Consider the following 144179-nt stretch of genomic DNA (forward strand, 5'->3'; position numbering starts at 1 on the left):
ACTTTTTTGAAGCCCAAATACTTCATGAAAATGTTCAACTTTTTTGAAGCCGAATTTCTTCTTGAAAATGTTCAACTTTTTTGAAGCCCAAATCCTTCATGAAAATGTTCAACTTTTTTGAAGCCCAAATGCTTCATGAATATATTCAACTTTTTTGAAGCCCAAATACTTCATGAAAATTTTCAACTTTTTTGAAGCCCAAATACTTCATGAAAATTTTCAACTTTTTTGAAGCCCAAATACTTCATGAAAATGTTCAACTTTTTTGAAGCCGAATTTTTTCATGAATATATTCAACTTTTTTGAAGCCCAAATCCTTCATGAAAATTTTCAACTTTTTTGAAGCCCAAATACTTCATGAAAATGTTCAACTTTTTTGAAGCCGAATTTCTTCATGAATATATACAACTTTTTTGAAGCCCAAATCCTTCATGAAAATTTTCAACTTTTTTGAAGCCCAAATACTTCATGAAAATATTCAACTTTTTTGAAGCCGAAATACTTCATGAATATATTCAACTTTTTTGAAGCCGAAATCCTTCATGAAAATTTTCAACTTTTTTGAAGCCCAAATCCTTAAATGTCCAACTTTTTTGAAGCCCAAATACTTCATGAAAATATTCAACTTTTTTGAAGCCGAAATCCTTCATGAAAATTTTCAACTTTTTTGAAGCCCAAATCCTTCATGAAAATGTTCAACTTTTTTGAAGCCCAAATACTTTATGAATATTTTCAACTTTTTTGATGCCCAAATACTTCATGAATATATTCACCTTTTTTGAAGCCCAATTTCTTCATGAATATATTCAACTTTTTTGAAGCCCAAATCCTTCATGAAAATTTTCAACTTTTTTGAAGCCGAATTTCTTCTTGAAAATTTTCAACTTTTTTGAAGCCGAATTTCTTCTTGAAAATGTTCAACTTTTTTGAAGCCCAAATCCTTCATGAAAATGTTCAACTTTTTTGAAGCCCAAATACTTCATGAAAATTTTCAACTTTTTTGAAGCCCAAATACTTCATGAAAATATTCAACTTTTTTGAAGCCCAAATACTTCATGAAAATGTTCAACTTTTTTGAAGCCGAATTTCTTCTTGAAAATGTTCAACTTTTTTGAAGCCCAAATCCTTCATGAAAATGTTCAACTTTTTTGAAGCCCAAATACTTCATGAAAATTTTCAACTTTTTTGAAGCCCAAATACTTCATGAAAATATTCAACTTTTTTGAAGCCCAAATACTTCATGAAAATGTTCAACTTTTTTGAAGCCCAAATACTTCATGAATATTTTCAACTTTTTTGATGCCCAAATACTTCATGAAAATGTTCAACTTTTTTGAAGCCCAAATACTTTATGAATATTTTCAACTTTTTTGAATCCCAAATACTTCATGAAAATATTCAAATTTTTTGAAACCGAATTTCTTCATGAATATATTCAACTTTTTTGAATCCCAAATCCTTCATGAAAATTTTCAACTTTTTTGAAGCCCAAATACTTCATGAAAATGTTCAACTTTTTTGAAGCCGAATTTCTTCTTGAAAATGTTCAACTTTTTTGAAGCCCAAATCCTTCATGAAAATGTTCAACTTTTTTGAAGCCCAAATGCTTCATGAATATATTCAACTTTTTTGAAGCCCAAATACTTCATGAAAATTTTCAACTTTTTTGAAGCCCAAATACTTCATGAAAATTTTCAACTTTTTTGAAGCCCAAATACTTCATGAAAATGTTCAACTTTTTTGAAGCCGAATTTTTTCATGAATATATTCAACTTTTTTGAAGCCCAAATCCTTCATGAAAATTTTCAACTTTTTTGAAGCCCAAATACTTCATGAAAATGTTCAACTTTTTTGAAGCCGAATTTCTTCATGAATATATTCAACTTTTTTGAAGCCCAAATCCTTCATGAAAATTTTCAACTTTTTTGAAGCCCAAATACTTCATGAAAATATTCAACTTTTTTGAAGCCGAAATACTTCATGAATATATTCAACTTTTTTGAAGCCGAAATCCTTCATGAAAATTTTCAACTTTTTTGAAGCCCAAATCCTTAAATGTCCAACTTTTTTGAAGCCCAAATACTTCATGAAAATATTCAACTTTTTTGAAGCCGAAATCCTTCATGAAAATTTTCAACTTTTTTGAAGCCCAAATCCTTCATGAAAATGTTCAACTTTTTTGAAGCCCAAATACTTTATGAATATTTTCAACTTTTTTGATGCCCAAATACTTCATGAATATATTCACCTTTTTTGAAGCCCAATTTCTTCATGAATATATTCAACTTTTTTGAAGCCCAAATCCTTCATGAAAATTTTCAACTTTTTTGAAGCCGAATTTCTTCTTGAAAATTTTCAACTTTTTTGAAGCCGAATTTCTTCTTGAAAATGTTCAACTTTTTTGAAGCCCAAATCCTTCATGAAAATGTTCAACTTTTTTGAAGCCCAAATACTTCATGAAAATTTTCAACTTTTTTGAAGCCCAAATACTTCATGAAAATATTCAACTTTTTTGAAGCCCAAATACTTCATGAAAATGTTCAACTTTTTTGAAGCCGAATTTCTTCTTGAAAATGTTCAACTTTTTTGAAGCCCAAATCCTTCATGAAAATGTTCAACTTTTTTGAAGCCCAAATACTTCATGAAAATTTTCAACTTTTTTGAAGCCCAAATACTTCATGAAAATATTCAACTTTTTTGAAGCCCAAATACTTCATGAAAATGTTCAACTTTTTTGAAGCCGAATTTCTTCTTGAAAATGTTCAACTTTTTTAAATCCCAAATCCTTCATGAAAATGTTCAACTTTTTTGAAGCCCAAATGCTTCATGAATATATTCAACTTTTTTGAAGCCCAAATCCTTCATGAAAATTTTCAATTTTTTTGAAGCCCAAATACTTCATGAAAATTTTCAACTTTTTTGAAGCCCAAATACTTCATGAAAATATTCAACTTTTTTGAAGCCCAAATACTTCATGAAAATGTTCAACTTTTTTGAAGCCGAATTTCTTCATGAATATATTCAACTTTTTTGAAGCCCAAATCCTTCATGAAAATTTTCAACTTTTTTGAAGCCCAAATACTTCATGAAAATGTTCAACTTTTTTGAAGCCGAATTTCTTCATGAATATATTCAACTTTTTTGAAGCCCAAATCCTTCATGAAAATTTTCAACTTTTTTGAAGCCCAAATACTTCATGAAAATATTCAACTTTTTTGAAGCCGAAATACTTCATGAATATATTCAACTTTTTTGAAGCCGAAATCCTTCATGAAAATTTTCAACTTTTTTGAAGCCCAAATCCTTCATGAAAATGTTCAACTTTTTTGAAGCCCAAATACTTCATGAATATTTTCAACTTTTTTGAAGCCCAATTTCTTCATGAAAATTTTCAACTTTTTTGAAGCCGAATTTCTTCTTGAAAATGTTCAACTTTTTTGAAGCCCAAATCCTTCATGAAAATGTTCAACTTTTTTGAAGCCCAAATGCTTCATGAATATATTCAACTTTTTTGAAGCCCAAATACTTCATGAAAATTTTCAACTTTTTTGAAGCCCAAATACTTCATGAAAATTTTCAACTTTTTTGAAGCCCAAATACTTCATGAAAATGTTCAACTTTTTTGAAGCCGAATTTCTTCATGAATATATTCAACTTTTTTGAAGCCCAAATCCTTCATGAAAATTTTCAACTTTTTTGAAGCCCAAATACTTCATGAATATATTCAACTTTTTTGAAGCCGAAATCCTTCATGAAAATTTTCAACTTTTTTGAAGCCCAAATCCTTCATGAAAATGTTCAACTTTTTTGAAGCCCAAATACTTCATGAATATTTTCAACTTTTTTGATGCCCAAATACTTCATGAATATATTCAACTTTTTTGAAGCCCAATTTCTTCATGAAAATTTTCAACTTTTTTGAAGCCGAAATACTTCATGAAAATTTTCAACTTTTTTGAAGCCGAATTTCTTCTTGAAAATGTTCAACTTTTTTGAAGCCCAAATCCTTCATGAAAATTTTCAACTTTTTTGAAGCACAAATACTTCAAGAAAATATTCAACTTTTTTGAAGCCGAATTTCTTCATGAAAATTTTCAACTTTTTTGAAGCCCAAATCCTTCATGAAAATTTTCAACTTTTTTGAAGCCCAAATACTTAAAGAATATTTTCAACTTTTTTGATGCCCAAATCCTTCATGAAAATGTTCAACTTTTTTGAAGCCCAAATACTTCATGAATATTTTCAACTTTTTTGATGCCCAAATACTTCATGAATATATTCAACTTTTTTGAAGCCCAAATCCTTCATGAAAATTTTCAACTTTTTTGAAGCCCAAATACTTCATGAAAATGTTCAACTTTTTTGAAGCCGAATTTCTTCTTGAAAATGTTCAACTTTTTTGAAGCCCAAATCCTTCATGAAAATGTTCAACTTTTTTGAAGCCCAAATACTTCATGAAAATGTTCAACTTTTTTGAAGCCGAATTTCTTCTTGAAAATGTTCAACTTTTTTGAAGCCCAAATCCTTCATGAAAATGTTCAACTTTTTTGAAGCCCAAATGCTTCATGAATATATTCAACTTTTTTGAAGCCCAAATACTTCATGAAAATTTTCAACTTTTTTGAAGCCCAAATACTTCATGAAAATTTTCAACTTTTTTGAAGCCCAAATACTTCATGAAAATGTTCAACTTTTTTGAAGCCGAATTTTTTCATGAATATATTCAACTTTTTTGAAGCCCAAATACTTCATGAAAATTTTCAACTTTTTTGAAGCCCAAATCCTTCATGAAAATTTTCAACTTTTTTGAAGCCCAAATACTTCATGAAAATGTTCAACTTTTTTGAAGCCGAATTTCTACTTGAAAATGTTCAACTTTTTTGAAGCCCAAATCCTTCATGAAAATGTTCAACTTTTTTGAAGCCCAAATGCTTCATGAATATATTCAACTTTTTTGAAGCCCAAATACTTCATGAAAATTTTCAACTTTTTTGAAGCCCAAATACTTCAAGAAAATTTTCAACTTTTTTGAAGCCCAAATACTTCATGAAAATGTTCAACTTTTTTGAAGCCGAATTTCTTCATGAATATATTCAACTTTTTTGAAGCCCAAATCCTTCATGAAAATTTTCAACTTTTTTGAAGCCCAAATACTTCATGAAAATGTTCAACTTTTTTGAAGCCGAATTTCTTCATGAATATATTCAACTTTTTTGAAGCCCAAATCCTTCATGAAAATTTTCAACTTTTTTGAAGCCCAAATACTTCATGAAAATATTCAACTTTTTTGAAGCCGAAATACTTCATGAATATATTCAACTTTTTTGAAGCCGAAATCCTTCATGAAAATTTTCAACTTTTTTGAAGCCCAAATCCTTCATGAAAATGTTCAACTTTTTTGAAGCCCAAATACTTCATGAATATTTTCAACTTTTTTGATGCCCAAATACTTCATGAATATATTCAACTTTTTTGAAGCCCAATTTCTTCATGAAAATTTTCAACTTTTTTGAAGCCGAATTTCTTCATGAAAATTTTCAACTTTTTTGAAGCCGAATTTCTTCATGAAAATCTTCAACTTTTTTGAAGCCCAAAAACTTCAAGAAAATATTCAACTTTTTTGAAGCCGAATTTCTTCATGAAAATTTTCAACTTTTTTGAAGCCCAAATCCTTCATGAAAATTTTCAACTTTTTTGATGCCCAAATCCTTCATGAAAATGTTCAACTTTTTTGAAGCCCAAATCCTTCATGAAAATGTTCAACTTTTTTGATGCCCAAATCCTTCATGAAAATGTTCAACTTTTTTGAAGCCCAAATACTTCATGAATATTTTCAACTTTTTTGATGCCCAAATACTTCATGAATATATTCAACTTTTTTGAAGCCCAATTTCTTCATGAAAATTTTCAACTTTTTTGAAGCCGAAATACTTCATGAAAATGTTCAACTTTTTTGAAGCCGAATTTCTTCTTGAAAATGTTCAACTTTTTTGAAGCCCAAATCCTTCATGAAAATGTTCAACTTTTTTGAAGCCCAAATACTTCATGAAAATTTTCAACTTTTTTGGAGCCCAAATACTTCATGAATATATTCAACTTTTTTGAAGCCCAAATCCTTCATGAAAATTTTCAACTTTTTTGAAGCCCAAATACTTCATGAAAATGTTCAACTTTTTTGAAGCCGAATTTCTTCTTGAAAATGTTCAACTTTTTTGAAGCCCAAATCCTTCATGAAAATGTTCAACTTTTTTGAAGCCCAAATGCTTCATGAATATATTCAACTTTTTTGAAGCCCAAATACTTCATGAAAATTTTCAACTTTTTTGAAGCCCAAATACTTCATGAAAATGTTCAACTTTTTTGAAGCCGAATTTCTTCATGAATATATTCAACTTTTTTGAAGCCCAAATCCTTCATGAAAATTTTCAACTTTTTTGAAGCCCAAATACTTCATGAAAATGTTCAACTTTTTTGAAGCCGAATTTCTTCATGAATATATTCAACTTTTTTGAAGCCCAAATCCTTCATGAAAATTTTCAACTTTTTTGAAGCCCAAATACTTCATGAAAATATTCAACTTTTTTGAAGCCGAAATACTTCATGAATATATTCAACTTTTTTGAAGCCGAAATCCTTCATGAAAATTTTCAACTTTTTTGAAGCCCAAATCCTTCATGAAAATTTTCAACTTTTTTGAAGCCCAAATACTTCATGAAAATGTTCAACTTTTTTGAAGCCGAATTTCTTCATGAATATATTCAACTTTTTTGAAGCCCAAATCCTTCATGAAAATTTTCAACTTTTTTGAAGCCCAAATACTTCAGGAAAATGTTCAACTTTTTTGAAGCCCAAATACTTCATGAAAATGTTCAACTTTTTTGAAGCCGAATTTCTTCATGAATATATTCAACTTTTTTGAAGCCCAAATCCTTCATGAAAATTTTCAACTTTTTTGAAGCCCAAATACTTCATGAAAATATTCAACTTTTTTGAAGCCGAAATACTTCATGAATATATTCAACTTTTTTGAAGCCGAAATCCTTCATGAAAATTTTCAACTTTTTTGAAGCCCAAATCCTTCATGAAAATGTTCAACTTTTTTCAAGCCCAAATACTTTATGAATATTTTCAACTTTTTTGAAGCCCAAATACTTCATGAAAATTTTCAACTTTTTTGAAGCCCAAATACTTCATGAAAATGTTCAACTTTTTTGAAGCCGAATTTCTTCTTGAAAATGTTCAACTTTTTTGAAGCCCAAATCCTTCATGAAAATGTTCAACTTTTTTGAAGCCCAAATACTTCATGAAAATGTTCAACTTTTTTGAAGCCGAATTTCTTCTTGAAAATGTTCAACTTTTTTGAAGCCCAAATCCTTCATGAAAATGTTCAACTTTTTTGAAGCCCAAATGCTTCATGAATATATTCAACTTTTTTGAAGCCCAAATACTTCATGAAAATTTTCAACTTTTTTAAGCCCAAATTCTTCATGAAAATGTTCAACTTTTTTGAAGCCGAATTTCTTCATGAATATATTCAACTTTTTTGAAGCCCAAATCCTTCATGAAAATTTTCAACTTTTTTGAAGCCCAAATACTTCATGAAAATGTTCAACTTTTTTGAAGCCCAAATACTTCATGAAAATGTTCAACTTTTTTGAAGCCGAATTTCTTCATGAATATATTCAACTTTTTTGAAGCCCAAATCCTTCATGAAAATGTTCAACTTTTTTGAAGCCCAAATACTTCATGAAAATATTCAACTTTTTTGAAGCCGAAATACTTCATGAATATATTCAACTTTTTTGAAGCCGAAATCCTTCATGAAAATGTTCAACTTTTTTGAAGCCCAAATACTTCATGAAAATTTTCAACTTTTTTGAATCCCAAATACTTCATGAAAATGTTCAACTTTTTTGAAGCCGAATTTCTTCATGAATATATTCAACTTTTTTGAAGCCCAAATCCTTCATGAAAATTTTCAAATTTTTTTAAGCCCAAATACTTCATGAAAATGTTCAACTTTTTTGAAGCCGAATTTCTTCATGAATATATTCAACTTTTTTGAAGCCCAAATCCTTCATGAAAATTTTCAACTTTTTTGAAGCCCAAATACTTCATGAAAATATTCAACTTTTTTGAAGCCGAAATACTTCATGAATATATTCAACTTTTTTGAAGCCGAAATCCTTCATGAAAATTTTCAACTTTTTTGAAGCCCAAATCCTTCATGAAAATGTTCAACTTTTTTGAAGCCCAAATACTTCATGAATATTTTCAACTTTTTTGATGCCCAAATACTTCATGAATATATTCAACTTTTTTGAAGCCCAATTTCTTCATGAAAATTTTCAACTTTTTTGAAGCCGAATTTCTTCATGAAAATTTTCAACTTTTTTGAAGCCGAATTTCTTCATGAAAATTTTCAACTTTTTTGAAGCCCAAATACTTCAAGAAAATATTCAACTTTTTTGAAGCCGAATTTCTTCATGAAAATTTTCAACTTTTTTGAAGCCCAAATCCTTCATGAAAATTTTCAACTTTTTTGAAGTCCAAATACTTCAAGAATATTTTCAACTTTTTTGATGCCCAAATCCTTCATGAAAATGTTCAACTTTTTTGAAGCCCAAATACTTCATGAATATTTTCAACTTTTTTTGATGCCCAAATACTTCATGAATATATTCAACTTTTTTGAAGCCCAATTTCTTCATGAAAATTTTCAACTTTTTTGAAGCCGAAATACTTCATGAAAATTTTCAACTTTTTTGAAGCCGAATTTCTTCTTGAAAATGTTCAACTTTTTTGAAGCCCAAATCCTTCATGAAAATGTTCAACTTTTTTGAAACCCAAATACTTCATGAAAATTTTCAACTTTTTTGAAGCCCAAATACTTCATGAATATATTCAACTTTTTTGAAGCCGAAATACTTCATGAAAATGTTCAACTTTTTTGAAGCCGAATTTCTACTTGAAAATGTTCAACTTTTTTGAAGCCGAAATACTTCATGAAAATTTTCAACTTTTTTGAAGCCGAATTTCTTCTTGAAAATGTTCAACTTTTTTGAAGCCCAAATCCTTCATGAAAATGTTCAACTTTTTTAAAGCCCAAATACTTCATGAAAATTTTCAACTTTTTTGGAGCCCAAATACTTCATGAATATATTCAACTTTTTTGAAGCCCAAATCCTTCATGAAAATTTTCAACTTTTTTGAAGCCCAAATACTTCATGAAAATGTTCAACTTTTTTGAAGCCGAATTTCTTCTTGAAAATGTTCAACTTTTTTGAAGCCCAAATCCTTCATGAAAATGTTCAACTTTTTTGAAGCCCAAATGCTTCATGAATATATTCAACTTTTTGGAAGCCCAAATACTTCATGAAAATTTTCAACTTTTTTGAAGCCCAAATACTTCATGAATATATTCAACTTTTTTGAAGCCCAATTTCTTCATGAAAATTTTCAACTTTTTTGAAGCCGAATTTCTTCATGAAAATTTTCAACTTTTTTGAAGCCGAATTTCTTCATGAAAATTTTCAACTTTTTTGAAGCCCAAATACTTCAAGAAAATATTCAACTTTTTTGAAGCCGAATTTCTTCATGAAAATTTTCAACTTTTTTGAAGCCCAAATCCTTCATGAAAATTTTCAACTTTTTTGAAGTCCAAATACTTCAAGAATATTTTCAACTTTTTTGATGCCCAAATCCTTCATGAAAATGTTCAACTTTTTTGAAGCCCAAATACTTCATGAATATTTTCAACTTTTTTGATGCCCAAATACTTCATGAATATATTCAACTTTTTTGAAGCCCAATTTCTTCATGAAAATTTTCAACTTTTTTGAAGCCGAAATACTTCATGAAAATTTTCAACTTTTTTGAAGCCGAATTTCTTCTTGAAAATGTTCAACTTTTTTGAAGCCCAAATCCTTCATGAAAATGTTCAACTTTTTTGAAACCCAAATACTTCATGAAAATTTTCAACTTTTTTGAAGCCCAAATACTTCATGAATATATTCAACTTTTTTGAAGCCGAAATACTTCATGAAAATGTTCAACTTTTTTGAAGCCGAATTTCTACTTGAAAATGTTCAACTTTTTTGAAGCCGAAATACTTCATGAAAATTTTCAACTTTTTTGAAGCCGAATTTCTTCTTGAAAATGTTCAACTTTTTTGAAGCCCAAATCCTTCATGAAAATGTTCAACTTTTTTGAAGCCCAAATACTTCATGAAAATTTTCAACTTTTTTGGAGCCCAAATACTTCATGAATATATTCAACTTTTTTGAAGCCCAAATCCTTCATGAAAATTTTCAACTTTTTTGAAGCCCAAATACTTCATGAAAATGTTCAACTTTTTTGAAGCCGAATTTCTTCTTGAAAATGTTCAACTTTTTTGAAGCCCAAATCCTTCATGAAAATGTTCAACTTTTTTGAAGCCCAAATGCTTCATGAATATATTCAACTTTTTGGAAGCCCAAATACTTCATGAAAATTTTCAACTTTTTTGAAGCCCAAATACTTCATGAAAATTTTCAACTTTTTTGAAGCCCAAATACTTCATGAAAATGTTCAACTTTTTTGAAGCCGAATTTCTTCATGAATATATTCAACTTTTTTGAAGCCCAAATCCTTCATGAAAATTTTCAACTTTTTTGAAGCCCAAATACTTCATGAAAATATTCAACTTTTTTGAAGCCGAAATACTTCATGAATATATTCAACTTTTTTGAAGCCGAAATCCTTCATGAAAATTTTCAACTTTTTTGAAGCCCAAATCCTTCATGAAAATTTTCAACTTTTTTGAAGCCCAAATACTTCATGAAAATGTTCAACTTTTTTGAAGCCGAATTTCTTCATGAATATATTCAACTTTTTTGAAGCCCAAATCCTTCATGAAAATTTTCAACTTTTTTGAAGCCCAAATACTTCAGGAAAATGTTCAACTTTTTTGAAGCCCAAATACTTCATGAAAATGTTCAACTTTTTTGAAGCCGAATTTCTTCATGAATATATTCAACTTTTTTGAAGCCCAAATCCTTCATGAAAATTTTCAACTTTTTTGAAGCCCAAATACTTCATGAAAATATTCAACTTTTTTGAAGCCGAAATACTTCATGAATATATTCAACTTTTTTGAAGCCGAAATCCTTCATGAAAATTTTCAACTTTTTTGAAGCCCAAATCCTTCATGAAAATGTTCAACTTTTTTGAAGCCCAAATACTTTATGAATATTTTCAACTTTTTTGAAGCCCAAATACTTCATGAATATATTCAACTTTTTTGAAGCCCAATTTCTTCATGAAAATTTTCAACTTTTTTGAAGCCGAAATACTTCATGAAAATTTTCAACTTTTTTGAAGCCGAATTTCTTCTTGAAAATGTTAAACTTTTTTGAAGCCCAAATCCTTCATGAAAATGTTCAACTTTTTTGAAGCCCAAATACTTCATGAAAATTTTCAACTTTTTTGAAGCCCAAATACTTCATGAATATATTCAACTTTTTTGAAGCCGAATTTCTTCATGAAAATTTTCAACTTTTTTGAAGCCCAAATCCTTCATGAAAATTTTCAACTTTTTTGAAGTCCAAATACTTCAAGAATATTTTCAACTTTTTTGATGCCCAAATCCTTCATGAAAATGTTCAACTTTTTTGAAGCCCAAATACTTCATGAATATTTTCAACTTTTTTGATGCCCAAATACTTCATGAATATATTCAACTTTTTTGAAGCCCAATTTCTTCATGAAAATTTTCAACTTTTTTGAAGCCGAAATACTTCATGAAAATTTTCAACTTTTTTGAAGCCGAATTTCTTCTTGAAAATGTTCAACTTTTTTGAAGCCCAAATCCTTCATGAAAATGTTCAACTTTTTTGAAACCCAAATACTTCATGAAAATTTTCAACTTTTTTGAAGCCCAAATACTTCATGAATATATTCAACTTTTTTGAAGCCGAAATACTTCATGAAAATGTTCAACTTTTTTGAAGCCGAATTTCTACTTGAAAATGTTCAACTTTTTTGAAGCCGAAATACTTCATGAAAATTTTCAACTTTTTTGAAGCCGAATTTCTTCTTGAAAATGTTCAACTTTTTTGAAGCCCAAATCCTTCATGAAAATGTTCAACTTTTTTGAAGCCCAAATACTTCATGAAAATTTTCAACTTTTTTGGAGCCCAAATACTTCATGAATATATTCAACTTTTTTGAAGCCCAAATCCTTCATGAAAATTTTCAACTTTTTTGAAGCCCAAATACTTCATGAAAATGTTCAACTTTTTTGAAGCCGAATTTCTTCTTGAAAATGTTCAACTTTTTTGAAGCCCAAATCCTTCATGAAAATGTTCAACTTTTTTGAAGCCCAAATGCTTCATGAATATATTCAACTTTTTGGAAGCCCAAATACTTCATGAAAATTTTCAACTTTTTTGAAGCCCAAATACTTCATGAAAATTTTCAACTTTTTTGAAGCCCAAATACTTCATGAAAATGTTCAACTTTTTTGAAGCCGAATTTCTTCATGAATATATTCAACTTTTTTGAAGCCCAAATCCTTCATGAAAATTTTCAACTTTTTTGAAGCCCAAATACTTCATGAAAATATTCAACTTTTTTGAAGCCGAAATACTTCATGAATATATTCAACTTTTTTGAAGCCGAAATCCTTCATGAAAATTTTCAACTTTTTTGAAGCCCAAATCCTTCATGAAAATTTTCAACTTTTTTGAAGCCCAAATACTTCATGAAAATGTTCAACTTTTTTGAAGCCGAATTTCTTCATGAATATATTCAACTTTTTTGAAGCCCAAATCCTTCATGAAAATTTTCAACTTTTTTGAAGCCCAAATACTTCAGGAAAATGTTCAACTTTTTTGAAGCCCAAATACTTCATGAAAATGTTCAACTTTTTTGAAGCCGAATTTCTTCATGAATATATTCAACTTTTTTGAAGCCCAAATCCTTCATGAAAATTTTCAACTTTTTTGAAGCCCAAATACTTCATGAAAATATTCAACTTTTTTGAAGCCGAAATACTTCATGAATATATTCAACTTTTTTGAAGCCGAAATCCTTCATGAAAATTTTCAACTTTTTTGAAGCCCAAATCCTTCATGAAAATGTTCAACTTTTTTGAAGCCCAAATACTTTATGAATATTTTCAACTTTTTTGAAGCCCAAATACTTCATGAATATATTCAACTTTTTTGAAGCCCAATTTCTTCATGAAAATTTTCAACTTTTTTGAAGCCGAAATACTTCATGAAAATTTTCAACTTTTTTGAAGCCGAATTTCTTCTTGAAAATGTTAAACTTTTTTGAAGCCCAAATCCTTCATGAAAATGTTCAACTTTTTTGAAGCCCAAATACTTCATGAAAATTTTCAACTTTTTTGAAGCCCAAATACTTCATGAATATATTCAACTTTTTTGAAGCCGAATTTCTTCATGAAAATTTTCAACTTTTTTGAAGCCCAAATCCTTCATGAAAATTTTCAACTTTTTTGAAGTCCAAATACTTCAAGAATATTTTCAACTTTTTTGATGCCCAAATCCTTCATGAAAATGTTCAACTTTTTTGAAGCCCAAATACTTCATGAATATTTTCAACTTTTTTGATGCCCAAATACTTCATGAATATATTCAACTTTTTTGAAGCCCAATTTCTTCATGAAAATTTTCAACTTTTTTGAAGCCGAAATACTTCATGAAAATTTTCAACTTTTTTGAAGCCGAATTTCTTCTTGAAAATGTTCAACTTTTTTGAAGCCCAAATCCTTCATGAAAATGTTCAACTTTTTTGAAACCCAAATACTTCATGAAAATTTTCAACTTTTTTGAAGCCCAAATACTTCATGAATATATTCAACTTTTTTGAAGCCGAAATACTTCATGAAAATGTTCAACTTTTTTGAAGCCGAATTTCTACTTGAAAATGTTCAACTTTTTTGAAGCCGAAATACTTCATGAAAATTTTCAACTTTTTTGAAGCCGAATTTCTTCTTGAAAATGTTCAACTTTTTTGAAGCCCAAATCCTTCATGAAAATGTTCAACTTTTTTGAAGCCCAAATACTTCATGAAAATTTTCAACTTTTTTGGAGCCCAAATACTTCATGAATATATTCAACTTTTTTGAAGCCCAAATCCTTCATGAAAATTTTCAACTTTTTTGAAGCCCAAATACTTCATGAAAATGTTCAACTTTTTTGAAGCCGAATTTCTTCTTGAAAATGTTCAACTTTTTTGAAGCCCAAATCCTTCATGAAAATGTTCAACTTTTTTGAAGCCCAAATGCTTCATGAATATATTCAACTTTTTGGAAGCCCAAATACTTCATGAAAATTTTCAACTTTTTTGAAGCCCAAATACTTCATGAAAATTTTCAACTTTTTTGAAGCCCAAATACTTCATGAAAATGTTCAACTTTTTTGAAGCCGAATTTCTTCATGAATATATTCAACTTTTTTGAAGCCCAAATCCTTCATGAAAATTTTCAACTTTTTTGAAGCCCAAATACTTCATGAAAATATTCAACTTTTTTGAAGCCGAAATACTTCATGAATATATTCAACTTTTTTGAAGCCGAAATCCTTCATGAAAATTTTCAACTTTTTTGAAGCCCAAATCCTTCATGAAAATTTTCAACTTTTTTGAAGCCCAAATACTTCATGAAAATGTTCAACTTTTTTGAAGCCGAATTTCTTCATGAATATATTCAACTTTTTTGAAGCCCAAATCCTTCATGAAAATTTTCAACTTTTTTGAAGCCCAAATACTTCAGGAAAATGTTCAACTTTTTTGAAGCCCAAATACTTCATGAAAATGTTCAACTTTTTTGAAGCCGAATTTCTTCATGAATATATTCAACTTTTTTGAAGCCCAAATCCTTCATGAAAATTTTCAACTTTTTTGAAGCCCAAATACTTCATGAAAATATTCAACTTTTTTGAAGCCGAAATACTTCATGAATATATTCAACTTTTTTGAAGCCGAAATCCTTCATGAAAATTTTCAACTTTTTTGAAGCCCAAATCCTTCATGAAAATGTTCAACTTTTTTGAAGCCCAAATACTTTATGAATATTTTCAACTTTTTTGAAGCCCAAATACTTCATGAATATATTCAACTTTTTTGAAGCCCAATTTCTTCATGAAAATTTTCAACTTTTTTGAAGCCGAAATACTTCATGAAAATTTTCAACTTTTTTGAAGCCGAATTTCTTCTTGAAAATGTTAAACTTTTTTGAAGCCCAAATCCTTCATGAAAATGTTCAACTTTTTTGAAGCCCAAATACTTCATGAAAATTTTCAACTTTTTTGAAGCCCAAATACTTCATGAATATATTCAACTTTTTTGAAGCCGAAATACTTCATGAAAATGTTCAACTTTTTTGAAGCCGAATTTCTACTTGAAAATGTTCAACTTTTTTGAAGCCGAAATACTTCATGAAAATTTTCAACTTTTTTGAAGCCGAATTTCTTCTTGAAAATGTTCAACTTTTTTGAAGCCCAAATCCTTCATGAAAATGTTCAACTTTTTTGAAGCCCAAATACTTCATGAAAATTTTCAACTTTTTTGGAGCCCAAATACTTCATGAATATATTCAACTTTTTTGAAGCCCAAATCCTTCATGAAAATTTTCAACTTTTTTGAAGCCCAAATACTTCATGAAAATGTTCAACTTTTTTGAAGCCGAATTTCTTCTTGAAAATGTTCAACTTTTTTGAAGCCCAAATCCTTCATGAAAATGTTCAACTTTTTTGAAGCCCAAATGCTTCATGAATATATTCAACTTTTTGGAAGCCCAAATACTTCATGAAAATTTTCAACTTTTTTGAAGCCCAAATACTTCATGAAAATTTTCAACTTTTTTGAAGCCCAAATACTTCATGAAAATGTTCAACTTTTTTGAAGCCGAATTTCTTCATGAATATATTCAACTTTTTTGAAGCCCAAATCCTTCATGAAAATTTTCAACTTTTTTGAAGCCCAAATACTTCATGAAAATGTTCAACTTTTTTGAAGCCGAATTTCTTCATGAATATATTCAACTTTTTTGAAGCCCAAATCCTTCATGAAAATTTTCAACTTTTTTGAAGCCCAAATACTTCATGAAAATATTCAACTTTTTTGAAGCCGAAATACTTCATGAATATATTCAACTTTTTTGAAGCCGAAATCCTTCATGAAAATTTTCAACTTTTTTGAAGCCCAAATCCTTCATGAAAATTTTCAACTTTTTTGAAGCCCAAATACTTCATGAAAATGTTCAACTTTTTTGAAGCCGAATTTCTTCATGAATATATTCAACTTTTTTGAAGCCCAAATCCTTCATGAAAATTTTCAACTTTTTTGAAGCCCAAATACTTCAGGAAAATGTTCAACTTTTTTGAAGCCCAAATACTTCATGAAAATGTTCAACTTTTTTGAAGCCGAATTTCTTCATGAATATATTCAACTTTTTTGAAGCCCAAATCCTTCATGAAAATTTTCAACTTTTTTGAAGCCCAAATACTTCATGAAAATATTCAACTTTTTTGAAGCCGAAATACTTCATGAATATATTCAACTTTTTTGAAGCCGAAATCCTTCATGAAAATTTTCAACTTTTTTGAAGCCCAAATCCTTCATGAAAATGTTCAACTTTTTTGAAGCCCAAATACTTTATGAATATTTTCAACTTTTTTGAAGCCCAAATACTTCATGAATATATTCAACTTTTTTGAAGCCCAATTTCTTCATGAAAATTTTCAACTTTTTTGAAGCCGAAATACTTCATGAAAATTTTCAACTTTTTTGAAGCCGAATTTCTTCTTGAAAATGTTAAACTTTTTTGAAGCCCAAATCCTTCATGAAAATGTTCAACTTTTTTGAAGCCCAAATACTTCATGAAAATTTTCAACTTTTTTGAAGCCCAAATACTTCATGAATATATTCAACTTTTTTGAAGCCCAAATCCTTCATGAAAATTTTCAACTTTTTTGAAGCCCAAATACTTCATGAAAATGTTCAACTTTTTTGAAGCCGAATTTCTACTTGAAAATGTTCAACTTTTTTAAGCCCAAATCCTTCATGAAAATGTTCAACTTTTTTGAAGCCCAAATGCTTCATGAATATATTCAACTTTTTTGAAGCCCAAATACTTCATGAAAATGTTCAACTTTTGTGAAGCCGAATTTCTTCATGAAAATTTTCAACTTTTTTGAAGCCGAATTTCTTCATGAAAATTTTCAACTTTTTTGAAGCCCAAATACTTCAAGAAAATATTCAACTTTTTTGAAGCCGAATTTCTTCATGAAAATTTTCAACTTTTTTGAAGCCCAAATCCTTCATGAAAATTTTCAACTTTTTTGAAGTCCAAATACTTCAAGAATATTTTCAACTTTTTTGATGCCCAAATCCTTCATGAAAATGTTCAACTTTTTTGAAGCCCAAATACTTCATGAATATTTTCAACTTTTTTGATGCCCAAATACTTCATGAATATATTCAACTTTTTTGAAGCCCAATTTCTTCATGAAAATTTTCAACTTTTTTGAAGCCGAAATACTTCATGAAAATTTTCAACTTTTTTGAAGCCGAATTTCTTCTTGAAAATGTTCAACTTTTTTGAAGCCCAAATCCTTCATGAAAATGTTCAACTTTTTTGAAACCCAAATACTTCATGAAAATTTTCAACTTTTTTGAAGCCCAAATACTTCATGAATATATTCAACTTTTTTGAAGCCGAAATACTTCATGAAAATGTTCAACTTTTTTGAAGCCGAATTTCTACTTGAAAATGTTCAACTTTTTTGAAGCCGAAATACTTCATGAAAATTTTCAACTTTTTTGAAGCCGAATTTCTTCTTGAAAATGTTCAACTTTTTTGAAGCCCAAATCCTTCATGAAAATGTTCAACTTTTTTGAAGCCCAAATACTTCATGAAAATTTTCAACTTTTTTGGAGCCCAAATACTTCATGAATATATTCAACTTTTTTGAAGCCCAAATCCTTCATGAAAATTTTCAACTTTTTTGAAGCCCAAATACTTCATGAAAATGTTCAACTTTTTTGAAGCCGAATTTCTTCTTGAAAATGTTCAACTTTTTTGAAGCCCAAATCCTTCATGAAAATGTTCAACTTTTTTGAAGCCCAAATGCTTCATGAATATATTCAACTTTTTGGAAGCCCAAATACTTCATGAAAATTTTCAACTTTTTTGAAGCCCAAATACTTCATGAAAATTTTCAACTTTTTTGAAGCCCAAATACTTCATGAAAATGTTCAACTTTTTTGAAGCCGAATTTCTTCATGAATATATTCAACTTTTTTGAAGCCCAAATCCTTCATGAAAATTTTCAACTTTTTTGAAGCCCAAATACTTCATGAAAATGTTCAACTTTTTTGAAGCCGAATTTCTTCATGAATATATTCAACTTTTTTGAAGCCCAAATCCTTCATGAAAATTTTCAACTTTTTTGAAGCCCAAATACTTCATGAAAATATTCAACTTTTTTGAAGCCGAAATACTTCATGAATATATTCAACTTTTTTGAAGCCGAAATCCTTCATGAAAATTTTCAACTTTTTTGAAGCCCAAATCCTTCATGAAAATTTTCAACTTTTTTGAAGCCCAAATACTTCATGAAAATGTTCAACTTTTTTGAAGCCGAATTTCTTCATGAATATATTCAACTTTTTTGAAGCCCAAATCCTTCATGAAAATTTTCAACTTTTTTGAAGCCCAAATACTTCAGGAAAATGTTCAACTTTTTTGAAGCCCAAATACTTCATGAAAATGTTCAACTTTTTTGAAGCCGAATTTCTTCATGAATATATTCAACTTTTTTGAAGCCCAAATCCTTCATGAAAATTTTCAACTTTTTTGAAGCCCAAATACTTCATGAAAATATTCAACTTTTTTGAAGCCGAAATACTTCATGAATATATTCAACTTTTTTGAAGCCGAAATCCTTCATGAAAATTTTCAACTTTTTTGAAGCCCAAATCCTTCATGAAAATGTTCAACTTTTTTGAAGCCCAAATACTTTATGAATATTTTCAACTTTTTTGAAGCCCAAATACTTCATGAATATATTCAACTTTTTTGAAGCCCAATTTCTTCATGAAAATTTTCAACTTTTTTGAAGCCGAAATACTTCATGAAAATTTTCAACTTTTTTGAAGCCGAATTTCTTCTTGAAAATGTTAAACTTTTTTGAAGCCCAAATCCTTCATGAAAATGTTCAACTTTTTTGAAGCCCAAATACTTCATGAAAATTTTCAACTTTTTTGAAGCCCAAATACTTCATGAATATATTCAACTTTTTTGAAGCCCAAATCCTTCATGAAAATTTTCAACTTTTTTGAAGCCCAAATACTTCATGAAAATGTTCAACTTTTTTGAAGCCGAATTTCTACTTGAAAATGTTCAACTTTTTTGAAGCCCAAATCCTTCATGAAAATGTTCAACTTTTTTGAAGCCCAAATGCTTCATGAATATATTCAACTTTTTTGAAGCCCAAATACTTCATGAAAATGTTCAACTTTTGTGAAGCCGAATTTCTTCATGAAAATTTTCAACTTTTTTGAAGCCGAATTTCTTCATGAAAATTTTCAACTTTTTTGAAGCCCAAATACTTCAAGAAAATATTCAACTTTTTTGAAGCCGAATTTCTTCATGAAAATTTTCAACTTTTTTGAAGCCGAATTTCTTCTTGAAAATGTTCAACTTTTTTGAAGCCCAAATCCTTCATGAAAATGTTCAACTTTTTTGAAACCCAAATACTTCATGAAAATTTTCAACTTTTTTGAAGCCCAAATACTTCATGAATATATTCAACTTTTTTGAAGCCGAAATACTTCATGAAAATGTTCAACTTTTTTGAAGCCGAATTTCTACTTGAAAATGTTCAACTTTTTTGAAGCCGAAATACTTCATGAAAATTTTCAACTTTTTTGAAGCCGAATTTCTTCTTGAAAATGTTCAACTTTTTTGAAGCCCAAATCCTTCATGAAAATGTTCAACTTTTTTGAAGCCCAAATACTTCATGAAAATTTTCAACTTTTTTGGAGCCCAAATACTTCATGAATATATTCAACTTTTTTGAAGCCCAAATCCTTCATGAAAATTTTCAACTTTTTTGAAGCCCAAATACTTCATGAAAATGTTCAACTTTTTTGAAGCCGAATTTCTTCTTGAAAATGTTCAACTTTTTTGAAGCCCAAATCCTTCATGAAAATGTTCAACTTTTTTGAAGCCCAAATGCTTCATGAATATATTCAACTTTTTGGAAGCCCAAATACTTCATGAAAATTTTCAACTTTTTTGAAGCCCAAATACTTCATGAAAATTTTCAACTTTTTTGAAGCCCAAATACTTCATGAAAATGTTCAACTTTTTTGAAGCCGAATTTCTTCATGAATATATTCAACTTTTTTGAAGCCCAAATCCTTCATGAAAATTTTCAACTTTTTTGAAGCCCAAATACTTCATGAAAATATTCAACTTTTTTGAAGCCGAAATACTTCATGAATATATTCAACTTTTTTGAAGCCGAAATCCTTCATGAAAATTTTCAACTTTTTTGAAGCCCAAATCCTTCATGAAAATTTTCAACTTTTTTGAAGCCCAAATACTTCATGAAAATGTTCAACTTTTTTGAAGCCGAATTTCTTCATGAATATATTCAACTTTTTTGAAGCCCAAATCCTTCATGAAAATTTTCAACTTTTTTGGAGCCCAAATACTTCAGGAAAATGTTCAACTTTTTTGAAGCCCAAATACTTCATGAAAATGTTCAACTTTTTTGAAGCCGAATTTCTTCATGAATATATTCAACTTTTTTGAAGCCCAAATACTTCATGAAAATTTTCAACTTTTTTGAAGCCCAAATACTTCATGAAAATATTCAACTTTTTTGAAGCCGAAATACTTCATGAATATATTCAACTTTTTTGAAGCCGAAATCCTTCATGAAAATTTTCAACTTTTTTGAAGCCCAAATCCTTCATGAAAATGTTCAACTTTTTTGAAGCCCAAATACTTTATGAATATTTTCAACTTTTTTGAAGCCCAAATACTTCATGAATATATTCAACTTTTTTGAAGCCCAATTTCTTCATGAAAATTTTCAACTTTTTTGAAGCCGAAATACTTCATGAAAATTTTCAACTTTTTTGAAGCCGAATTTCTTCTTGAAAATGTTAAACTTTTTTGAAGCCCAAATCCTTCATGAAAATGTTCAACTTTTTTGAAGCCCAAATACTTCATGAAAATTTTCAACTTTTTTGAAGCCCAAATACTTCATGAATATATTCAACTTTTTTGAAGCCCAAATCCTTCATGAAAATTTTCAACTTTTTTGAAGCCCAAATACTTCATGAAAATGTTCAACTTTTTTGAAGCCGAATTTCTACTTGAAAATGTTCAACTTTTTTGAAGCCCAAATCCTTCATGAAAATGTTCAACTTTTTTGAAGCCCAAATGCTTCATGAATATATTCAACTTTTTTGAAGCCCAAATACTTCATGAAAATGTTCAACTTTTGTGAAGCCCAAATACTTCATGAAAATTTTCACCTTTTTTGAAGCCCAAATACTTCATGAAAATGTTCAACTTTTTTGAAGCCGAATTTCTTCATGAATATATTCAACTTTTTTGAAGCCCAAATCCTTCATGAAAATTTTCAACTTTTTTGAAGCCCAAATACTTCATGAAAATGTTCAACTTTTTTGAAGCCGAATTTCTTCATGAATATATTCAACTTTTTTCAAGCCCAAATCCTTCATGAAAATTTTCAACTTTTTTGAAGCCCAAATCCTTCTTGAAAATGTTAAACTTTTTTGAAGCCCAAATCCTTCATGAAAATGTTCAACTTTTTTGAAGCCCAAATACTTCATGAAAATTTTCAACTTTTTTGGAGCCCAAATACTTCATGAATATATTCAACTTTTTTGAAGCCCAAATCCTTCATGAAAATTTTCAACTTTTTTGAAGCCCAAATACTTCATGAAAATGTTCAACTTTTTTGAAGCCGAATTTCTTCTTGAAAATGTTCAACTTTTTTGAAGCCCAAATCCTTCATGAAAATGTTCAACTTTTTTGAAGCCCAAATGCTTCATGAATATATTCAACTTTTTGGAAGCCCAAATACTTCATGAAAATTTTCAACTTTTTTGAAGCCCAAATACTTCATGAAAATTTTCAACTTTTTTGAAGCCCAAATACTTCATGAAAATGTTCAACTTTTTTGAAGCCGAATTTCTTCATGAATATATTCAACTTTTTTGAAGCCCAAATCCTTCATGAAAATTTTCAACTTTTTTGAAGCCCAAATACTTCATGAAAATGTTCAACTTTTTTGAAGCCGAATTTCTTCATGAATATATTCAACTTTTTTGAAGCCCAAATCCTTCATGAAAATTTTCAACTTTTTTGAAGCCCAAATACTTCATGAAAATATTCAACTTTTTTGAAGCCGAAATACTTCATGAATATATTCAACTTTTTTGAAGCCGAAATCCTTCATGAAAATTTTCAACTTTTTTGAAGCCCAAATCCTTCATGAAAATTTTCAACTTTTTTGAAGCCCAAATACTTCATGAAAATGTTCAACTTTTTTGAAGCCGAATTTCTTCATGAATATATTCAACTTTTTTGAAGCCCAAATCCTTCATGAAAATTTTCAACTTTTTTGAAGCCCAAATACTTCAGGAAAATGTTCAACTTTTTTGAAGCCCAAATCCTTCATGAAAATGTTCAACTTTTTTGAAGCCGAATTTCTTCATGAATATATTCAACTTTTTTGAAGCCCAAATCCTTCATGAAAATTTTCAACTTTTTTGAAGCCCAAATACTTCATGAAAATATTCAACTTTTTGGAAGCCGAAATACTTCATGAATATATTCAACTTTTTTGAAGCCGAAATCCTTCATGAAAATTTTCAACTTTTTTGAAGCCCAAATCCTTCATGAAAATGTTCAACTTTTTTGAAGCCCAAATACTTTATGAATATTTTCAACTTTTTTGAAGCCCAAATACTTCATGAATATATTCAACTTTTTTGAAGCCCAATTTCTTCATGAAAATTTTCAACTTTTTTGAAGCCGAAATACTTCATCAAAATTTTCAACTTTTTTGAAGCCGAATTTCTTCTTGAAAATGTTAAACATTTTTGAAGCCCAAATCCTTCATGAAAATGTTCAACTTTTTTGAAGCCCAAATACTTCATGAAAATTTTCAACTTTTTTGAAGCCCAAATACTTCATGAATATATTCAACTTTTTTGAAGCCCAAATCCTTCATGAAAATTTTCAACTTTTTTGAAGCCCAAATACTTCATGAAAATGTTCAACTTTTTTGAAGCCGAATTTCTACTTGAAAATGTTCAACTTTTTTGAAGCCCAAATCCTTCATGAAAATGTTCAACTTTTTTGAAGCCCAAATGCTTCATGAATATATTCAACTTTTTTGAAGCCCAAATACTTCATGAAAATGTTCAACTTTTGTGAAGCCCAAATACTTCATGAAAATTTTCAACTTTTTTGAAGCCCAAATACTTCATGAAAATGTTCAACTTTTTTGAAGCCGAATTTCTTCATGAATATATTCAACTTTTTTGAAGCCCAAATCCTTCATGAAAATTTTCAACTTTTTTGAAGCCCAAATACTTCATGAAAATGTTCAACTTTTTTGAAGCCGAATTTCTTCATGAATATATTCAACTTTTTTCAAGCCCAAATCCTTCATGAAAATTTTCAACTTTTTTGAAGCCCAAATCCTTCTTGAATATATTCAACTTTTTTGAAGCCGAAATACTTCATGAAAATGTTCAACTTTTTTGAAGCCGAATTTCTACTTGAAAATTTTCAACTTTTTTGAAGCCGAATTTCTTCTTGAAAATGTTCAACTTTTTTGAAGCCCAAATCCTTGATGAAAATGTTCAACTTTTTTGAAGCCCAAATACTTCATGAAAATTTTCAACTTTTTTGGAGCCCAAATACTTCATGAATATATTCAACTTTTTTGAAGCCCAAATCCTTCATGAAAATTTTCAACTTTTTTGAAGCCCAAATACTTCATGAAAATGTTCAACTTTTTTGAAGCCGAATTTCTTCTTGAAAATGTTCAACTTTTTTGAAGCCCAAATCCTTCATGAAAATGTTCAACTTTTTTGAAGCCCAAATGCTTCATGAATATATTCAACTTTTTGGAAGCCCAAATACTTCATGAAAATTTTCAACTTTTTTGAAGCCCAAATACTTCATGAAAATTTTCAACTTTTTTGAAGCCCAAATACTTCATGAAAATGTTCAACTTTTTTGAAGCCGAATTTCTTCATGAATATATTCAACTTTTTTGAAGCCCAAATCCTTCATGAAAATTTTCAACTTTTTTGAAGCCCAAATACTTCATGAAAATGTTCAACTTTTTTGAAGCCGAATTTCTTCATGAATATATTCAACTTTTTTGAAGCCCAAATCCTTCATGAAAATTTTCAACTTTTTTGAAGCCCAAATACTTCATGAAAATATTCAACTTTTTTGAAGCCGAAATACTTCATGAATATATTCAACTTTTTTGAAGCCGAAATCCTTCATGAAAATTTTCAACTTTTTTGAAGCCCAAATCCTTCATGAAAATTTTCAACTTTTTTGAAGCCCAAATACTTCATGAAAATGTTCAACTTTTTTGAAGCCGAATTTCTTCATGAATATATTCAACTTTTTTGAAGCCCAAATCCTTCATGAAAATTTTCAACTTTTTTGAAGCCCAAATACTTCAGGAAAATGTTCAACTTTTTTGAAGCCCAAATACTTCATGAAAATGTTCAACTTTTTTGAAGCCGAATTTCTTCATGAATATATTCAACTTTTTTGAAGCCCAAATCCTTCATGAAAATTTTCAACTTTTTTGAAGCCCAAATACTTCATGAAAATGTTCAACTTTTTTGAAGCCGAATTTCTTCATGAATATATTCAACTTTTTTCAAGCCCAAATCCTTCATGAAAATTTTCAACTTTTTTGAAGCCCAAATCCTTCTTGAATATATTCAACTTTTTTGAAGCCGAAATACTTCATGAAAATGTTCAACTTTTTTGAAGCCGAATTTCTACTTGAAAATGTTCAACTTTTTTGAAGCCGAAATACTTCATGAAAATTTTCAACTTTTTTGAAGCCGAATTTCTTCTTGAAAATGTTCAACTTTTTTGAAGCCCAAATCCTTCATGAAAATGTTCAACTTTTTTGAAGCCCAAATACTTCATGAAAATTTTCAACTTTTTTGGAGCCCAAATACTTCATGAATATATTCAACTTTTTTGAAGCCCAAATCCTTCATGAAAATTTTCAACTTTTTTGAAGCCCAAATACTTCATGAAAATGTTCAACTTTTTTGAAGCCGAATTTCTTCTTGAAAATGTTCAACTTTTTTGAAGCCCAAATCCTTCATGAAAATGTTCAACTTTTTTGAAGCCCAAATGCTTCATGAATATATTCAACTTTTTGGAAGCCCAAATACTTCATGAAAATTTTCAACTTTTTTGAAGCCCAAATACTTCATGAAAATTTTCAACTTTTTTGAAGCCCAAATACTTCATGAAAATGTTCAACTTTTTTGAAGCCGAATTTCTTCATGAATATATTCAACTTTTTTGAAGCCCAAATCCTTCATGAAAATTTTCAACTTTTTTGAAGCCCAAATACTTCATGAAAATGTTCAACTTTTTTGAAGCCGAATTTCTTCATGAATATATTCAACTTTTTTGAAGCCCAAATCCTTCATGAAAATTTTCAACTTTTTTGAAGCCCAAATACTTCATGAAAATATTCAACTTTTTTGAAGCCGAAATACTTCATGAATATATTCAACTTTTTTGAAGCCGAAATCCTTCATGAAAATTTTCAACTTTTTTGAAGCCCAAATCCTTCATGAAAATTTTCAACTTTTTTGAAGCCCAAATACTTCATGAAAATGTTCAACTTTTTTGAAGCCGAATTTCTTCATGAATATATTCAACTTTTTTGAAGCCCAAATCCTTCATGAAAATTTTCAACTTTTTTGAAGCCCAAATACTTCAGGAAAATGTTCAACTTTTTTGAAGCCCAAATACTTCATGAAAATGTTCAACTTTTTTGAAGCCGAATTTCTTCATGAATATATTCAACTTTTTTGAAGCCCAAATCCTTCATGAAAATTTTCAACTTTTTTGAAGCCCAAATACTTCATGAAAATATTCAACTTTTTTGAAGCCGAAATACTTCATGAATATATTCAACTTTTTTGAAGCCGAAATCCTTCATGAAAATTTTCAACTTTTTTGAAGCCCAAATCCTTCATGAAAATGTTCAACTTTTTTGAAGCCCAAATACTTTATGAATATTTTCAACTTTTTTGAAGCCCAAATACTTCATGAATATATTCAACTTTTTTGAAGCCCAATTTCTTCATGAAAATTTTCAACTTTTTTGAAGCCGAAATACTTCATGAAAATTTTCAACTTTTTTGAAGCCGAATTTCTTCTTGAAAATGTTAAACTTTTTTGAAGCCCAAATCCTTCATGAAAATGTTCAACTTTTTTGAAGCCCAAATACTTCATGAAAATTTTCAACTTTTTTGAAGCCCAAATACTTCATGAATATATTCAACTTTTTTGAAGCCCAAATCCTTCATGAAAATTTTCAACTTTTTTGAAGCCCAAATACTTCATGAAAATGTTCAACTTTTTTGAAGCCGAATTTCTACTTGAAAATGTTCAACTTTTTTAAGCCCAAATCCTTCATGAAAATGTTCAACTTTTTTGAAGCCCAAATGCTTCATGAATATATTCAACTTTTTTGAAGCCCAAATACTTCATGAAAATGTTCAACTTTTGTGAAGCCGAATTTCTTCATGAAAATTTTCAACTTTTTTGAAGCCGAATTTCTTCATGAAAATTTTCAACTTTTTTGAAGCCCAAATACTTCAAGAAAATATTCAACTTTTTTGAAGCCGAATTTCTTCATGAAAATTTTCAACTTTTTTGAAGCCCAAATCCTTCATGAAAATTTTCAACTTTTTTGAAGTCCAAATACTTCAAGAATATTTTCAACTTTTTTGATGCCCAAATCCTTCATGAAAATGTTCAACTTTTTTGAAGCCCAAATACTTCATGAATATTTTCAACTTTTTTGATGCCCAAATACTTCATGAATATATTCAACTTTTTTGAAGCCCAATTTCTTCATGAAAATTTTCAACTTTTTTGAAGCCGAAATACTTCATGAAAATTTTCAACTTTTTTGAAGCCGAATTTCTTCTTGAAAATGTTCAACTTTTTTGAAGCCCAAATCCTTCATGAAAATGTTCAACTTTTTTGAAACCCAAATACTTCATGAAAATTTTCAACTTTTTTGAAGCCCAAATACTTCATGAATATATTCAACTTTTTTGAAGCCGAAATACTTCATGAAAATGTTCAACTTTTTTGAAGCCGAATTTCTACTTGAAAATGTTCAACTTTTTTGAAGCCGAAATACTTCATGAAAATTTTCAACTTTTTTGAAGCCGAATTTCTTCTTGAAAATGTTCAACTTTTTTGAAGCCCAAATCCTTCATGAAAATGTTCAACTTTTTTGAAGCCCAAATACTTCATGAAAATTTTCAACTTTTTTGGAGCCCAAATACTTCATGAATATATTCAACTTTTTTGAAGCCCAAATCCTTCATGAAAATTTTCAACTTTTTTGAAGCCCAAATACTTCATGAAAATGTTCAACTTTTTTGAAGCCGAATTTCTTCTTGAAAATGTTCAACTTTTTTGAAGCCCAAATCCTTCATGAAAATGTTCAACTTTTTTGAAGCCCAAATGCTTCATGAATATATTCAACTTTTTGGAAGCCCAAATACTTCATGAAAATTTTCAACTTTTTTGAAGCCCAAATACTTCATGAAAATTTTCAACTTTTTTGAAGCCCAAATACTTCATGAAAATGTTCAACTTTTTTGAAGCCGAATTTCTTCATGAATATATTCAACTTTTTTGAAGCCCAAATCCTTCATGAAAATTTTCAACTTTTTTGAAGCCCAAATACTTCATGAAAATGTTCAACTTTTTTGAAGCCGAATTTCTTCATGAATATATTCAACTTTTTTGAAGCCCAAATCCTTCATGAAAATTTTCAACTTTTTTGAAGCCCAAATACTTCATGAAAATATTCAACTTTTTTGAAGCCGAAATACTTCATGAATATATTCAACTTTTTTGAAGCCGAAATCCTTCATGAAAATTTTCAACTTTTTTGAAGCCCAAATCCTTCATGAAAATTTTCAACTTTTTTGAAGCCCAAATACTTCATGAAAATGTTCAACTTTTTTGAAGCCGAATTTCTTCATGAATATATTCAACTTTTTTGAAGCCCAAATCCTTCATGAAAATTTTCAACTTTTTTGAAGCCCAAATACTTCAGGAAAATGTTCAACTTTTTTGAAGCCCAAATACTTCATGAAAATGTTCAACTTTTTTGAAGCCGAATTTCTTCATGAATATATTCAACTTTTTTGAAGCCCAAATCCTTCATGAAAATTTTCAACTTTTTTGAAGCCCAAATACTTCATGAAAATGTTCAACTTTTTTGAAGCCGAATTTCTTCATGAATATATTCAACTTTTTTCAAGCCCAAATCCTTCATGAAAATTTTCAACTTTTTTGAAGCCCAAATCCTTCTTGAATATATTCAACTTTTTTGAAGCCGAAATACTTCATGAAAATGTTCAACTTTTTTGAAGCCGAATTTCTACTTGAAAATGTTCAACTTTTTTGAAGCCGAAATACTTCATGAAAATTTTCAACTTTTTTGAAGCCGAATTTCTTCTTGAAAATGTTCAACTTTTTTGAAGCCCAAATCCTTCATGAAAATGTTCAACTTTTTTGAAGCCCAAATACTTCATGAAAATTTTCAACTTTTTTGGAGCCCAAATACTTCATGAATATATTCAACTTTTTTGAAGCCCAAATCCTTCATGAAAATTTTCAACTTTTTTGAAGCCCAAATACTTCATGAAAATGTTCAACTTTTTTGAAGCCGAATTTCTTCTTGAAAATGTTCAACTTTTTTGAAGCCCAAATCCTTCATGAAAATGTTCAACTTTTTTGAAGCCCAAATGCTTCATGAATATATTCAACTTTTTGGAAGCCCAAATACTTCATGAAAATTTTCAACTTTTTTGAAGCCCAAATACTTCATGAAAATTTTCAACTTTTTTGAAGCCCAAATACTTCATGAAAATGTTCAACTTTTTTGAAGCCGAATTTCTTCATGAATATATTCAACTTTTTTGAAGCCCAAATCCTTCATGAAAATTTTCAACTTTTTTGAAGCCCAAATACTTCATGAAAATGTTCAACTTTTTTGAAGCCGAATTTCTTCATGAATATATTCAACTTTTTTGAAGCCCAAATCCTTCATGAAAATTTTCAACTTTTTTGAAGCCCAAATACTTCATGAAAATATTCAACTTTTTTGAAGCCGAAATACTTCATGAATATATTCAACTTTTTTGAAGCCGAAATCCTTCATGAAAATTTTCAACTTTTTTGAAGCCCAAATCCTTCATGAAAATTTTCAACTTTTTTGAAGCCCAAATACTTCATGAAAATGTTCAACTTTTTTGAAGCCGAATTTCTTCATGAATATATTCAACTTTTTTGAAGCCCAAATCCTTCATGAAAATTTTCAACTTTTTTGAAGCCCAAATACTTCAGGAAAATGTTCAACTTTTTTGAAGCCCAAATACTTCATGAAAATGTTCAACTTTTTTGAAGCCGAATTTCTTCATGAATATATTCAACTTTTTTGAAGCCCAAATCCTTCATGAAAATTTTCAACTTTTTTGAAGCCCAAATACTTCATGAAAATATTCAACTTTTTTGAAGCCGAAATACTTCATGAATATATTCAACTTTTTTGAAGCCGAAATCCTTCATGAAAATTTTCAACTTTTTTGAAGCCCAAATCCTTCATGAAAATGTTCAACTTTTTTGAAGCCCAAATACTTTATGAATATTTTCAACTTTTTTGAAGCCCAAATACTTCATGAATATATTCAACTTTTTTGAAGCCCAATTTCTTCATGAAAATTTTCAACTTTTTTGAAGCCGAAATACTTCATGAAAATTTTCAACTTTTTTGAAGCCGAATTTCTTCTTGAAAATGTTAAACTTTTTTGAAGCCCAAATCCTTCATGAAAATGTTCAACTTTTTTGAAGCCCAAATACTTCATGAAAATTTTCAACTTTTTTGAAGCCCAAATACTTCATGAATATATTCAACTTTTTTGAAGCCCAAATCCTTCATGAAAATTTTCAACTTTTTTGAAGCCCAAATACTTCATGAAAATGTTCAACTTTTTTGAAGCCGAATTTCTACTTGAAAATGTTCAACTTTTTTAAGCCCAAATCCTTCATGAAAATGTTCAACTTTTTTGAAGCCCAAATGCTTCATGAAAATGTTCAACTTTTGTGAAGCCGAATTTCTTCATGAAAATTTTCAACTTTTTTGAAGCCGAATTTCTTCATGAAAATTTTCAACTTTTTTGAAGCCCAAATACTTCAAGAAAATATTCAACTTTTTTGAAGCCGAATTTCTTCATGAAAATTTTCAACTTTTTTGAAGCCCAAATCCTTCATGAAAATTTTCAACTTTTTTGAAGTCCAAATACTTCAAGAATATTTTCAACTTTTTTGATGCCCAAATCCTTCATGAAAATGTTCAACTTTTTTGAAGCCCAAATACTTCATGAATATTTTCAACTTTTTTGATGCCCAAATACTTCATGAATATATTCAACTTTTTTGAAGCCCAATTTCTTCATGAAAATTTTCAACTTTTTTGAAGCCGAAATACTTCATGAAAATTTTCAACTTTTTTGAAGCCGAATTTCTTCTTGAAAATGTTCAACTTTTTTGAAGCCCAAATCCTTCATGAAAATGTTCAACTTTTTTGAAACCCAAATACTTCATGAAAATTTTCAACTTTTTTGAAGCCCAAATACTTCATGAATATATTCAACTTTTTTGAAGCCGAAATACTTCATGAAAATGTTCAACTTTTTTGAAGCCGAATTTCTACTTGAAAATGTTCAACTTTTTTGAAGCCGAAATACTTCATGAAAATTTTCAACTTTTTTGAAGCCGAATTTCTTCTTGAAAATGTTCAACTTTTTTGAAGCCCAAATCCTTCATGAAAATGTTCAACTTTTTTGAAGCCCAAATACTTCATGAAAATTTTCAACTTTTTTGGAGCCCAAATACTTCATGAATATATTCAACTTTTTTGAAGCCCAAATCCTTCATGAAAATTTTCAACTTTTTTGAAGCCCAAATACTTCATGAAAATGTTCAACTTTTTTGAAGCCGAATTTCTTCTTGAAAATGTTCAACTTTTTTGAAGCCCAAATCCTTCATGAAAATGTTCAACTTTTTTGAAGCCCAAATGCTTCATGAATATATTCAACTTTTTGGAAGCCCAAATACTTCATGAAAATTTTCAACTTTTTTGAAGCCCAAATACTTCATGAAAATTTTCAACTTTTTTGAAGCCCAAATACTTCATGAAAATGTTCAACTTTTTTGAAGCCGAATTTCTTCATGAATATATTCAACTTTTTTGAAGCCCAAATCCTTCATGAAAATTTTCAACTTTTTTGAAGCCCAAATACTTCATGAAAATGTTCAACTTTTTTGAAGCCGAATTTCTTCATGAATATATTAAACTTTTTTGAAGCCCAAATCCTTCATGAAAATTTTCAACTTTTTTGAAGCCCAAATACTTCATGAAAATATTCAACTTTTTTGAAGCCGAAATACTTCATGAATATATTCAACTTTTTTGAAGCCGAAATCCTTCATGAAAATTTTCAACTTTTTTGAAGCCCAAATCCTTCATGAAAATTTTCAACTTTTTTGAAGCCCAAATACTTCATGAAAATGTTCAACTTTTTTGAAGCCGAATTTCTTCATGAATATATTCAACTTTTTTGAAGCCCAAATCCTTCATGAAAATTTTCAACTTTTTTGAAGCCCAAATACTTCAGGAAAATGTTCAACTTTTTTGAAGCCCAAATACTTCATGAAAATGTTCAACTTTTTTGAAGCCGAATTTCTTCATGAATATATTCAACTTTTTTGAAGCCCAAATACTTCATGAAAATTTTCAACTTTTTTGAAGCCCAAATACTTCATGAAAATATTCAACTTTTTTGAAGCCGAAATACTTCATGAATATATTCAACTTTTTTGAAGCCGAAATCCTTCATGAAAATTTTCAACTTTTTTGAAGCCCAAATCCTTCATGAAAATGTTCAACTTTTTTGAAGCCCAAATACTTTATGAATATTTTCAACTTTTTTGAAGCCCAAATACTTCATGAATATATTCAACTTTTTTGAAGCCCAATTTCTTCATGAAAATTTTCAACTTTTTTGAAGCCGAAATACTTCATGAAAATTTTCAACTTTTTTGAAGCCGAATTTCTTCTTGAAAATGTTAAACTTTTTTGAAGCCCAAATCCTTCATGAAAATGTTCAACTTTTTTGAAGCCCAAATACTTCATGAAAATTTTCAACTTTTTTGAAGCCCAAATACTTCATGAATATATTCAACTTTTTTGAAGCCCAAATACTTCATGAAAATGTTCAACTTTTTTGAAGCCGAATTTCTACTTGAAAATGTTCAACTTTTTTGAAGCCCAAATCCTTCATGAAAATGTTCAACTTTTTTGAAGCCCAAATGCTTCATGAATATATTCAACTTTTTTGAAGCCCAAATACTTCATGAAAATGTTCAACTTTTGTGAAGCCCAAATACTTCATGAAAATTTTCACCTTTTTTGAAGCCCAAATACTTCATGAAAATGTTCAACTTTTTTGAAGCCGAATTTCTTCATGAATATATTCAACTTTTTTGAAGCCCAAATCCTTCATGAAAATTTTCAACTTTTTTGAAGCCCAAATACTTCATGAAAATGTTCAACTTTTTTGAAGCCGAATTTCTTCATGAATATATTCAACTTTTTTCAAGCCCAAATCCTTCATGAAAATTTTCAACTTTTTTGAAGCCCAAATCCTTCTTGAAAATGTTAAACTTTTTTGAAGCCCAAATCCTTCATGAAAATGTTCAACTTTTTTGAAGCCCAAATACTTCATGAAAATTTTCAACTTTTTTGGAGCCCAAATACTTCATGAATATATTCAACTTTTTTGAAGCCCAAATCCTTCATGAAAATTTTCAACTTTTTTGAAGCCCAAATACTTCATGAAAATGTTCAACTTTTTTGAAGCCGAATTTCTTCTTGAAAATGTTCAACTTTTTTGAAGCCCAAATCCTTCATGAAAATGTTCAACTTTTTTGAAGCCCAAATGCTTCATGAATATATTCAACTTTTTGGAAGCCCAAATACTTCATGAAAATGTTCAACTTTTGTGAAGCCCAAATACTTCATGAAAATTTTCACCTTTTTTGAAGCCCAAATACTTCATGAAAATGTTCAACTTTTTTGAAGCCGAATTTCTTCATGAATATATTCAACTTTTTTGAAGCCCAAATCCTTCATGAAAATTTTCAACTTTTTTGAAGCCCAAATACTTCATGAAAATGTTCAACTTTTTTGAAGCCGAATTTCTTCATGAATATATTCAACTTTTTTCAAGCCCAAATCCTTCATGAAAATTTTCAACTTTTTTGAAGCCCAAATCCTTCTTGAAAATGTTAAACTTTTTTGAAGCCCAAATCCTTCATGAAAATGTTCAACTTTTTTGAAGCCCAAATACTTCATGAAAATTTTCAACTTTTTTGGAGCCCAAATACTTCATGAATATATTCAACTTTTTTGAAGCCCAAATCCTTCATGAAAATTTTCAACTTTTTTGAAGCCCAAATACTTCATGAAAATGTTCAACTTTTTTGAAGCCGAATTTCTTCTTGAAAATGTTCAACTTTTTTGAAGCCCAAATCCTTCATGAAAATGTTCAACTTTTTTGAAGCCCAAATGCTTCATGAATATATTCAACTTTTTGGAAGCCCAAATACTTCATGAAAATTTTCAACTTTTTTGAAGCCCAAATACTTCATGAAAATTTTCAACTTTTTTGAAGCCCAAATACTTCATGAAAATGTTCAACTTTTTTGAAGCCGAATTTCTTCATGAATATATTCAACTTTTTTGAAGCCCAAATCCTTCATGAAAATTTTCAACTTTTTTGAAGCCCAAATACTTCATGAAAATGTTCAACTTTTTTGAAGCCGAATTTCTTCATGAATATATTCAACTTTTTTGAAGCCCAAATCCTTCATGAAAATTTTCAACTTTTTTGAAGCCCAAATACTTCATGAAAATATTCAACTTTTTTGAAGCCGAAATACTTCATGAATATATTCAACTTTTTTGAAGCCGAAATCCTTCATGAAAATTTTCAACTTTTTTGAAGCCCAAATCCTTCATGAAAATTTTCAACTTTTTTGAAGCCCAAATACTTCATGAAAATGTTCAACTTTTTTGAAGCCGAATTTCTTCATGAATATATTCAACTTTTTTGAAGCCCAAATCCTTCATGAAAATTTTCAACTTTTTTGAAGCCCAAATACTTCAGGAAAATGTTCAACTTTTTTGAAGCCCAAATACTTCATGAAAATGTTCAACTTTTTTGAAGCCGAATTTCTTCATGAAAATTTTCAACTTTTTTGAAGCCCAAATACTTCATGAAAATGTTCAACTTTTTTGAAGCCGAATTTCTTCATGAATATATTCAACTTTTTTCAAGCCCAAATCCTTCATGAAAATTTTCAACTTTTTTGAAGCCCAAATCCTTCTTGAAAATGTTAAACTTTTTTGAAGCCCAAATCCTTCATGAAAATGTTCAACTTTTTGAAGCCCAAATACTTCATGAAAATTTTCAACTTTTTTGGAGCCCAAATACTTCATGAATATATTCAACTTTTTTGAAGCCCAAATCCTTCATGAAAATTTTCAACTTTTTTGAAGCCCAAATACTTCATGAAAATGTTCAACTTTTTTGAAGCCGAATTTCTTCTTGAAAATGTTCAACTTTTTTGAAGCCCAAATCCTTCATGAAAATGTTCAACTTTTTTGAAGCCCAAATGCTTCATGAATATATTCAACTTTTTGGAAGCCCAAATACTTCATGAAAATTTTCAACTTTTTTGAAGCCCAAATACTTCATGAAAATTTTCAACTTTTTTGAAGCCCAAATACTTCATGAAAATGTTCAACTTTTTTGAAGCCGAATTTCTTCATGAATATATTCAACTTTTTTGAAGCCCAAATCCTTCATGAAAATTTTCAACTTTTTTGAAGCCCAAATACTTCATGAAAATGTTCAACTTTTTTGAAGCCGAATTTCTTCATGAATATATTCAACTTTTTTGAAGCCCAAATCCTTCATGAAAATTTTCAACTTTTTTGAAGCCCAAATACTTCATGAAAATATTCAACTTTTTTGAAGCCGAAATACTTCATGAATATATTCAACTTTTTTGAAGCCGAAATCCTTCATGAAAATTTTCAACTTTTTTGAAGCCCAAATCCTTCATGAAAATTTTCAACTTTTTTGAAGCCCAAATACTTCATGAAAATGTTCAACTTTTTTGAAGCCGAATTTCTTCATGAATATATTCAACTTTTTTGAAGCCCAAATCCTTCATGAAAATTTTCAACTTTTTTGAAGCCCAAATACTTCATGAAAATTTTCAACTTTTTTGAAGCCCAAATACTTCAAGAATATTTTCAACTTTTTTGATGCCCAAATCCTTCATGAAAATGTTCAACTTTTTTGAAGCCCAAATCCTTCATGAAAATTTTCAACTCTTTTGAAGCCCAAATACTTCATGAAAATATTCAACTTTTTTGAAGCCGAAATACTTCATGAATATATTCAACTTTTTTGAAGCCGAAATCCTTCATGAAAATTTTCAACTTTTTTGAAGCCCAAATCCTTCATGAAAATGTTCAACTTTTTTGAAGCCCAAATACTTTATGAATATTTTCAACTTTTTTGAAGCCCAAATACTTCATGAATATATTCAACTTTTTTGAAGCCCAATTTCTTCATGAAAATTTTCAACTTTTTTGAAGCCGAAATACTTCATGAAAATTTTCAACTTTTTTGAAGCCGAATTTCTTCTTGAAAATGTTAAACTTTTTTGAAGCCCAAATCCTTCATGAAAATGTTCAACTTTTTTGAAGCCCAAATACTTCATGAAAATTTTCAACTTTTTTGAAGCCCAAATACTTCATGAATATATTCAACTTTTTTGAAGCCCAAATCCTTCATGAAAATTTTCAACTTTTTTGAAGCCCAAATACTTCATGAAAATGTTCAACTTTTTTGAAGCCGAATTTCTACTTGAAAATGTTCAACTTTTTTGAAGCCCAAATCCTTCATGAAAATGTTCAACTTTTTTGAAGCCCAAATGCTTCATGAATATATTCAACTTTTTTGAAGCCCAAATACTTCATGAAAATGTTCAACTTTTGTGAAGCCCAAATACTTCATGAAAATTTTCACCTTTTTTGAAGCCCAAATACTTCATGAAAATGTTCAACTTTTTTGAAGCCGAATTTCTTCATGAATATATTCAACTTTTTTGAAGCCCAAATCCTTCATGAAAATTTTCAACTTTTTTGAAGCCCAAATACTTCATGAAAATGTTCAACTTTTTTGAAGCCGAATTTCTTCATGAATATATTAAACTTTTTTCAAGCCCAAATCCTTCATGAAAATTTTCAACTTTTTTGAAGCCCAAATCCTTCTTGAAAATGTTCAACTTTTTTGAAGCCCAAATCCTTCATGAAAATGTTCAACTTTTTTGAAGCCGAAATACTTCATGAATATATTCAACTTTTTTGGAGCCCAAATACTTCATGAATATATTCAACTTTTTTGAAGCCCAAATCCTTCATGAAAATTTTCAACTTTTTTGAAGCCCAAATACTTCATGAAAATGTTCAACTTTTTTGAAGCCGAATTTCTTCTTGAAAATGTTCAACTTTTTTGAAGCCCAAATCCTTCATGAAAATGTTCAACTTTTTTGAAGCCCAAATGCTTCATGAATATATTCAACTTTTTGGAAGCCCAAATACTTCATGAAAATTTTCAACTTTTTTGAAGCCCAAATACTTCATGAAAATTTTCAACTTTTTTGAAGCCCAAATACTTCATGAAAATGTTCAACTTTTTTGAAGCCGAATTTCTTCATGAATATATTCAACTTTTTTGAAGCCCAAATCCTTCATGAAAATTTTCAACTTTTTTGAAGCCCAAATACTTCATGAAAATGTTCAACTTTTTTGAAGCCGAATTTCTTCATGAATATATTCAACTTTTTTGAAGCCCAAATCCTTCATGAAAATTTTCAACTTTTTTGAAGCCCAAATACTTCATGAAAATATTCAACTTTTTTGAAGCCGAAATACTTCATGAATATATTCAACTTTTTTGAAGCCGAAATCCTTCATGAAAATTTTCAACTTTTTTGAAGCCCAAATCCTTCATGAAAATTTTCAACTTTTTTGAAGCCCAAATACTTCATGAAAATGTTCAACTTTTTTGAAGCCGAATTTCTTCATGAATATATTCAACTTTTTTGAAGCCCAAATCCTTCATGAAAATTTTCAACTTTTTTGAAGCCCAAATACTTCAGGAAAATGTTCAACTTTTTTGAAGCCCAAATACTTCATGAAAATGTTCAACTTTTTTGAAGCCGAATTTCTTCATGAATATATTCAACTTTTTTGAAGCCCAAATCCTTCATGAAAATTTTCAACTTTTTTGAAGCCCAAATACTTCATGAAAATATTCAACTTTTTTGAAGCCGAAATACTTCATGAATATATTCAACTTTTTTGAAGCCGAAATCCTTCATGAAAATTTTCAACTTTTTTGAAGCCCAAATCCTTCATGAAAATGTTCAACTTTTTTGAAGCCCAAATACTTTATGAATATTTTCAACTTTTTTGAAGCCCAAATACTTCATGAATATATTCAACTTTTTTGAAGCCCAATTTCTTCATGAAAATTTTCAACTTTTTTGAAGCCCAAATACTTCATGAAAATTTTCAACTTTTTTGAAGCCCAAATACTTCATGAAAATGTTCAACTTTTTTGAAGCCGAATTTCTTCATGAATATATTCAACTTTTTTGAAGCCCAAATCCTTCATGAAAATTTTCAACTTTTTTGAAGCCCAAATACTTCATGAAAATGTTCAACTTTTTTGAAGCCGAATTTCTTCATGAATATATTCAACTTTTTTCAAGCCCAAATCCTTCATGAAAATTTTCAACTTTTTTGAAGCCCAAATACTTCATGAAAATTTTCAACTTTTTTGAAGCCCAAATCCTTCATGAAAATGTTCAACTTTTTTGAAGCCCAATTTCTTCATGAAAATTTTCAACTTTTTTGAAGCCCAATTTCTTTTTGAAAATTTTCAACTTTTTTGAAGCCCAAATACTTCATGAATATTATCAACTTTTTTGATGCCCAAATCCTTCATGAAAATTTTCAACTTTTTTGAAGCCCAAATACTTTAAGAAAATTTTCAACTTTTTTGAAGCCGAATTTCTTCATGAATATTTTCAACTTTTTTGAAGCCGAATTTCTTCATGAAAATTTTCAACTTTTTTGAAGCCCAAATACTTCAAGAAAATATTCAACTTTTTTGAAGCCGAATTTCTTCATGAAAATTTTCAACTTTTTTGAAGCCCAAATCCTTCATGAAAATTTTCAACTTTTTTGAAGCCCAAATACTTCATGAAAATATTCAACTTTTTTGAAGCCCAAATACTTCATGAAAATGTTCAACTTTTTTGAAGCCGAATTTCTTCTTGAAAATGTTCAACTTTTTTGAAGCCCAAATCCTTCATGAAAATGTTCAACTTTTTTGAAGCCCAAATGCTTCATGAATATATTCAACTTTTTTGAACCCCAAATACTTCATGAAAATTTTCAATTTTTTTGAAGCCCAAATACTTCATGAAAATTTTCAACTTTTTTGAAGCCCAAATACTTCATGAAAATATTCAACTTTTTTGAAGCCGAAATACTTCATGAATATATTCAACTTTTTTGAAGCCGAAATCCTTCATGAAAATTTTCAACTTTTTTGAAGCCCAAATCCTTCATGAAAATGTTCAACTTTTTTGAAGCCCAAATACTTCATGAATATTTTCAACTTTTTTGATGCCCAAATACTTCATGAATATATTCAACTTTTATGAAGCCCAATTTCTTCATGAAAATTTTCAACTTTTTTGAAGCCGAATTTCTTCTTGAAAATGTTCAACTTTTTTGAAGCCCAAATCCTTCATGAAAATGTTCAACTTTTTTGAAGCCCAAATGCTTCATGAATATATTCAACTTTTTTGAAGCCCAAATACTTCATGAAGATTTTCAACTTTTTTGAAGCCCAAACACTTCATGAAAATTTTCAACTTTTTTGAAGCCCAAATACTTCATGAAAATGTTCAACTTTTTTGAAGCCGAATTTCTTCATGAATATATTCAACTTTTTTGAAGCCCAAATCCTTCATGAAAATTTTCAACTTTTTTGAAGCCCAAATACTTCATGAAAATGTTCAACTTTTTTGAAGCCGAATTTCTTCATGAATATATTCAACTTTTTTGAAGCCCAAATCCTTCATGAAAATTTTCAACTTTTTTGAAGCCCAAATACTTCAAGAAAATATTCAACTTTTTTGAAGCCGAAATACTTCATGAATATATTCAACATTTTTGAATCCGAAATCCTTCCTGAAAATTTTCAACTTTTTTGAAGCCCAAATGCTTCATGAATATATTCAACTTTTTTGAAGCCCAAATACTTCATGAAAATTTTCAACTTTTTTGAAGCCCAAATACTTCATGAAAATTTTCAACTTTTTTGAAGCCCAAATACTTCATGAAAATGTTCAACTTTTTTGAAGCCGAATTTCTTCATGAATATATTCAACTTTTTTGAAGCCCAAATCCTTCATGAAAATTTTCAACTTTTTTGAAGCCCAAATACTTCAAGAAAATATTCAACTTTTTTGAAGCCGAAATACTTCATGAATATATTCAACTTTTTTGAAGCCGAAATCTTTCATGAAAATTTTCAACTTTTTTGAAGCCCAAATCCTTCATGAAAATGTTCAACTTTTTTGAAGCCCAAATACTTCATGAATATTTTCAACTTTTTTGATGCCCAAATACTTCATGAATATATTCAACTTTTTTGAAGACCAAATCCTTCATGAAAATTTTCAACTTTTTTGAAGCCCAAATACTTCATGAAAATGTTCAACTTTTTTGAAGCCGAATTTCTTCTTGAAAATGTTCAACTTTTTTGAAGCCCAAATCCTTCATGAAAATGTTCAACTTTTTTGAAGCCCAAATGCTTCATGAATATATTCAACTTTTTTGAACCCCAAATACTTCATGAAAATTTTCAATTTTTTTGAAGCCCAAATACTTCATGAAAATTTTCAACTTTTTTGAAGCCCAAATACTTCATGAAAATGTTCAACTTTTTTGAAGCCGAATTTCTTCATGAATATATTCAACTTTTTTGAAGCCGAATTTCTTCATGAATATATTCAACTTTTTTGAAGCCGAAATCCTTCATGAAAATTTTCAACTTTTTTGAAGCCCAAATCCTTCATGAAAATGTTCAACTTTTTTGAAGCCCAAATACTTCATGAATATTTTCAACTTTTTTGATGCCCAAATACTTCATGAATATATTCAACTTTTTTGAAGCCCAATTTCTTCATGAAAATTTTCAACTTTTTTTTAGCCGAATTTCTTCTTGAAAATGTTCAACTTTTTTGAAGCCCAAATCCTTCATGAAAATGTTCAACTTTTTTGAAGCCCAAATGCTTCATGAATATATTCAACTTTTTTGAAGCCCAAATACTTCATGAAAATTTTCAACTTTTTTGAAGCCCAAATACTTCATGAAAAATTTCAACTTTTTTGAAGCCCAAATACTTCATGAAAATGTTCAACTTTTTTGAAGCCGAATTTCTTCATGAATATATTCAACTTTTTTGAAGCCGAAATCCTTCATGAAAATTTTCAACTTTTTTGAAGCCCAAATCCTTCATGAAAATGTTCAACTTTTTTGAAGCCCAAATACTTCATGAATATTTTCAACTTTTTTGATGCCCAAATACTTCATGAATATATTCAACTTTTTTAAAGCCCAATTTCTTCATGAAAATTTTCAACTTTTTTGAAGCCGAATTTCTTCTTGAAAATGTTCAACTTTTTTGAAGCCCAAATCCTTCATGAAAATGTTCAACTTTTTTGAAGCCCAAATGCTTCATGAATATATTCAACTTTTTTGAAGCCCAAATACTTCATGAAAATTTTCAACTTTTTTGAAGCCCAAATACTTCATGAAAATTTTCAACTTTTTTGAAGCCCAAATACTTCATGAAAATGTTCAACTTTTTTGAAGCCGAATTTCTTCATGAATATATTCAACTTTTTTGAAGCCCAAATCCTTCATGAAAATTTTCAACTTTTTTGAAGCCCAAATACTTCATGAAAATGTTCAACTTTTTTGAAGCCGAATTTCTTCATGAATATATTCAACTTTTTTGAAGCCCAAATCCTTCATGAAAATTTTCAACTTTTTTGAAGCCCAAATACTTCAAGAAAATATTCAACTTTTTTGAAGCCGAAATACTTCATGAATATATTCAACTTTTTTGAAGCCGAAATCTTTCATGAAAATTTTCAACTTTTTTGAAGCCCAAATCCTTCATGAAAATGTTCAACTTTTTTGAAGCCCAAATACTTCATGAATATTTTCAACTTTTTTGATGCCCAAATACTTCATGAATATATTCAACTTTTTTGAAGCCCAATTTCTTCATGAAAATTTTCAACTTTTTTGAAGCCGAAATACTTCATGAAAATTTTCAACTTTTTTGAAGCCGAATTTCTTCTTGAAAATGATAAACTTTTTTGAAGCCCAAATCCTTCATGAAAATTTTCAACTTTTTTGAAGCACAAATACTTCATGAATATTTTCAACTTTTTTGATGCCCAAATACTTCATGAATATATTCAACTTTTTTGAAGCCCAAATCCTTCATGAAAATTTTCAACTTTTTTGAAGCCCAAATACTTCATGAAAATGTTCAACTTTTTTGAAGCCGAATTTCTTCTTGAAAATGTTCAACTTTTTTGAAGCCCAAATCCTTCATGAAAATGTTCAACTTTTTTGAAGCCCAAATGCTTCATGAATATATTCAACTTTTTTGAACCCCAAATACTTCATGAAAATTTTCAATTTTTTTGAAGCCCAAATACTTCATGAAAATTTTCAACTTTTTTGAAGCCCAAATACTTCATGAAAATGTTCAACTTTTTTGAAGCCGAATTTCTTCATGAATATATTCAACTTTTTTGAAGCCCAAATCCTTCATGAAAATTTTCAACTTTTTTGAAGCCCAAATACTTCAAGAAAATATTCAACTTTTTTGAAGCCGAAATACTTCATGAATATATTCAACTTTTTTGAAGCCGAAATCCTTCATGAAAAATTTCAACTTTTTTGAAGCCCAAATCCTTCATGAAAATGTTCAACTTTTTTGAAGCCCAAATACTTCATGAATATTTTCAACTTTTTTGATGCCCAAATACTTCATGAATATATTCAACTTTTTTGAAGCCCAATTTCTTCATGAAAATTTTCAACTTTTTTGAAGCCGAAATACTTCATGAAAATTTTCAACTTTTTTGAAGCCGAATTTCTTCTTGAAAATGTTCAACTTTTTTGAAGCCCAAATCCTTCATGAAAATTTTCAACTTTTTTGAAGCACAAATACTTCATGAATATTTTCAACTTTTTTGATGCCCAAATACTTCATGAATATATTCAACTTTTTTGAAGCCCAAATCCTTCATGAAAATTTTCAACTTTTTTGAAGCCCAAATACTTCATGAAAATGTTCAACTTTTTTGAAGCCGAATTTCTTCTTGAAAATGTTCAACTTTTTTGAAGCCCAAATCCTTCATGAAAATGTTCAACTTTTTTGAAGCCCAAATGCTTCATGAATATATTCAACTTTTTTGAACCCCAAATACTTCATGAAAATTTTCAATTTTTTTGAAGCCCAAATACTTCATGAAAATTTTCAACTTTTTTGAAGCCCAAATACTTCATGAAAATGTTCAACTTTTTTGAAGCCGAATTTATTCATGAATATATTCAACTTTTTTGAAGCCCAAATCCTTCATGAAAATTTTCAACTTTTTTGAAGCCCAAATACTTCATGAAAATGTTCAACTTTTTTGAAGCCGAATTTCTTCATGAATATATTCAACTTTTTTGAAGCCCAAATCCTTCATGAAAATTTTCAACTTTTTTGAAGCCCAAATACTTCATGAAAATATTCAACTTTTTTGAAGCCGAAATACTTCATGAATATATTCAACTTTTTTGAAGCCGAAATCCTTCATGAAAATTTTCAACTTTTTTGAAGCCCAAATCCTTCATGAAAATGTTCAACTTTTTTGAAGCCCAAATACTTCATGAATATTTTCAACTTTTTTGATGCCCAAATACTTCATGAATATATTCAACTTTTTTGAAGCCCAATTTCTTCATGAAAATTTTCAACTTTTTTGAAGCCGAATTTCTTCTTGAAAATGTTCAACTTTTTTGAAGCCCAAATCCTTCATGAAAATGTTCAACTTTTTTGAAGCCCAAATGCTTCATGAATATATTCAACTTTTTTGAACCCCAAATACTTCATGAAAATTTTCAACTTTTTTGAAGCCCAAATACTTCATGAAAATTTTCAACTTTTTTGAAGCCCAAATACTTCATGAAAATGTTCAACTTTTTTGAAGCCGAATTTCTTCATGAATATATTCAACTTTTTTGAAGCCCAAATCCTTCATGAAAATTTTCAACTTTTTTGAAGCCCAAATACTTCATGAAAATGTTCAACTTTTTTGAAGCCGAATTTCTTCATGAATATATTCAACTTTTTTGAAGCCCAAATCCTTCATGAAAATTTTCAACTTTTTTGAAGCCCAAATACTTCAAGAAAATATTCAACTTTTTTGAAGCCGAAATACTTCATGAATATATTCAACTTTTTTGAAGCCGAAATCCTTCATGAAAATTTTCAACTTTTTTGAAGCCCAAATCCTTCATGAAAATGTTCAACTTTTTTGAAGCCCAAATACTTCATGAATATTTTCAACTTTTTTGATGCCCAAATACTTCATGAATATATTCAACTTTTTTGAAGCCCAATTTCTTCATGAAAATTTTCAACTTTTTTGAAGCCGAAATACTTCATGAAAATTTTCAACTTTTTTGAAGCCGAATTTCTTCTTGAAAATGTTCAACTTTTTTGAAGCCCAAATCCTTCATGAAAATGTTCAACTTTTTTGAAGCACAAATACTTCAAGAAAATTTTCAACTTTTTTGAAGCCCAAATACTTAAAGAATATTTTCAACTTTTTTGATGCCCAAATCCTTCATGAAAATGCTCAACTTTTTTGAAGCCCAAATACTTCATGAATATATTCAACTTTTTTGAAGCCGAAATCCTTCATGAAAATTTTCAACTTTTTTGAAGCCCAAATCCTTCATGAAAATGTTCAACTTTTTTGAAGCCCAAATACTTCATGAATATTTTCAACTTTTTTGATGCCCAAATACTTCATGAATATATTCAACTTTTTTGAAGCCCAATTTCTTCATGAAAATTTTCAACTTTTTTGAAGCCGAAATACTTCATGAAAATTTTCAACTTTTTTGAAGCCGAATTTCTTCTTGAAAATGTTCAACTTTTTTGAAGCCCAAATCCTTCATGAAAATTTTCAACTTTTTTGAAGCACAAATACTTCATGAATATTTTCAACTTTTTTGATGCCCAAATACTTCATGAATATATTCAACTTTTTTGAAGCCCAAATCCTTCATGAAAATTTTCAACTTTTTTGAAGCCCAAATACTTCATGAAAATGTTCAACTTTTTTGAAGCCGAATTTCTTCTTGAAAATGTTCAACTTTTTTGAAGCCCAAATCCTTCATGAAAATGTTCAACTTTTTTGAAGCCCAAATGCTTCATGAATATATTCAACTTTTTTGAACCCCAAATACTTCATGAAAATTTTCAATTTTTTTGAAGCCCAAATACTTCATGAAAATTTTCAACTTTTTTGAAGCCCAAATACTTCATGAAAATGTTCAACTTTTTTGAAGCCGAATTTCTTCATGAATATATTCAACTTTTTTGAAGCCCAAATCCTTCATGAAAATTTTCAACTTTTTTGAAGCCCAAATACTTCATGAAAATGTTCAACTTTTTTGAAGCCGAATTTCTTCATGAATATATTCAACTTTTTTGAAGCCCAAATCCTTCATGAAAATTTTCAACTTTTTTGAAGCCCAAATACTTCATGAAAATATTCAACTTTTTTGAAGCCGAAATACTTCATGAATATATTCAACTTTTTTGAAGCCGAAATCCTTCATGAAAATTTTCAACTTTTTTGAAGCCCAAATCCTTCATGAAAATGTTCAACTTTTTTGAAGCCCAAATACTTCATGAATATTTTCAACTTTTTTGATGCCCAAATACTTCATGAATATATTCAACTTTTTTGAAGCCCAATTTCTTCATGAAAATTTTCAACTTTTTTGAAGCCGAATTTCTTCTTGAAAATGTTCAACTTTTTTGAAGCCCAAATCCTTCATGAAAATGTTCAACTTTTTTGAAGCCCAAATGCTTCATGAATATATTCAACTTTTTTGAACCCCAAATACTTCATGAAAATTTTCAACTTTTTTGAAGCCGAAATACTTCATGAAAATTTTCAACTTTTTTGAAGCCGAATTTCTTCTTGAAAATGTTCAACTTTTTTGAAGCCCAAATCCTTCATGAAAATTTTCAACTTTTTTGAAGCACAAATACTTCATGAATATTTTCAACTTTTTTGATGCCCAAATACTTCATGAATATATTCAACTTTTTTGAAGCCCAAATCCTTCATGAAAATTTTCAACTTTTTTGAAGCCCAAATACTTCATGAAAATGTTCAACTTTTTTGAAGCCGAATTTCTTCTTGAAAATGTTCAACTTTTTTGAAGCCCAAATCCTTCATGAAAATGTTCAACTTTTTTGAAGCCCAAATGCTTCATGAATATATTCAACTTTTTTGAACCCCAAATACTTCATGAAAATTTTCAATTTTTTTGAAGCCCAAATACTTCATGAAAATTTTCAACTTTTTTGAAGCCCAAATACTTCATGAAAATGTTCAACTTTTTTGAAGCCGAATTTATTCATGAATATATTCAACTTTTTTGAAGCCCAAATCCTTCATGAAAATTTTCAACTTTTTTGAAGCCCAAATACTTCATGAAAATGTTCAACTTTTTTGAAGCCGAATTTCTTCATGAATATATTCAACTTTTTTGAAGCCCAAATCCTTCATGAAAATTTTCAACTTTTTTGAAGCCCAAATACTTCATGAAAATATTCAACTTTTTTGAAGCCGAAATACTTCATGAATATATTCAACTTTTTTGAAGCCGAAATCCTTCATGAAAATTTTCAACTTTTTTGAAGCCCAAATCCTTCATGAAAATGTTCAACTTTTTTGAAGCCCAAATACTTCATGAATATTTTCAACTTTTTTGATGCCCAAATACTTCATGAATATATTCAACTTTTTTGAAGCCCAATTTCTTCATGAAAATTTTCAACTTTTTTGAAGCCGAATTTCTTCTTGAAAATGTTCAACTTTTTTGAAGCCCAAATCCTTCATGAAAATGTTCAACTTTTTTGAAGCCCAAATGCTTCATGAATATATTCAACTTTTTTGAACCCCAAATACTTCATGAAAATTTTCAACTTTTTTGAAGCCCAAATACTTCATGAAAATTTTCAACTTTTTTGAAGCCCAAATACTTCATGAAAATGTTCAACTTTTTTGAAGCCGAATTTCTTCATGAATATATTCAACTTTTTTGAAGCCCAAATCCTTCATGAAAATTTTCAACTTTTTTGAAGCCCAAATACTTCATGAAAATGTTCAACTTTTTTGAAGCCGAATTTCTTCATGAATATATTCAACTTTTTTGAAGCCCAAATCCTTCATGAAAATTTTCAACTTTTTTGAAGCCCAAATACTTCAAGAAAATATTCAACTTTTTTGAAGCCGAAATACTTCATGAATATATTCAACTTTTTTGAAGCCGAAATCCTTCATGAAAATTTTCAACTTTTTTGAAGCCCAAATCCTTCATGAAAATGTTCAACTTTTTTGAAGCCCAAATACTTCATGAATATTTTCAACTTTTTTGATGCCCAAATACTTCATGAATATATTCAACTTTTTTGAAGCCCAATTTCTTCATGAAAATTTTCAACTTTTTTGAAGCCGAAATACTTCATGAAAATTTTCAACTTTTTTGAAGCCGAATTTCTTCTTGAAAATGTTCAACTTTTTTGAAGCCCAAATCCTTCATGAAAATGTTCAACTTTTTTGAAGCACAAATACTTCAAGAAAATTTTCAACTTTTTTGAAGCCCAAATACTTAAAGAATATTTTCAACTTTTTTGATGCCCAAATCCTTCATGAAAATGCTCAACTTTTTTGAAGCCCAAATACTTCATGAATATATTCAACTTTTTTGAAGCCGAAATCCTTCATGAAAATTTTCAACTTTTTTGAAGCCCAAATCCTTCATGAAAATGTTCAACTTTTTTGAAGCCCAAATACTTCATGAATATTTTCAACTTTTTTGATGCCCAAATACTTCATGAATATATTCAACTTTTTTGAAGCCCAATTTCTTCATGAAAATTTTCAACTTTTTTGAAGCCGAAATACTTCATGAAAATTTTCAACTTTTTTGAAGCCGAATTTCTTCTTGAAAATGTTCAACTTTTTTGAAGCCCAAATCCTTCATGAAAATTTTCAACTTTTTTGAAGCACAAATACTTCATGAATATTTTCAACTTTTTTGATGCCCAAATACTTCATGAATATATTCAACTTTTTTGAAGCCCAAATCCTTCATGAAAATTTTCAACTTTTTTGAAGCCCAAATACTTCATGAAAATGTTCAACTTTTTTGAAGCCGAATTTCTTCTTGAAAATGTTCAACTTTTTTGAAGCCCAAATCCTTCATGAAAATGTTCAACTTTTTTGAAGCCCAAATGCTTCATGAATATATTCAACTTTTTTGAACCCCAAATACTTCATGAAAATTTTCAATTTTTTTGAAGCCCAAATACTTCATGAAAATTTTCAACTTTTTTGAAGCCCAAATACTTCATGAAAATGTTCAACTTTTTTGAAGCCGAATTTCTTCATGAATATATTCAACTTTTTTGAAGCCCAAATCCTTCATGAAAATTTTCAACTTTTTTGAAGCCCAAATACTTCATGAAAATGTTCAACTTTTTTGAAGCCGAATTTCTTCATGAATATATTCAACTTTTTTGAAGCCCAAATCCTTCATGAAAATTTTCAACTTTTTTGAAGCCCAAATACTTCATGAAAATATTCAACTTTTTTGAAGCCGAAATACTTCATGAATATATTCAACTTTTTTGAAGCCGAAATCCTTCATGAAAATTTTCAACTTTTTTGAAGCCCAAATCCTTCATGAAAATGTTCAACTTTTTTGAAGCCCAAATACTTCATGAATATTTTCAACTTTTTTGATGCCCAAATACTTCATGAATATATTCAACTTTTTTGAAGCCCAATTTCTTCATGAAAATTTTCAACTTTTTTGAAGCCGAATTTCTTCTTGAAAATGTTCAACTTTTTTGAAGCCCAAATCCTTCATGAAAATGTTCAACTTTTTTGAAGCCCAAATGCTTCATGAATATATTCAACTTTTTTGAACCCCAAATACTTCATGAAAATTTTCAACTTTTTTGAAGCCCAAATACTTCATGAAAATTTTCAACTTTTTTGAAGCCCAAATACTTCATGAAAATGTTCAACTTTTTTGAATCCGAATTTCTTCATGAATATATTCAACTTTTTTGAAGCCCAAATCCTTCATGAAAATTTTCAACTTTTTTGAAGCCCAAATCCTTCATGAAAATGTTCAACTTTTTTGAAGCCCAAATACTTCATGAATATTTTCAACTTTTTTGATGCCCAAATACTTCATGAATATATTCAACTTTTTTGAAGACCAATTTCTTCATGAAAATTTTCAACTTTTTTGAAGCCGAAATACTTCATGAAAATTTTCAACTTTTTTGAAGCCGAATTTCTTCTTGAAAATGTTCAACTTTTTTGAAGCCCAAATCCTTCATGAAAATTTTCAACTTTTTTGAAGCACAAATACTTCATGAATATTTTCAACTTTTTTGATGCCCAAATACTTCATGAATATATTCAACTTTTTTGAAGCCCAAATCCTTCATGAAAATTTTCAACTTTTTTGAAGCCCAAATACTTCATGAAAATGTTCAACTTTTTTGAAGCCCAAATACTTCTTGAAAATGTTCAACTTTTTTGAAGCCCAAATCCTTCATGAAAATGTTCAACTTTTTTGAAGCCCAAATGCTTCATGAATATATTCAACTTTTTTGAAGCCCAAATACTTCATGAAAATTTTCAACTTTTTTGAAGCCCAAATACTTCATGAAAATGTTCAACTTTTTTGAAGCCGAATTTCTTCATGAATATATTCAACTTTTTTGAAGCCCAAATCCTTCATGAAAATTTTCAACTTTTTTGAAGCCCAAATACTTCATGAAAATGTTCAACTTTTTTGAAGCCGAATTTCTTCATGAATATATTCAACTTTTTTGAAGCCCAAATCCTTCATGAAAATTTTCAACTTTTTTGAAGCCCAAATACTTCATGAAAATATTCAACTTTTTTGAAGCCGAAATACTTCATGAATATATTCAACTTTTTTGAAGCAGTAATCCTTCATCAAAATTTTCAACTTTTTTGAAGCCCAAATCCTTCATGAAAATGTTCAACTTTTTTGAAGCCCAAATGCTTCATGAAAATGTTCAACTTTTTTGAAGCCCAAATGCTTCATGAATATATTCAACTTTTTTGAACCCCAAATACTTCATGAAAATTTTCAACTTTTTTGAAGCCCAAATACTTCATGAAAATTTTCAACTTTTTTGAAGCCCAAATACTTCATGAAAATGTTCAACTTTTTTGAAGCCGAATTTCTTCATGAATATATTCAACTTTTTTGAAGCCCAAATCCTTCATGAAAATTTTCAACTTTTTTGAAGCCCAAATACTTCATGAAAATGTTCAACTTTTTTGAAGCCGAATTTCTTCATGAATATATTCAACTTTTTTGATGCCCAAATACTTCATGAATATATTCAACTTTTTTGAAGACCAAATCCTTCATGAAAATTTTCAACTTTTTTGAAGCCCAAATACTTCATGAAAATGTTCAACTTTTTTGAAGCCGAATTTCTTCTTGAAAATGTTCAACTTTTTTGAAGCCCAAATCCTTCATGAAAATGTTCAACTTTTTTGAAGCCCAAATGCTTCATGAATATATTCAACTTTTTTGAACCCCAAATACTTCATGAAAATTTTCAATTTTTTTGAAGCCCAAATACTTCATGAAAATTTTCAACTTTTTTGAAGCCCAAATACTTCATGAAAATGTTCAACTTTTTTGAAGCCGAATTTCTTCATGAATATATTCAACTTTTTTGAAGCCGAATTTCTTCATGAATATATTCAACTTTTTTGAAGCCCAAATCCTTCATGAAAATTTTCAACTTTTTTGAAGCCCAAATACTTCATGAAAATATTCAACTTTTTTGAAGCCGAAATACTTCATGAATATATTCAACTTTTTTGAAGCCGAAATCCTTCATGAAAATTTTCAACTTTTTTGAAGCCCAAATCCTTCATGAAAATGTTCAACTTTTTTGAAGCCCAAATACTTCATGAATATTTTCAACTTTTTTGATGCCCAAATACTTCATGAATATATTCAACTTTTTTGAAGCCCAATTTCTTCATGAAAATTTTCAACTTTTTTGAAGCCGAATTTCTTCTTGAAAATGTTCAACTTTTTTGAAGCCCAAATCCTTCATGAAAATGTTCAACTTTTTTGAAGCCCAAATGCTTCATGAATATATTCAACTTTTTTGAACCCCAAATACTTCATGAAAATTTTCAACTTTTTTGAAGCCCAAATACTTCATGAAAATTTTCAACTTTTTTGAAGCCCAAATACTTCATGAAAATGTTCAACTTTTTTGAAGCCGAATTTCTTCATGAATATATTCAACTTTTTTGAAGCCCAAATACTTCATGAAAATGTTCAACTTTTTTGAAGCCCAAATACTTCTTGAAAATGTTCAACTTTTTTGAAGCCCAAATCCTTCATGAAAATGTTCAACTTTTTTGAAGCCCAAATGCTTCATGAATATATTCAACTTTTTTGAAGCCCAAATACTTCATGAAAATTTTCAACTTTTTTGAAGCCCAAATACTTCATGAAAATGTTCAACTTTTTTGAAGCCGAATTTCTTCATGAATATATTCAACTTTTTTGAAGCCCAAATCCTTCATGAAAATTTTCAACTTTTTTGAAGCCCAAATACTTCATGAAAATGTTCAACTTTTTTGAAGCCGAATTTCTTCATGAATATATTCAACTTTTTTGAAGCCCAAATCCTTCATGAAAATTTTCAACTTTTTTGAAGCCCAAATACTTCATGAAAATATTCAACTTTTTTGAAGCCGAAATACTTCATGAATATATTCAACTTTTTTGAAGCAGTAATCCTTCATCAAAATTTTCAACTTTTTTGAAGCCCAAATCCTTCATGAAAATGTTCAACTTTTTTGAAGCCCAAATGCTTCATGAAAATGTTCAACTTTTTTGAAGCCCAAATGCTTCATGAATATATTCAACTTTTTTGAACCCCAAATACTTCATGAAAATTTTCAACTTTTTTGAAGCCCAAATACTTCATGAAAATTTTCAACTTTTTTGAAGCCCAAATACTTCATGAAAATGTTCAACTTTTTTGAAGCCGAATTTCTTCATGAATATATTCAACTTTTTTGAAGCCCAAATCCTTCATGAAAATTTTCAACTTTTTTGAAGCCCAAATACTTCATGAAAATGTTCAACTTTTTTGAAGCCGAATTTCTTCATGAATATATTCAACTTTTTTGAAGCCCAAATCCTTCATGAAAATTTTCAACTTTTTTGAAGCCCAAATACTTCAAGAAAATATTCAACTTTTTTGAAGCCGAAATACTTCATGAATATATTCAACTTTTTTGAAGCCGAAATCCTTCATGAAAATTTTCAACTTTTTTGAAGCCCAAATCCTTCATGAAAATGTTCAACTTTTTTGAAGCCCAAATACTTCATGAATATTTTCAACTTTTTTGATGCCCAAATACTTCATGAATATATTCAACTTTTTTGAAGCCCAATTTCTTCATGAAAATTTTCAACTTTTTTGAAGCCGAAATACTTCATGAAAATTTTCAACTTTTTTGAAGCCGAATTTCTTCTTGAAAATGTTCAACTTTTTTGAAGCCCAAATCCTTCATGAAAATTTTCAACTTTTTTGAAGCACAAATACTTCATGAATATTTTCAACTTTTTTGATGCCCAAATACTTCATGAATATATTCAACTTTTTTGAAGCCCAAATCCTTCATGAAAATTTTCAACTTTTTTGAAGCCCAAATACTTCATGAAAATGTTCAACTTTTTTGAAGCCCAAATACTTCTTGAAAATGTTCAACTTTTTTGAAGCCCAAATCCTTCATGAAAATGTTCAACTTTTTTGAAGCCCAAATGCTTCATGAATATATTCAACTTTTTTGAAGCCCAAATACTTCATGAAAATTTTCAACTTTTTTGAAGCCCAAATACTTCATGAAAATGTTCAACTTTTTTGAAGCCGAATTTCTTCATGAATATATTCAACTTTTTTGAAGCCCAAATCCTTCATGAAAATTTTCAACTTTTTTGAAGCCCAAATACTTCATGAAAATGTTCAACTTTTTTGAAGCCGAATTTCTTCATGAATATATTCAACTTTTTTGAAGCCCAAATCCTTCATGAAAATTTTCAACTTTTTTGAAGCCCAAATACTTCATGAAAATATTCAACTTTTTTGAAGCCGAAATACTTCATGAATATATTCAACTTTTTTGAAGCAGTAATCCTTCATGAAAATTTTCAACTTTTTTGAAGCCCAAATCCTTCATGAAAATGTTCAACTTTTTTGAAGCCCAAATACTTCATGAATATTTTCAACTTTTTTGATGCCCAAATACTTCATGAATATATTCAACTTTTTTGAAGCCCAATTTCTTCATGAAAATTTTCAACTTTTTTGAAGCCGAAATACTTCATGAAAATGTTCAACTTTTTTGAAGCCGAATTTCTTCATGAATATATTCACCTTTTTTGAAGCCCAAATCCTTCATGAAAATTTTCAACTTTTTTGAAGCCCAAATACTTCATGAAAATGTTCAACTTTTTTGAAGCCGAATTTCTTCATGAATATATTCAACTTTTTTGAAGCCCAAATCCTTCATGAAAATTTTCAACTTTTTTGAAGCCCAAATACTTCATGAAAATATTCAACTTTTTTGAAGCCGAAATACTTCATGAATATATTCAACTTTTTTGAAGCAGTAATCCTTCATGAAAATTTTCAACTTTTTTGAAGCCCAAATCCTTCATGAAAATGTTCAACTTTTTTGAAGCCCAAATACTTCATGAATATTTTCAACTTTTTTGATGCCCAAATACTTCATGAATATATTCAACTTTTTTGAAGCCCAATTTCTTCATGAAAATTTTCAACTTTTTTGAAGCCGAAATACTTCATGAAAATTTTCAACTTTTTTGAAGCCGAATTTCTTCTTGAAAATGTTCAACTTTTTTGAAGCCCAAATCCTTCATGAAAATGTTCAACTTTTTTGAAGCAAAAATACTTCAAGAAAATATTCAACTTTTTTGAAGCCGAATTTCTTCATGAAAATTTTCAACTTTTTTGAAGCCCAAATCCTTCATGAAAATGTTCAACTTTTTTGAAGCACAAATACTTCAAGAAAATTTTCAACTTTTTTGAAGCCGAAATACTTCATGAAAATTTTCAACTTTTTTGAAGCCGAATTTCTTCTTGAAAATGTTCAACTTTTTTGAAGCCCAAATCCTTCATGAAAATGTTCAACTTTTTTGAAGGACAAATACTTCATGAAAATGTTCAACTTTTTTGAAGCCGAATTTCTTCTTGAAAATGTTCAACTTTTTTGAAGCCCAAATCCTTCATGAAAATGTTCAACTTTTTTGAAGCCCAAATGCTTCATGAATATATTCAACTTTTTTGAAGCCCAAATCCTTCATGAAAATTTTCAACTTTTTTGAAGCCCAAATACTTCATGAAAATGTTCAACTTTTTTGAAGCCCAAATACTTCATGAAAATGTTCAACTTTTTTGAAGCCGAATTTCTTCATGAATATATTCAACTTTTTTGAAGCCCAAATCCTTCATGAAAATTTTGAACTTTTTTGAAGCCCAAATACGTCATGAAAATATTCAACTTTTTTGAAGCCGAAATACTTCATGAATATATTCAACTTTTTTGAAGCCGAAATCCTTCATGAAAATTTTCAACTTTTTTGAAGCCCAAATCCTTCATGAAAATGTTCAACTTTTTTGAAGCCCAAATCCTTCATGAAAATGTTCAACTTTTTTGAAGCCCAAATACTTCATGAATATATTCAACTTTTTTGAAGCCCAATTTCTTCATGAAAATTTTCAACTTTTTTGAAGCCCAAATACTTCATGAAAATTTTAAACTTTTTTGAAGCCGAATTTCTTCTTGAAAATTTTCAACTTTTTTGAAGCCGAATTTCTTCTTGAAAATGTTCAACTTTTTTGAAGCCCAAATACTTCATGAATATTTTCAACTTTTTTGAAGCCGAATTTCTTCATGAAAATTTTCAACTTTTTTGAAGCCGAATTTCTTCATGAAAATTTTCAACTTTTTTGAAGCCCAAATACTTCAAGAAAATATTCAACTTTTTTGAAGCCGAATTTCTTCATGAAAATTTTCAACTTTTTTGAAGCCCAATTTCTTCATGAAAATTTTCAACTTTTTTGAAGCCGAAATACTTCATGAAAATGTTCAACTTTTTTGAAGCCGAATTTCTTCATGAATATATTCAACTTTTTTGAAGCCCAAATCCTTCATGAAAATTTTCAACTTTTTTGAAGCCCAAATACTTCATGAAAATGTTCAACTTTTTTGAAGCCGAATTTCTTCATGAATATATTCAACTTTTTTGAAGCCCAAATCCTTCATGAAAATTTTCAACTTTTTTGAAGCCCAAATACTTCATGAAAATATTCAACTTTTTTGAAGCCGAAATACTTCATGAATATATTCAACTTTTTTGAAGCAGTAATCCTTCATGAAAATTTTCAACTTTTTTGAAGCCCAAATCCTTCATGAAAATGTTCAACTTTTTTGAAGCCCAAATACTTCATGAATATTTTCAACTTTTTTGATGCCCAAATACTTCATGAATATATTCAACTTTTTTGAAGCCCAATTTCTTCATGAAAATTTTCAACTTTTTTGAAGCCGAAATACTTCATGAAAATTTTCAACTTTTTTGAAGCCGAATTTCTTCTTGAAAATGTTCAACTTTTTTGAAGCCCAAATCCTTCATGAAAATGTTCAACTTTTTTGAAGCAAAAATACTTCAAGAAAATATTCAACTTTTTTGAAGCCGAATTTCTTCATGAAAATTTTCAACTTTTTTGAAGCCCAAATCCTTCATGAAAATGTTCAACTTTTTTGAAGCACAAATACTTCAAGAAAATTTTCAACTTTTTTGAAGCCGAAATACTTCATGAAAATTTTCAACTTTTTTGAAGCCGAATTTCTTCTTGAAAATGTTCAACTTTTTTGAAGCCCAAATCCTTCATGAAAATGTTCAACTTTTTTGAAGGACAAATACTTCATGAAAATGTTCAACTTTTTTGAAGCCGAATTTCTTCTTGAAAATGTTCAACTTTTTTGAAGCCCAAATCCTTCATGAAAATGTTCAACTTTTTTGAAGCCCAAATGCTTCATGAATATATTCAACTTTTTTGAAGCCCAAATCCTTCATGAAAATTTTCAACTTTTTTGAAGCCCAAATACTTCATGAAAATGTTCAACTTTTTTGAAGCCCAAATACTTCATGAAAATGTTCAACTTTTTTGAAGCCGAATTTCTTCATGAATATATTCAACTTTTTTGAAGCCCAAATCCTTCATGAAAATTTTGAACTTTTTTGAAGCCCAAATACTTCATGAAAATATTCAACTTTTTTGAAGCCGAAATACTTCATGAATATATTCAACTTTTTTGAAGCCGAAATCCTTCATGAAAATTTTCAACTTTTTTGAAGCCCAAATCCTTCATGAAAATGTTCAACTTTTTTGAAGCCCAAATCCTTCATGAAAATGTTCAACTTTTTTGAAGCCCAAATACTTCATGAATATATTCAACTTTTTTGAAGCCCAATTTCTTCATGAAAATTTTCAACTTTTTTGAAGCCCAAATACTTCATGAAAATTTTAAACTTTTTTGAAGCCGAATTTCTTCTTGAAAATTTTCAACTTTTTTGAAGCCGAATTTCTTCTTGAAAATGTTCAACTTTTTTGAAGCCCAAATACTTCATGAATATTTTCAACTTTTTTGAAGCCGAATTTCTTCATGAAAATTTTCAACTTTTTTGAAGCCGAATTTCTTCATGAAAATTTTCAACTTTTTTGAAGCCCAAATACTTCAAGAAAATATTCAACTTTTTTGAAGCCGAATTTCTTCATGAAAATTTTCAACTTTTTTGAAGCCCAATTTCTTCATGAAAATTTTCAACTTTTTTGAAGCCGAAATACTTCATGAAAATGTTCAACTTTTTTGAAGCCGAATTTCTTCATGAATATATTCAACTTTTTTGAAGCCCAAATCCTTCATGAAAATTTTCAACTTTTTTGAAGCCCAAATACTTCATGAAAATGTTCAACTTTTTTGAAGCCGAATTTCTTCATGAATATATTCAACTTTTTTGAAGCCCAAATCCTTCATGAAAATTTTCAACTTTTTTGAAGCCCAAATACTTCATGAAAATATTCAACTTTTTTGAAGCCGAAATACTTCATGAATATATTCAACTTTTTTGAAGCAGTAATCCTTCATGAAAATTTTCAACTTTTTTGAAGCCCAAATCCTTCATGAAAATGTTCAACTTTTTTGAAGCCCAAATACTTCATGAATATTTTCAACTTTTTTGATGCCCAAATACTTCATGAATATATTCAACTTTTTTGAAGCCCAATTTCTTCATGAAAATTTTCAACTTTTTTGAAGCCGAAATACTTCATGAAAATTTTCAACTTTTTTGAAGCCGAATTTCTTCTTGAAAATGTTCAACTTTTTTGAAGCCCAAATCCTTCATGAAAATGTTCAACTTTTTTGAAGCAAAAATACTTCAAGAAAATATTCAACTTTTTTGAAGCCGAATTTCTTCATGAAAATTTTCAACTTTTTTGAAGCCCAAATCCTTCATGAAAATGTTCAACTTTTTTGAAGCACAAATACTTCAAGAAAATAGTCAACTTTTTTGAAGCCGAAATACTTCATGAAAATTTTCAACTTTTTTGAAGCCGAAATACTTCATGAAAATTTTCAACTTTTTTGAAGCCGAATTTCTTCTTGAAAATGTTCAACTTTTTTGAAGCCCAAATCCTTCATGAAAATGTTCAACTTTTTTGAAGCACAAATACTTCAAGAAAATATTCAACTTTTTTGAAGCCGAATTTCTTCTTGAAAATGTTCAACTTTTTTGAAGCCCAAATCCTTCATGAAAATGTTCAACTTTTTTGAAGCCCAAATGCTTCATGAATATATTCAACTTTTTTGAAGCCCAAATACTTCATGAAAATTTTCAACTTTTTTGAAGCCCAAATACTTCATGAAAATGTTCAACTTTTTTGAAGCCGAATTTCTTCATGAATATATTCAACTTTTTTGAAGCCCAAATCCTTCATGAAAATTTTCAACTTTTTTGAAGCCCAAATACTTCATGAAAATGTTCAACTTTTTTGAAGCCCAAATACTTCATGAAAATGTTCAACTTTTTTGAAGCCGAATTTCTTCTTGAAAATGTTCAACTTTTTTGAAGCCCAAATCCTTCATGAAAATGTTCAACTTTTTTGAAGCCCAAATGCTTCATGAATATATTCAACTTTTTTGAAGCCCAAATCCTTCATGAAAATTTTCAACTTTTTTGAAGCCCAAATACTTCATGAAAATGTTCAACTTTTTTGAAGCCCAAATACTTCATGAAAATGTTCAACTTTTTTGAAGCCGAATTTCTTCATGAATATATTCAACTTTTTTGAAGCCCAAATCCTTCATGAAAATTTTCAACTTTTTTGAAGCCCAAATACTTCATGAAAATATTCAACTTTTTTGAAGCCGAAATACTTCATGAATATATTCAACTTTTTTGAAGCCGAAATCCTTCATGAAAATTTTCAACTTTTTTGAAGCCCAAATCCTTCATGAAAATGTTCAACTTTTTTGAAGCCCAAATACTTTATGAATATTTTCAACTTTTTTGATGCCCAAATACTTCATGAATATATTCAACTTTTTTGAAGCCCAATTTCTTCATGAAAATTTTCAACTTTTTTGAAGCCGAAATACTTCATGAAAATTTTCAACTTTTTTGAAGCCGAATTTCTTCATGAATATATTCAACTTTTTTGAAGCCCAAATCCTTCATGAAAATTTTCAACTTTTTTGAAGCCCAAATACTTCATGAAAATATTCAACTTTTTTGAAGCCGAAATACTTCATGAATATATTCAACTTTTTTGAAGCCGAAATCCTTCATGAAAATTTTCAACTTTTTTGAAGCCCAAATCCTTCATGAAAATTTTCAACTTTTTTGAAGCCCAAATACTTTAAGAAAATTTTCAACTTTTTTGAAGCCGAATTTCTTCATGAAAATTTTCAACTTTTTTGAAGCCGAATTTCTTCATGAAAATTTTCAACTTTTTTGAAGCCCAAATACTTCATGAAAATTTTCAACTTTTTTGAAGCCCAAATACTTCATGAAAATTTTAAACTTTTTTGAAGCCGAATTTCTTCTTGAAAATTTTCAACTTTTTTGAAGCCGAATTTCTTCTTGAAAATGTTCAACTTTTTTGAAGCCCAAATACTTCATGAATATTTTCAACTTTTTTGATGCCCAAATCCTTCATGAAAATTTTCAACTTTTTTGAAGCCCAAATACTTTAAGAAAATTTTCAACTTTTTTGAAGCCGAATTTCTTCATGAAAATTTTCAACTTTTTTGAAGCCGAATTTCTTCATGAAAATTTTCAACTTTTTTGAAGCCCAAATACTTCAAGAAAATATTCAACTTTTTTGAAGCCGAATTTCTTCATGAAAATTTTCAACTTTTTTGAAGCCCAAATCCTTCATGAAAATTTTCAACTTTTTTGAAGCCCAAATACTTCAAGAATATTTTCAACTTTTTTGATGCCCAAATCGTTCATGAAAATGTTCAACTTTTTTGAAGCCCAAATACTTCATGAATATTTTCAACTTTTTTGATGCCCAAATACTTCATGAATATATTCAACTTTTTTGAAGCCCAATTTCTTCATGAAAATTTTCAACTTTTTTGAAGCCGAAATACTTCATGAAAATTTTCAACTTTTTTGAAGCCGAATTTCTTCTTGAAAATGTTCAACTTTTTTGAAGCCCAAATCCTTCATGAAAATGTTCAACTTTTTTGAAGCCCAAATACTTCAAGAAAATATTCAACTTTTTTGAAGTCGAATTTCTTCATGAAAATTTTCAACTTTTTTGAAGCCCAAATCCTTCATGAAAATTTTCAACTTTTTTGAAGCCCAAATACTTCAAGAATATTTTCAACTTTTTTGATGCCTAAATCGTTCATGAAAATGTTCAACTTTTTTGAAGCCCAAATACTTCATGAATATTTTCAACTTTTTTGATGCCCAAATACTTCATGAATATATTCAACTTTTTTGAAGCCCAATTTCTTCATGAAAATTTTCAACTTTTTTGAAGCCGAAATACTTCATGAAAATTTTCAACTTTTTTGAAGCCGAATTTCTTCTTGAAAATGTTCAACTTTTTTGAAGCCCAAATCCTTCATGAAAATGTTCAACTTTTTTGAAGCCCAAATACTTCAAGAAAATATTCAACTTTTTTGAAGCCGAATTTCTTCATGAAAATTTTCAACTTTTTTGAAGCCCAAATCCTTCATGAAAATTTTCAACTTTTTTGAAGCCCAAATACTTCATGAATATATTCAACTTTTTTGATGCCCAAATACTTCATGAATATATTCAACTTTTTTGAAGCCCAATTTCTTCATGAAAATTTTCAACTTTTTTGAAGCCGAAATACTTCATGAAAATTTTCAACTTTTTTGAAGCCGAATTTCTTCTTGAAAATGTTCAACTTTTTTGAAGCCCAAATCCTTCATGAAAATGTTCAACTTTTTTGAAGCCCAAATACTTCATGAAAATTTTCAACTTTTTTGAAGCCCAAATACTTCATGAATATATTCAACTTTTTTGAACCCAAATCCTTCATGAAAATTTTCAACTTTTTTGAAGCCCAAATACTTCATGAAAATGTTCAACTTTTTTGAAGCCGAATTTCTACTTGAAAATGTTCAACTTTTTTGAAGCCCAAATCCTTCATGAAAATTTTCAACTTTTTTGAAGCCGAATTTCTTCTTGAAAATGTTCAACTTTTTTGAAGCCCAGATCCTTCATGAAAATGTTCAACTTTTTTGAAGCCCAAATACTTCAAGAAAATATTCAACTTTTTTGAAGCCGAATTTCTTCATGAAAATTTTCAACTTTTTTGAAGCCCAAATCCTTCATGAAAATTTTCAACTTTTTTGAAGCCCAAATACTTCATGAATATATTCAACTTTTTTGATGCCCAAATACTTCATGAATATATTCAACTTTTTTGAAGCCCAATTTCTTCATGAAAATTTTCAACTTTTTTGAAGCCGAAATACTTCATGAAAATTTTCAACTTTTTTGAAGCCGAATTTCTTCTTGAAAATGTTCAACTTTTTTGAAGCCCAAATCCTTCATGAAAATGTTCAACTTTTTTGAAGCAAAAATACTTCAAGAAAATATTCAACTTTTTTGAAGCCGAATTTCTTCATGAAAATTTTCAACTTTTTTGAAGCCCAAATCCTTCATGAAAATGTTCAACTTTTTTGAAGCACAAATACTTCAAGAAAATAGTCAACTTTTTTGAAGCCGAAATACTTCATGAAAATTTTCAACTTTTTTGAAGCCGAAATACTTCATGAAAATTTTCAACTTTTTTGAAGCCGAATTTCTTCTTGAAAATGTTCAACTTTTTTGAAGCCCAAATCCTTCATGAAAATGTTCAACTTTTTTGAAGCACAAATACTTCAAGAAAATATTCAACTTTTTTGAAGCCGAATTTCTTCTTGAAAATGTTCAACTTTTTTGAAGCCCAAATCCTTCATGAAAATGTTCAACTTTTTTGAAGCCCAAATGCTTCATGAATATATTCAACTTTTTTGAAGCCCAAATACTTCATGAAAATTTTCAACTTTTTTGAAGCCCAAATACTTCATGAAAATGTTCAACTTTTTTGAAGCCGAATTTCTTCATGAATATATTCAACTTTTTTGAAGCCCAAATCCTTCATGAAAATTTTCAACTTTTTTGAAGCCCAAATACTTCATGAAAATGTTCAACTTTTTTGAAGCCCAAATACTTCATGAAAATGTTCAACTTTTTTGAAGCCGAATTTCTTCTTGAAAATGTTCAACTTTTTTGAAGCCCAAATCCTTCATGAAAATGTTCAACTTTTTTGAAGCCCAAATGCTTCATGAATATATTCAACTTTTTTGAAGCCCAAATCCTTCATGAAAATTTTCAACTTTTTTGAAGCCCAAATACTTCATGAAAATGTTCAACTTTTTTGAAGCCCAAATACTTCATGAAAATGTTCAACTTTTTTGAAGCCGAATTTCTTCATGAATATATTCAACTTTTTTGAAGCCCAAATCCTTCATGAAAATTTTCAACTTTTTTGAAGCCCAAATACTTCATGAAAATATTCAACTTTTTTGAAGCCGAAATACTTCATGAATATATTCAACTTTTTTGAAGCCGAAATCCTTCATGAAAATTTTCAACTTTTTTGAAGCCCAAATCCTTCATGAAAATGTTCAACTTTTTTGAAGCCCAAATACTTTATGAATATTTTCAACTTTTTTGATGCCCAAATACTTCATGAATATATTCAACTTTTTTGAAGCCCAATTTCTTCATGAAAATTTTCAACTTTTTTGAAGCCGAAATACTTCATGAAAATTTTCAACTTTTTTGAAGCCGAATTTCTTCATGAATATATTCAACTTTTTTGAAGCCCAAATCCTTCATGAAAATTTTCAACTTTTTTGAAGCCCAAATACTTCATGAAAATATTCAACTTTTTTGAAGCCGAAATACTTCATGAATATATTCAACTTTTTTGATGCCGAAATCCTTCATGAAAATTTTCAACTTTTTTGAAGCCCAAATCCTTCATGAAAATTTTCAACTTTTTTGAAGCCCAAATACTTTAAGAAAATTTTCAACTTTTTTGAAGCCGAATTTCTTCATGAAAATTTTCAACTTTTTTGAAGCCGAATTTCTTCATGAAAATTTTCAACTTTTTTGAAGCCCAAATACTTCATGAAAATTTTCAACTTTTTTGAAGCCCAAATACTTCATGAAAATTTTAAACTTTTTTGAAGCCGAATTTCTTCTTGAAAATTTTCAACTTTTTTGAAGCCGAATTTCTTCTTGAAAATGTTCAACTTTTTTGAAGCCCAAATACTTCATGAATATTTTCAACTTTTTTGATGCCCAAATCCTTCATGAAAATTTTCAACTTTTTTGAAGCCCAAATACTTTAAGAAAATTTTCAACTTTTTTGAAGCCGAATTTCTTCATGAAAATTTTCAACTTTTTTGAAGCCGAATTTCTTCATGAAAATTTTCAACTTTTTTGAAGCCCAAATACTTCAAGAAAATATTCAACTTTTTTGAAGCCGAATTTCTTCATGAAAATTTTCAACTTTTTTGAAGCCCAAATCCTTCATGAAAATTTTCAACTTTTTTGAAGCCCAAATACTTCAAGAATATTTTCAACTTTTTTGATGCCCAAATCGTTCATGAAAATGTTCAACTTTTTTGAAGCCCAAATACTTCATGAATATTTTCAACTTTTTTGATGCCCAAATACTTCATGAATATATTCAACTTTTTTGAAGCCCAATTTCTTCATGAAAATTTTCAACTTTTTTGAAGCCGAAATACTTCATGAAAATTTTCAACTTTTTTGAAGCCGAATTTCTTCTTGAAAATGTTCAACTTTTTTGAAGCCCAAATCCTTCATGAAAATGTTCAACTTTTTTGAAGCCCAAATACTTCAAGAAAATATTCAACTTTTTTGAAGTCGAATTTCTTCATGAAAATTTTCAACTTTTTTGAAGCCCAAATCCTTCATGAAAATTTTCAACTTTTTTGAAGCCCAAATACTTCAAGAATATTTTCAACTTTTTTGATGCCTAAATCGTTCATGAAAATGTTCAACTTTTTTGAAGCCCAAATACTTCATGAATATTTTCAACTTTTTTGATGCCCAAATACTTCATGAATATATTCAACTTTTTTGAAGCCCAATTTCTTCATGAAAATTTTCAACTTTTTTGAAGCCGAAATACTTCATGAAAATTTTCAACTTTTTTGAAGCCGAATTTCTTCTTGAAAATGTTCAACTTTTTTGAAGCCCAAATCCTTCTTGAAAATGTTCAACTTTTTTGAAGCCCAAATCCTTCATGAAAATGTTCAACTTTTTTGAAGCCCAAATACTTCAAGAAAATATTCAACTTTTTTGAAGTCGAATTTCTTCATGAAAATTTTCAACTTTTTTGAAGCCCAAATCCTTCATGAAAATTTTCAACTTTTTTGAAGCCCAAATACTTCAAGAATATTTTCAACTTTTTTGATGCCTAAATCGTTCATGAAAATGTTCAACTTTTTTGAAGCCCAAATACTTCATGAATATTTTCAACTTTTTTGATGCCCAAATACTTCATGAATATATTCAACTTTTTTGAAGCCCAATTTCTTCATGAAAATTTTCAACTTTTTTGAAGCCGAAATACTTCATGAAAATTTTCAACTTTTTTGAAGCCGAATTTCTTCTTGAAAATGTTCAACTTTTTTGAAGCCCAAATCCTTCATGAAAATGTTCAACTTTTTTGAAGCCCAAATACTTCAAGAAAATATTCAACTTTTTTGAAGCCGAATTTCTACTTGAAAATGTTCAACTTTTTTGAAGCCCAAATCCTTCATGAAAATGTTCAACTTTTTTGAAGCCCAAATGCTTCATGAATATATTCAACTTTTTTGAAGCCCAAATACTTCATGAAAATTTTCAACTTTTTTGAAGCCCAAATACTTCATGAAAATTTTCAACTTTTTTGAAGCCCAAATACTTCATGAAAATGTTCAACTTTTTTGAAGCCGAATTTCTTCATGAATATATTCAACTTTTTTGAAGCCGAAATACTTCATGAAAATGTTCAACTTTTTTGAAGCCGAATTTCTACTTGAAAATGTTCAACTTTTTTGAAGCCGAAATACTTCATGAAAATTTTCAACTTTTTTGAAGCCGAATTTCTTCTTGAAAATGTTCAACTTTTTTGAAGCCCAAATCCTTCATGAAAATGTTCAACTTTTTTGAAGCCCAAATACTTCATGAAAATTTTCAACTTTTTTGGAGCCCAAATACTTCATGAATATATTCAACTTTTTTGAAGCCCAAATCCTTCATGAAAATTTTCAACTTTTTTGAAGCCCAAATACTTCATGAAAATGTTCAACTTTTTTGAAGCCGAATTTCTTCTTGAAAATGTTCAACTTTTTTGAAGCCCAAATCCTTCATGAAAATGTTCAACTTTTTTGAAGCCCAAATGCTTCATGAATATATTCAACTTTTTGGAAGCCCAAATACTTCATGAAAATTTTCAACTTTTTTGAAGCCCAAATACTTCATGAAAATTTTCAACTTTTTTGAAGCCCAAATACTTCATGAAAATGTTCAACTTTTTTGAAGCCGAATTTCTTCATGAATATATTCAACTTTTTTGAAGCCCAAATCCTTCATGAAAATTTTCAACTTTTTTGAAGCCCAAATACTTCATGAAAATGTTCAACTTTTTTGAAGCCGAATTTCTTCATGAATATATTCAACTTTTTTGAAGCCCAAATCCTTCATGAAAATTTTCAACTTTTTTGAAGCCCAAATACTTCATGAAAATATTCAACTTTTTTGAAGCCGAAATACTTCATGAATATATTCAACTTTTTTGAAGCCGAAATCTTTCATGAAAATTTTCAACTTTTTTGAAGCCCAAATCCTTCATGAAAATTTTCAACTTTTTTGAAGCCCAAATACTTCATGAAAATGTTCAACTTTTTTGAAGCCGAATTTCTTCATGAATATATTCAACTTTTTTGAAGCCCAAATCCTTCATGAAAATTTTCAACTTTTTTGAAGCCCAAATACTTCAGGAAAATGTTCAACTTTTTTGAAGCCCAAATACTTCATGAAAATGTTCAACTTTTTTGAAGCCGAATTTCTTCATGAATATATTCAACTTTTTTGAAGCCCAAATCCTTCATGAAAATTTTCAACTTTTTTGAAGCCCAAATACTTCATGAAAATATTCAACTTTTTTGAAGCCGAAATACTTCATGAATATATTCAACTTTTTTGAAGCCGAAATCCTTCATGAAAATTTTCAACTTTTTTGAAGCCCAAATCCTTCATGAAAATGTTCAACTTTTTTGAAGCCCAAATACTTTATGAATATTTTCAACTTTTTTGAAGCCCAAATACTTCATGAATATATTCAACTTTTTTGAAGCCCAATTTCTTCATGAAAATTTTCAACTTTTTTGAAGCCGAAATACTTCATGAAAATTTTCAACTTTTTTGAAGCCGAATTTCTTCTTGAAAATGTTAAACTTTTTTGAAGCCCAAATCCTTCATGAAAATGTTCAACTTTTTTGAAGCCCAAATACTTCATGAAAATTTTCAACTTTTTTGAAGCCCAAATACTTCATGAATATATTCAACTTTTTTGAAGCCCAAATCCTTCATGAAAATTTTCAACTTTTTTGAAGCCCAAATACTTCATGAATATATTCAACTTTTTTGAAGCCCAATTTCTTCATGAAAATTTTCAACTTTTTTGAAGCCGAAATACTTCATGAAAATTTTCAACTTTTTTGAAGCCGAATTTCTTCTTGAAAATGTTCAACTTTTTTGAAGCCCAAATACTTCATGAATATTTTCAACTTTTTTGATGCCCAAATCCTTCATGAAAATTTTCAACTTTTTTGAAGCCCAAATACTTTAAGAAAATTTTCAACTTTTTTGAAGCCGAATTTCTTCATGAAAATTTTCAACTTTTTTGAAGCCGAATTTCTTCATGAAAATTTTCAACTTTTTTGAAGCCCAAATACTTCAAGAAAATATTCAACTTTTTTGAAGCCGAATTTCTTCATGAAAATTTTCAACTTTTTTGAAGCCCAAATCCTTCATGAAAATTTTCAACTTTTTTGGAGCCCAAATACTTCAAGAATATTTTCAACTTTTTTGATGCCCAAATCCTTCATGAAAATGTTCAACTTTTTTGAAGCCGAAATACTTCATGAAAATTTTCAACTTTTTTGAAGCCCAAATACTTCAAGAATATTTTCAACTTTTTTGATGCCCAAATCCTTCATGAAAATGTTCAACTTTTTTCAAGCCCAAATACTTCATGAATATTTTCAACTTTTTTGATGCCCAAATCCTTCATGAAAATTTTCAACTTTTTTGAAGCCGAATTTCTTCATGAAACTTTTCAACTTTTTTGAAGCCGAATTTCTTCATGAAAATTTTCAACTTTTTTGAAGCCCAAATACTTCAAGAATATTTTCAACTTTTTTGATGCCCAAATCCTTCATGAAAATGTTCAACTTTTTTGAAGCCCAAATACTTCATGAATATTTTCAACTTTTTTGATGCCCAAATCCTTCATGAAAATTTTCAACTTTTTTGAAGACGAATTTCTTCATGAAAATTTTCAACTTTTTTGAGGCCGAATTTCTTCATGAAAATTTTCAACTTTTTTGAAGCCCAAATACTTCAAGAAAATATTCAACTTTTTTGAAGCCGAATTTCTTCATGAAAATTTTCAACTTTTTTGAAGCCGAATTTCTTCATGAAAATTTTCAACTTTTTTGAAGCCCAAATACTTCAAGAAAATATTCAACTTTTTTGAAGCCGAATTTCTTCATGAAAATTTTCAACTTTTTTGAAGCCCAAATCCTTCATGAAAATTTTCAACTTTTTTGAAGCCCAAATACTTCAAGAATATTTTCAACTTTTTTGATGCCCAAATCGTTCATGAAAATGTTCAACTTTTTTGAAGCCCAAATACTTCATGAATATTTTCAACTTTTTTGATGCCCAAATACTTCATGAATATATTCAACTTTTTTGAAGCCCAATTTCTTCATGAAAATTTTCAACTTTTTTGAAGCCCAAATACTTCAAGAATATTTTCAACTTTTTTGATGCCCAAATCCTTCATGAAAATGTTCAACTTTTTTGAAGCCGAAATACTTCATGAAAATTTTCAACTTTTTTGAAGCCCAAATACTTCAAGAATATTTTCAACTTTTTTGATGCCCAAATCCTTCATGAAAATGTTCAACTTTTTTGAAGCCCAAATACTTCATGAATATTTTCAACTTTTTTGATGCCCAAATCCATCATGAAAATTTTCAACTTTTTTGAAGCCGAATTTCTTCATGAAACGTTTCAACTTTTTTGAAGCCGAATTTCTTCATGAAAATTTTCAACTTTTTTGAAGCCCAAATACTTCAGGAATATTTTCAACTTTTTTGATGCCCAAATCCTTCATGAAAATGTTCAACTTTTTTGAAGCCCAAATACTTCATGAAAATGTTCAACTTTTTTGAAGCCGAATTTCTTCATGAATATATTCAACTTTTTTGAAGCCCAAATCCTTCATGAAAATTTTCAACTTTTTTGAAGCCCAAATACTTCATGAAAATATTCAACTTTTTTGAAGCCGAAATACTTCATGAATATATTCAACTTTTTTGAAGCCGAAATCCTTCATGAAAATTTTCAACTTTTTTGAAGCCCAAATCCTTCATGAAAATGTTCAACTTTTTTGAAGCCCAAATACTTTATGAATATTTTCAACTTTTTTGATGCCCAAATACTTCATGAATATATTCAACTTTTTTGAAGCCCAATTTCTTCATGAAAATTTTCAACTTTTTTGAAGCCGAAATACTTCATGAAAATTTTCAACTTTTTTGAAGCCGAATTTCTTCATGAATATATTCAACTTTTTTGAAGCCCAAATCCTTCATGAAAATTTTCAACTTTTTTGAAGCCCAAATACTTCATGAAAATATTCAACTTTTTTGAAGCCGAAATACTTCATGAATATATTCAACTTTTTTGAAGCCGAAATCCTTCATGAAAATTTTCAACTTTTTTGAAGCCCAAATCCTTCATGAAAATTTTCAACTTTTTTGAAGCCCAAATACTTTAAGAAAATTTTCAACTTTTTTGAAGCCGAATTTCTTCATGAAAATTTTCAACTTTTTTGAAGCCGAATTTCTTCATGAAAATTTTCAACTTTTTTGAAGCCCAAATACTTCAAGAATATTTTCAACTTTTTTGATGCCCAAATCGTTCATGAAAATGTTCAACTTTTTTGAAGCCCAAATACTTCATGAATATTTTCAACTTTTTTGATGCCCAAATACTTCATGAATATATTCAACTTTTTTGAAGCCCAATTTCTTCATGAAAATTTTCAACTTTTTTGAAGCCCAAATACTTCAAGAATATTTTCAACTTTTTTGATGCCCAAATCCTTCATGAAAATGTTCAACTTTTTTGAAGCCGAAATACTTCATGAAAATTTTCAACTTTTTTGAAGCCCAAATACTTCAAGAATATTTTCAACTTTTTTGATGCCCAAATCCTTCATGAAAATGTTCAACTTTTTTGAAGCCCAAATACTTCATGAATATTTTCAACTTTTTTGATGCCCAAATCCATCATGAAAATTTTCAACTTTTTTGAAGCCGAATTTCTTCATGAAACGTTTCAACTTTTTTGAAGCCGAATTTCTTCATGAAAATTTTCAACTTTTTTGAAGCCCAAATACTTCAGGAATATTTTCAACTTTTTTGATGCCCAAATCCTTCATGAAAATGTTCAACTTTTTTGAAGCCCAAATACTTCATGAAAATGTTCAACTTTTTTGAAGCCGAATTTCTTCATGAATATATTCAACTTTTTTGAAGCCCAAATCCTTCATGAAAATTTTCAACTTTTTTGAAGCCCAAATACTTCATGAAAATATTCAACTTTTTTGAAGCCGAAATACTTCATGAATATATTCAACTTTTTTGAAGCCGAAATCCTTCATGAAAATTTTCAACTTTTTTGAAGCCCAAATCCTTCATGAAAATGTTCAACTTTTTTGAAGCCCAAATACTTTATGAATATTTTCAACTTTTTTGATGCCCAAATACTTCATGAATATATTCAACTTTTTTGAAGCCCAATTTCTTCATGAAAATTTTCAACTTTTTTGAAGCCGAAATACTTCATGAAAATTTTCAACTTTTTTGAAGCCGAATTTCTTCATGAATATATTCAACTTTTTTGAAGCCCAAATCCTTCATGAAAATTTTCAACTTTTTTGAAGCCCAAATACTTCATGAAAATATTCAACTTTTTTGAAGCCGAAATACTTCATGAATATATTCAACTTTTTTGAAGCCGAAATCCTTCATGAAAATTTTCAACTTTTTTGAAGCCCAAATCCTTCATGAAAATTTTCAACTTTTTTGAAGCCCAAATACTTTAAGAAAATTTTCAACTTTTTTGAAGCCGAATTTCTTCATGAAAATTTTCAACTTTTTTGAAGCCGAATTTCTTCATGAAAATTTTCAACTTTTTTGAAGCCCAAATACTTCAAGAATATTTTCAACTTTTTTGATGCCCAAATCGTTCATGAAAATGTTCAACTTTTTTGAAGCCCAAATACTTCATGAATATTTTCAACTTTTTTGATGCCCAAATACTTCATGAATATATTCAACTTTTTTGAAGCCCAATTTCTTCATGAAAATTTTCAACTTTTTTGAAGCCCAAATACTTCAAGAATATTTTCAACTTTTTTGATGCCCAAATCCTTCATGAAAATGTTCAACTTTTTTGAAGCCGAAATACTTCATGAAAATTTTCAACTTTTTTGAAGCCCAAATACTTCAAGAATATTTTCAACTTTTTTGATGCCCAAATCCTTCATGAAAATGTTCAACTTTTTTGAAGCCCAAATACTTCATGAATATTTTCAACTTTTTTGATGCCCAAATCCATCATGAAAATTTTCAACTTTTTTGAAGCCGAATTTCTTCATGAAACGTTTCAACTTTTTTGAAGCCGAATTTCTTCATGAAAATTTTCAACTTTTTTGAAGCCCAAATACTTCAGGAATATTTTCAACTTTTTTGATGCCCAAATCCTTCATGAAAATGTTCAACTTTTTTGAAGCCCAAATACTTCATGAAAATGTTCAACTTTTTTGAAGCCGAATTTCTTCATGAATATATTCAACTTTTTTGAAGCCCAAATCCTTCATGAAAATTTTCAACTTTTTTGAAGCCCAAATACTTCATGAAAATATTCAACTTTTTTGAAGCCGAAATACTTCATGAATATATTCAACTTTTTTGAAGCCGAAATCCTTCATGAAAATTTTCAACTTTTTTGAAGCCCAAATCCTTCATGAAAATGTTCAACTTTTTTGAAGCCCAAATACTTTATGAATATTTTCAACTTTTTTGATGCCCAAATACTTCATGAATATATTCAACTTTTTTGAAGCCCAATTTCTTCATGAAAATTTTCAACTTTTTTGAAGCCGAAATACTTCATGAAAATTTTCAACTTTTTTGAAGCCGAATTTCTTCATGAATATATTCAACTTTTTTGAAGCCCAAATCCTTCATGAAAATTTTCAACTTTTTTGAAGCCCAAATACTTCATGAAAATATTCAACTTTTTTGAAGCCGAAATACTTCATGAATATATTCAACTTTTTTGAAGCCGAAATCCTTCATGAAAATTTTCAACTTTTTTGAAGCCCAAATCCTTCATGAAAATTTTCAACTTTTTTGAAGCCCAAATACTTTAAGAAAATTTTCAACTTTTTTGAAGCCGAATTTCTTCATGAAAATTTTCAACTTTTTTGAAGCCGAATTTCTTCATGAAAATTTTCAACTTTTTTGAAGCCCAAATACTTCATGAAAATTTTCAACTTTTTTGAAGCCCAAATACTTCATGAAAATTTTAAACTTTTTTGAAGCCGAATTTCTTCTTGAAAATTTTCAACTTTTTTGAAGCCGAATTTCTTCTTGAAAATGTTCAACTTTTTTGAAGCCCAAATACTTCATGAATATTTTCAACTTTTTTGATGCCCAAATCCTTCATGAAAATTTTCAACTTTTTTGAAGCCCAAATACTTTAAGAAAATTTTCAACTTTTTTGAAGCCGAATTTCTTCATGAAAATTTTCAACTTTTTTGAAGCCGAATTTCTTCATGAAAATTTTCAACTTTTTTGAAGCCCAAATACTTCAAGAAAATATTCAACTTTTTTGAAGCCGAATTTCTTCATGAAAATTTTCAACTTTTTTGAAGCCCAAATCCTTCATGAAAATTTTCAACTTTTTTGAAGCCCAAATACTTCAAGAATATTTTCAACTTTTTTGATGCCCAAATCGTTCATGAAAATGTTCAACTTTTTTGAAGCCCAAATACTTCATGAATATTTTCAACTTTTTTGATGCCCAAATACTTCATGAATATATTCAACTTTTTTGAAGCCCAATTTCTTCATGAAAATTTTCAACTTTTTTGAAGCCGAAATACTTCATGAAAATTTTCAACTTTTTTGAAGCCGAATTTCTTCTTGAAAATGTTCAACTTTTTTGAAGCCCAAATCCTTCATGAAAATGTTCAACTTTTTTGAAGCCCAAATACTTCAAGAAAATATTCAACTTTTTTGAAGTCGAATTTCTTCATGAAAATTTTCAACTTTTTTGAAGCCCAAATCCTTCATGAAAATTTTCAACTTTTTTGAAGCCCAAATACTTCAAGAATATTTTCAACTTTTTTGATGCCTAAATCGTTCATGAAAATGTTCAACTTTTTTGAAGCCCAAATACTTCATGAATATTTTCAACTTTTTTGATGCCCAAATACTTCATGAATATATTCAACTTTTTTGAAGCCCAATTTCTTCATGAAAATTTTCAACTTTTTTGAAGCCGAAATACTTCATGAAAATTTTCAACTTTTTTGAAGCCGAATTTCTTCTTGAAAATGTTCAACTTTTTTGAAGCCCAAATCCTTCATGAAAATGTTCAACTTTTTTGAAGCCCAAATACTTCAAGAAAATATTCAACTTTTTTGAAGCCGAATTTCTACTTGAAAATGTTCAACTTTTTTGAAGCCCAAATCCTTCATGAAAATGTTCAACTTTTTTGAAGCCCAAATGCTTCATGAATATATTCAACTTTTTTGAAGCCCAAATACTTCATGAAAATTTTCAACTTTTTTGAAGCCCAAATACTTCATGAAAATGTTCAACTTTTTTGAAGCCGAATTTCTTCATGAATATATTCAACTTTTTTGAAGCCGAAATACTTCATGAAAATGTTCAACTTTTTTGAAGCCGAATTTCTACTTGAAAATGTTCAACTTTTTTGAAGCCGAAATACTTCATGAAAATTTTCAACTTTTTTGAAGCCGAATTTCTTCTTGAAAATGTTCAACTTTTTTGAAGCCCAAATCCTTCATGAAAATGTTCAACTTTTTTGAAGCCCAAATACTTCATGAAAATTTTCAACTTTTTTGGAGCCCAAATACTTCATGAATATATTCAACTTTTTTGAAGCCCAAATCCTTCATGAAAATTTTCAACTTTTTTGAAGCCCAAATACTTCATGAAAATGTTCAACTTTTTTGAAGCCGAATTTCTTCTTGAAAATGTTCAACTTTTTTGAAGCCCAAATCCTTCATGAAAATGTTCAACTTTTTTGAAGCCCAAATGCTTCATGAATATATTCAACTTTTTGGAAGCCCAAATACTTCATGAAAATTTTCAACTTTTTTGAAGCCCAAATACTTCATGAAAATTTTCAACTTTTTTGAAGCCCAAATACTTCATGAAAATGTTCAACTTTTTTGAAGCCGAATTTCTTCATGAATATATTCAACTTTTTTGAAGCCCAAATCCTTCATGAAAATTTTCAACTTTTTTGAAGCCCAAATACTTCATGAAAATGTTCAACTTTTTTGAAGCCGAATTTCTTCATGAATATATTCAACTTTTTTGAAGCCCAAATCCTTCATGAAAATTTTCAACTTTTTTGAAGCCCAAATACTTCATGAAAATATTCAACTTTTTTGAAGCCGAAATACTTCATGAATATATTCAACTTTTTTGAAGCCGAAATCCTTCATGAAAATTTTCAACTTTTTTGAAGCCCAAATCCTTCATGAAAATTTTCAACTTTTTTGAAGCCCAAATACTTCATGAAAATGTTCAACTTTTTTGAAGCCGAATTTCTTCATGAATATATTCAACTTTTTTGAAGCCCAAATCCTTCATGAAAATTTTCAACTTTTTTGAAGCCCAAATACTTCAGGAAAATGTTCAACTTTTTTGAAGCCCAAATACTTCATGAAAATGTTCAACTTTTTTGAAGCCGAATTTCTTCATGAATATATTCAACTTTTTTGAAGCCCAAATCCTTCATGAAAATTTTCAACTTTTTTGAAGCCCAAATACTTCATGAAAATATTCAACTTTTTTGAAGCCGAAATACTTCATGAATATATTCAACTTTTTTGAAGCCGAAATCCTTCATGAAAATTTTCAACTTTTTTGAAGCCCAAATCCTTCATGAAAATGTTCAACTTTTTTGAAGCCCAAATACTTTATGAATATTTTCAACTTTTTTGAAGCCCAAATACTTCATGAATATATTCAACTTTTTTGAAGCCCAATTTCTTCATGAAAATTTTCAACTTTTTTGAAGCCGAAATACTTCATGAAAATTTTCAACTTTTTTGAAGCCGAATTTCTTCTTGAAAATGTTAAACTTTTTTGAAGCCCAAATCCTTCATGAAAATGTTCAACTTTTTTGAAGCCCAAATACTTCATGAAAATTTTCAACTTTTTTGAAGCCCAAATACTTCATGAATATATTCAACTTTTTTGAAGCCCAAATCCTTCATGAAAATTTTCAACTTTTTTGAAGCCCAAATACTTCATGAATATATTCAACTTTTTTGAAGCCCAATTTCTTCATGAAAATTTTCAACTTTTTTGAAGCCGAAATACTTCATGAAAATTTTCAACTTTTTTGAAGCCGAATTTCTTCTTGAAAATGTTCAACTTTTTTGAAGCCCAAATACTTCATGAATATTTTCAACTTTTTTGATGCCCAAATCCTTCATGAAAATTTTCAACTTTTTTGAAGCCCAAATACTTTAAGAAAATTTTCAACTTTTTTGAAGCCGAATTTCTTCATGAAAATTTTCAACTTTTTTGAAGCCGAATTTCTTCATGAAAATTTTCAACTTTTTTGAAGCCCAAATACTTCAAGAAAATATTCAACTTTTTTGAAGCCGAATTTCTTCATGAAAATTTTCAACTTTTTTGAAGCCCAAATCCTTCATGAAAATTTTCAACTTTTTTGGAGCCCAAATACTTCAAGAATATTTTCAACTTTTTTGATGCCCAAATCCTTCATGAAAATGTTCAACTTTTTTGAAGCCGAAATACTTCATGAAAATTTTCAACTTTTTTGAAGCCCAAATACTTCAAGAATATTTTCAACTTTTTTGATGCCCAAATCCTTCATGAAAATGTTCAACTTTTTTCAAGCCCAAATACTTCATGAATATTTTCAACTTTTTTGATGCCCAAATCCTTCATGAAAATTTTCAACTTTTTTGAAGCCGAATTTCTTCATGAAACTTTTCAACTTTTTTGAAGCCGAATTTCTTCATGAAAATTTTCAACTTTTTTGAAGCCCAAATACTTCAAGAATATTTTCAACTTTTTTGATGCCCAAATCCTTCATGAAAATGTTCAACTTTTTTGAAGCCCAAATACTTCATGAATATTTTCAACTTTTTTGATGCCCAAATCCTTCATGAAAATTTTCAACTTTTTTGAAGACGAATTTCTTCATGAAAATTTTCAACTTTTTTGAGGCCGAATTTCTTCATGAAAATTTTCAACTTTTTTGAAGCCCAAATACTTCAAGAAAATATTCAACTTTTTTGAAGCCGAATTTCTTCATGAAAATTTTCAACTTTTTTGAAGCCGAATTTCTTCATGAAAATTTTCAACTTTTTTGAAGCCCAAATACTTCAAGAAAATATTCAACTTTTTTGAAGCCGAATTTCTTCATGAAAATTTTCAACTTTTTTGAAGCCCAAATCCTTCATGAAAATTTTCAACTTTTTTGAAGCCCAAATACTTCAAGAATATTTTCAACTTTTTTGATGCCCAAATCGTTCATGAAAATGTTCAACTTTTTTGAAGCCCAAATACTTCATGAATATTTTCAACTTTTTTGATGCCCAAATACTTCATGAATATATTCAACTTTTTTGAAGCCCAATTTCTTCATGAAAATTTTCAACTTTTTTGAAGCCCAAATACTTCAAGAATATTTTCAACTTTTTTGATGCCCAAATCCTTCATGAAAATGTTCAACTTTTTTGAAGCCGAAATACTTCATGAAAATTTTCAACTTTTTTGAAGCCCAAATACTTCAAGAATATTTTCAACTTTTTTGATGCCCAAATCCTTCATGAAAATGTTCAACTTTTTTGAAGCCCAAATACTTCATGAATATTTTCAACTTTTTTGATGCCCAAATCCATCATGAAAATTTTCAACTTTTTTGAAGCCGAATTTCTTCATGAAACGTTTCAACTTTTTTGAAGCCGAATTTCTTCATGAAAATTTTCAACTTTTTTGAAGCCCAAATACTTCAGGAATATTTTCAACTTTTTTGATGCCCAAATCCTTCATGAAAATGTTCAACTTTTTTGAAGCCCAAATACTTCATGAATATTTTCAACTTTTTTGATGCCCAAATCCTTCATGAAAATTTTCAACTTTTTTGAAGACGAATTTCTTAATGAAAATTTTCAACTTTTTTGAAGCCGAATTTCTTCATGAAAATTTTCAACTTTTTTGAAGCCCAAATACTTCAAGAAAATATTCAACTTTTTTGAAGCCGAATTTCTTCATGAAAATTTTCAACTTTTTTGAAGCCCAAATCCTTCATGAAAATTTTCAACTTTTTTGAAGCCCAAATACTTCAAGAATATTTTCAACTTTTTTGATGCCCAAATCCTTCATGAAAATGTTCAACTTTTTTGAAGCCCAAATACTTCATGAATATTTTCAACTTTTTTGATGCCCAAATCCTTCATGAAAATTTTCAACTTTTTTGAAGCCCAAATACTTTAAGAAAATTTTCAACTTTTTTGAAGCCGAATTTCTTCATGAAAATTTTCAACTTTTTTGAAGCCGAAATCCTTCATGAAAATTTTCAACTTTTTTGAAGCCCAAATCCTTCATGAAAATGTTCAACTTTTTTGAAGCCCAAATACTTCATGAATATTTTCAACTTTTTTGATGCCCAAATACTTCATGAATATATTCAACTTTTTTGAAGCCCAATTTCTTCATGAAAATTTTCAACTTTTTTGAAGCCGAAATACTTCATGAAAATTTTCAACTTTTTTGAAGCCCAAATACTTCAAGAATATTTTCAACTTTTTTGATGCTCAAATCGTTCATGAAAATGTTCAACTTTTTTGAAGCCCAAATACTTCATGAATATTTTCAACTTTTTTGATGCCCAAATACTTCATGAATATATTCAACTTTTTTGAAGCCCAATTTCTTCATGAAAATTTTCAACTTTTTTGAAGCCGAAATACTTCATGAAAATTTTCAACTTTTTTGAAGCCGAATTTCTTCTTGAAAATGTTCAACTTTTTTGAAGCCCAAATCCTTCATGAAAATGTTCAACTTTTTTGAAGCCCAAATACTTCAAGAAAATATTCAACTTTTTTGAAGCCGAATTTCTTCATGAAAATTTTCAACTTTTTTGAAGCCCAAATCCTTCATGAAAATTTTCAACTTTTTTGAAGCCCAAATCCTTCATGAAAATTTTCAACTTTTTTGAAGCCCAAATACTTCAAGAATATTTTCAACTTTTTTGATGCCCAAATCCTTCATGAAAATGTTCAACTTTTTTGAAGCCCAAATACTTCATGAATATTTTCAACTTTTTTGATGCCCAAATCCTTCATGAAAATTTTCAACTTTTTTGAAGCCCAAATACTTTAAGAAAATTTTCAACTTTTTTGAAGCCGAATTTCTTCATGAAAATTTTCAACTTTTTTGAAGCCGAATTTCTTCATGAAAATGTTCAACTTTTTTGAAGCCCAAATACTTCATGAATATTTTCAACTTTTTTGATGCCCAAATACTTCATGAATATATTCAACTTTTTTGAAGCCCAATTTCTTCATGAAAATTTTCAACTTTTTTGAAGCCGAAATACTTCATGAAAATTTTCAACTTTTTTGAAGCCGAATTTCTTCTTGAAAATGTTGAACTTTTTTGAAGCCCAAATCCTTCATGAAAATGTTCAACTTTTTTGAAGCCCAAATACTTCAAGAAAATATTCAACTTTTTTGAAGCCGAATTTCTTCATGAAAATTTTCAACTTTTTTGAAGCCCAAATCCTTCATGAAAATTTTCAACTTTTTTGAAGCCCAAATACTTCAAGAATATTTTCAACTTTTTTGATGCCCAAATCCTTCATGAAAATGTTCAACTTTTTTGAAGCCCAAATACTTCATGAATATTTTCAACTTTTTTGATGCCCAAATCCTTCATGAAAATTTTCAACTTTTTTGAAGCCCAAATACTTTAAGAAAATTTTCAACTTTTTTGAAGCCGAATTTCTTCATGAAAATTTTCAACTTTTTTGAAGCCGAATTTCTTCATGAAAATTTTCAACTTTTTTGAAGCCCAAATCCTTCATGAAAATTTTCAACTTTTTTGAAGCCCAAATACTTCATGAAAATATTCAACTTTTTTGAAGCCGAAATACTTCATGAATATATTCAACTTTTTTGAAGCCGAAATCCTTCATGAAAATTTTCAACTTTTTTGAAGCCCAAATCCTTCATGAAAATGTTCAACTTTTTTCAAGCCCAAATACTTCATGAATATTTTCAACTTTTTTGATGCCCAAATACTTCATGAATATATTCAACTTTTTTGAAGCCCAATTTCTTCATGAAAATTTTCAACTTTTTTGAAGCCCAAATACTTCATGAAAATTTTCAACTTTTTTGAAGCCGAATTTCTTCTTGAAAATTTTCAACTTTTTTGAAGCCCAAATACTTCATGAATATTTTCAACTTTTTTGATGCCCAAATCCTTCATGAAAATTTTCAACTTTTTTGAAGCCCAAACACTTTAAGAAAATTTTCAACTTTTTTGAAGCCGAATTTCTTCATGAAAATTTTCAACTTTTTTGAAGCCGAATTTCTTCATGAAAATTTTCAACTTTTTTGAAGCCCAAATACTTCAAGAAAATATTCAACTTTTTTGAAGCCGAATTTCTTCATGAAAATTTTCAACTTTTTTGAAGCCCAAATCCTTCATGAAAATTTTCAACTTTTTTGAAGCCCAAATACTTCAAGAATATTTTCAACTTTTTTGATGCCCAAATCCTTCATGAAAATGTTCAACTTTTTTGAAGCCGAAATACTTCATGAAAATTTTCAACTTTTTTGAAGCCCAAATACTTCAAGAATATTTTCAACTTTTTTGATGCCCAAATCCTTCATGAAAATGTTCAACTTTTTTGAAGCCCAAATACTTCATGAATATTTTCAACTTTTTTGATGCCCAAATCCTTCATGAAAATTTTCAACTTTTTTGAAGCCGAATTTCTTCATGAAACTTTTCAACTTTTTTGAAGCCGAATTTCTTCATGAAAATTTTCAACTTTTTTGAAGCCCAAATACTTCAAGAATATTTTCAACTTTTTTGATGCCCAAATCCTTCATGAAAATGTTCAACTTTTTTGAAGCCCAAATACTTCATGAATATTTTCAACTTTTTTGATGCCCAAATCCTTCATGAAAATTTTCAACTTTTTTGAAGCCCAAATACTTTAAGAAAATTTTCAACTTTTTTGAAGCCGAATTTCTTCATGAAAATTTTCAACTTTTTTGAAGCCCAAATCCTTCATGAAAATTTTCAACTTTTTTGAAGCCCAAATACTTCATGAAAATATTCAACTTTTTTGAAGCCGAAATACTTCATGAATATATTCAACTTTTTTGAAGCCGAAATCCTTCATGAAAATTTTCAACTTTTTTGAAGCCCAAATCCTTCATGAAAATGTTCAACTTTTTTCAAGCCCAAATACTTCATGAATATTTTCAACTTTTTTGATGCCCAAATACTTCATGAATATATTCAACTTTTTTGAAGCCCAATTTCTTCATGAAAATTTTCAACTTTTTTGAAGCCGAAATACTTCATGAAAATTTTCAACTTTTTTGAAGCCGAATTTCTTCTTGAAAATGTTCAACTTTTTTGAAGCCCAAATACTTCATGAATATTTTCAACTTTTTTGATGCCCAAATCCTTCATGAAAATTTTCAACTTTTTTGAAGCCCAAACACTTTAAGAAAATTTTCAACTTTTTTGAAGCCGAATTTCTTCATGAAAATTTTCAACTTTTTTGAAGCCGAATTTCTTCATGAAAATTTTCAACTTTTTTGAAGCCCAAATACTTCAAGAAAATATTCAACTTTTTTGAAGCCGAATTTCTTCATGAAAATTTTCAACTTTTTTGAAGCCCAAATCCTTCATGAAAATTTTCAACTTTTTTGAAGCCCAAATACTTCAAGAATATTTTCAACTTTTTTGATGCCCAAATCCTTCATGAAAATGTTCAACTTTTTTGAAGCCGAAATACTTCATGAAAATTTTCAACTTTTTTGAAGCCCAAATACTTCAAGAATATTTTCAACTTTTTTGATGCCCAAATCCTTCATGAAAATGTTCAACTTTTTTGAAGCCGAATTGCTTCATGAAAATGTTCAACTTTTTTGAAGCCTAAATACTTCAAGAAAATATTCAACTTTTTTGAAGCCGAATTTCTTCATGAAAATTTTCAACTTTTTTGAAGCCGAATTTCTTCATGAAAATTTTCAACTTTTTTGAAGCCCAAATCCTTCATGAAAATTTTCAACTTTTTTGAAGCCCAAATACTTCATGAAAATATTCAACTTTTTTGAAGCCGAAATACTTCATGAATATATTCAACTTTTTTGAAGCCGAAATCCTTCATGAAAATTTTCAACTTTTTTGAAGCCCAAATCCTTCATGAAAATGTTCAACTTTTTTGAAGCCCAAATACTTCATGAATATTTTCAACTTTTTTGATGCCCAAATACTTCATGAATATATTCAACTTTTTTGAAGCCCAATTTCTTCATGAAAATTTTCAACTTTTTTGAAGCCGAAATACTTCATGAAAATTTTCAACTTTTTTGAAGCCGAATTTCTTCTTGAAAATGTTCAACTTTTTTGAAGCCCAAATACTTCATGAATATTTTCAACTTTTTTGATGCCCAAATCCTTCATGAAAATTTTCAACTTTTTTGAAGCCCAAATACTTTAAGAAAATTTTCAACTTTTTTGAAGCCGAATTTCTTCATGAAAATTTTCAACTTTTTTGAAGCCGAATTTCTTCATGAAAATTTTCAACTTTTTTGAAGCCCAAATACTTCAAGAAAATATTCAACTTTTTTGAAGCCGAATTTCTTCATGAAAATTTTCAACTTTTTTGAAGCCCAAATCCTTCATGAAAATTTTCAACTTTTTTGAAGCCCAAATACTTCAAGAATATTTTCAACTTTTTTGATGCCCAAATCCTTCATGAAAATTTTCAACTTTTTTGAAGCCCAAATACTTTAAGAAAATTTTCAACTTTTTTGAAGCCGAATTTCTTCATGAAAATTTTCAACTTTTTTGAAGCCGAATTTCTTCATGAAAATTTTCAACTTTTTTGAAGCCCAAATCCTTCATGAAAATTTTCAACTTTTTTGAAGCCCAAATACTTCATGAAAATATTCAACTTTTTTGAAGCCGAAATACTTCATGAATATATTCAACTTTTTTGAAGCCGAAATCCTTCATGAAAATTTTCAACTTTTTTGAAGCCCAAATCCTTCATGAAAATGTTCAACTTTTTTGAAGCCCAAATACTTCATGAATATTTTCAACTTTTTTGATGCCCAAATACTTCATGAATATATTCAACTTTTTTGAAGCCCAATTTCTTCATGAAAATTTTCAACTTTTTTGAAGCCGAAATACTTCATGAAAATTTTCAACTTTTTTGAAGCCGAATTTCTTCTTGAAAATGTTCAACTTTTTTGAAGCCCAAATACTTCATGAATATTTTCAACTTTTTTGATGCCCAAATCCTTCATGAAAATTTTCAACTTTTTTGAAGCCCAAATACTTTAAGAAAATTTTCAACTTTTTTGAAGCCGAATTTCTTCATGAAAATTTTCAACTTTTTTGAAGCCGAATTTCTTCATGAAAATTTTCAACTTTTTTGAAGCCCAAATACTTCAAGAAAATATTCAACTTTTTTGAAGCCGAATTTCTTCATGAAAATTTTCAACTTTTTTGAAGCCCAAATCCTTCATGAAAATTTTCAACTTTTTTGAAGCCCAAATACTTCAAGAATATTTTCAACTTTTTTGATGCCCAAATCCTTCATGAAAATGTTCAACTTTTTTGAAGCCGAAATACTTCATGAAAATTTTCAACTTTTTTGAAGCCCAAATACTTCAAGAATATTTTCAACTTTTTTGATGCCCAAATCCTTCATGAAAATGTTCAACTTTTTTGAAGCCCAAATACTTCATGAATATTTTCAACTTTTTTGATGCCCAAATCCTTCATGAAAATTTTCAACTTTTTTGAAGCCGAATTTCTTCATGAAACTTTTCAACTTTTTTGAAGCCGAATTTCTTCATGAAAATTTTCAACTTTTTTGAAGCCCAAATACTTCAAGAATATTTTCAACTTTTTTGATGCCCAAATCCTTCATGAAAATGTTCAACTTTTTTGAAGCCCAAATACTTCATGAATATTTTCAACTTTTTTGATGCCCAAATCCTTCATGAAAATTTTCAACTTTTTTGAAGCCCAAATACTTTAAGAAAATTTTCAACTTTTTTGAAGCCGAATTTCTTCATGAAAATTTTCAACTTTTTTGAAGCCCAAATCCTTCATGAAAATTTTCAACTTTTTTGAAGCCCAAATACTTCATGAAAATATTCAACTTTTTTGAAGCCGAAATACTTCATGAATATATTCAACTTTTTTGAAGCCGAAATCCTTCATGAAAATTTTCAACTTTTTTGAAGCCCAAAACCTTCATGAAAATGTTCAACTTTTTTCAAGCCCAAATACTTCATGAATATTTTCAACTTTTTTGATGCCCAAATACTTCATGAATATATTCAACTTTTTTGAAGCCCAATTTCTTCATGAAAATTTTCAACTTTTTTGAAGCCGAAATACTTCATGAAAATTTTCAACTTTTTTGAAGCCGAATTTCTTCTTGAAAATGTTCAACTTTTTTGAAGCCCAAATACTTCATGAATATTTTCAACTTTTTTGATGCCCAAATCCTTCATGAAAATTTTCAACTTTTTTGAAGCCCAAACACTTTAAGAAAATTTTCAACTTTTTTGAAGCCGAATTTCTTCATGAAAATTTTCAACTTTTTTGAAGCCGAATTTCTTCATGAAAATTTTCAACTTTTTTGAAGCCCAAATACTTCAAGAAAATATTCAACTTTTTTGAAGCCGAATTTCTTCATGAAAATTTTCAACTTTTTTGAAGCCCAAATCCTTCATGAAAATTTTCAACTTTTTTGAAGCCCAAATACTTCAAGAATATTTTCAACTTTTTTGATGCCCAAATCCTTCATGAAAATGTTCAACTTTTTTGAAGCCGAAATACTTCATGAAAATTTTCAACTTTTTTGAAGCCCAAATACTTCAAGAATATTTTCAACTTTTTTGATGCCCAAATCCTTCATGAAAATGTTCAACTTTTTTGAAGCCGAATTGCTTCATGAAAATGTTCAACTTTTTTGAAGCCTAAATACTTCAAGAAAATATTCAACTTTTTTGAAGCCGAATTTCTTCATGAAAATTTTCAACTTTTTTGAAGCCCAAATCCTTCATGAAAATTTTCAACTTTTTTGAAACCCAAATACTTCAAGAATATTTTCAACTTTTTTGATGCCCAAATCCTTCATGAAAATGTTCAACTTTTTTGAAGCCCAAATACTTCATGAATATTTTCAACTTTTTTGATGCCCAAATCCTTCATGAAAATTTTCAACTTTTTTGAAGCCCAAATACTTTAAGAAAATTTTCAACTTTTTTAAAGCCGAATTTCTTCATGAAAATTTTCAACTTTTTTGAAGCCGAATTTCTTCATGAAAATTTTCAACTTTTTTGAAGCCCAAATCCTTCATGAAAATTTTCAACTTTTTTGAAGCCCAAATACTTCATGAAAATATTCAACTTTTTTGAAGCCCAAATCCTTCATGAAAATGTTCAACTTTTTTGAAGCCCAAATACTTCATGAATATTTTCAACTTTTTTGATGCCCAAATACTTCATGAATATATTCAACTTTTTTGAAGCCCAATTTCTTCATGAAAATTTTCAACTTTTTTGAAGCCGAAATACTTCATGAAAATTTTCAACTTTTTTGAAGCCGAATTTCTTCTTGAAAATGTTCAACTTTTTTGAAGCCCAAATACTTCATGAATATTTTCAACTTTTTTGATGCCCAAATCCTTCATGAAAATTTTCAACTTTTTTGAAGCCCAAATACTTTAAGAAAATTTTCAACTTTTTTGAAGCCGAATTTCTTCATGAAAATTTTCAACTTTTTTGAAGCCGAATTTCTTCATGAAAATTTTCAACTTTTTTGAAGCCCAAATACTTCAAGAAAATATTCAACTTTTTTGAAGCCGAATTTCTTCATGAAAATTTTCAACTTTTTTGAAGCCCAAATCCTTCATGAAAATTTTCAACTTTTTTGAAGCCCAAATACTTCAAGAATATTTTCAACTTTTTTGATGCCCAAATCCTTCATGAAAATTTTCAACTTTTTTGAAGCCCAAATACTTTAAGAAAATTTTCAACTTTTTTGAAGCCGAATTTCTTCATGAAAATTTTCAACTTTTTTGAAGCCGAATTTCTTCATGAAAATTTTCAACTTTTTTGAAGCCCAAATCCTTCATGAAAATTTTCAACTTTTTTGAAGCCCAAATACTTCATGAAAATATTCAACTTTTTTGAAGCCGAAATACTTCATGAATATATTCAACTTTTTTGAAGCCGAAATCCTTCATGAAAATTTTCAACTTTTTTGAAGCCCAAATCCTTCATGAAAATGTTCAACTTTTTTGAAGCCCAAATACTTCATGAATATTTTCAACTTTTTTGATGCCCAAATACTTCATGAATATATTCAACTTTTTTGAAGCCCAATTTCTTCATGAAAATTTTCAACTTTTTTGAAGCCGAAATACTTCATGAAAATTTTCAACTTTTTTGAAGCCGAATTTCTTCTTGAAAATGTTCAACTTTTTTGAAGTCCAAACACTTTAAGAAAATTTTCTACTTTTTTGAAGCCGAATTTCTTCATGAAAATTTTCAACTTTTTTGAAGCCGAATTTCTTCATGAAAATTTTCAACTTTTTTGAAGCCCAAATACTTCAAGAAAATATTCAACTTTTTTGAAGCCGAATTTCTTCATGAAAATTTTCAACTTTTTTGAAGCCCAAATCCTTCATGAAAATTTTCAACTTTTTTGAAGCCCAAATACTTCAAGAATATTTTCAACTTTTTTGATGCCCAAATCCTTCATGAAAATGTTCAACTTTTTTGAAGCCGAAATACTTCATGAAAATTTTCAACTTTTTTGAAGCCCAAATACTTCAAGAATATTTTCAACTTTTTTGATGCCCAAATCCTTCATGAAAATGTTCAACTTTTTTGAAGCCCAAATACTTCATGAATATTTTCAACTTTTTTGATGCCCAAATCCTTCATGAAAATTTTCAACTTTTTTGAAGCCGAATTTCTTCATGAAACTTTTCAACTTTTTTGAAGCCGAATTTCTTCATGAAAATTTTCAACTTTTTTGAAGCCCAAATACTTCAAGAATATTTTCAACTTTTTTGATGCCCAAATCCTTCATGAAAATGTTCAACTTTTTTGAAGCCCAAATACTTCATGAATATTTTCAACTTTTTTGATGCCCAAATCCTTCATGAAAATTTTCAACTTTTTTGAAGCCCAAATACTTTAAGAAAATTTTCAACTTTTTTGAAGCCGAATTTCTTCATGAAAATTTTCAACTTTTTTGAAGCCCAAATCCTTCATGAAAATTTTCAACTTTTTTGAAGCCCAAATACTTCATGAAAATATTCAACTTTTTTGAAGCCGAAATACTTCATGAATATATTCAACTTTTTTGAAGCCGAAATCCTTCATGAAAATTTTCAACTTTTTTGAAGCCCAAATCCTTCATGAAAATGTTCAACTTTTTTCAAGCCCAAATACTTCATGAATATTTTCAACTTTTTTGATGCCCAAATACTTCATGAATATATTCAACTTTTTTGAAGCCCAATTTCTTCATGAAAATTTTCAACTTTTTTGAAGCCGAAATACTTCATGAAAATTTTCAACTTTTTTGAAGCCGAATTTCTTCTTGAAAATGTTCAACTTTTTTGAAGCCCAAATACTTCATGAATATTTTCAACTTTTTTGATGCCCAAATCCTTCATGAAAATTTTCAACTTTTTTGAAGCCCAAACACTTTAAGAAAATTTTCAACTTTTTTGAAGCCGAATTTCTTCATGAAAATTTTCAACTTTTTTGAAGCCGAATTTCTTCATGAAAATTTTCAACTTTTTTGAAGCCCAAATACTTCAAGAAAATATTCAACTTTTTTGAAGCCGAATTTCTTCATGAAAATTTTCAACTTTTTTGAAGCCCAAATCCTTCATGAAAATTTTCAACTTTTTTGAAGCCCAAATACTTCAAGAATATTTTCAACTTTTTTGATGCCCAAATCCTTCATGAAAATGTTCAACTTTTTTGAAGCCGAAATACTTCATGAAAATTTTCAACTTTTTTGAAGCCCAAATACTTCAAGAATATTTTCAACTTTTTTGATGCCCAAATCCTTCATGAAAATGTTCAACTTTTTTGAAGCCGAATTGCTTCATGAAAATGTTCAACTTTTTTGAAGCCTAAATACTTCAAGAAAATATTCAACTTTTTTGAAGCCGAATTTCTTCATGAAAATTTTCAACTTTTTTGAAGCCCAAATCCTTCATGAAAATTTTCAACTTTTTTGAAGCCCAAATACTTCAAGAATATTTTCAACTTTTTTGATGCCCAAATCCTTCATGAAAATGTTCAACTTTTTTGAAGCCCAAATACTTCATGAATATTTTCAACTTTTTTGATGCCCAAATCCTTCATGAAAATTTTCAACTTTTTTGAAGCCCAAATACTTTAAGAAAATTTTCAACTTTTTTAAAGCCGAATTTCTTCATGAAAATTTTCAACTTTTTTGAAGCCGAATTTCTTCATGAAAATTTTCAACTTTTTTGAAGCCCAAATCCTTCATGAAAATTTTCAACTTTTTTGAAGCCCAAATACTTCATGAAAATATTCAACTTTTTTGAAGCCCAAATCCTTCATGAAAATGTTCAACTTTTTTGAAGCCCAAATACTTCATGAATATTTTCAACTTTTTTGATGCCCAAATACTTCATGAATATATTCAACTTTTTTGAAGCCCAATTTCTTCATGAAAATTTTCAACTTTTTTGAAGCCGAAATACTTCATGAAAATTTTCAACTTTTTTGAAGCCGAATTTCTTCTTGAAAATGTTCAACTTTTTTGAAGCCCAAATACTTCATGAATATTTTCAACTTTTTTGATGCCCAAATCCTTCATGAAAATTTTCAACTTTTTTGAAGCCCAAATACTTTAAGAAAATTTTCAACTTTTTTGAAGCCGAATTTCTTCATGAAAATTTTCAACTTTTTTGAAGCCGAATTTCTTCATGAAAATTTTCAACTTTTTTGAAGCCCAAATACTTCAAGAAAATATTCAACTTTTTTGAAGCCGAATTTCTTCATGAAAATTTTCAACTTTTTTGAAGCCCAAATCCTTCATGAAAATTTTCAACTTTTTTGAAGCCCAAATACTTCAAGAATATTTTCAACTTTTTTGATGCCCAAATCCTTCATGAAAATTTTCAACTTTTTTGAAGCCCAAATACTTTAAGAAAATTTTCAACTTTTTTGAAGCCGAATTTCTTCATGAAAATTTTCAACTTTTTTGAAGCCGAATTTCTTCATGAAAATTTTCAACTTTTTTGAAGCCCAAATCCTTCATGAAAATTTTCAACTTTTTTGAAGCCCAAATACTTCATGAAAATATTCAACTTTTTTGAAGCCGAAATACTTCATGAATATATTCAACTTTTTTGAAGCCGAAATCCTTCATGAAAATTTTCAACTTTTTTGAAGCCCAAATCCTTCATGAAAATGTTCAACTTTTTTGAAGCCCAAATACTTCATGAATATTTTCAACTTTTTTGATGCCCAAATACTTCATGAATATATTCAACTTTTTTGAAGCCCAATTTCTTCATGAAAATTTTCAACTTTTTTGAAGCCGAAATACTTCATGAATATTTTCAACTTTTTTGATGCCCAAATCCTTCATGAAAATTTTCAACTTTTTTGAAGCCGAATTTCTTCATGAAACTTTTCAACTTTTTTGAAGCCCAAATACTTCATGAATATTTTCAACTTTTTTGATGCCCAAATCCTTCATGAAAATTTTCAACTTTTTTGAAGCCGAATTTCTTCATGAAACTTTTCAACTTTTTTGAAGCCGAATTTCTTCATGAAAATTTTCAACTTTTTTGAAGCCCAAATACTTCAAGAATATTTTCAACTTTTTTGATGCCCAAATCCTTCATGAAAATGTTCAACTTTTTTGAAGCCCAAATACTTCATGAATATTTTCAACTTTTTTGATGCCCAAATCCTTCATGAAAATTTTCAACTTTTTTGAAGCCCAAATACTTTAAGAAAATTTTCAACTTTTTTGAAGCCGAATTTCTTCATGAAAATTTTCAACTTTTTTGAAGCCCAAATCCTTCATGAAAATTTTCAACTTTTTTGAAGCCCAAATACTTCATGAAAATATTCAACTTTTTTGAAGCCGAAATACTTCATGAATATATTCAACTTTTTTGAAGCCGAAATCCTTCATGAAAATTTTCAACTTTTTTGAAGCCCAAATCCTTCATGAAAATGTTCAACTTTTTTCAAGCCCAAATACTTCATGAATATTTTCAACTTTTTTGATGCCCAAATACTTCATGAATATATTCAACTTTTTTGAAGCCCAATTTCTTCATGAAAATTTTCAACTTTTTTGAAGCCGAAATACTTCATGAAAATTTTCAACTTTTTTGAAGCCGAATTTCTTCTTGAAAATGTTCAACTTTTTTGAAGCCCAAATACTTCATGAATATTTTCAACTTTTTTGATGCCCAAATCCTTCATGAAAATTTTCAACTTTTTTGAAGCCCAAACACTTTAAGAAAATTTTCAACTTTTTTGAAGCCGAATTTCTTCATGAAAATTTTCAACTTTTTTGAAGCCGAATTTCTTCATGAAAATTTTCAACTTTTTTGAAGCCCAAATACTTCAAGAAAATATTCAACTTTTTTGAAGCCGAATTTCTTCATGAAAATTTTCAACTTTTTTGAAGCCCAAATCCTTCATGAAAATTTTCAACTTTTTTGAAGCCCAAATACTTCAAGAATATTTTCAACTTTTTTGATGCCCAAATCCTTCATGAAAATGTTCAACTTTTTTGAAGCCGAAATACTTCATGAAAATTTTCAACTTTTTTGAAGCCCAAATACTTCAAGAATATTTTCAACTTTTTTGATGCCCAAATCCTTCATGAAAATGTTCAACTTTTTTGAAGCCGAATTGCTTCATGAAAATGTTCAACTTTTTTGAAGCCTAAATACTTCAAGAAAATATTCAACTTTTTTGAAGCCGAATTTCTTCATGAAAATTTTCAACTTTTTTGAAGCCCAAATCCTTCATGAAAATTTTCAACTTTTTTGAAGCCCAAATACTTCAAGAATATTTTCAACTTTTTTGATGCCCAAATCCTTCATGAAAATGTTCAACTTTTTTGAAGCCCAAATACTTCATGAATATTTTCAACTTTTTTGATGCCCAAATCCTTCATGAAAATTTTCAACTTTTTTGAAGCCCAAATACTTTAAGAAAATTTTCAACTTTTTTAAAGCCGAATTTCTTCATGAAAATTTTCAACTTTTTTGAAGCCGAATTTCTTCATGAAAATTTTCAACTTTTTTGAAGCCCAAATCCTTCATGAAAATTTTCAACTTTTTTGAAGCCCAAATACTTCATGAAAATATTCAACTTTTTTGAAGCCCAAATCCTTCATGAAAATGTTCAACTTTTTTGAAGCCCAAATACTTCATGAATATTTTCAACTTTTTTGATGCCCAAATACTTCATGAATATATTCAACTTTTTTGAAGCCCAATTTCTTCATGAAAATTTTCAACTTTTTTGAAGCCGAAATACTTCATGAAAATTTTCAACTTTTTTGAAGCCGAATTTCTTCTTGAAAATGTTCAACTTTTTTGAAGCCCAAATACTTCATGAATATTTTCAACTTTTTTGATGCCCAAATCCTTCATGAAAATTTTCAACTTTTTTGAAGCCCAAATACTTTAAGAAAATTTTCAACTTTTTTGAAGCCGAATTTCTTCATGAAAATTTTCAACTTTTTTGAAGCCGAATTTCTTCATGAAAATTTTCAACTTTTTTGAAGCCCAAATACTTCAAGAAAATATTCAACTTTTTTGAAGCCGAATTTCTTCATGAAAATTTTCAACTTTTTTGAAGCCCAAATCCTTCATGAAAATTTTCAACTTTTTTGAAGCCCAAATACTTCAAGAATATTTTCAACTTTTTTGATGCCCAAATCCTTCATGAAAATTTTCAACTTTTTTGAAGCCCAAATACTTTAAGAAAATTTTCAACTTTTTTGAAGCCGAATTTCTTCATGAAAATTTTCAACTTTTTTGAAGCCGAATTTCTTCATGAAAATTTTCAACTTTTTTGAAGCCCAAATCCTTCATGAAAATTTTCAACTTTTTTGAAGCCCAAATACTTCATGAAAATATTCAACTTTTTTGAAGCCGAAATACTTCATGAATATATTCAACTTTTTTGAAGCCGAAATCCTTCATGAAAATTTTCAACTTTTTTGAAGCCCAAATCCTTCATGAAAATGTTCAACTTTTTTGAAGCCCAAATACTTCATGAATATTTTCAACTTTTTTGATGCCCAAATACTTCATGAATATATTCAACTTTTTTGAAGCCCAATTTCTTCATGAAAATTTTCAACTTTTTTGAAGCCGAAATACTTCATGAAAATTTTCAACTTTTTTGAAGCCGAATTTCTTCTTGAAAATGTTCAACTTTTTTGAAGTCCAAACACTTTAAGAAAATTTTCTACTTTTTTGAAGCCGAATTTCTTCATGAAAATTTTCAACTTTTTTGAAGCCGAATTTCTTCATGAAAATTTTCAACTTTTTTGAAGCCCAAATACTTCAAGAAAATATTCAACTTTTTTGAAGCCGAATTTCTTCATGAAATTTTTCAACTTTTTTGAAGCCCAAATACTTCAAGAATATTTTCAACTTTTTTGATGCCCAAATCCTTCATGAAAATGTTCAACTTTTTTGAAGCCGAATTGCTTCATGAAAATGTTCAACTTTTTTGAAGCCGAAATACTTCAAGAAAATATTCAACTTTTTTGAAGCCGAATTTCTTCATGAAAATTTTCAACTTTTTTGAAGCCCAAATCCTTCATGAAAATTTTCAACTTTTTTGAAGCCCAAATACTTCAAGAATATTTTCAACTTTTTTGATGCCCAAATCCTTCATGAAAATGTTCAACTTTTTTGAAGCCCAAATACTTCATGAATATTTTCAACTTTTTTGATGCCCAAATCCTTCATGAAAATTTTCAACTTTTTTGAAGCCCAAATACTTTAAGAAAATTTTCAACTTTTTTGAAGCCGAATTTCTTCATGAAAATTTTCAACTTTTTTGAAGCCGAATTTCTTCATGAAAATATTCAACTTTTTTGAAGCCGAAATACTTCATGAATATATTCAACTTTTTTGAAGCCCAAATCCTTCATGAAAATGTTCAACTTTTTTGAAGCCCAAATACTTCATGAATATTTTCAACTTTTTTGATGCCCAAATACTTCATGAATATATTCAACTTTTTTGAAGCCCAATTTCTTCATGAAAATTTTCAACTTTTTTGAAGCCGAAATACTTCATGAAAATTTTCAACTTTTTTGAAGCCGAATTTCTTCTTGAAAATGTTCAACTTTTTTGAAGCCCAAATACTTCATGAATATTTTCAACTTTTTTGATGCCCAAATCCTTCATGAAAATTTTCAACTTTTTTGAAGCCCAAATACTTTAAGAAAATTTTCAACTTTTTTGAAGCCGAATTTCTTCATGAAAATTTTCAACTTTTTTGAAGCCGAATTTCTTCATGAAAATTTTCAACTTTTTTGAAGCCCAAATACTTCAAGAAAATATTCAACTTTTTTGAAGCCGAATTTCTTCATGAAAATTTTCAACTTTTTTGAAGCCCAAATCCTTCATGAAAATTTTCAACTTTTTTGAAGCCCAAATACTTCATGAATATTTTCAACTTTTTTGATGCCCAAATCCTTCATGAAAATTTTCAACTTTTTTGAAGCCGAATTTCTTCATGAAACTTTTCAACTTTTTTGAAGCCGAATTTCTTCATGAAAATTTTCAACTTTTTTGAAGCCCAAATACTTCAAGAATATTTTCAACTTTTTTGATGCCCAAATCCTTCATGAAAATGTTCAACTTTTTTGAAGCCCAAATACTTCATGAATATTTTCAACTTTTTTGAAGCCTAAATACTTCAAGAAAATATTCAACTTTTTTGAAGCCGAATTTCTTCATGAAAATTTTCAACTTTTTTGAAGCCCAAATCCTTCATGAAAATTTTCAACTTTTTTGAAGCCCAAATACTTCAAGAATATTTTCAACTTTTTTGATGCCCAAATCCTTCATGAAAATGTTCAACTTTTTTGAAGCCCAAATACTTCATGAATATTTTCAACTTTTTTGATGCCCAAATCCTTCATGAAAATTTTCAACTTTTTTGAAGCCGAATTTCTTCATGAAAATTTTCAACTTTTTTGAAGCCCAAATCCTTCATGAAAATTTTCAACTTTTTTCAAGCCCAAATACTTCATGAAAATATTCAACTTTTTTGAAGCCGAAATACTTCATGAATATATTCAACTTTTTTGAAGCCGAAATCCTTCATGAAAATTTTCAACTTTTTTGAAGCCCAAATCCTTCATGAAAATGTTCAACTTTTTTGAAGCCCAAATACTTCATGAATATTTTCAACTTTTTTGAAGCCCAAATCCTTCATGAAAATTTTCAACTTTTTTGAAGCCCAAATACTTCAAGAAAATATTCAACTTTTTTGAAGCCGAATTTCTTCATGAAAATTTTCAACTTTTTTGAAGCCCAAATACTTCAAGAATATTTTCAACTTTTTTGATGCCCAAATCCTTCATGAAAATTTTCAACTTTTTTGAAGCCCAAATACTTTAAGAAAATTTTCAACTTTTTTGAAGCCGAATTTCTTCATGAAAATTTTCAACTTTTTTGAAGCCGAATTTCTTCATGAAAATTTTCAACTTTTTTGAAGCCCAAATCCTTCATGAAAATTTTCAACTTTTTTGAAGCCCAAATACTTCATGAAAATATTCAACTTTTTTGAAGCCGAAATACTTCATGAATATATTCAACTTTTTTGAAGCCGAAATCCTTCATGAAAATTTTCAACTTTTTTGAAGCCCAAATCCTTCATGAAAATGTTCAACTTTTTTGAAGCCCAAATACTTCATGAATATTTTCAACTTTTTTGATGCCCAAATACTTCATGAATATATTCAACTTTTTTGAAGCCCAATTTCTTCATGAAAATTTTCAACTTTTTTGAAGCCGAAATACTTCATGAAAATTTTCAACTTTTTTGAAGCCGAATTTCTTCTTGAAAATGTTCAACTTTTTTGAAGCCCAAATACTTCATGAATATTTTCAACTTTTTTGATGCCCAAATCCTTCATGAAAATTTTCAACTTTTTTGAAGCCCAAATACTTTAAGAAAATTTTCAACTTTTTTGAAGCCGAATTTCTTCATGAAAATTTTCAACTTTTTTGAAGCCGAATTTCTTCATGAAAATTTTCAACTTTTTTGAAGCCCAAATACTTCAAGAAAATATTCAACTTTTTTGAAGCCGAATTTCTTCATGAAAATTTTCAACTTTTTTGAAGCCCAAATCCTTCATGAAAATTTTCAACTTTTTTGAAGCCCAAATACTTCATGAATATTTTCAACTTTTTTGATGCCCAAATCCTTCATGAAAATTTTCAACTTTTTTGAAGCCGAATTTCTTCATGAAACTTTTCAACTTTTTTGAAGCCGAATTTCTTCATGAAAATTTTCAACTTTTTTGAAGCCCAAATACTTCAAGAATATTTTCAACTTTTTTGATGCCCAAATCCTTCATGAAAATGTTCAACTTTTTTGAAGCCCAAATACTTCATGAATATTTTCAACTTTTTAGATGCCCAAATCCTTCATGAAAATTTTCAACTTTTTTGAAGCCCAAATACTTTAAGAAAATTTTCAACTTTTTTTGAAGCCGAATTTCTTCATGAAAATTTTCAACTTTTTTGAAGCCGAATTTCTTCATGAAAATTTTCAACTTTTTTGAAGCCTAAATACTTCAAGAAAATATTCAACTTTTTTGAAGCCGAATTTCTTCATGAAAATTTTCAACTTTTTTGAAGCCCAAATCCTTCATGAAAATTTTCAACTTTTTTGAAGCCCAAATACTTCAAGAATATTTTCAACTTTTTTGATGCCCAAATCCTTCATGAAAATGTTCAACTTTTTTGAAGCCCAAATACTTCATGAATATTTTCAACTTTTTTGATGCCCAAATCCTTCATGAAAATTTTCAACTTTTTTGAAGCCGAATTTCTTCATGAAAATTTTCAACTTTTTTGAAGCCCAAATCCTTCATGAAAATTTTCAACTTTTTTGAAGCCCAAATACTTCATGAAAATATTCAACTTTTTTGAAGCCGAAATACTTCATGAATATATTCAACTTTTTTTAAGCCGAAATCCTTCACGAAAATTTTCAACTTTTTTGAAGCCCAAATCCTTCATGAAAATGTTCAACTTTTTTGAAGCCCAAATACTTCATGAATATTTTCAACTTTTTTGATGCCCAAATACTTCATGAATATATTCAACTTTTTTGAAGCCCAATTTCTTCATGAAAATTTTCAACTTTTTTGAAGCCGAAATACTTCATGAAAATTTTCAACTTTTTTGAAGCCGAATTTCTTCTTGAAAATGTTCAACTTTTTTGAAGCCCAAATACTTCATGAATATTTTCAACTTTTTTGATGCCCAAATCCTTCATGATAATTTTCAACTTTTTTGAAGCCCAAATACTTTAAGAAAATTTTCAACTTTTTTGAAGCCGAATTTCTTCATGAAAATTTTCAACTTTTTTGAAGCCCAATTTCTTCATGAAAATTTTCAACTTTTTTGAAGCCGAAATACCTCATGAAAATTTTCAACTTTTTTGAAGCCGAATTTCTTCTTGAAAATGTTCAACTTTTTTGAAGCCCAAATACTTCATGAATATTTTCAACTTTTTTGATGCCCAAATCCTTCATGAAAATTTTCAACTTTTTTGAAGCCCAAATACTTTAAGAAAATTTTCAACTTTTTTGAAGCCGAATTTCTTCATGAAAATTTTCAACTTTTTTGAAGCCGAATTTCTTCATGAAAATTTTCAACTTTTTTGAAGCCCAAATACTTCAAGAAAATATTCAACTTTTTTGAAGCCGAATTTCTTCATGAAAATTTTCAACTTTTTTGAAGTTCAAATCCTTCATGAAAATTTTCAACTTTTTTGAAGCCCAAATACTTCAAGAATATTTTCAACTTTTTTGATGCCCAAATCCTTCATGAAAATGTTCAACTTTTTTGAAGCCGAAATACTTCATGAAAATTTTCAACTTTTTTGAAGCCCAAATACTTCAAGAATATTTTCAACTTTTTTGATGCCCAAATCCTTCATGAAAATGTTCAACTTTTTTGAAGCCCAAATACTTCATGAATATTTTCAACTTTTTTGATGCCCAAATCCTTCATGAAAATTTTCAACTTTTTTGAAGCCGAATTTCTTCATGAAACTTTTCAACTTTTTTGAAGCCGAATTTCTTCATGAAAATGTTCAACTTTTTTGAAGCCCAAATACTTCAAGAATATTTTCAACTTTTTTGATGCCCAAATCCTTCATGAAAATGTTGAACTTTTTTGAAGCCCAAATACTTCATGAATATTTTCAACTTTTTTGATGCCCAAATCCTTCATGAAAATTTTCAACTTTTTTGAAGCCCAAATACTTTAAGAAAATTTTCAACTTTTTTGAAGCCGAATTTCTTCATGAAAATTTTCAACTTTTTTGAAGCCGAATTTCTTCATGAAAATTTTCAACTTTTTTGAAGCCTAAATACTTCAAGAAAATATTCAACTTTTTTGAAGCCGAATTTCTTCATGAAAATTTTCAACTTTTTTGAAACCCAAATCCTTCATGAAAATTTTCAACTTTTTTGAAGCCCAAATACTTCAAGAATATTTTCAACTTTTTTGATGCCCAAATCCTTCATGAAAATGTTCAACTTTTTTGAAGCCCAAATACTTCATGAATATTTTCAACTTTTTTGATGCCCAAATCCTTCATGAAAATTTTCAACTTTTTTGAAGCCCAAATACTTTAAGAAAATTTTCAACTTTTTTGAAGCCGAATTTCTTCATGAAAATTTTCAACTTTTTTGAAGCCGAATTTCTTCATGAATATTTTCAACTTTTTTGAAGCAGAATTTCTTCATTATAATTTTCAACTTTTTAGAAGCCGAATTTCTTCATGAATATTTTCAACTTTTTTGAAGCCGAATTTCTTCATGGAAATTTTAAACTTTTTTGAAGCCGAATTTCTTCCTGAATATTTTCAACTTTTTTGAAGCCCAAATACTTCATGAAAATTTTCAACTTTTTTGAAGCCCAAATACTTCATGAAAATGTTCGACTTTTTTAAAGACGAAATCCTGTCGTGAAAATTTTCAACTTTTTTGAAGCCGAATTTCTTCATGAAAATTTTCAACTTTTTTGAAGCCGAATTTATTCATGAAAATTTTCAACTTTTTTGAAGCCCAAATACTTCATGAAAATTTTCAACTTTTTTGAAGCCGAATTTCTTCATGAATATTTTCAACTTTTTTGAAGCAGAATTTCTTCATTATAATTTTCAACTTTTTTGAAGCCGAATTTCTTCATGAATATTTTCAACTTTTTTGAAGCAGAATTTCTTCATTATAATTTTCAACTTTTTTGAAGCCGAATTTCTTCATGAATATTTTCAGCTTTTTTGAAGCACAAATACTTCATGAAAATATTCAACTTTTTTGAAGCCGCAATACTTCATGAAAATTTTCAACTTTTTTGGAGCCGAATTTCTTCATGAAAATTTTCAACTTTTTTGAAGCCCAAATACTTCAAGAAAATATTCAACTTTTTTGAAGCCGAATTTCTTCATGAAAATTTTCAACTTTTTTGAAGCCCAAATCCTTCATGAAAATTTTCAACTTTTTTGAAGCCCAAATACTTCAAGAATATTTTCAACTTTTTTGATGCCCAAATCCTTCATGAAAATGTTCAACTTTTTTGAAGCCCAAATACTTCATGAATATTTTCAACTTTTTTGATGCCCAAATCCTTCATGAAAATTTTCAACTTTTTTGAAGCCCAAATACTTTAAGAAAATTTTCAACTTTTTTGAAGCCGAATTTCTTCATGAAAATTTTCACCTTTTTTGAAGCCGAATTTCTTCCTGAATATTTTCAACTTTTTTGAAGCCCAAATACTTCATGAAAATTTTCAACTTTTTTGAAGCCCAAATACTTCATGAAAATGTTCGACTTTTTTAAAGACGAAATCCTGTCGTGAAAATTTTCAACTTTTTTGAAGTCGAATTTCTTCATGAAAATTTTCAACTTTTTTGAAGCCGAATTTCTTCATGAAAATTTTCAACTTTTTTGAAGCCCAAATACTTCATGAAAATTTTCAACTTTTTTGAAGCCGAATTTCTTCATGAATATTTTCAACTTTTTTGAAGCAGAATTTCTTCATTATAATTTTCAACTTTTTTGAAGCCGAATTTCTTCATGAATATTTTCAGCTTTTTTGAAGCACAAATACTTCATGAAAATATTCAACTTTTTTGAAGCCGCAATACTTCATGAAAATTTTCAACTTTTTTGAAGCCGAATTTCTTCATGAAAATTTTCAACTTTTTTGAAGCCGAAATACTTCATGAAAATTTTCAACTTTTTTGAAGCCCAAATCATTCATGAAAATTTTCAACTTTTTTGAAGCCCAAATACTTCATGAATATTTTCAACTTTTTTGAAGCCCAAATCCTTCATGAAAATTTTCAACTTTTTTGAAGCCGAATTTCTTCATGAAAATTTTAAACTTTTTTGAAGCCGAATTTCTTCCTGAATATTTTCAACTTTTTTGAAGCCCAAATACTTCATGAAAATTTTCAACTTTTTTGAAGCCCAAATACTTCATGAAAATGTTCGACTTTTTTAAAGACGAAATCCTGTCGTGAAAATTTTCAACTTTTTTGAAGCCGAATTTCTTCATGAAAATTTTCAACTTTTTTGAAGCCGAATTTCTTCATGAAAATTTTCAACTTTTTTGAAGCCCAAATACTTCATGAAAATTTTCAACTTTTTTGAAGCCGAATTTCTTCATGAATATTTTCAACTTTTTTGAAGCAGAATTTCTTCATTATAATTTTCAACTTTTTTGAAGCCGAATTTCTTCATGAATATTTTCAGCTTTTTTGAAGCACAAATACTTCATGAAAATATTCAACTTTTTTGAAGCCGCAATACTTCATGAAAATTTTCAACTTTTTTGAAGCCGAATTTCTTCATGAAAATTTTCAACTTTTTTGAAGCCGAAATACTTCATGAAAATTTTCAACTTTTTTGAAGCCCAAATCATTCATGAAAATTTTCAACTTTTTTGAAGCCCAAATACTTCATGAATATTTTCAACTTTTTTGAAGCCCAAATCCTTCATGAAAATTTTCAACTTTTTTGAAGCCGAATTTCTTCATGAAAATTTTAAACTTTTTTGAAGCCGAATTTCTTCCTGAATATTTTCAACTTTTTTGAAGCCCAAATACTTCATGAAAATTTTCAACTTTTTTGAAGCCCAAATACTTCATGAAAATGTTCGACTTTTTTAAAGACGAAATCCTGTCGTTAAAATTTTCAACTTTTTTGAAGCCGAATTTCTTCATGAAAATTTTCAACTTTTTTGAAGCCGAATTTCTTCATGAAAATTTTCAACTTTTTTGAAGCCCAAATACTTCATGAAAATTTTCAACTTTTTTGAAGCCGAATTTCTTCATGAATATTTTCAACTTTTTTGAAGCAGAATTTCTTCATTATAATTTTCAACTTTTTTGAAGCCGAATTTCTTCATGAATATTTTCAACTTTTTTGAAGCAGAATTTCTTCATTATAATTTTCAACTTTTTTGAAGCCGAATTTCTTCATGAATATTTTCAGCTTTTTTGAAGCACAAATACTTCATGAAAATATTCAACTTTTTTGAAGCCGCAATACTTCATGAAAATTTTCAACTTTTTTGAAGCCGAATTTCTTCATGAAAATTTTCAACTTTTTTGAAGCCCAAATACTTCAAGAAAATATTCAACTTTTTTGAAGCCGAATTTCTTCATGAAAATTTTCAACTTTTTTGAAGCCCAAATCCTTCATGAAAATTTTCAACTTTTTTGAAGCCCAAATACTTCAAGAATATTTTCAACTTTTTTGATGCCCAAATCCTTCATGAAAATGTTCAACTTTTTTGAAGACCAAATACTTCATGAATATTTTTAACTTTTTTGATGCCCAAATCCTTCATGAAAATTTTCAACTTTTTTGAAGCCCAAATACTGTAAGAAAATTTTCAACTTTTTTGAAGCCGAATTTCTTCATGAAAATTTTCAACTTTTTTGAAGCCGAATTTCTTCATGAAAATTTTCAACTTTTTTGAAGCCCAAATACTTCATGAAAATTTTCAACTTTTTTGAAGCCGAATTTCTTCGTGAATATTTTCAACTTTTTTGAAGCAGAATTTCTTCATTATAATTTTCAACTTTTTTGAAGCCGAATTTCTTCATGAATATTTTCAACTTTTTTGAAGCCGAATTTCTTCATGAAAATTTTCAACTTTTTAGAAGCCGAATTTCTTCATGAATATTTTCAACTTTTTTGAAGCTGAATTTCTTCATGAAAATTTTAAACTTTTTTGAAGCCGAATTTCTTCCTGAATATTTTCAACTTTTTTGAAGCCCAAATACTTCATGAAAATTTTCAACTTTTTTGAAGCCCAAATACTTCATGAAAATGTTCGACTTATTTAAAGACGAAATCCTGTCGTGAAAATTTTCAACTTTTTTGAAGCCGAATTTCTTCATGAAAATTTTCAACTTTTTTGAAGCCGAATTTCTTCATGAAAATTTTCAACTTTTTTGAAGCCCAAATACTTCATGAAAATTTTCAACTTTTTTGTAGCCGAATTTCTTCATGAATATTTTCAACTTTTTTGAAGCAGAATTTCTTCATTATAATTTTCAACTTTTTTGAAGCCGAATTTCTTCATGAATATTTTCAACTTTTTTGAAGCCGAATTTCTTCATGAAAATTTTCAACTTTTTTGAAGCCGAAATACTTCATGAAAATTTTCAACTTTTTTGAAGCCCAAATCATTCATGAAAATTTTCAACTTTTTTGAAGCCCAAATACTTCATGAATATTTTCAACTTTTTTGAAGCCCAAATCCTTCATGAAAATTTTCAACTTTTTTGAAGCCGAATTTCTTCATGAAAATTTTCAACTTTTTTGAAGCCCAAATACTTCATGAAAATTTTCAACTTTTTTGAAGCCGAATTTCTTCATGAATATTTTCAACTTTTTTGAAGCAGAATTTCTACATTATAATTTTCAACTTTTTTGAAGCCGAATTTCTTCATGAATATTTTCAACTTTTTTGAAGCCGAATTTCTTCATGAAAATTTTAAACTTTTTTGAAGCCGAATTTCTTCATGAATATTTTCAACTTTTTTGAAGCCCAAATACTTCATGAAAATTTTCAACTTTTTTGAAGCCCAAATACTTCAAGAAAATGTTCGACTTTTTTAAAGACGAAATCCTGTCGTGAAAATTTTCAACTTTTTTGAAGCCGAATTTCTTCATGAAAATTTTCAACTTTTTTGAAGCCCAAATACTTCAAGAATATTTTCAACTTTTTTGATGCCCAAATCCTTCATGAAAATGTTCAACTTTTTTGAAGACCAAATACTTCATGAATATTTTCAACTTTTTTGATGCCCAAATCCTTCATGAAAATTTTCAACTTTTTTGAAGCCCAAATACTTTAAGAAAATTTTCAACTTTTTTGAAGCCGAATTTCTTCATGAAAATTTTCAACTTTTTTGAAGCCGAATTTCTTCATGAAAATTTTCAACTTTTTTGAAGCCCAAATACTTCATGAAAATTTTCAACTTTTTTGAAGCCGAATTTCTTCATGAATATTTTCAACTTTTTTGAAGCAGAATTTCTTCATTATAATTTTCAACTTTTTTGAAGCCGAATTTCTTCATGAATATTTTCAACTTTTTTGAAGCCGAATTTCTTCATGAAAATTTTCAACTTTTTAGAAGCCGAATTTCTTCATGAATATTTTCAACTTTTTTGAAGCTGAATTTCTTCATGAAAATTTTCAACTTTTTTGAAGCCGAATTTCTTCCTGAATATTTTCAACTTTTTTGAAGCCCAAATACTTCATGAAAATTTTCAACTTTTTTGAAGCCCAAATACTTCATGAAAATGTTCGACTTTTTTAAAGACGAAATCCTGTCGTGAAAATTTTCAACTTTTTTGAAGCCGAATTTCTTCATGAAAATTTTCAACTTTTTTGAAGCCGAATTTCTTCATGAAAATTTTCAACTTTTTTGAAGCCCAAATACTTCATGAAAATTTTCAACTTTTTTGAAGCCGAATTTCTTCATGAATATTTTCAACTTTTTTGAAGCAGAATTTCTTCATTATAATTTTCAACTTTTTTGAAGCCGAATTTCTTCATGAATATTTTGAACTTTTTTGAAGCCGAATTTCTTCATGAAAATTTTCAACTTTTTTGAAGCACAACTACTTCATGAAAATTTTCAACTTTTTTGAAGCCGAATTTCTTCATGAAAATTTTCAACTTTTTAGAAGCCGAATTTCTTCATGAATATTTTCAACTTTTTTGAAGCTGAATTTCTTCATGAAAATTTTCAACTTTTTTGAAGCCGAATTTCTTCCTGAATATTTTCAACTTTTTTGAAGCCCAAATACTTCATGAAAATTTTCAACTTTTTTGAAGCCCAAATACTTCATGAAAATGTTCGACTTTTTTAAAGACGAAATCCTGTCGTGAAAATTTTCAACTTTTTTGAAGCCGAATTTCTTCATGAAAATTTTCAACTTTTTTGAAGCCGAATTTCTTCATGAAAATTTTCAACTTTTTTGAAGCCCAAATACTTCATGAAAATTTTCAACTTTTTTGAAGCCGAATTTCTTCATGAATATTTTCAACTTTTTTGAAGCAGAATTTCTTCATTATAATTTTCAACTTTTTTGAAGGCGAATTTCTTCATGAATATTTTGAACTTTTTTGAAGCCGAATTTCTTCATGAAAATTTTCAACTTTTTTGAAGCACAACTACTTCATGAAAATTTTCAACTTTTTTGAAGCCGCAATACTTCATGAAAATTTTCAACTTTTTTGAAGCCCAATTTCTTCATGAAAATTTTCAACTTTTTTGAAGCCGAAATACTTCATGAAAATTTTCAACTTTTTTGAAGCCCAAATCATTCATGAAAATTTTCAACTTTTTTGAAGCCCAAATACTTCATGAATATTTTCAACTTTTTTGAAGCCCAAATCCTTCATGAAAATTTTCAACTTTTTTGAAGCCCAAATACTTCAAGAAAATTTTCAACTTTTTTGAAGCCGAATTTCTTCATGAAAATTTTCAACTTTTTTGAAGCCGAATTTCTTCATGAAAATTTTCAACTTTTTTGAAGCCGAATTTCTTCATGAAAATTTTCAACTTTTTTGAAGCCCAAATACTTCATGAAAATTTTCAACTTTTTTGAAGCCGAATTTCTTCATGAATATTTTCAACTTTTTTGAAGCAGAATTTCTTCATTATAATTTTCAACTTTTTTGAAGCCGAATTTCTTCATGAATATTTTCAACTTTTTTGAAGCCGAATTTCTTCATGAAAATTTTCAACTTTTTAGAAGCCGAATTTCTTCATGAATATTTTCAACTTTTTTGAAGCTGAATTTCTTCATGAAAATTTTCAACTTTTTTGAAGCCGAATTTCTTCCTGAATATTTTCAACTTTTTTGAAGCCCAAATACTTCATGAAAATTTTCAACTTTTTTGAAGCCCAAATACTTCATGAAAATGTTCGACTTTTTTAAAGACGAAATCCTGTCGTGAAAATTTTCAACTTTTTTGAAGCCGAATTTCTTCATGAAAATTTTCAACTTTTTTGAAGCCGAATTTCTTCATGAAAATTTTCAACTTTTTTGAAGCCCAAATACTTCATGAAAATTTTCAACTTTTTTGAAGCCGAATTTCTTCATGAATATTTTCAACTTTTTTGAAGCAGAATTTCTTCATTATAATTTTCAACTTTTTTGAAGCCGAATTTCTTCATGAATATTTTGAACTTTTTTGAAGCCGAATTTCTTCATGAAAATTTTCAACTTTTTTGAAGCACAACTACTTCATGAAAATTTTCAACTTTTTTGAAGCCGAATTTCTTCATGAAAATTTTCAACTTTTTAGAAGCCGAATTTCTTCATGAATATTTTCAACTTTTTTGAAGCTGAATTTCTTCATGAAAATTTTCAACTTTTTTGAAGCCGAATTTCTTCCTGAATATTTTCAACTTTTTTGAAGCCCAAATACTTCATGAAAATTTTCAACTTTTTTGAAGCCCAAATACTTCATGAAAATGTTCGACTTTTTTAAAGACGAAATCCTGTCGTGAAAATTTTCAACTTTTTTGAAGCCGAATTTCTTCATGAAAATTTTCAACTTTTTTGAAGCCGAATTTCTTCATGAAAATTTTCAACTTTTTTGAAGCCCAAATACTTCATGAAAATTTTCAACTTTTTTGAAGCCGAATTTCTTCATGAATATTTTCAACTTTTTTGAAGCAGAATTTCTTCATTATAATTTTCAACTTTTTTGAAGCCGAATTTCTTCATGAATATTTTGAACTTTTTTGAAGCCGAATTTCTTCATGAAAATTTTCAACTTTTTTGAAGCACAACTACTTCATGAAAATTTTCAACTTTTTTGAAGCCGCAATACTTCATGAAAATTTTCAACTTTTTTGAAGCCCAATTTCTTCATGAAAATTTTCAACTTTTTTGAAGCCGAAATACTTCATGAAAATTTTCAACTTTTTTGAAGCCCAAATCATTCATGAAAATTTTCAACTTTTTTGAAGCCCAAATACTTCATGAATATTTTCAACTTTTTTGAAGCCCAAATCCTTCATGAAAATTTTCAACTTTTTTGAAGCCCAAATACTTCAAGAAAATTTTCAACTTTTTTGAAGCCGAATTTCTTCATGAAAATTTTCAACTTTTTTGAAGCCGAATTTCTTCATGAAAATTTTCAACTTTTTTGAAGCCGAATTTCTTCATGAAAATTTTCAACTTTTTTGAAGCCCAAATACTTCATGAAAATTTTCAACTTTTTTGAAGCCGAATTTCTTCATTATAATTTTCAACTTTTTTGAAGCCGAATTTCTTCATGAATATTTTCAACTTTTTTGAAGCAGAATTTCTTCATTATAATTTTCAACTTTTTTGAAGCCGAATTTCTTCATTAATATTTTCAGCTTTTTTGAAGCACAAATACTTCATGAAAATATTCAACTTTTTTGAAGCCGCAATACTTCATGAAAATTTTCAACTTTTTTGAAGCCGAATTTCTTCATGAAAATTTTCAACTTTTTTGAAGCCCAAATCCTTCATGAAAATTTTCAACTTTTTTGAAGCCCAAATACTTCAAGAATATTTTCAACTTTTTTGATGCCCAAATCCTTCATGAAAATGTTCAACTTTTTTGAAGCCCAAATACTTCATGAATATTTTCAACTTTTTTGATGCCCAAATCCTTCATGAAAATTTTCAACTTTTTTGAAGCCCAAATACTTTAAGAAAATTTTCAACTTTTTTGAAGCCGAATTTCTTCATGAAAATTTTCACCTTTTTTGAAGCCGAATTTCTTCCTGAATATTTTCAACTTTTTTGAAGCCCAAATACTTCATGAAAATTTTCAACTTTTTTGAAGCCCAAATACTTCATGAAAATGTTCGACTTTTTTAAAGACGAAATCCTGTCGTGAAAATTTTCAACTTTTTTGAAGCCGAATTTCTCATGAAAATTTTCAACTTTTTTGAATCCGAATTTCTTCATGAAAATTTTCAACTTTTTTTAAAACCAAATACTTCATGAAAATTTTCAACTTTTTTGAAGCCGAATTTCTTCATGAATATTTTCAACTTTTTTGAAGCAGAATTTCTTCATTATAATTTTCAACTTTTTTGAAGTCGAATTTCTTCATGAATATTTTCAGCTTTTTTGAAGCACAAATACTTCATGAAAATATTCAACTTTTTTGAAGCCGCAATACTTCATGAAAATTTTCAACTTTTTTGAAGCCGAATTTCTTCATGAAAATTTTCAACTTTTTTGAAGCCGAAATACTTCATGAAAATTTTCAACTTTTTTGAAGCCCAAATCATTCATGAAAATTTTCAACTTTTTTGAAGCCCAAATACTTCATGAATATTTTCAACTTTTTTGAAGCCCAAATCCTTCATGAAAATTTTCAACTCTTTTGAAGCCGAATTTCTTCATGAAAATTTTAAACTTTTTTGAAGCCGAATTTCTTCCTGAATATTTTCAACTTTTTTGAAGCCCAAATACTTCATGAAAATTTTCAACTTTTTTGAAGCCCAAATACTTCATGAAAATGTTCGACTTTTTTAAAGACGAAATCCTGTCGTTAAAATTTTCAACTTTTTTGAAGCCGAATTTCTTCATGAAAATTTTCAACTTTTTTGAAGCCGAATTTCTTCATGAAAATTTTCAACTTTTTTGAAGCCGAATTTCTTCATGAATATTTTCAGCTTTTTTGAAGCACAAATACTTCATGAAAATATTCAACTTTTTTGAAGCCGCAATACTTCATGAAAATTTTCAACTTTTTTGAAGCCGAATTTCTTCATGAAAATTTTCAACTTTTTTGAAGCCCAAATACTTCAAGAAAATATTCAACTTTTTTGAAGCCGAATTTCTTCATGAAAATTTTCAACTTTTTTGAAGCCCAAATCCTTCATGAAAATTTTCAACTTTTTTGAAGCCCAAATACTTCAAGAATATTTTCAACTTTTTTGATGCCCAAATCCTTCATGAAAATGTTCAACTTTTTTGAAGACCAAATACTTCATGAATATTTTCAACTTTTTTGATGCCCAAATCCTTCATGAAAATTTTCAACTTTTTTGAAGCCCAAATACTGTAAGAAAATTTTCAACTTTTTTGAAGCCGAATTTCTTCATGAAAATTTTCAACTTTTTTGAAGCCGAATTTCTTCATGAAAATTTTCAACTTTTTTGAAGCCCAAATACTTCATGAAAATTTTCAACTTTTTTGAAGCCGAATTTCTTCATGAATATTTTCAACTTTTTTGAAGCAGAATTTCTTCATTATAATTTTCAACTTTTTTGAAGCCGAATTTCTTCATGAATATTTTCAACTTTTTTGAAGCCGAATTTCTTCATGAAAATTTTCAACTTTTTAGAAGCCGAATTTCTTCATGAATATTTTCAACTTTTTTGAAGCTGAATTTCTTCATGAAAATTTTAAACTTTTTTGAAGCCGAATTTCTTCCTGAATATTTTAAACTTTTTTGAAGCCCAAATTCTTCATGAAAATTTTCAACTTTTTTGAAGCCCAAATACTTCATGAAAATGTTCGACTTTTTTAAAGACGAAATCCTGTCGTGAAAATTTTCAACTTTTTTGAAGCCGAATTTCTTCATGAAAATTTTCAACTTTTTTGAAGCCGAATTTCTTCATGAAAATTTTCAACTTTTTTGAAGCCCAAATACTTCATGAAAATTTTCAACTTTTCTGAAGCCGAATTTCTTAATGAATATTTTCAACTTTTTTGAAGCAGAATTTCTTCATTATAATTTTCAACTTTTTTGAAGCCGAATTTCTTCATGAATATTTTCAACTTTTTTGAAGCCGAATTTCTTCATGAAAATTTTCAACTTTTTTGAAGCACAACTACTTCATGAACATTTTCAACTTTTTTGAAGCCGCAATACTTCATGAAAATTTTCAACTTTTTTGAAGCCGAAATACTTCATGAAAATTTTCAACTTTTTTGAAGCCCAAATCATTCATGAAAATTTTCAACTTTTTTGAAGCCCAAATACTTCATGAATATTTTCAACTTTTTTGAAGCCCAAATCCTTCATGAAAATTTTCAACTTTTTTGAAGCCCAAATACTTCAAGAAAATTTTCAACTTTTTTGAAGCCGAATTTCTTCATGAATATTTTCAACTTTTTTGAAGCCGAATTTCTTCATGAAAATTTTAAACTTTTTTGAAGCCGAATTTCTTCATGAATATTTTCAACTTTTTTGAAGCCCAAATACTTCATGAAAATTTTCAACTTTTTTGAAGCCCAAATACTTCAAGAAAATGTTCGACTTTTTTAAAGACGAAATCCTGTCGTGAAAATTTTAAACTTTTTTGAAGCCGAATTTCTTCCTGAATATTTTCAACTTTTTTGAAGCCCAAATACTATATGAAAATTTTCAACTTTTTTGAAGCCCAAATACTTCATGAAAATGTTCGACTTTTTTAAAGACGAAATCCTGTCGTGAAAATTTTCAACTTTTTTGAAGCCGAATTTCTTCATGAAAATTTTCAACTTTTTTGAAGCCGAATTTCTTCATGAAAATTTTCAACTTTTTTGAAGCCGAATTTCTTCATGAAAATTTTCAACTTTTTTGAAGCCCAAATACTTCATGAAAATTTTCAACTTTTTTGAAGCCGAATTTCTTCATGAATATTTTCAACTTTTTTGAAGCAGAATTTCTTCATTATAATTTTCAACTTTTTTGAAGCTGAATTTCTTCATGAATATTTTCAACTTTTTTGAAGCCGAATTTCTTCATGAAAATTTTCAACTTTTTTGAAGCACAACTACTTCATGAAAATTTTCAACTTTTTTGAAGCCGCAATACTTCATGAAAATTTTCAACTTTTTTGAAGCCGAATTTCTTCATGAAAATTTTCAACTTTTTAGAAGCCGAATTTCTTCATGAATATTTTCAACTTTTTTGAAGCTGAATTTCTTCATGAAAATTTTAAACTTTTTTGAAGCCGAATTTCTTCCTGAATATTTTCAACTTTTTTGAAGCCCAAATACTTCATGAAAATTTTCAACTTTTTTGAAGCCCAAATACTTCATGAAAATGTTCGACTTATTTAAAGACGAAATCCTGTCGTGAAAATTTTCAACTTTTTTGAAGCCGAATTTCTTCATGAAAATTTTCAACTTTTTTGAAGCCGAATTTCTTCATGAAAATTTTCAACTTTTTTGAAGCCCAAATACTTCATGAAAATTTTCAACTTTTTTGAAGCCGAATTTCTTCATGAATATTTTCAACTTTTTTGAAGCAGAATTTCTTCATTATAATTTTCAACTTTTTTGAAGCCGAATTTCTTCATGAATATTTTCAACTTTTTTGAAGCCGAATTTCTTCATGAAAATTTTCAACTTTTTTGAAGCACAACTACTTCATGAACATTTTCAACTTTTTTGAAGCCGCAATACTTCATGAAAATTTTCAACTTTTTTGAAGCCGAAATACTTCATGAAAATTTTCAACTTTTTTGAAGCCCAAATCATTCATGAAAATTTTCAACTTTTTTGAAGCCCAAATACTTCATGAATATTTTCAACTTTTTTGAAGCCCAAATCCTTCATGAAAATTTTCAACTTTTTTGAAGCCGAATTTCTTCATGAAAATTTTCAACTTTTTTGAAGCCCAAATACTTCATGAAAATTTTCAACTTTTTTGAAGCCGAATTTCTTCATGAATATTTTCAACTTTTTTGAAGCAGAATTTCTACATTATAATTTTCAACTTTTTTGAAGCCGAATTTCTTCATGAATATTTTCAACTTTTTTGAAGCCGAATTTCTTCATGAAAATTTTAAACTTTTTTGAAGCCGAATTTCTTCATGAATATTTTCAACTTTTTTGAAGCCCAAATACTTCATGAAAATTTTCAACTTTTTTGAAGCCCAAATACTTCAAGAAAATGTTCGACTTTTTTAAAGACGAAATCCTGTCGTGAAAATTTTCAACTTTTTTGAAGCCGAATTTCTTCATGAAAATTTTCAACTTTTTTGAAGCCCAAATACTTCAAGAATATTTTCAACTTTTTTGAAGCCCAAATACTTCAAGAAAATGTTCGACTTTTTTAAAGACGAAATCCTGTCGTGAAAATTTTCAACTTTTTTGAAGCCGAATTTCTTCATGAAAATTTTCAACTTTTTTGAAGCCCAAATACTTCAAGAATATTTTCAACTTTTTTGATGCCCAAATCCTTCATGAAAATGTTCAACTTTTTTGAAGCCGAATTTCTTCATGAAAATTTTCAACTTTTTTGAAGCCGAATTTCTTCATGAAAATTTTCAACTTTTTTGAAGCCCAAATACTTCATGAAAATTTTCAACTTTTTTGAAGCCGAATTTCTTCATGAATATTTTCAACTTTTTTGAAGCAGAATTTCTTCATTATAATTTTCAACTTTTTTGAAGCCGAATTTCTTCATGAATATTTTCAACTTTTTTGAAGCCGAATTTCTTCATGAAAATTTTCAACTTTTTTGAAGCACAACTACTTCATGAAAATTTTCAACTTTTTTGAAGCCGCAATACTTCATGAAAATTTTCAACTTTTTTGAAGCCCAATTTCTTCATGAAAATTTTCAACTTTTTTGAAGCCGAAATACTTCATGAAAATTTTCAACTTTTTTGAAGCCCAAATCATTCATGAAAATTTTCAACTTTTTTGAAGCCCAAATACTTCATGAATATTTTCAACTTTTTTGAAGCCCAAATCCTTCATGAAAATTTTCAACTTTTTTGAAGCCCAAATACTTCAAGAAAATTTTCAACTTTTTTGAAGCCGAATTTCTTCATGAAAATTTTCAACTTTTTTGAAGCCGAATTTCTTCATGAAAATTTTCAACTTTTTTGAAGCCGAATTTCTTCATGAAAATTTTCAACTTTTTTGAAGCCCAAATACTTCATGAAAATTTTCAACTTTTTTGAAGCCGAATTTCTTCATTATAATTTTCAACTTTTTTGAAGCCGAATTTCTTCATGAATATTTTCAACTTTTTTGAAGCAGAATTTCTTCATTATAATTTTCAACTTTTTTGAAGCCGAATTTCTTCATTAATATTTTCAGCTTTTTTGAAGCACAAATACTTCATGAAAATATTCAACTTTTTTGAAGCCGCAATACTTCATGAAAATTTTCAACTTTTTTGAAGCCGAATTTCTTCATGAAAATTTTCAACTTTTTTGAAGCCCAAATCCTTCATGAAAATTTTCAACTTTTTTGAAGCCCAAATACTTCAAGAATATTTTCAACTTTTTTGATGCCCAAATCCTTCATGAAAATGTTCAACTTTTTTGAAGCCCAAATACTTCATGAATATTTTCAACTTTTTTGATGCCCAAATCCTTCATGAAAATTTTCAACTTTTTTGAAGCCCAAATACTTTAAGAAAATTTTCAACTTTTTTGAAGCCGAATTTCTTCATGAAAATTTTCACCTTTTTTGAAGCCGAATTTCTTCCTGAATATTTTCAACTTTTTTGAAGCCCAAATACTTCATGAAAATTTTCAACTTTTTTGAAGCCCAAATACTTCATGAAAATGTTCGACTTTTTTAAAGACGAAATCCTGTCGTGAAAATTTTCAACTTTTTTGAAGCCGAATTTCTCATGAAAATTTTCAACTTTTTTGAAGCCGAATTTCTTCATGAAAATTTTCAACTTTTTTGAAGCCCAAATACTTCATGAAAATTTTCAACTTTTTTGAAGCCGAATTTCTTCATGAATATTTTCAACTTTTTTGAAGCAGAATTTCTTCATTATAATTTTCAACTTTTTTGAAACCGAATTTCTTCATGAATATTTTCAGCTTTTTTGAAGCACAAATACTTCATGAAAATATTCAACTTTTTTGAAGCCGCAATACTTCATGAAAATTTTCAACTTTTTTGAAGCCGAATTTCTTCATGAAAATTTTCAACTTTTTTGAAGCCGAAATACTTCATGAAAATTTTCAACTTTTTTGAAGCCCAAATCATTCATGAAAATTTTCAACTTTTTTGAAGCCCAAATACTTCATGAATATTTTCAACTTTTTTGAAGCCCATATCCTTCATGAAAATTTTCAACTTTTTTGAAGCCGAATTTCTTCATGAAAATTTTAAACTTTTTTGAAGCCGAATTTCTTCCTGAATATTTTCAACTTTTTTGAAGCCCAAATACTTCATGAAAATTTTCAACTTTTTTGAAGCCCAAATACTTCATGAAAATGTTCGACTTTTTTAAAGACGAAATCCTGTCGTTAAAATTTTCAACTTTTTTGAAGCCGAATTTCTTCATGAAAATTTTCAACTTTTTTGAAGCCGAATTTCTTCATGAAAATTTTCAACTTTTTTGAAGCCCAAATACTTCATGAAAATTTTCAACTTTTTTGAAGCCGAATTTCTTCATGAATATTTTCAACTTTTTTGAAGCAGAATTTCTTCATTATAAATTTCAACTTTTTTGAAGCCGAATTTCTTCATGAATATTTTCAACTTTTTTGAAGCAGAATTTCTTCATTATAATTTTCAACTTTTTTGAAGCCGAATTTCTTCATGAATATTTTCAGCTTTTTTGAAGCACAAATACTTCATGAAAATATTCAACTTTTTTGAGGCCGCAATACTTCATGAAAATTTTCAACTTTTTTGAAGCCGAATTTCTTCATGAAAATTTTCAACTTTTTTGAAGCCCAAATACTTCAAGAAAATATTCAACTTTTTTGAAGCCGAATTTCTTCATGAAAATTTTCAACTTTTTTGAAGCCCAAATCCTTCATGAAAATTTTCAACTTTTTTGAAGCCCAAATACTTCAAGAATATTTTCAACTTTTTTGATGCCCAAATCCTTCATGAAAATGTTCAACTTTTTTGAAGACCAAATACTTCATGAATATTTTCAACTTTTTTGATGCCCAAATCCTTCATGAAAATTTTCAACTTTTTTGAAGCCCAAATACTGTAAGAAAATTTTCAACTTTTTTGAAGCCGAATTTCTTCATGAAAATTTTCAACTTTTTTGAAGCCGAATTTCTTCATGAAAATTTTCAACTTTTTTGAAGCCCAAATACTTCATGAAAATTTTCAACTTTTTTGAAGCCGAATTTCTTCATGAATATTTTCAACTTTTTTGAAGCAGAATTTCTTCATTATAATTTTCAACTTTTTTGAAGCCGAATTTCTTCATGAATATTTTCAACTTTTTTGAAGCCGAATTTCTTCATGAAAATTTTCAACTTTTTAGAAGCCGAATTTCTTCATGAATATTTTCAACTTTTTTGAAGCTGAATTTCTTCATGAAAATTTTAAACTTTTTTGAAGCCGAATTTCTTCCTGAATATTTTCAACTTTTTTGAAGCCCAAATTCTTCATGAAAACTTTCAACTTTTTTGAAGCCCAAATACTTCATGAAAATGTTCGACTTTTTTAAAGACGAAATCCTGTCGTGAAAATTTTCAACTTTTTTGAAGCCGAATTTCTTCATGAAAATTTTCAACTTTTTTGAAGCCGAATTTCTTCATGAAAATTTTCAACTTTTTTGAAGCCCAAATACTTCATGAAAATTTTCAACTTTTCTGAAGCCGAATTTCTTAATGAATATTTTCAACTTTTTTAAAGCAGAATTTCTTCATTATAATTTTCAACTTTTTTGAAGCCGAATTTCTTCATGAATATTTTCAACTTTTTTGAAGCCGAATTTCTTCATGAAAATTTTCAACTTTTTTGAAGCACAACTACTTCATGAACATTTTCAACTTTTTTGAAGCCGCAATACTTCATGAAAATTTTCAACTTTTTTGAAGCCCAAATACTTCAAGAAAATTTTCAACTTTTTTGAAGCCGAATTTCTTCATGAATATTTTCAACTTTTTTGAAGCCGAATTTCTTCATGAAAATTTTAAACTTTTTTGAAGCCGAATTTCTTCATGAATATTTTCAACTTTTTTGAAGCCCAAATACTTCATGAAAATTTTCAACTTTTTTGAAGCCCAAATACTTCATGAAAATGTTCGACTTATTTAAAGACGAAATCCTGTCGTGAAAATTTTCAACTTTTTTGAAGCCGAATTTCTTCATGAAAATTTTCAACTTTTTTGAAGCCGAATTTCTTCATGAAAATTTTCAACTTTTTTGAAGCCCAAATACTTCATGAAAATTTTCAACTTTTTTGAAGCCGAATTTCTTCATGAATATTTTCAACTTTTTTGAAGCAGAATTTCTTCATTATAATTTTCAACTTTTTTGAAGCCGAATTTCTTCATGAATATTTTCAACTTTTTTGAAGCCGAATTTCTTCATGAAAATTTTCAACTTTTTTGAAGCACAACTACTTCATGAACATTTTCAACTTTTTTGAAGCCGAAATACTTCATGAAAATTTTCAACTTTTTTGAAGCCCAAATCATTCATGAAAATTTTCAACTTTTTTGAAGCCCAAATACTTCATGAATATTTTCAACTTTTTTGAAGCCCAAATCCTTCATGAAAATTTTCAACTTTTTTGAAGCCGAATTTCTTCATGAAAATTTTCAACTTTTTTGAAGCCCAAATACTTCATGAAAATTTTCAACTTTTTTGAAGCCGAATTTCTTCATGAATATTTTCAACTTTTTTGAAGCAGAATTTCTACATTATAATTTTCAACTTTTTTGAAGCCGAATTTCTTCATGAATATTTTCAACTTTTTTGAAGCCGAATTTCTTCATGAAAATTTTAAACTTTTTTGAAGCCGAATTTCTTCATGAATATTTTCAACTTTTTTGAAGCCCAAATACTTCATGAAAATTTTCAACTTTTTTGAAGCCCAAATACTTCAAGAAAATGTTCGACTTTTTTAAAGACGAAATCCTGTCGTGAAAATTTTCAACTTTTTTGAAGCCGAATTTCTTCATGAAAATTTTCAACTTTTTTGAAGCCCAAATACTTCAAGAATATTTTCAACTTTTTTGATGCCCAAATCCTTCATGAAAATGTTCAACTTTTTTGAAGACCAAATACTTCATGAATATTTTCAACTTTTTTGATGCCCAAATCCTTCATGAAAATTTTCAACTTTTTTGAAGCCCAAATACTTTAAGAAAATTTTCAACTTTTTTGAAGCCGAATTTCTTCATGAAAATTTTCAACTTTTTTGAAGCCGAATTTCTTCATGAAAATTTTCAACTTTTTTGAAGCCCAAATACTTCATGAAAATTTTCAACTTTTTTGAAGCCGAATTTCTTCATGAATATTTTCAACTTTTTTGAAGCAGAATTTCTTCATTATAATTTTCAACTTTTTTGAAGCCGAATTTCTTCATGAATATTTTCAACTTTTTTGAAGCCGAATTTCTTCATGAAAATTTTCAACTTTTTTGAAGCACAACTACTTCATGAACATTTTCAACTTTTTTGAAGCCGCAATACTTCATGAAAATTTTCAACTTTTTTGAAGCCCAAATACTTCAAGAAAATTTTCAACTTTTTTGAAGCCGAATTTCTTCATGAATATTTTCAACTTTTTTGAAGCCGAATTTCTTCATGAAAATTTTAAACTTTTTTGAAGCCGAATTTCTTCATGAATATTTTCAACTTTTTTGAAGCCCAAATACTTCATGAAAATTTTCAACTTTTTTGAAGCCCAAATACTTCATGAAAATGTTCGACTTATTTAAAGACGAAATCCTGTCGTGAAAATTTTCAACTTTTTTGAAGCCGAATTTCTTCATGAAAATTTTCAACTTTTTTGAAGCCGAATTTCTTCATGAAAATTTTCAACTTTTTTGAAGCCCAAATACTTCATGAAAATTTTCAACTTTTTTGAAGCCGAATTTCTTCATGAATATTTTCAACTTTTTTGAAGCAGAATTTCTTCATTATAATTTTCAACTTTTTTGAAGCCGAATTTCTTCATGAATATTTTCAACTTTTTTGAAGCCGAATTTCTTCATGAAAATTTTCAACTTTTTTGAAGCACAACTACTTCATGAACATTTTCAACTTTTTTGAAGCCGCAATACTTCATGAAAATTTTCAACTTTTTTGAAGCCGAAATACTTCATGAAAATTTTCAACTTTTTTGAAGCCCAAATCATTCATGAAAATTTTCAACTTTTTTGAAGCCCAAATACTTCATGAATATTTTCAACTTTTTTGAAGCCCAAATCCTTCATGAAAATTTTCAACTTTTTTGAAGCCGAATTTCTTCATGAAAATTTTCAACTTTTTTGAAGCCCAAATACTTCATGAAAATTTTCAACTTTTTTGAAGCCGAATTTCTTCATGAATATTTTCAACTTTTTTGAAGCAGAATTTCTACATTATAATTTTCAACTTTTTTGAAGCCGAATTTCTTCATGAATATTTTCAACTTTTTTGAAGCCGAATTTCTTCATGAAAATTTTAAACTTTTTTGAAGCCGAATTTCTTCATGAATATTTTCAACTTTTTTGAAGCCCAAATACTTCATGAAAATTTTCAACTTTTTTGAAGCCCAAATACTTCAAGAAAATGTTCGACTTTTTTAAAGACGAAATCCTGTCGTGAAAATTTTCAACTTTTTTGAAGCCGAATTTCTTCATGAAAATTTTCAACTTTTTTGAAGCCCAAATACTTCAAGAATATTTTCAACTTTTTTGATGCCCAAATCCTTCATGAAAATGTTCAACTTTTTTGAAGACCAAATACTTCATGAATATTTTCAACTTTTTTGATGCCCAAATCCTTCATGAAAATTTTCAACTTTTTTGAAGCCCAAATACTTCATGAAAATTTTCAACTTTTTTGAAGCCGAATTTCTTCATGAATATTTTCAACTTTTTTGAAGCAGAATTTCTTCATTATAATTTTCAACTTTTTTGAAGCCGAATTTCTTCATGAATATTTTCAACTTTTTTGAAGCCGAATTTCTTCATGAAAATTTTCAACTTTTTAGAAGCCGAATTTCTTCATGAATATTTTCAACTTTTTTGAAGCTGAATTTCTTCATGAAAATTTTCAACTTTTTTGAAGCCGAATTTCTTCCTGAATATTTTCAACTTTTTTGAGCCCAAATACTTCATGAAAATTTTCAACTTTTTTGAAGCCCAAATACTTCATGAAAATGTTCGACTTTTTTAAAGACGAAATCCTGTCGTGAAAATTTTCAACTTTTTTGAAGCCGAATTTCTTCATGAAAATTTTCAACTTTTTTGAAGCCGAATTTCTTCATGAAAATTTTCAACTTTTTTGAAGCCCAAATACTTCATGAAAATTTTCAACTTTTTTGAAGCCGAATTTCTTCATGAATATTTTCAACTTTTTTGAAGCAGAATTTCTTCATTATAATTTTCAACTTTTTTGAAGCCGAATTTCTTCATGAATATTTTGAACTTTTTTGAAGCCGAATTTCTTCATGAAAATTTTCAACTTTTTTGAAGCACAACTACTTCATGAAAATTTTCAACTTTTTTGAAGCCGTAATACTTCATGAAAATTTTCAACTTTTTTGAAGCCCAATTTCTTCATGAAAATTTTCAACTTTTTTGAAGCCTAAATACTTCATGAAAATTTTCAACTTTTTTGAAGCCCAAATCATTCATGAAAATTTTCAACTTTTTTGAAGCCCAAATACTTCATGAATATTTTCAACTTTTTTGAAGCCCAAATCCTTCATGAAAATTTTCAACTTTTTTGAAGCCCAAATACTTCAAGAAAATTTTCAACTTTTTTGAAGCCGAATTTCTTCATGAAAATTTTCAACTTTTTTGAAGCCGAATTTCTTCATGAAAATTTTCAACTTTTTTGAAGCCGAATTTCTTCATGAAAATTTTCAACTTTTTTGAAGCCCAAATACTTCATGAAAATTTTCAACTTTTTTGAAGCCGAATTTCTTCATTATAATTTTCAACTTTTTTGAAGCCGAATTTCTTCATGAATATTTTCAACTTTTTTGAAGCAGAATTTCTTCATTATAATTTTCAACTTTTTTGAAGCCGAATTTCTTCATTAATATTTTCAGCTTTTTTGAAGCACAAATACTTCATGAAAATATTCAACTTTTTTGAAGCCGCAATACTTCATGAAAATTTTCAACTTTTTTGAAGCCGAATTTCTTCATGAAAATTTTCAACTTTTTTGAAGCCCAAATCCTTCATGAAAATTTTCAACTTTTTTGAAGCCCAAATACTTCAAGAATATTTTCAACTTTTTTGATGCCCAAATCCTTCATGAAAATGTTCAACTTTTTTGAAGCCCAAATACTTCATGAATATTTTCAACTTTTTTGATGCCCAAATCCTTCATGAAAATTTTCAACTTTTTTGAAGCCCAAATACTTTAAGAAAATTTTCAACTTTTTTGAAGCCGAATTTCTTCATGAAAATTTTCACCTTTTTTGAAGCCGAATTTCTTCCTGAATATTTTCAACTTTTTTGAAGCCCAAATACTTCATGAAAATTTTCAACTTTTTTGAAGCCCAAATACTTCATGAAAATGTTCGACTTTTTTAAAGACGAAATCCTGTCGTGAAAATTTTCAACTTTTTTGAAGCCGAATTTCTCATGAAAATTTTCAACTTTTTTGAAGCCGAATTTCTTCATGAAAATTTTCAACTTTTTTGAAGCCCAAATACTTCATGAAAATTTTCAACTTTTTTGAAGCCGAATTTCTTCATGAATATTTTCAACTTTTTTGAAGCAGAATTTCTTCATTATAATTTTCAACTTTTTTGAAGCCGAATTTCTTCATGAATATTTTCAGCTTTTTTGAAGCACAAATACTTCATGAAAATATTCAACTTTTTTGAAGCCGCAATACTTCATGAAAATTTTCAACTTTTTTGAAGCCGAATTTCTTCATGAAAATTTTCAACTTTTTTGAAGCCGAAATACTTCATGAAAATTTTCAACTTTTTTGAAGCCCAAATCATTCATGAAAATTTTCAACTTTTTTGAAGCCCAAATACTTCATGAATATTTTCAACTTTTTTGAAGCCCAAATCCTTCATGAAAATTTTCAACTTTTTTGAAGCCGAATTTCTTCATGAAAATTTTAAACTTTTTTGAAGCCGAATTTCTTCCTGAATATTTTCAACTTTTTTGAAGCCCAAATACTTCATGAAAATTTTCAACTTTTTTGAAGCCCAAATACTTCATGAAAATGTTCGACTTTTTTAAAGACGAAATCCTGTCGTTAAAATTTTCAACTTTTTTGAAGCCGAATTTCTTCATGAAAATTTTCAACTTTTTTGAAGCCGAATTTCTTCATGAAAATTTTCAACTTTTTTGAAGCCCAAATACTTCATGAAAATTTTCAACTTTTTTGAAGCCGAATTTCTTCATGAATATTTTCAACTTTTTTGAAGCAGAATTTCTTCATTATAATTTTCAACTTTTTTGAAGCCGAATTTCTTCATGAATATTTTCAACTTTTTTGAAGCAGAATTTCTTCATTATAATTTTCAACTTTTTTGAAGCCGAATTTCTTCATGAATATTTTCAGCTTTTTTGAAGCACAAATACTTCATGAAAATATTCAACTTTTTTGAAGCCGCAATACTTCATGAAAATTTTCAACTTTTTTGAAGCCGAATTTCTTCATGAAAATTTTCAACTTTTTTGAAGCCCAAATACTTCAAGAAAATATTCAACTTTTTTGAAGCCGAATTTCTTCATGAAAATTTTCAACTTTTTTGAAGCCCAAATCCTTCATGAAAATTTTCAACTTTTTTGAAGCCCAAATACTTCAAGAATATTTTCAACTTTTTTGATGCCCAAATCCTTCATGAAAATGTTCAACTTTTTTGAAGACCAAATACTTCATGAATATTTTCAACTTTTTTGATGCCCAAATCCTTCATGAAAATTTTCAACTTTTTTGAAGCCCAAATACTGTAAGAAAATTTTCAACTTTTTTGAAGCCGAATTTCTTCATGAAAATTTTCAACTTTTTTGAAGCCGAATTTCTTCATGAAAATTTTCAACTTTTTTGAAGCCCAAATACTTCATGAAAATTTTCAACTTTTTTGAAGCCGAATTTCTTTTTGAACATTTTCAACTTTTTTGAAGCAGAATTTCTTCATTATAATTTTCAACTTTTTTGAAGCCGAATTTCTTCATGAATATTTTCAACTTTTTTGAAGCCGAATTTCTTCATGAAAATTTTCAACTTTTTAGAAGCCGAATTTCTTCATGAATATTTTCAACTTTTTTGAAGCTGAATTTCTTCATGAAAATTTTAAACTTTTTTGAAGCCGAATTTCTTCCTGAATATTTTCAACTTTTTTGAAGCCCAAATTCTTCATGAAAACTTTCAACTTTTTTGAAGCCCAAATACTTCATGAAAATGTTCGACTTTTTTAAAGACGAAATCCTGTCGTGAAAATTTTCAACTTTTTTGAAGCCGAATTTCTTCATGAAAATTTTCAACTTTTTTGAAGCCGAATTTCTTCATGAAAATTTTCAACTTTTTTGAAGCCCAAATACTTCATGAAAATTTTCAACTTTTCTGAAGCCGAATTTCTTAATGAATATTTTCAACTTTTTTGAAGCAGAATTTCTTCATTATAATTTTCAACTTTTTTGAAGCCGAATTTCTTCATGAATATTTTCAACTTTTTTGAAGCCGAATTTCTTCATGAAAATTTTCAACTTTTTTGAAGCACAACTACTTCATGAACATTTTCAACTTTTTTGAAGCCGCAATACTTCATGAAAATTTTCAACTTTTTTGAAGCCGAAATACTTCATGAAAATTTTCAACTTTTTTGAAGCCCAAATCATTCATGAAAATTTTCAACTTTTTTGAAGCCCAAATACTTCATGAATATTTTCAACTTTTTTGAAGCCCAAATCCTTCATGAAAATTTTCAACTTTTTTGAAGCCCAAATACTTCAAGAAAATTTTCAACTTTTTTGAAGCCGAATTTCTTCATGAATATTTTCAACTTTTTTGAAGCCGAATTTCTTCATGAAAATTTTAAACTTTTTTGAAGCCGAATTTCTTCATGAATATTTTCAACTTTTTTGAAGCCCAAATACTTCATGAAAATTTTCAACTTTTTTGAAGCCCAAATACTTCAAGAAAATGTTCGACTTTTTTAAAGACGAAATCCTGTCGTGAAAATTTTAAACTTTTTTGAAGCCGAATTTCTTCCTGAATATTTTCAACTTTTTTGAAGCCCAAATACTATATGAAAATTTTCAACTTTTTTGAAGCCCAAATACTTCATGAAAATGTTCGACTTTTTTAAAGACGAAATCCTGTCGTGAAAATTTTCAACTTTTTTGAAGCCGAATTTCTTCATGAAAATTTTCAACTTTTTTGAAGCCGAATTTCTTCATGAAAATTTTCAACTTTTTTGAAGCCCAAATACTTCATGAAAATTTTCAACTTTTCTGAAGCCGAATTTCTTAATGAATATTTTCAACTTTTTTGAAGCAGAATTTCTTCATTATAATTTTCAACTTTTTTGAAGCCGAATTTCTTCATGAATTTTTTCAACTTTTTTGAAGCCGAATTTCTTCATGAAAATTTTCAACTTTTTAGAAGCCGAATTTCTTCATGAATATTTTCAACTTTTTTGAAGCTGAATTTCTTCATGAAAATTTTAAACTTTTTTGAAGCCGAATTTCTTCCTGAATATTTTCAACTTTTTTGAAGCCCAAATTCTTCATGAAAACTTTCAACTTTTTTGAAGCCCAAATACTTCATGAAAATGTTCGACTTTTTTAAAGACGAAATCCTGTCGTGAAAATTTTCAACTTTTTTCAAGCCGAATTTCTTCATGAAAATTTTCAACTTTTTTGAAGCCGAATTTCTTCATGAAAATTTTCAACTTTTTTGAAGCCCAAATACTTCATGAAAATTTTCAACTTTTCTGAAGCCGAATTTCTTAATGAATATTTTCAACTTTTTTGAAGCAGAATTTCTTCATTATAATTTTCAACTTTTTTGAAGCCGAATTTCTTCATGAATATTTTCAACTTTTTTGAAGCCGAATTTCTTCATGAAAATTTTCAACTTTTTTGAAGCACAACTACTTCATGAACATTTTCAACTTTTTTGAAGCCGCAATACTTCATGAAAATTTTCAACTTTTTTGAAGCCGAAATACTTCATGAAAATTTTCAACTTTTTTGAAGCCCAAATCATTCATGAAAATTTTCAACTTTTTTGAAGCCCAAATACTTCATGAATATTTTCAACTTTTTTGAAGCCCAAATCCTTCATGAAAATTTTCAACTTTTTTGAAGCCCAAATACTTCAAGAAAATTTTCAACTTTTTTGAAGCCGAATTTCTTCATGAATATTTTCAACTTTTTTGAAGCCGAATTTCTTCATGAAAATTTTAAACTTTTTTGAAGCCGAATTTCTTCATGAATATTTTCAACTTTTTTGAAGCCCAAATACTTCATGAAAATTTTCAACTTTTTTGAAGCCCAAATACTTCAAGAAAATGTTCGACTTTTTTAAAGACGAAATCCTGTCGTGAAAATTTTAAACTTTTTTGAAGCCGAATTTCTTCCTGAATATTTTCAACTTTTTTGAAGCCCAAATACTATATGAAAATTTTCAACTTTTTTGAAGCCCAAATACTTCATGAAAATGTTCGACTTTTTTAAAGACGAAATCCTGTCGTGAAAATTTTCAACTTTTTTGAAGCCGAATTTCTTCATGAAAATTTTCAACTTTTTTGAAGCCGAATTTCTTCATGAAAATTTTCAACTTTTTTGAAGCCCAAATACTTCATGAAAATTTTCAACTTTTTTGAAGCCGAATTTCTTCATGAATATTTTCAACTTTTTTGAAGCAGAATTTCTTCATTATAATTTTCAACTTTTTTGAAGCTGAATTTCTTCATGAATATTTTCAACTTTTTTGAAGCCGAATTTCTTCATGAAAATTTTCAACTTTTTTGAAGCACAACTACTTCATGAAAATTTTCAACTTTTTTGAAGCCGCAATACTTCATGAAAATTTTCAACTTTTTTGAAGCCCAATTTCTTCATGAAAATTTTCAACTTTTTTGAAGCCGAAATACTTCATGAAAATTTTCAACTTTTTTGTAGCCCAAATCATTCATGAAAATTTTCAACTTTTTTGAAGCCCAAATACTTCATGAATATTTTCAACTTTTTTGAAGCACAAATCCTTCATGAAAATTTTCAACTTTTTTGAAGCCCAAATACTTCAAGAAAATTTTCAACTTTTTTGAAGCCGAATTTCTTCATGAAAATTTTCAACTTTTTTGAAGCCGAATTTCTTCATGAAAATTTTCAACTTTTTTGAAGCCCAAATACTTCATGAAAATTTTCAACTTTTTTGAAGCCGAATTTCTTCATGAATATTTTCAACTTTTTTGAAGCAGAATTTCTTCATTGTAATTTTCAACTTTTTTGAAGCCGAATTTCTTCATGAATATTTTCAGCTTTTTTGAAGCACAAATACTTCATGAAAATATTCAACTTTTTTGAAGCCGCAATACTTCATGAAAATGTTCAACTTTTTTGAAGCCGAATTTCTTCATGAAAATTTTCAACTTTTTTGAAGCCGAAATACTTCATGAAAATTTTCAACTTTTTTGAAGCCCAAATCATTCATGAAAATTTTCAACTTTTTTGAAGCCCAAATACTTCATGAATATTTTCAACTTTTTTTGAAGCCCAAATCCTTCATGAAAATTTTCAACTTTTTTGAAGCCCAAATACTTCAAGAAAATTTTCAACTTTTTTGAAGCCGAATTTCTTCATGAAAATTTTCAACTTTTTTGAAGCCGAATTTCTTCATGAAAATTTTCAACTTTTTTGAAGCCGAATTTCTTCATGAAAATTTTCAACTTTTTTGAAGCCGAAATACTTCATGAAAATGTTCAACTTTTTTGAAGCCCAAATCATTCATGAAAATTTTCAACTTTTTTGAAGCCCAAATACTTCATGAATATTTTCAACTTTTTTGAAGCCCAAATCCTTCATGAAAATTTTCAACTTTTTTGAAGCCCAAATACTTCAAGAAAATTTTCAACTTTTTTGAAGCCGAATTTCTTCATGAATATTTTCAACTTTTTTGAAGCCGAATTTCTTCATGAAAATTTTAAACTTTTTTGAAGCCGAATTTCTTCATGAAAATTTTCAACTTTTTTGAAGCCCAAATACTTCATGAAAATTTTCAACTTTTTTGAAGCCCAAATACTTCAAGAAAATGTTCGACTTTTTTAAAGACGAAATCCTGTCGTGAAAATTTTAAACTTTTTTGAAGCCGAATTTCTTCCTGAATATTTTCAACTTTTTTGAAGCCCAAATACTATATGAAAATTTTCAACTTTTTTGAAGCCCAAATACTTCATGAAAATGTTCGACTTTTTTAAAGACGAAATCCTGTCGTGAAAATTTTCAACTTTTTTGAAGCCGAATTTCTTCATGAAAATTTTCAACTTTTTTGAAGCCGAATTTCTTCATGAAAATTTTCAACTTTTTTGAAGCCCAAATACTTCATGAAAATTTTCAACTTTTTTGAAGCCGAATTTCTTCATGAATATTTTCAACTTTTTTGAAGCAGAATTTCTTCATTATAATTTTCAACTTTTTTGAAGCTGAATTTCTTCATGAATATTTTCAACTTTTTTGAAGCCGAATTTCTTCATGAAAATTTTCAACTTTTTTGAAGCACAACTACTTCATGAAAATTTTCAACTTTTTTGAAGCCGCAATACTTCATGAAAATTTTCAACTTTTTTGAAGCCCAATTTCTTCATGAAAATTTTCAACTTTTTTGAAGCCGAAATACTTCATGAAAATTTTCAACTTTTTTGTAGCCCAAATCATTCATGAAAATTTTCAACTTTTTTGAAGCCCAAATACTTCATGAATATTTTCAACTTTTTTGAAGCCCAAATCCTTCATGAAAATTTTCAACTTTTTTGAAGCCCAAATACTTCAAGAAAATTTTCAACTTTTTTGAAGCCGAATTTCTTCATGAAAATTTTCAACTTTTTTGAAGCCGAATTTCTTCATGAAAATTTTCAACTTTTTTGAAGCCCAAATACTAATGAAAATTTTCAACTTTTTTGAAGCCGAATTTCTTCATGAATATTTTCAACTTTTTTGAAGCAGAATTTCTTCATTGTAATTTTCAACTTTTTTGAAGCCGAATTTCTTCATGAATATTTTCAGCTTTTTTGAAGCACAAATACTTCATGAAAATATTCAACTTTTTTGAAGCCGCAATACTTCATGAAAATTTTCAACTTTTTTGAAGCCGAATTTCTTCATGAAAATTTTCAACTTTTTTGAAGCCGAAATACTTCATGAAAATGTTCAACTTTTTTGAAGCCCAAATCATTCATGAAAATTTTCAACTTTTTTGAAGCCCAAATACTTCATGAATATTTTCAACTTTTTTGAAGCCCAAATCCTTCATGAAAATTTTCAACTTTTTTGAAGCCCAAATACTTCAAGAAAATTTTCAACTTTTTTGAAGCCGAATTTCTTCATGAATATTTTCAACTTTTTTGAAGCCGAATTTCTTCATGAAAATTTTCAACTTTTTTGAAGCCGAATTTCTTCATGAAAATTTTCAACTTTTTTGAAGCCCAAATACTTCATGAAAATTTTCAACTTTTTTGAAGCCGAATTTCTTCATGAATATTTTCAACTTTTTTGAAGCAGAATTTCTACATTATAATTTTCAACTTTTTTGAAGCCGAATTTCTTCATGAATATTTTCAACTTTTTTGAAGCCGAATTTCTTCATGAAAATTTTAAACTTTTTTGAAGCCGAATTTCTTCATGAAAATTTTCAACTTTTTTGAAGCCGAATTTCTTCATGAAAATTTTCAACTTTTTTGAAGCCCAAATACTTCATGAAAATTTTCAACTTTTTTGAAGCCGAATTTCTTCATGAATATTTTCAACTTTTTTGAAACAGAATTTCTTCATTATAATTTTCAACTTTTTTGAAGCCGAATTTCTTCATGAATATTTTCAACTTTTTTGAAGCCGAATTTCTTCATGAAAATTTTCAACTTTTTAGAAGCCGAATTTCTTCATGAATATTTTCAACTTTTTTGAAGCTGAATTTCTTCATGAAAATTTTCAACTTTTTTGAAGCCGAATTTCTTCCTGAATATTTTCAACTTTTTTGAAGCCCAAATACTTCATGAAAATTTTCAACTTTTTTGAAGCCCAAATACTTCATGAAAATGTTCGACTTTTTTAAAGACGAAATCCTGTCGTGAAAATTTTAAACTTTTTTGAAGCCGAATTTCTTCATGAAAATTTTCAACTTTTTTGAAGCCGAATTTCTTCATGAAAATTTTCAACTTTTTTGAAGCCCAAATACTTCATGAAAATTTTCAACTTTTTTGAAGCCGAATTTCTTCATGAATATTTTCAACTTTTTTGAAGCAGAATTTCTTCATTATAATTTTCAACTTTTTTGAAGCCGAATTTCTTCATGAATATTTTCAACTTTTTTGAAGCCGAATTTCTTCATGAAAATTTTCAACTTTTTTGAAGCACAACTACTTCATGAAAATTTTCAACTTTTTTGAAGCCCAAATCATTCATGAAAATTTTCAACTTTTTTGAAGCCCAAATACTTCATGAATATTTTCAACTTTTTTGAAGCCCAAATCCTTCATGAAAATTTTCAACTTTTTTGAAGCCCAAATACTTCAAGAAAATTTTCAACTTTTTTGAAGCCGAATTTCTTCATGAAAATTTTCAACTTTTTTGAAGCCGAATTTCTTCATGAAAATTTTCAACTTTTTTGAAGCCCAAATACTAATGAAAATTTTCAACTTTTTTGAAGCCGAATTTCTTCATGAATATTTTCAACTTTTTTGAAGCAGAATTTCTTCATTGTAATTTTCAACTTTTTTGAAGCCGAATTTCTTCATGAATATTTTCAGCTTTTTTGAAGCACAAATACTTCATGAAAATATTCAACTTTTTTGAAGCCGCAATACTTCATGAAAATTTTCAACTTTTTTGAAGCCGAATTTCTTCATGAAAATTTTCAACTTTTTTGAAGCCGAAATACTTCATGAAAATGTTCAACTTTTTTGAAGCCCAAATCATTCATGAAAATTTTCAACTTTTTTGAAGCCCAAATACTTCATGAATATTTTCAACTTTTTTGAAGCCCAAATCCTTCATGAAAATTTTCAACTTTTTTGAAGCCCAAATACTTCAAGAAAATTTTCAACTTTTTTGAAGCCGAATTTCTTCATGAATATTTTCAACTTTTTTGAAGCCGAATTTCTTCATGAAAATTTTCAACTTTTTTGAAGCCGAATTTCTTCATGAAAATTTTCAACTTTTTTGAAGCCCAAATACTTCATGAAAATTTTCAACTTTTTTGAAGCCGAATTTCTTCATGAATATTTTCAACTTTTTTGAAGCAGAATTTCTACATTATAATTTTCAACTTTTTTGAAGCCGAATTTCTTCATGAATATTTTCAACTTTTTTGAAGCCGAATTTCTTCATGAAAATTTTAAACTTTTTTGAAGCCGAATTTCTTCATGAAAATTTTCAACTTTTTTGAAGCCGAATTTCTTCATGAAAATTTTCAACTTTTTTGAAGCCCAAATACTTCATGAAAATTTTCAACTTTTTTGAAGCCGAATTTCTTCATGAATATTTTCAACTTTTTTGAAACAGAATTTCTTCATTATAATTTTCAACTTTTTTGAAGCCGAATTTCTTCATGAATATTTTCAACTTTTTTGAAGCCGAATTTCTTCATGAAAATTTTCAACTTTTTAGAAGCCGAATTTCTTCATGAATATTTTCAACTTTTTTGAAGCTGAATTTCTTCATGAAAATTTTCAACTTTTTTGAAGCCGAATTTCTTCCTGAATATTTTCAACTTTTTTGAAGCCCAAATACTTCATGAAAATTTTCAACTTTTTTGAAGCCCAAATACTTCATGAAAATGTTCGACTTTTTTAAAGACGAAATCCTGTCGTGAAAATTTTAAACTTTTTTGAAGCCGAATTTCTTCATGAAAATTTTCAACTTTTTTGAAGCCGAATTTCTTCATGAAAATTTTCAACTTTTTTGAAGCCCAAATACTTCATGAAAATTTTCAACTTTTTTGAAGCCGAATTTCTTCATGAATATTTTCAACTTTTTTGAAGCAGAATTTCTTCATTATAATTTTCAACTTTTTTGAAGCCGAATTTCTTCATGAATATTTTCAACTTTTTTGAAGCCGAATTTCTTCATGAAAATTTTCAACTTTTTTGAAGCACAACTACTTCATGAAAATTTTCAACTTTTTTGAAGCCCAAATACTTCATGAATATTTTCAACTTTTTTGAAGCCCAAATCCTTCATGAAAATTTTCAACTTTTTTGAAGCCCAAATACTTCAAGAAAATTTTCAACTTTTTTGAAGCCGAATTTCTTCATGAAAATTTTCAACTTGTTTGAAGCCGAATTTCTTTATGAAAATTTTCAACTTTTTTGAAGCCGAATTTCTTCATGAAAATTTTCAACTTTTCTGAAGCCCAAATACTTCATGAAAATTTTCAACTTTTTTGAAGCCGAATTTCTTCATTATAATTTTAAACTTTTTTGAAGCCGAATTTCTTCATGAATATTTTCAACTTTTTTGAAGCAGAATTTCTTCATTATAATTTTCAACTTTTTTGAAGCCGAATTTCTTCATTAATATTTTCAGCTTTTTTGAAGCACAAATACTTCATGAAAATATTCAACTTTTTTGAAGCCGCAATACTTCATGAAAATTTTCAACTTTTTTGAAGCCGAATTTCTTCATGAAAATTTTCAACTTTTTTGAAGCCCAAATACTTCAAGAAAATATTCAACTTTTTTGAAGCCGAATTTCTTCATGAAAATTTTCAACTTTTTTGAAGCCCAAATCCTTCATGAAAATTTTCAACTTTTTTGAAGCCCAAATACTTCAAGAATATTTTCAACTTTTTTGATGCCCAAATCCTTCATGAAAATGTTCAACTTTTTTGAAGCCCAAATACTTCATGAATATTTTCAACTTTTTTGATGCCCAAATCCTTCATGAAAATTTTCAACTTTTTTGAAGCCCAAATACTTTAAGAAAATTTTCAACTTTTTTGAAGCCGAATTTCTTCATGAAAATTTTCACCTTTTTTGAAGCCGAATTTCTTCCTGAATATTTTCAACTTTTTTGAAGCCCAAATACTTCATTAAAATTTTCAACATTTTTGAAGCCCAAATACTTCATGAAAATGTTCGACTTTTTTAAAGACGAAATCCTGTCGTGAAAATTTTCAACTTTTTTGAAGCCGAATTTCTCATGAAAATTTTCAACTTTTTTGAAGCCGAATTTCTTCATGAAAATTTTCAACTTTTTTGAAGCCCAAATACTTCATGAAAATTTTCAACTTTTTTGAAGCCGAATTTCTTCATGAATATTTTCAACTTTTTTGAAGCAGAATTTCTTCATTATAATTTTCAACTTTTTTGAAGCCGAATTTCTTCATGAATATTTTCAGCTTTTTTGAAGCACAAATACTTCATGAAAATATTCAACTTTTTTGAAGCCGCAATACTTCATGAAAATTTTCAACTTTTTTGAAGCCGAATTTCTTCATGAAAATTTTCAACTTTTTTGAAGCCGAAATACTTCATGAAAATTTTCAACTTTTTTGAAGCCCAAATCATTCATGAAAATTTTCAACTTTTTTGAAGCCCAAATACTTCATGAATATTTTCAACTTTTTTGAAGCCCAAATCCTTCATGAAAATTTTCAACTTTTTTGAAGCCGAATTTCTTCATGAAAATTTTCAACTTTTTTGAAGCCGAATTTCTTCCTGAATATTTTCAACTTTTTTGAAGCCCAAATACTTCATGAAAATTTTCAACTTTTTTGAAGCCCAAATACTTCATGAAAATGTTCGACTTTTTTAAAGACGAAATCCTGTCGTTAAAATTTTCAACTTTTTTGAAGCCCAAATACTTCATGAAAATTTTCAACTTTTTTGAAGCCGAATTTCTTCATGAAAATTTTCAACTTTTTTGAAGCCCAAATACTTCATGAAAATTTTCAACTTTTTTGAAGCCGAATTTCTTCATGAATATTTTCAACTTTTTTGAAGCAGAATTTCTTCATTATAATTTTCAACTTTTTTGAAGCCGAATTTCTTCATGAATATTTTCAACTTTTTTGAAGCCGAATTTCTTCATGAAAATTTTCAACTTTTTTGAAGCCCAAATACTTCATGAAAATTTTCAACTTTTTTGAAGCCGAATTTCTTCATGAATATTTTCAACTTTTTTGAAGCAGAATTTCTACATTATAATTTTCAACTTTTTTGAAGCCGAATTTCTTCATGAATATTTTCAACTTTTTTGAAGCCGAATTTCTTCATGAAAATTTTAAACTTTTTTGAAGCCGAATTTCTTCATGAAAATTTTCAACTTTTTTGAAGCCGAATTTCTTCATGAAAATTTTCAACTTTTTTGAAGCCGCAATACTTCATGAAAATTTTCAACTTTTTTGAAGCCGAATTTCTTCATGAATATTTTCAACTTTTTTGAAACAGAATTTCTTCATTATAATTTTCAACTTTTTTGAAGCCGAATTTCTTCATGAATATTTTCAACTTTTTTGAAGCCGAATTTCTTCATGAAAATTTTCAACTTTTTAGAAGCCGAATTTCTTCATGAATATTTTCAACTTTTTTGAAGCTGAATTTCTTCATGAAAATTTTCAACTTTTTTGAAGCCGAATTTCTTCCTGAATATTTTCAACTTTTTTGAAGCCCAAATACTTCATGAAAATTTTCAACTTTTTTGAAGCCCAAATACTTCATGAAAATGTTCGACTTTTTTAAAGACGAAATCCTGTCGTGAAAATTTTAAACTTTTTTGAAGCCGAATTTCTTCATGAAAATTTTCAACTTTTTTGAAGCCGAATTTCTTCATGAAAATTTTCAACTTTTTTGAAGCCCAAATACTTCATGAAAATTTTCAACTTTTTTGAAGCCGAATTTCTTCATGAATATTTTCAACTTTTTTGAAGCAGAATTTCTTCATTATAATTTTCAACTTTTTTGAAGCCGAATTTCTTCATGAATATTTTCAACTTTTTTGAAGCCGAATTTCTTCATGAAAATTTTCAACTTTTTTGAAGCACAACTACTTCATGAAAATTTTCAACTTTTTTGAAGCCGCAATACTTCATGAAAATTTTCAACTTTTTTGAAGCCCAATTTCTTCATGAAAATTTTCAACTTTTTTGAAGCCGAAATACTTCATGAAAATTTTCAACTTTTTTGAAGCCCAAATCATTCATGAAAATTTTCAACTTTTTTGAAGCCCAAATACTTCATGAATATTTTCAACTTTTTTGAAGCCCAAATCCTTCATGAAAATTTTCAACTTTTTTGAAGCCCAAATACTTCAAGAAAATTTTCAACTTTTTTGAAGCCGAATTTCTTCATGAAAATTTTCAACTTGTTTGAAGCCGAATTTCTTTATGAAAATTTTCAACTTTTTTGAAGCCGAATTTCTTCATGAAAATTTTCAACTTTTCTGAAGCCCAAATACTTCATGAAAATTTTCAACTTTTTTGAAGCCGAATTTCTTCATTATAATTTTCAACTTTTTTGAAGCCGAATTTCTTCATGAATATTTTCAACTTTTTTGAAGCAGAATTTCTTCATTATAATTTTCAACTTTTTTGAAGCCGAATTTCTTCATTAATATTTTCAGCTTTTTTGAAGCACAAATACTTCATGAAAATATTCAACTTTTTTGAAGCCGCAATACTTCATGAAAATTTTCAACTTTTTTGAAGCCGAATTTCTTCATGAAAATTTTCAACTTTTTTGAAGCCCAAATACTTCAAGAAAATATTCAACTTTTTTGAAGCCGAATTTCTTCATGAAAATTTTCAACTTTTTTGAAGCCCAAATCCTTCATGAAAATTTTCAACTTTTTTGAAGCCCAAATACTTCAAGAATATTTTCAACTTTTTTGATGCCCAAATCCTTCATGAAAATGTTCAACTTTTTTGAAGCCCAAATACTTCATGAATATTTTCAACTTTTTTGATGCCCAAATCCTTCATGAAAATTTTCAACTTTTTTGAAGCCCAAATACTTTAAGAAAATTTTCAACTTTTTTGAAGCCGAATTTCTTCATGAAAATTTTCACCTTTTTTGAAGCCGAATTTCTTCCTGAATATTTTCAACTTTTTTGAAGCCCAAATACTTCATGAAAATTTTCAACTTTTTTGAAGCCCAAATACTTCATGAAAATGTTCGACTTTTTTAAAGACGAAATCCTGTCGTGAAAATTTTCAACTTTTTTGAAGCCGAATTTCTCATGAAAATTTTCAACTTTTTTGAAGCCGAATTTCTTCATGAAAATTTTCAACTTTTTTGAAGCCCAAATACTTCATGAAAATTTTCAACTTTTTTGAAGCCGAATTTCTTCATGAATATTTTCAACTTTTTTGAAGCAGAATTTCTTCATTATAATTTTCAACTTTTTTGAAGCCGAATTTCTTCATGAATATTTTCAGCTTTTTTGAAGCACAAATACTTCATGAAAATATTCAACTTTTTTGAAGCCGCAATACTTCATGAAAATTTTCAACTTTTTTGAAGCCGAATTTCTTCATGAAAATTTTCAACTTTTTTGAAGCCGAAATACTTCATGAAAATTTTCAACTTTTTTGAAGCCGAAATCATTCATGAAAATTTTCAACTTTTTTGAAGCCCAAATACTTCATGAATATTTTCAACTTTTTTGAAGCCCAAATCCTTCATGAAAATTTTCAACTTTTTTGAAGCCGAATTTCTTCATGAAAATTTTAAACTTTTTTGAAGCCGAATTTCTTCCTGAATATTTTCAACTTTTTTGAAGCCCAAATACTTCATGAAAATTTTCAACTTTTTTGAAGCCCAAATACTTCATGAAAATGTTCGACTTTTTTAAAGACGAAATCCTGTCGTTAAAATTTTCAACTTTTTTGAAGCCCAAATACTTCATGAAAATTTTCAACTTTTTTGAAGCCGAATTTCTTCATGAAAATTTTCAACTTTTTTGAAGCCCAAATACTTCATGAAAATTTTCAACTTTTTTGAAGCCGAATTTCTTCATGAATATTTTCAACTTTTTTGAAGCAGAATTTCTTCATTATAATTTTCAACTTTTTTGAAGCCGAATTTCTTCATGAATATTTTCAACTTTTTTGAAGCAGAATTTCTTCATTATAATTTTCAACTTTTTTGAAGCCGAATTTCTTCATGAATATTTTCAGCTTTTTTGAAGCACAAATACTTCATGAAAATATTCAACTTTTTTGAAGCCGCAATACTTCATGAAAATTTTCAACTTTTTTGAAGCCGAATTTCTTCATGAAAATTTTCAACTTTTTTGAAGCCCAAATACTTCAAGAAAATATTCAACTTTTTTGAAGCCGAATTTCTTCATGAAAATTTTCAACTTTTTTGAAGCCCAAATCCTTCATGAAAATTTTCAACTTTTTTGAAGCCCAAATACTTCAAGAATATTTTCAACTTTTTTGATGCCCAAATCCTTCATGAAAATGTTCAACTTTTTTGAAGACCAAATACTTCATGAATATTTTCAACTTTTTTGATGCCCAAATCCTTCATGAAAATTTTCAACTTTTTTGAAGCCCAAATACTGTAAGAAAATTTTCAACTTTTTTGAAGCCGAATTTCTTCATGAAAATTTTCAACTTTTTTGAAGCCGAATTTCTTCATGAAAATTTTCAACTTTTTTGAAGCCCAAATACTTCATGAAAATTTTCAACTTTTTTGAAGCCGAATTTCTTCATGAATATTTTCAACTTTTTTGAAGCATAATTTCTTCATTATAATTTTCAACTTTTTTGAAGCCGAATTTCTTCATGAATATTTTCAACTTTTTTGAAGCCGAATTTCTTCATGAAAATTTTCAACTTTTTAGAAGCCGAATTTCTTCATGAATATTTTCAACTTTTTTGAAGCTGAATTTCTTCATGAAAATTTTAAACTTTTTTGAAGCCGAATTTCTTCCTGAATATTTTCAACTTTTTTGAAGCCCAAATACTTCATGAAAATTTTCAACTTTTTTGAAGCCCAAATACTTCATGAAAATGTTCGACTTTTTTAAAGACGAAATCCTGTCGTGAAAATTTTCAACTTTTTTGAAGCCGAATTTCTTCATGAAAATTTTCAACTTTTTTGAAGCCGAATTTCTTCATGAAAATTTTCAACTTTTTTGAAGCCCAAATACTTCATGAAAATTTTCAACTTTTCTGAAGCCGAATTTCTTAATGAATATTTTCAACTTTTTTGAAGCAGAATTTCTTCATTATAATTTTCAACTTTTTTGAAGCCGAATTTCTTCATGAATATTTTCAACTTTTTTGAAGCCGAATTTCTTCATGAAAATTTTCAACTTTTTTGAAGCACAACTACTTCATGAACATTTTCAACTTTTTTGAAGCCGCAATACTTCATGAAAATTTTCAACTTTTTTGAAGCCGAAATACTTCATGAAAATTTTCAACTTTTTTGAAGCCCAAATCATTCATGAAAATTTTCAACTTTTTTGAAGCCCAAATACTTCATGAATATTTTCAACTTTTTTGAAGCCCAAATCCTTCATGAAAATTTTCAACTTTTTTGAAGCCCAAATACTTCAAGAAAATTTTCAACTTTTTTGAAGCCGAATTTCTTCATGAATATTTTCAACTTTTTTGAAGCCGAATTTCTTCATGAAAATTTTCAACTTTTTTGAAGCCGAATTTCTTCATGAATATTTTCAACTTTTTTGAAGCCCAAATACTTCATGAAAATTTTCAACTTTTTTGAAGCCCAAATACTTCAAGAAAATGTTCGACTTTTTTAAAGACGAAATCCTGTCGTGAAAATTTTAAACTTTTTTGAAGCCGAATTTCTTCCTGAATATTTTCAACTTTTTTGAAGCCCAAATACTATATGAAAATTTTCAACTTTTTTGAAGCCCAAATACTTCATGAAAATGTTCGACTTTTTTAAAGACGAAATCCTGTCGTGAAAATTTTCAACTTTTTTTAAGCCGAATTTCTTCATGAAAATTTTCAACTTTTTTGAAGCCGAATTTCTTCATGAAAATTTTCAACTTTTTTGAAGACCAAATACTTCATGAAAATTTTCAACTTTTTTGAAGCCGAATTTCTTCATGAATATTTTCAACTTTTTTGAAGCAGAATTTCTTCATTATAATTTTCAACTTTTTTGAAGCTGAATTTCTTCATGAATATTTTCAACTTTTTTGAAGCCGAATTTCTTCATGAAAATTTTCAACTTTTTTGAAGCCGCAATACTTCATGAAAATTTTCAACTTTTTTGAAGCCCAATTTATTCATGAAAATTTTCAACTTTTTTGAAGCCGAAATACTTCATGAAAATTTTCAACTTTTTTGAAGCCGAAATACTTCATGAAAATTTTAAACTTTTTTGAAGCCGAATTTCTTCCTGAATATTTTCAACTTTTTTGAAGCCCAAATACTTCATGAAAATTTTCAACTTTTTTGAAGCCCAAATACTTCATGAAAATGTTCGACTTTTCTAAAGACGAAATCCTGTCGTGAAAATTTTCAATTTTTTTGAAGCCGAATTTCTTCATGAAAATTTTCAACTTTTTTGAAGCCGAATTTCTTCATGAAAATTTTCAACTTTTTTGAAGCCCAAATACTTCATGAAAATTTTCAACTTTTTTGAAGCCGAATTTCTTCATGAATATTTTCAACTTTTTTGAAGCAGAATTTCTTCATGAAAATTTTAAACTTTTTTGAAGCCGAATTTCTTCATGAAAATTTTCAACTTTTTTGAAGCCGAATTTCTTCATGAAAATTTTCAACTTTTTTGAAGCCCAAATACTTCATGAAAATTTTCAACTTTTTTGAAGCCGAATTTCTTCATGAATATTTTCAACTTTTTTGAAGCAGAATTTCTTCATTATAATTTTCAACTTTTTTGAAGCCGAATTTCTTCATGAATATTTTCAACTTTTTTGAAGCCGAATTTCTTCATGAAAATTTTCAACTTTTTAGAAGCCGAATTTCTTCATGAATATTTTCAACTTTTTTGAAGCTGAATTTCTTCATGAAAATTTTAAACTTTTTTGAAGCCGAATTTCTTCCTGAATATTTTCAACTTTTTTGAAGCCCAAATACTTCATGAAAATTTTCAACTTTTTTGAAGCCCAAATACTTCATGAAAATGATCGACTTTTCTAAAGACGAAATCCTGTCGTGAAAATTTTCAACTTTTTTGAAGCCGAATTTCTTCATGAAAATTTTCAACTTTTTTGAAGCCGAATTTCTTCATGAAAATTTTCAACTTTTTTGAAGCCCAAATACTTCATGAAAATTTTCAACTTTTTTGAAGCCGAATTTCTTCATGAATATTTTCAACTTTTTTGAAGCAGAATTTCTTCATTATAATTTTCAACTTTTTTGAAGCCGAATTTCTTCATGAATATTTTCAACTTTTTTGAAGCCGAATTTCTTCATGAAAATTTTCAACTTTTTTGAAGCACAACTACTTCATGAAAATTTTCAACTTTTTTGAAGCCGCAATACTTCATGAAAATTTTCAACTTTTTTGAAGCCGAATTTCTTCATGAAAATTTTCAACTTTTTTGAAGCCGAATTTCTTCATGAAAATTTTCAACTTTTTTGAAGCACAACTACTTCATGAAAATTTTCAACTTTTTTGAAGCCGCAATACTTCATGAAAATTTTCAACTTTTTTGAAGCCGAATTTCTTCATGAAAATTTTCAACTTTTTTGAAGCCGAATTTCTTCATGAAAATTTTCAACTTTTTTGAAGCCCAAATACTTCATGAAAATTTTCAACTTTTTTGAAGCCGAATTTCTTCATGAATATTTTCAACTTTTTTGAAGCAGAATTTCTACATTATAATTTTCAACTTTTTTGAAGCCGAATTTCTTCATGAATATTTTCAACTTTTTTGAAGCCGAATTTCTTCATGAAAATTTTAAACTTTTTTGAAGCCGAATTTCTTCATGAATATTTTCAACTTTTTTGAAGCCGAAATACTTCATGAAAATTTTCAACTTTTTTGAAGCCCAAATGGTTCATGAAAATTTTCAACTTTTTTGAAGCCCAAATACTTCATGAAAATTTTCAACTTTTTTGAAGCTGAATTTCTTCATGAATATTTTCAACTTTTTTGAAGCAGAATTTCTTCATTATAATTTTCAACTTTTTTGAAGCCGAATTTCTTCATGAATATTTTCAACTTTTTTGAAGCCGAATTTCTTCATGAAAATTTTCAACTTTTTTGAAGCCGAATTTCTTCATGAATATTTTCAACTTTTTTGAAGCCCAAATACTTCATGAAAATTTTCAACTTTTTTGAAGCCCAAATACTTCATGAAAATGTTCGACTTTTTTAAAGACGAAATCCTGTCGTGAAAATTTTCAACTTTTTTGAAGCCGAATTTCTTCATGAATATTTTCAACTTTTTTGAAGCAGAATTTCTTCATTATAATTTTCAACTTTTTTGAAGCCGAATTTCTTCATGAATATTTTCAACTTTTTTGAAGCCGAATTTCTTCATGAATATTTTAAACTTTTTTGAAGCCGAATTTCTTCATTATAATTTTCAACTTTTTTGAAGCCGAATTTCTTCATGAATATTTTCAACTTTTTTGAAGCCGAATTTCTTCATGAAAATTTTAAACTTTTTTGAAGCCGAATTTCTTCATGAATATTTTCAACTTTTTTGAAGCCCAAATACTTCATGAAAATTTTCAACTTTTTTGAAGCCCAAATACTTCATGAAAATGTTCGACTTTTTTGAAGACGAAATCCTGTCGTGAAAATTTTCAACTTTTTTGAAGCCCAATTTCTTCATGAAAATTTTCAACTTTTTTGAAGCCCAAATACTTCATGAAAATTTTCAACTTTTTTGAAGCCGAATTTCTTCATGAATATTTTCAACTTTTTTGAAGCAGAATTTCTTCATTATAATTTTCAACTTTTTTGAAGCCGAATTTCTTCATGAATATTTTCAACTTTTTTGATGCCGAATTTCTTCATGAAAATTTTAAACTTTTTTGAAGCCGAATTTCTTCATAAATATTTTCAACTTTTTTGAAGCCGAAATACTTCATGAAAATTTTCAACTTTTTTGAAGCCCAAATACTTCATGAAAATGTTCGACTTTTTTAAAGACGAAATTCTGTCATGAATATTTTCAACTTTTTTGAAGCCGAATTTCTTCATGAAAATTTTCAACTTTTTTGAAGCCGAATTTCTTCATGAAAATTTTCAATTGACCCACCCCCCCCTCACGAAAAAGTTGAAAAAAGACGAAACACCCCTCTCTTACGAAAAGGTTGAAAAAAGACGAAACACCCCCCCCCTTGCAAAAACTTTTTTGAAGCAGAATTTCTTCATTATAATTTTCAACTTTTTTGAAGCCGAATTTCTTCATGAATATTTTCAACTTTTTTGAAGCCGAATTTCTTCATGAAAATTTTAAACTTTTTTGAAGCCGAATTTCTTCATGAATATTTTCAACTTTTTTGAAGCCCAAATACTTCATGAAAATTTTCAACTTTTTTGAAGCCCAAATACTTCATGAAAATGTTCGACTTTTTTAAAGACGAAATCCTGTCGTGAAAATTTTCAACTTTTTTGAAGCCCAATTTCTTCATGAAAATTTTCAACTTTTTTGAAGCCCAAATACTTCATGAAAATTTTCAACTTTTTTGAAGCCGAATTTCTTCATGAATATTTTCAACTTTTTTGAAGCAGAATTTCTTCATTATAATTTTCAACTTTTTTGAAGCCGAATTTCTTCATGAATATTTTCAACTTTTTTGAAGCCGAATTTCTTCATGAAAATTTTCAACTTTTTTGAAGCCGAATTTCTTCATGAATATTTTCAACTTTTTTGAAGCCCAAATACTTGATGAAAATTTTCAACTTTTTTGAAGCAGAATTACTTCATTATAATTTTCAACTTTTTTGAAGCCCAAATACTTCATGAAAATTTTCAACTTTTTTGAAGCCGAATTTCTTCATGAATATTTTCAACTTTTTTGAAGCAGAATTTCTTCATTATAATTTTCAACTTTTTTGAAGCCGAATTTCTTCATGAATATTTTCAACTTTTTTGAAGCCGAATTTCTTCATGAAAATTTTCAACTTTTTTGAAGCCGAATTTCTTCATGAACATTTTCAACTTTTTTGAAGACCAAATACTTGATGAAAATTTTCAACTTTTTTGAAGCCGAATTTCTTCATGAAAATTTTCAATTGACCCACCCCCCCCTCACGAAAAAGTTGAAAAAAGACGAAACACCCCTCTCTTACGAAAAGGTTGAAAAAAGACGAAACACCCCCCCCCTTGCAAAAACTTTTTTGAAGCCGAATTTCTTCATGAAAATTTTCAACTTTTTTGAAGCCCAAATACTTGATGAAAATTTTAAACTTTTTTGAAGCCGAATTTCTAATGAAAATTTTAAACTTTTTTGAAGCCGAATTTCTTCATGAAAATTTTAAACTTTTTTGAAGCCCAAATACATCAGGAAAATTTTCAACTTTTTTGAAGCCGAATTTCTTCATGAATATTTTCGATTGACCCACCCCCCCTCACGAAAAAGTTGAAAAAAGACGAAACACCCCCCCTTACGAAAAAGTTGAAAAAAGACGAAACATCCCCCCCTTGCGAAAAGTTTTTTGAAGCCGAATTTCTTCATGAAAATTTTCAACTTTTTTCAAGCCCAAATACTTCATGAAAATTTTCAACTTTTTTGAAGCCGAATTTCTTCTTGAAAATGTTCAACTTTTTTGAAGCCCAAATCCTTCATGAAAATGTTCAACTTTTTTGAAGCCCAAATACTTCATGAATATTTTCAACTTTTTTGATGCCCAAATCCTTCATGAAAATGTTCAACTTTTTTGAAGCCCAAATACTTCATGAATATATTCAACTTTTTTGAAGCCCAAATACTTCATGAAAATTTTCAACTTTTTTGAAGCCCAAATACTTCATGAAAATGTTCAACTTTTTTGAAGCCGAATTTCTTCTTGAAAATGTTCAACTTTTTTGAAGCCCAAATCCTTCATGAAAATGTTCAACTTTTTTGAAGCCCAAATGCTTCATGAATATATTCAACTTTTTTGATGACCAAATCCTTCATGAAAATTTTCAACTTTTTTGAAGCCCAAATACTTCATGAATATTTTCAACTTTTTTGAAGCCCAAATACTTCAAGAAAATATTCAACTTTTTTGAAGCCGAATTTCTTCATGAAAATGTTCAACTTTTTTGAAGCCCAAATACTTCATGAATATTTTCAACTTTTTTGATGCCCAAATCCTTCATGAAAATGTTCAACTTTTTTGAAGCCCAAATACTTCATGAATATTTTCAACTTTTTTGATGCCCAAATCCTTCATGAAAATTCTCAACTTTTTTGAAGACCAAATATTTCATGAATATATTCAACTTTTTTGAAGCCCAATTTCTTCATGAAAATTTTCAACTTTTTTGAAGCCCAAATACTTCATGAATATTTTCAACTTTTTTGATGCCCAAATCCTTCATGAAAATTCTCAACTTTTTTGAAGACCAAATATTTCATGAATATATTCAACTTTTTTGAAGCCCAATTTCTTCATGAAAATTTTCAACTTTTTTGAAGTCGAAATACTTCATGAAAATTTTCAACTTTTTTGAAGCCGAATTTCTTCATGAAAATGTTCAACTTTTTTGAAGCCCAAATCCTTCATGAAAATGTTCAACTTTTTTGAAGCCCAAATACTTCATGAATATATTCAACTTTTTTGAAGCCCAAATACTTCATGAAAATATTCAACTTTTTTGAAGCCCAAATACTTCATGAAAATATTCAACTTTTTTGGAGCCCAAATCCTTCATGAAAATTTTCAACTTTTTTGAAGCCCAAATACATCATGAAAATTTTCAACTTTTTTGAAACCGAAATACTTCATGAAAATTTTCAACTTTTTTGAAGCCCAAATCCTTCATGAAAATGTTCAACTTTTTTGAAGCCCAAATACTTCATCAATCAATCAATCAACTTTTATTTGTATAGCGTCAACTCATAACAAGTTTTATCTCGAGACACTTTACAAGAAGCATGTAAAATATCTTACTCATTGTCTGTTAACATTACAAAAGAGCAGTTAAAAAGACCTTACTCATTGTTATGTTACAAAAAGCAGGTAAAAGACCTTACTTATTGCTATGTCACAAAGATCCGGCCTATCCATCATGAGCACTTTAGCAAAGCAGCAAAAGTTACAGTGGTAAGAAAAAACTGCCTTATTAAAAGGCAGAAATTTTCGGCCGGATCCCCGGCTCATGACGAAACAGTCTTCACAGGCCTATACTGCGCCGGACTTGGAAAGGGATAGGGGGAGAGATGGGATAAGATGCAGGAAGAGGGATAGAGAGCAAGGGGGTGGGGGGAGGTAGACCGTCCATCAGCAATCCGGTGGGGAGGGGAGGAGGTGTGGGGGGTTGTTCTGGCAGGCCGCCAACCCACGATCCGGTGGGGAGGGGGTAGTGGTGGGGTGGGGGTTGTTCTGGAAAGCCGTCAACCGACGAGCTTGAGGAGCCTAGGAGAGCTCAAGAGCTCCCAGGAAAGTAGGTGGTTAGTGACTGAGATTTATAGATAGATACATGCAGTAATATGATGTACTGTATATGCAGAGAGAGAGAGAGAGAGAGAGAGAGAGAGAGAGAGAGGAGCTCAGGGTGCCAGTTCCCCCGGTAGTCTAAGCCTATAGCAGCATAACTAAGAGCTGGTCTACACCAGCACCAGCCCTAACTATAAGATTTATCAAAAAGGAAAGTTTTAAGTCTAATCTTAAAAATACAGACTGTGTCTGCCTCCCGGAAGGCGGTTCCAGAGGAGAGGAGCCCGATAACTGAAGGCTTTACCCCCCATAGTACACTTGGAGACTGTAGGTACCACCAGCAGGCCTGCACTCCGGGACCGGAACGCTCTCAAGGGACAGTACGGCACTAGTAGCTCCAGTCTGTTTACCTGCAGACGTTACAGACTGTTAACCCGCTGCAGACGTTACAGTCTGTTTACCTGCTGCAGACGTTACATTCTGTTTACCTCTAGACGTTACAGTCTGTTTACCTGCAGACGTTACAGTCTGTTTACCTGCTGAACAGTTACAGTCTGTTTACCTGCTGCAGACGTTACAGCCTGTTTACCTGCTGCAGACGTTACAGTCTGTTTTCCAGCAGACATTACAGTCTGTTTACCCGCTGCAGACGTTACAGTCTGTTTACCTGTTGCAGACATTACAGTCTGTTTACCTGCAGACATTACAGTCTGTTTAACTGCAGACGTTACAGTCTGTTTACCTGCTGAACAGTTACAGTCTGTTTACCCGCTGCAGACGTTACAGTCTGTTTACCTGTTGCAGACGTTACAGTCTGTTTACCTGCTGCAGACGTTACAGTCTGTTTACCTGCAGACGTTACAGTCTGTTTACCTGCTGCAGACGTTACAGTCTGTTTACCTGCTGCAGACGTTACAGTCTGTTTACCTGCAGACGTTACAGTCTGTTTACCTGCTGCAGACGTTACAGTCTGTTTACCTGCTGCAGACGTTACAGTCTGTTTACCTGCAGACTTTACAGTCTGTTTACCTGCAGACGTTACAGTCTGTTTAACTGCAGACGTTACAGTCTGTTTACCTGCTGCAGACGTTACAGCCTGTTTACCTGCTGCAGACGTTACAGTTTGTTTACCCACTGCAGACGTTACAATCTGTTTACCTGCTGAACAGTTACAGTATGTTTACCTGCTGCAGACGTTACAGTCTGTTTACCTGCTGCAGACGTTACAGTCTGTTTACCTGCAGACGTTACAGTCTGTTTACCCGCTGCAGACGTTACAGCCTGTTTACCTGCTGCAGACGTTACAGTCTGTTTACCTGCAGACGTTACAGTCTGTTTACCCGCTGCAGACGTTATTCTGATTACCCGCTGCAGACGTTACAGTCTGTTTACCTGCTGCAGACGTTACAGTCTGTTTACCTGCTGCAGACGTTACAGTCTGTTTAACTGCAGACGTTACAGTCTGTTTACCTGCTGCAGACGTTACTGTATGTTTTTCCCGCTGCAGACGTTACAGTCTGTTTACCTGCTGCAGACGTTACAGTCTGTTTACCCGCTGCAGACGTTACAATCTGTTTACCTGCTGAACAGTTACAGTCTGTTTACCTGCTGCAGGCGTTACAGTCTGTTTACCTGCTGCAGACGTTACAGTCTGTTTATCTGCAAACATTACAGTCTGTTTACCTGCAGATGTTACAGTCTGTTTAACTGCTGCAGACGTTACAGTCTGTTTACCTGCAGACGTTACAGTCTGTTTAACTGCAGACGTTACAGTCTGTTTACCTGCTGCAGACGTTACAGTCTGTTTACCTGCAGACGTTACAGTCTGTTTAACTGCAGACGTTACAGTCTGTTTACCTGCTGCAGACGTTACAGCCTGTTCACCTGCTGCAGACGTTACAGTCTGTTTACCCGCTGCAGACGTTACAATCTGTTTACCTGCAGACGTTACAGTCTGTTTACCCGCTGCAGACGTTACTCTGATTACCCGCTGCAGACTTTACAGTCTGTTTACCTGCTGCAGACGTTACTGTCTGTTTACCTGCTGCAGACGTTACAGTCTGTCTACCCGCTGCAGACGTTACAGTCTGTTTACCTGCAGACGTTACAGTCTGTTTACCTGCTGCAGACGTTACAGTCTGTTTACCTGCTGCAGACGTTACAGTCTGTTTACCCGCTGCAGACGTTACAGTCTGTTTACCCGCTGCAGACGTTACAGTCTGTTTACCTGCAGACGTTACAGTCTGTTTACCTGCTGCAGACGTTACAGTCTGTTTACCTGATGCAGACGTTACATTCTGTTTACCTGCAGACTTTACAGTCTGTTTACCTGCAGACGTTACAGTCTGTTTACCTGCAGACGTTACAGTCTGTTTACCCACTGCAGACGTTACAGTCTGTTTACCTGCTGAACAGTTACAGTCTGTTTACCCGCTGCAGACGTTACAGTCTGTTTACCTGCTGCAGACGTTACAGTCTGTTTACCTGCTGCAGACGTTACAGTCTGTTTACCTGCAGACTTTACAGTCTGTTTACCTGCAGACGTTACAGTCTGTTTAACTGCAGACGTTGCAGTCTATTTACCTGATGCAGACGTTACAGTCTGTTTACCTGCAGACGTTACAGTCTGTTTACCCGCTGCAGATGTTACAGTCTGTTTATCCGCTGAACAGTTACAGTCTGTTTACCTTCTGCAGACGTTACAGTCTGTTTACCTGTAGACGTTAAAGTCTGTTTACCTGCAGACGTTACAGTCTGTTTACCTGCTGCAGACGTTACAGTCTGTTTAACCGCTGCAGACGTTACAGTCTGTTTAACCGCTGCAGACGTTACAGTCTGTTTACCTGCTGCAGACGTTACAGCCTGTTTACCTGCTGCAGACGTTACAGTCTGTTTACCTGCTGCAGACGTTACAGCCTGTTTACCCGCTGCAGACGTTACAGTCTGTTTACCTGCTGCAGACGTTACAGTCTGTTTACCTGCAGACATTACAGTCTGTTTACCTGCTGCAGACGTTACAGTCTGTTTACCTGTAGACGTTACAGTCTGTTTAACTGCAGACGTTACAGTCTGTTTACCAGCAGACGTTACAGTCTGTTTACCTGCTGCAGACGTTACAGCCTGTTTACCTGCTGCAGACGTTACAGTCTGTTTACCTGCTGCAGACG

Source organism: Labrus mixtus, chromosome 1 (assembly GCF_963584025.1).
Source record: "Labrus mixtus chromosome 1, fLabMix1.1, whole genome shotgun sequence".
Lineage (NCBI taxonomy): Eukaryota > Metazoa > Chordata > Actinopteri > Labriformes > Labridae > Labrus > Labrus mixtus.